Source organism: Archocentrus centrarchus, chromosome 19 (assembly GCF_007364275.1).
Source record: "Archocentrus centrarchus isolate MPI-CPG fArcCen1 chromosome 19, fArcCen1, whole genome shotgun sequence".
NCBI classification, from domain to species: Eukaryota; Metazoa; Chordata; class Actinopteri; order Cichliformes; family Cichlidae; genus Archocentrus; species Archocentrus centrarchus.
The window spans coordinates 6818394-6959982 of NC_044364.1; the positions used below are offsets into that span (position 1 = coordinate 6818394).

General features: G+C 41.8%; 11 protein-coding genes across 23 annotated transcripts in view; 6 read left to right on the plus strand and 5 right to left on the minus strand.

Annotated features, from left to right (window-relative positions):
• fam20a (FAM20A golgi associated secretory pathway pseudokinase) overlaps window positions 1–5522 on the plus strand; it is a 13545-nt gene extending 8023 nt beyond the window's left edge. Inside the window, exons 6-11 of the mRNA XM_030754278.1 lie at window positions 1116–1231; window positions 1590–1770; window positions 3074–3183; window positions 3328–3409; window positions 3499–3558; window positions 3750–5522. Coding sequence (XP_030610138.1) covers window positions 1116–1231; window positions 1590–1770; window positions 3074–3183; window positions 3328–3409; window positions 3499–3558; window positions 3750–4020 — 820 coding nt within the window. The 3' untranslated portion in view covers window positions 4021–5522. The remainder of the gene's footprint in view (window positions 1–1115; window positions 1232–1589; window positions 1771–3073; window positions 3184–3327; window positions 3410–3498; window positions 3559–3749) is intronic.
• A 1421-nt stretch (window positions 5523–6943) lies between these two features.
• Window positions 6944–16348, minus strand: prkar1ab (protein kinase, cAMP-dependent, regulatory, type I, alpha (tissue specific extinguisher 1) b). The gene is made up of 11 exons (XM_030754389.1): window positions 16194–16348; window positions 14400–14616; window positions 12126–12296; window positions 11932–12023; window positions 11779–11840; window positions 11634–11680; window positions 11378–11536; window positions 11078–11138; window positions 10719–10840; window positions 8937–9018; window positions 6944–8713 (listed from the first exon to the last, which is right to left on the minus strand). The coding sequence occupies exons 2-11, from the start codon at window positions 14571–14573 to the stop codon at window positions 8541–8543; spliced, it is 1143 nt and encodes a 380-aa protein (XP_030610249.1). The 5' UTR covers window positions 14574–14616; window positions 16194–16348; the 3' UTR covers window positions 6944–8540.
• Window positions 16349–19006: 2658 nt separating this feature from the next.
• Window positions 19007–28352, plus strand: wipi1 (WD repeat domain, phosphoinositide interacting 1). Its single transcript, XM_030754626.1, has 12 exons — window positions 19007–19398; window positions 20489–20571; window positions 20973–21142; window positions 21246–21342; window positions 22537–22634; window positions 22737–22829; window positions 22908–22978; window positions 23439–23546; window positions 23793–23957; window positions 24050–24157; window positions 24583–24722; window positions 24937–28352. The coding sequence occupies exons 1-12, from the start codon at window positions 19322–19324 to the stop codon at window positions 25056–25058; spliced, it is 1332 nt and encodes a 443-aa protein (XP_030610486.1). The 5' UTR covers window positions 19007–19321; the 3' UTR covers window positions 25059–28352.
• A 1487-nt stretch (window positions 28353–29839) lies between these two features.
• Window positions 29840–40413, minus strand: arsg (arylsulfatase G). Of its 3 annotated transcripts, none has more exons than XM_030754744.1 (11): window positions 40248–40413; window positions 37029–37256; window positions 36186–36421; window positions 34414–34528; window positions 34039–34185; window positions 32625–32836; window positions 32427–32507; window positions 32227–32335; window positions 31835–31955; window positions 30620–30710; window positions 29840–30273 (listed from the first exon to the last, which is right to left on the minus strand). In XM_030754744.1, exons 2-11 carry the CDS (start codon window positions 37241–37243, stop codon window positions 29993–29995), a joined length of 1608 nt encoding a protein of 535 aa, XP_030610604.1. In that variant the 5' UTR covers window positions 37244–37256; window positions 40248–40413; the 3' UTR covers window positions 29840–29992. The 3 variants fall into 3 exon arrangements, with proteins under 3 accessions (XP_030610604.1, XP_030610602.1, XP_030610603.1); XM_030754742.1 differs by having other exon boundaries at window positions 30560–30710; XM_030754743.1 differs by lacking the exon at window positions 40248–40413 and adding an exon at window positions 39918–39997 and having other exon boundaries at window positions 30560–30710.
• On the plus strand, window positions 39571–45931 carry LOC115798057 (monocarboxylate transporter 7). 5 transcript variants are annotated; one of them, XM_030754738.1, is made up of 6 exons: window positions 39571–39817; window positions 42644–42869; window positions 42990–43133; window positions 43243–43371; window positions 43517–44578; window positions 45108–45931. In XM_030754738.1, exons 2-6 carry the CDS (start codon window positions 42647–42649, stop codon window positions 45236–45238), a joined length of 1689 nt encoding a protein of 562 aa, XP_030610598.1. In that variant the 5' UTR covers window positions 39571–39817; window positions 42644–42646; the 3' UTR covers window positions 45239–45931. The 5 variants fall into 5 exon arrangements, with proteins under 5 accessions (XP_030610598.1, XP_030610599.1, XP_030610600.1 ...); XM_030754739.1 differs by lacking the exon at window positions 39571–39817 and adding an exon at window positions 42100–42226; XM_030754740.1 differs by lacking the exon at window positions 39571–39817 and adding an exon at window positions 42138–42563 and having other exon boundaries at window positions 43243–43407; window positions 43577–44578.
• Window positions 45932–45969: 38 nt separating this feature from the next.
• Window positions 45970–51642, minus strand: amz2 (archaelysin family metallopeptidase 2). Its single transcript, XM_030754745.1, has 7 exons — window positions 51507–51642; window positions 49236–49524; window positions 48738–48911; window positions 48463–48591; window positions 48101–48264; window positions 47771–47947; window positions 45970–47018 (listed from the first exon to the last, which is right to left on the minus strand). The coding sequence occupies exons 2-7, from the start codon at window positions 49522–49524 to the stop codon at window positions 46860–46862; spliced, it is 1092 nt and encodes a 363-aa protein (XP_030610605.1). The 5' UTR covers window positions 51507–51642; the 3' UTR covers window positions 45970–46859.
• Window positions 51643–52002: 360 nt separating this feature from the next.
• Window positions 52003–54439, plus strand: LOC115798061 (protein FAM104A). 2 transcript variants are annotated; one of them, XM_030754747.1, is made up of 3 exons: window positions 52003–52212; window positions 52599–52704; window positions 52927–54439. In XM_030754747.1, exons 1-3 carry the CDS (start codon window positions 52196–52198, stop codon window positions 53182–53184), a joined length of 381 nt encoding a protein of 126 aa, XP_030610607.1. In that variant the 5' UTR covers window positions 52003–52195; the 3' UTR covers window positions 53185–54439. The 2 variants fall into 2 exon arrangements, with proteins under 2 accessions (XP_030610607.1, XP_030610606.1); XM_030754746.1 differs by lacking the exon at window positions 52003–52212 and having other exon boundaries at window positions 52227–52704.
• A 1266-nt stretch (window positions 54440–55705) lies between these two features.
• On the minus strand, window positions 55706–61398 carry tepsin (TEPSIN adaptor related protein complex 4 accessory protein). The gene is made up of 13 exons (XM_030755873.1): window positions 61315–61398; window positions 60944–61016; window positions 60607–60698; window positions 60365–60458; window positions 60204–60271; window positions 60016–60097; window positions 59084–59155; window positions 58815–59003; window positions 58507–58690; window positions 57918–58031; window positions 57520–57598; window positions 57297–57431; window positions 55706–57187 (listed from the first exon to the last, which is right to left on the minus strand). Exons 1-13 carry the CDS (start codon window positions 61351–61353, stop codon window positions 56504–56506), a joined length of 1905 nt encoding a protein of 634 aa, XP_030611733.1. The 5' UTR covers window positions 61354–61398; the 3' UTR covers window positions 55706–56503.
• Window positions 61399–61591: 193 nt separating this feature from the next.
• Window positions 61592–62546, plus strand: ndufaf8 (NADH:ubiquinone oxidoreductase complex assembly factor 8). Its single transcript, XM_030755213.1, has 3 exons — window positions 61592–61871; window positions 62326–62436; window positions 62526–62546. The coding sequence occupies exons 1-3, from the start codon at window positions 61791–61793 to the stop codon at window positions 62544–62546; spliced, it is 213 nt and encodes a 70-aa protein (XP_030611073.1). The 5' UTR covers window positions 61592–61790.
• A 170-nt stretch (window positions 62547–62716) lies between these two features.
• Window positions 62717–81083, minus strand: slc38a10 (solute carrier family 38 member 10). 6 transcript variants are annotated; one of them, XM_030754485.1, is made up of 18 exons: window positions 80857–81083; window positions 80458–80689; window positions 79291–79408; window positions 78818–78863; window positions 78545–78638; window positions 78243–78386; window positions 76499–76623; window positions 71995–72097; window positions 71359–71541; window positions 70976–71087; window positions 69789–69895; window positions 69548–69698; window positions 67897–68067; window positions 67374–67820; window positions 67195–67281; window positions 65664–65684; window positions 65081–65221; window positions 62717–64972 (listed from the first exon to the last, which is right to left on the minus strand). In XM_030754485.1, exons 2-18 carry the CDS (start codon window positions 80545–80547, stop codon window positions 63687–63689), a joined length of 3426 nt encoding a protein of 1141 aa, XP_030610345.1. In that variant the 5' UTR covers window positions 80548–80689; window positions 80857–81083; the 3' UTR covers window positions 62717–63686. The 6 variants fall into 6 exon arrangements, with proteins under 6 accessions (XP_030610345.1, XP_030610346.1, XP_030610344.1 ...); XM_030754486.1 differs by having other exon boundaries at window positions 80458–80743; XM_030754484.1 differs by lacking the exon at window positions 76499–76623 and adding an exon at window positions 75625–75749 and having other exon boundaries at window positions 80458–80747.
• A 55033-nt stretch (window positions 81084–136116) lies between these two features.
• Window positions 136117–141589, plus strand: part of bahcc1b (BAH domain and coiled-coil containing 1b) — a 34927-nt gene continuing 29454 nt past the window's right edge. Inside the window, exons 1-2 of the mRNA XM_030755214.1 lie at window positions 136117–136159; window positions 137746–137904. Coding sequence (XP_030611074.1) covers window positions 136117–136159; window positions 137746–137904 — 202 coding nt within the window. The remainder of the gene's footprint in view (window positions 136160–137745; window positions 137905–141589) is intronic.

Genomic DNA, 141589 nt, shown 5'->3' on the forward strand with positions numbered 1-141589 from the left:
CATGCTAGCTTCATTTTACAGTCCCAGAGGTTAGGTTTTGGTCTAAACGTGCCTTTGTGGATTATAACTCTTGATGAAATTTACACAATAAAAATCCTTAAATTAACCAAAAAAAAAAAAAAACCCACCCATCATGTCTTAGAGGAGAAGTGATGAAATTAGAGATTGTCCAGAGATAATGTGGCAGCATTCTTGTAATAGCAAGCTTTAAAAATATCCTAAAAATCCCAAATGGTCTCCAGCAATTAAGTCTAAAAAAAGAAATCCCCCTCTGTGAATGAAAGTATCATCTAGCCTCCAAAACGATTGCAACATTTTGGCTCAGCCCCAGATTTCCCAACTTGCTGATCAGTATAAACCACAGTGTCTGGACACAGATGAGGACACACACATCTTTATACAATTGCGCATTAGCTGAGGTGAGGTGATTCACTCGTCTGAGCTAGACAGTATCATTAACAAACCACACACACACACAGCATTAAGTCACAGCCGCATGAGACAGAAAACAACTCTAGTGCCACATCAACAGCCTGAAAAATAACTGTAATTACTCCCAAACAGTGTTGGTTCCGTTTATCTGCTCATATTTTATCTGTTATTCTTTAAAAAGTGAGACTACAATTCCTGCTCCTGTCTTTTCTTTTTTTTTTTTAATTGGCAATGTTTGTAATCTGTGTGTTGCCTCTCTCTCTCTCTTTGTTGTGTGTGTCACTTGCCACAAGCCCTCATCATTATCACTCGCAATCAGGGGTTGGGGAATGCCAACAATTTTAGAAACAGCAATTCAGCTTGACACGCTGATTGTTGTTTGATTACTGTTTGTGAGACATGAGTAAAATATGGCCTTTGGGGAGGTATAAGCTCTCGGTAGTTTATATGAACGCAGGCAGCTGGATTACGCAGTACGTAGGCTGTCAAGAGGACATATTCACTGATAAGAATCAGTAAAACTGAAGCGTGGGCTCCTGTGAGATGAGGATTTAAAGCCAGAGATAAGCCTACCATCACCTTCAGAAAGTTTGCAGCACACAGCATGAACTCCCTACACGAGTAAAAGAGATTACGTGCATCTGTGAGGGTTTTCTTCTGAATATCAGCAACCTATTTTCTAGGATTCTAGACTTCCGGAGGGTCCCTCCAGTGGTTGGCAGGCTGGTGAACATCACAAGAGAAGTCCTCCAAGTAACCCACAATGAAGACCTGCGAGCTGTGTTTTTCACCTCTCCAGGTAAAAAAAAACAAAATAAATCTGTAGTTACCCAAAAGAATAACTTTGGATTAGAGACAGCTTTCATATAAACCCCTTTATAACAGTTGAAATACTTGATTGACACTTGCATAGTATTTCAAACTCTGCATCTTGTCGACATCTTGTTTATCTCTGCCCCTATATCTTTGCAAACAAGCGTGTCTGTGTGAAGCTAAGCTTATCCACAAGTTATTTTTGCTCGGTTTGATGTTTTTCCTCACTGGTGATATGGCATCCAGCTTGAGGGAAAGGCAGAGATGATTGAAAAGCATGTAATCGGAAGTGAACAGAAAAACTCATTTTGTATTCTCCCATTTTTGTTCTGCTTCCCAAACAGCAAACAACACATGTTTCTTTGCCAAGTGCCTGTATGTTTGCAAAACAGAATATGCAGTGTGCGGCAACCCCGACATGCTGGAGGGCTCCATGTCTGCCTACCTGCCAGGCCTCAGCATTGCTCCCCGTATCTCCATCCCCAGCCCGTGGATACGCTCCTACACCTTCACTGGACGGGAGGAGTAAGACCTTATTTTGTAGTACAGCACAGTACAAACCCTATTTAACTGGCAACAAAAATTCTGCAAGTGAGCTGGTGGTTCAGCTTGAGGCTAAAGGAATGACTTTTTCAGCCGTTGCAAGACAAGTTGGTTGATGCACGAGCCAAATTCTTAAAATATTTAAGCTTCACAATGACACAAATTATTATGCAGAGTGCTTGCAAATCCACTGCTAAACAGTCCAAGGGTCTTTCTTAGCATACGGTCTCTTGTTGCCTGCAAGACTGTAGACATGTAGACAGGAGAACTGGTCCACATATCACTTTAGTTTTGAGAGCAAGTTTCATTTAGTTTACAGGAAACAATATGTTCCATATTTATCAGAAGCTCCTTCACCAGCATGCTCTTCCTATTCTGCCATTAGGTTCCAATCAGCCAGCAATTTTTATGCAAGACAATGCACTTCGTCACACTGCAAACCAGCTAAAACACTCCATTTAAGCTGATAACATTAAAATAATGAAATGCCTGGCTCAGCGTCCTGATCTGGATCCAACTGAGAACCTCTGGGCTGAGGACAAAGTTAAGGCGAAGAAACTTACTGGAGTTACAAAACTGTGGAAGAGATGCAGGGAGAGTAGAACAAGATCAAACCGGAGCAATGTGAGAAATTGGTAACATCCTGCAGACGCAGATGTGCTAAAGTCATTCCAAGAAAGTGGCCTCCACACTTCCTAACAGTTTTTGAAAGCAGCAACCATCAGTAATTTCATTTATTTTGCTACCAGTTGATGCAGTGGTTACTAAAAATCCTAATGGCACTGAATCAGAGTGCATGCTGTCGAAGACGTTTTCATTTCAGAATAAAAGACTTATTCATCTCCATTTCTTTATTTACGACACCATCCACAATTTTTGTAACCTCCAAGGAAGAGAGAGGCCATCGATCTTGTCATCGACTCAGAGTCCACAGTACGATATGGGGGGGTGTGCATTAGTGTACATGGCAGTGGTACACCTGTTAATGCTGCTATACTGTATATAGAGATGTTTTAAACCAACACACATCCAGTCTTTTTGAGGGAAGATCTCGCTGATTCCAGCAAGACAAACCACATTCTGCATATATTAATACAGATCTGTAGAGTTATCACCCATTAATCACATGTGGTGCCATATGAAATGAACAAATACAGCAAAGCTGCCCCCAAACTAAAGAAACCTGAGATAAAACAGTGTTAAACATTCCCCTGTGTGCTAATTTTCTAAAGAATATTCTCCACTGGCTCCTTTTAATTTCCTCTCATTTATGTTTCTCTTAAAGGTGGGAAGTGAATCCTTTCTACTGTGACACAATAAAGCAGCAGTATCCGTATAACTCAGGAAACAGGCTCCTAAACATCATAGACATGTCCATCTTCGACTTTCTTATAGGTATTTCATTCCACTACATTTTAAACTGTTCATATAGCACCAGACATTTAATATGCAACACTCTGGCTATATGTGTTAAGTTTTTTTGGAGTGGGGTGGGGTAGGTGGGGGGGTACCTTTGCTAAAGTCATGTATTTGTTACAGGTAACATGGACAGACACCACTATGAGATTTTTACCAAATTTGGGGATGAAGGCTTCCTCCTTCACTTGGACAACGCCAGAGGGTGAGACAGAACCACTATGGAGCATTAAATTGTGGGGTTTAATTTATTTATGGTTTATTCATCACTGTGACACCACATCGTGTGTTCAGGTTTGGGAAGCACTCTAAAGATGAGACGTCCATCCTGGCTCCACTATCTCAGTGCTGCATGTGAGTATGATTCAGTCTATAGCAGACTGTGGGGTTTTTCCCCTTTTAAACAAAAATGCATTTGTATAATTTACCCTCATAATGCACACATATTAAAGAGTAACGAGTTAATAAGAGAGAACTGGAGTAATTAAAAATAAATAAACATGAATTCTGGGAAGGAAACTAGTTTTTCTTCCCCTGTTGATCAGGATAAAGCGCTCCACACTGCTGAGGCTGCAGCTCCTGGCCCGACCAGAGTTCAAGCTCAGCGATGTGATGAGGGAGTCCCTGGAGGACGACTCTTTAAGGCCCGTCCTGATGGAGCCCCATCTGTTGGCACTGGACCGCAGGTTACACAAGGTCCTCCGAGTGGTCCAGCGATGCGTCCGAAGGCTGGGCGAAGACGAAGTGATCACTAAGGACTTTGTTAAATCCACAGGGACACAGGAGCCTGCCACAGACGCGACAACGCGCAGGTAACAGAGGACGCGCTCGGCTTCTGGCTGCTTTTGTATCACGGGAGACTCACAAAGAAGACTCTATACGTTTTCAGGAAAAAGCCAAGAGTCTTTAGAGGGGCTTTTCAGACAAGGAGTGAATCTCTGCAGAGTGACACCTTCACTTGTTTAAATAAAGACCCTGCTTGAAAACAAAATTAAGCTTTGCGAGTGGAAACTAACAGCATCTGATACATAAAACCATTGGTGTTAGTATTCATGAGACAGAGCTGCGATGCACTGGATTGGCTGTTTTTCACAAAATTGTTGGTTTATACTGTGGCTGTGCAAAGAGAGCTCTGTGTGTCCATGACGTGTAATTAGAAAATAAAGTCTTTATGTGATGACTCTGTAAGTTTTGAGAAGTTATCACCTTGGACTTTGTGTGTGCGCGTGCAGACGTATGGTTGTGAGAAAAGTGCTACCTATTAAACAGCCACTTAGTTTACTCCACCCTGTTTTCCAGACGTGTAATCCTCCCTCTCATCAGAGTGTTTAAACAGCTTCACGACGTCACTGTCAACTCCACCAGGCAAGGATACAGAAACAACAAACCCAAAGCAATTAGCAAATATGCATTTCATCGCACCGCCCTAATAACTGTAACCCAAGCCGACTATCTCCTGGTAAAGATTTATGAGTGGGTTTACGTCTGAACGTGTCAGCTTCTTTTTTTTTTCTGCTCCAACCAACCTGATAAGTGCCGTGTTCCCCTGTGATGTAGACTAAGATGAATGAGCACAAATATCTTTAAGAGACTTCAGAGCTGGTGAATCTTGCCAAGTGGAGTCAGACTTGAACCTGACAAAGCAGACAGAGAGGCTGATAAGGATCCTTTACATAAAACGGGCCCTCGAGCACCGGTAAATCCCTTCATACCAAAGCATTTGTACAGTACTCCTTCCCTGGAACCTTTTAGCGGGTGTAAACACTTTGAATGGCTGTCTAAAATAAAGGATTACCAAAGGAAAGCAAAGGAAGATTTCCAAATACCCAATGATAGCAAGTGTAGCGTAATAAATCCTTGTGTGTCACAATGCCAAGAACAACAATCTAATTTTAAATGTGGTTATTTGAAAATATTTGCTAAAAACTGAGTTTTAAAAAGCTTCAGGAAAAACTGAGTGTATTATTAACTGGAGAAAGTTCTCAAATGAGTAATGAAGAATTGTAACTGTTGTTTAAATTGTTTAATTTAGAACAGGGTTTGTTTAATTGAGCAAATTGATGTTACTCATTTGTCTGCACGTACAGCATCTTAATAACTCCCCCTAGGGTGCAAATGTGATATTACATCTTTTTGAACATATTGTATATGTTAAGGAACATGGCCGGTAGGTGCTATTAAACATACTTTTTTTGTGTATGTTTGCCTTTAGAACTAGATGTTCTGAGGTGTTGAACTGTTGGTTGGGTAAAATATGAAATATGAAGAATGTCGCCTGGACTAAACAGCTTAATGAAGACAATGAGTAGTAGTAGATCCTTCTAATGCAAACTATTATTGTCTTTTGATAAAATAATAATGCAAAGAAACAAGTACAAGCCCATCAAGACAAAACAGTCACCAAAACAGAATCAGGGCTGTAAATCATTTGGTTCCAATTTAATAATTTAACTCTTAAAACAATCTTGCAAAGACAACATTTTGACCTGAGGAATCTTCTTGAGGAAAACATGTTCAAAGTATTTCAGTATTCTTTATGGCACAGTTATAGTTTATGCTTTAATGTCTTGGGCATTAAACTATCTCAGTTAAGATTTGAGCTTTTCCCAGTAAAATGTACATCACTTAAATCTACAACACAAGTCCAGTATTGATTGTGCAGTGCAAAAGTCTTGAGCCACCCCTCATTTCTTTATATTTTGCTAGGAAAATGGGAGATAGGTACAACGATTTATTCATCTGCTGTAGTTTTTAGGCTTGACACTTCTTTTGTCCTCCACCTGTCCAGTTGTCTCAATTTTTACAAGGACACACTGCACAGCATGCTGAGATATGCTGGTTAATAGCGCTTTGGGAATCACTTTTTGGTGCAAAAAAAAAAGTTTTTGGGGGTTTTTTTGCCTTGAATTTGAAGGATTCATAGGTCAGTGTTAAGTGGCTTAAAAAAAAAAACATTCCTTGGAAAATGGTCTGGTACAAGGACTGGACTGGAAATGAGTAAAAAAAAAAAAAACTGCCAAGACTTCTGCACAGCAATGCAAGTCTTTAAAAAAAAGGAATAAGTCTGAGACAAAGCTGAATTATTTTTTAATTTTTTATTGCTTAAACTGCCATCTGGAACAATCTATACCAAAAGGATAAACATCTTTGCACATACAGGAGGTCAAACTAAATACAGGGCAGAATAGAAAAAGAATGGTCCTCTGATGGTCTGCAGCTCTCTGAGCTGCAGGCCTAACAAACTCATTGAAGGTCGGGCTTGCAGGAGTGACTTCTACTGTGAGCCCAGGTTAGGTAAGCTAAGGCAAACCGGGACGACTGCAGTGTGGCTAAAAACATTTTGGACTCAAACCGATGATGCAACTATTTACATGAAAACAATATTCTGACAGAAAGGTGAAACCCTCTCCCCTAACGGAGTCATTTCCTGGATGTGTTGTCGGTGGACACAAATCCACACGTAAGCCACATCCACAAGGTTTAACCTGAGGGTTAGGGGCATGATGATCAGTTTTAAGTGTGAAGAAAGATACACTCACATCCATGAGGTCTTCTCACCAACCTGACTACCCTGCAATCGGCACATAAAATCAAACACACATCTCAGTTCTAAGCGAGTACAAATGCTCTGAGTGAGACCCAACAGAAACATGATTATAGGTCATTTCTGGTAACAGATAGCGATGCAGGAATGTAGAGTTAAGCGTAGAATCCAGAAGTCAACATCGTGTGATTTGGTAAAGAATTTTTTTTGTTTTTTTTTTTTTTAAAGAAAGATTTAATATTTTATGGCATCTAAATAGTCATGAAGCAGTTTAGCTAAGGAGTAACAAACCAAATATTCGACAGCATTCCTGTCAGGAAGCTGCAGGACACTTTTTTTTTTTTTTTTTTTTTTTAAATACACACTTCCATTCATACCAGATCACTGGATGCCTAAAACATCATGCCAGGTAAGCATAGAGAACAGGTCACAAGCTACTCTGATGAAAAGACAGCCACCTTTTCAAATAGGCAATAAGCAATGACACTAGTTTTAAATAAATATCCGCTCACTCTGCCTGTCAGCTCACCTGTGAGAAGCTTTGATACAGAAATACTTCAGATGTCCTGAAAATCCTTTAAACCACTTTGTATTCCCACTTCAATAAACCTTTAATTATCCCTTTGATCTATTTTAAAATGTTTTTTTTTTTACCCATGACATTTTACACAATACAATTACATACTGTTTCGTCAGTTGACAAGAAGAAGCATTTATTTTACTTTGTGGCACTGGACACCTAAAATAGAATTTATGGAAAAATAAGTGTTTACAAAAGACAGTTCAACATGTTTTTGTTTTGTTTTTTTTAACGATCACCATCACTCCAAACCATAAGCTTATCATTTAGTCAATGATAATAATATAACTAGGATCATTTTAACTATACTATGATAACATTTTGATTACAAACCATAGCAGAAGAGTGACCAAGTTATTTGGTATATACTAAAGAAACTGAATACTGAAATACACTTAATACTCTTTTTTTTTTCTCCTTTCTTATTTATTTATTTATTTTCCTCAGAGTAGTCAAGGCAGTTCTTGTATGGTCGTCCTGTCAATTAAGATCTACAGGGTGATAACTACTTCCTGTCTGGAACAGAGCACACACTGCATTTCCACGGCTATGCATCTTTGCATTGTGACAGTAATCAACATTTGGCACTAGCCTGGTAGCTGCACAATAAAAATCTTTGTTGTACAAGCTCTCTCAAACTAAGCAAAACAGACATCGTTTTCTCATCGTACCAATCAAAGATAACCAAACTGGAGCATTAAGATCATCACTGAAACCTCTTCACGCCCTCTACAGTTTCTAGGTTCTGCTCTACTCTGTTGTGTAATCAAGCTAATTGATGTCAAAAAAAAGGAAACTCTTCAATTCAGTCTGTAAGAAAAATAATTTCACTGAAAGCGCGATGTAAAGTCTGATTGTCTGTCTCATCAGTCTGAGAACCTTTCAGATCTCCCGCTTCGTACTGAAAAAAAGAAAGCTTAACCAGCAAATACATATATAACATAAGTAACATGTGGTGTAACTGTGCCTACAAGGTAGCGTACAGCAGCTGGTACAAGCGCTGGTGAATGGCTAAAAAGTCACATCCGCGTGACCGGTGGGAACAACAAAATAATCTGTGTGTAAAATAAAGAGTGGGAGTGGGGAAGGGAACTGAAATCGGAAGAAAGTGACAGAAAGCAAAAAAAGCATTGGTGGACCCTGGGTCTGAAAGGAGAGAAGAAGAGGTGGAGAGGGTGCAGGGGAGAGGAGAGTGTGAGGACAGACGCTCCCTCAGACAGACAGCGAGACAAAGCTGTTGTACTGTTGGATGTTGCGTTTGAGGATGTCTGAGCAGGGACCCAGCACGCGCTCGAAGCGGGGCCGGTCGAGCTTGACGCACTTCAGGGGGCCGCGGGCGACCACGGTGGCAGCACGGGGGCGGTTCATCAGCAGAGCGATCTCACCTGAAAAACAGAGAAACAGTGTCACAGATTCAAAATTCAAAATCCATGCTTCAGTGTCACACGCAGAGACACGTACACAGAAATATACGTCATAGTCACAAACATCCTGTTTTTCCCCAACTTTTAATACATCCCCATCATTTTTTTTTCACTTCAAATAACAGAATATTGAGTTAACAGCATGATATATTTACGTAAATATATAAATGACTTTAGTTCTTACCAAAGTAGTCTGATGGTCCTAATCTCCCAACTTCCACAAACTCCTCGTTCTCTGAGCGACGCTGCAACACAGCTGCAGAGCCCTGAAGAACACACACACACACACACACACACACACACTTGTTTGTCCCTTAAGTTACAGGAAGTCTTGTAAGAGCAGAAGACAGTGCACTTTAAAACAGCACTAACTCATTGACATGTATCAGATGGTATCAAAAGGTTGGAACTGAAATATTGCATAATGTGAGATTTTTCCATTAATTAACTTTCTGGCAGTTACTAACCAGTTTTCACTGACGAATCATCTTCCCAACACAGTTTAGTGTGAAGCAACAAATTCACATGACCACAAGAGGGCGTGTGTGCAGAAAACACAGGCCCACAACTATAAGCACTAAAGGGGAGATACCCTGTTCATTTCCAGCCTCTTATTTTTTTATTCAGTCTACTAGAACAGCTTTGCATGATTCAGTTTAATGCATGGCTATCTTATTCTGGAGCTTGGTGCAGCTCCTCAGTTTATCTAAATATGACAGAAAATGAGGAAAAGCAGGAGCAGACAAGGAGGCTCAAGTGCTTGACAAATGTTTGATAAAGCAGCAGACCCGATATATAAATGCAACCGTGGACACCACAACCACATCCTCAGTTTCTTAGTGCTTTCTGTATCAATTAATAGGTAAAGGTTTTATATTATGAGAAAAGTCTTGAGGTTTTTATAAACTTCCAGTATGAGCTTTAAAAAGCTCAAGTTGTTTACTGCCAACAAGACAAGACCACCTCCCAGCTTTACAAGCCAGTAAGAATTTTCCTCCCTTTCTATAGAAAACTGATAACCAATAGGAGCTGAGCTAAAATTCACCTATATTCCCACCCCCTTCCTGCTCATTTCTTTCTGTGGCTAAGCAGAGTATCTATGTGAGAGCAAGTAAAGCGATGAAAATACAGCTTACAAGTAACCAAAATAAAACTTTGACGTTCTCCTGTAACCTGAAGAACTGAAACCCCAGTGAATTACGTTAGCCAATGATGTCCCCATAGGAACAGCAAATGCCGTTATTTACTAGGGCGGGTTAATGTGACTAGCGTAATTGTTAGCTCTGATCGTACGCACAGAGGTCAGAGCTCTGGGGAAAGTGTAATGCTCAGGGACGACCATGAACTGTGGGAAAAGGGCTGATTCATAACCAACAGAAGTAGAGAAGTGCATGTTCACGTCATTTTACATGCTTCAGTGCAGTTAAACTCAGCTGGCTTCCTGTTAGGCATTTACATGCGTTTGCTTCTCTCCTACTCTCCACTCTCATTTACAGTATTTTAATACATCCAAATTCACAATAAATCTGCTCTCATGTACATATTTGCCTATTTCAAATGTCAGACCATTGATAAACTATTGAGTTTAAAATGGCCCATTAACTACAGGGAAAAACTGATCACATGCCATTTATGGAGCTGCTGCTCTGCCCTGCTGAAATTCTGATTTTTGAGGCCGAGAGGTTGTCAGACAAACTCTACATTCACGTATGTTAAAACAAAGACTGTGCTGAGAATTTGGCTCCATTTCAAAGTAAATTGTTCGCTCGCAGAGAAAGAAGCCACAGAGTGTCTCATTTAGGTCTTATCAGCAGCCGTGCACTCGACTGGAACGAGCTCTCACTGGCTGCTTCTCAATTCTTGCTCCAAACCACAGGTACGCAAGCATGACACAATAAAATGATCATACTTGGAAATTTGAGACCTTTAATGTGTGTAAAAGGAGACTTAATTATCAAGTGGATACCTCTAAGATGATGAAGAACTCATCTCCGGGCTCTCCTTGCACAACAATCTTTTGTCCATCCTCAAACTGGACGGGCTCCAAGGCATCGGCGACTGTCAGACGCTCCCATTTGTCAAGAGACTCTGAGGAGGGAAGGCAGGGTAAAGTTAGATAATGACAGATAATGCTGACAAAAATAAATAAATAAATATTCTGAATGTTTGAACCTGTTACTGTTTTGTTTTGTTTTTTATTTTAAGGTGAGATATTTTTAAAGCACTTTCAGGTTATTTTAATCTCAGCAGCAGACACAAGTAATGTGCTTCTCTTCCTCTATTTAAAGTTCTGGGATGAGGTTAATTTAAACACAAATAACCCACCTAAAATGGAGACTTTTCTGAGGAATTCCTCATACATCTTCCTCTTTCTCAAAGTGCTTCCCTAAAAGAGAAAGACATTTTTATTAGTGTAAATGCTGAAAAAAAAATAAATAAATGAATTGAAGAATATGTTGGCGGATTAGAAGTGTGAAAATGAGAACAATGGCACACATAAGAACGCTTAAGTTAGATAACAGGTCTGAAGTTTGTTCAAAACAGCAGCAAAAAAGCCAAAAACCTACAGAGCCAGAATAGATCAAAGCATTTCAAAACCACAGGTCTTATAAAATATCTCCTCACCATAAGTATTCTCCTGTAGCTGTCTCTGTCGATGCCCCACAGTTTAACGTTGGTCTTGGCTCTGACAGTCGCTGCCCTTGGGGTGCCATAGATGAGCGCCAGCTCTCCGAAGCTGCCTCCTTCCCCGATGCTGGTCACCCATTCGTTGTTCACATACACCTACCAGAATAGAAGGGGACAAACCAAAGCAATACGTTACAAATGTGACTTTTAAATTAATAACTTAACATTAACATTTTAAAACCCAGACACTCACATCCATCTCCCCTTGGTCGATGACATAGAAATTGTCACCTTCGTCACCTGAGGGCATAAAACCAAATCAGTTAGCATCACACAAAGACAGGCTATGATATGGATTAACGGTTGTTCAACAACATGCTGAGAAGCTGTAATCCTACCCTGCAGAATAACTGTTTCCCCAGCAATGTAGGTGACTGGAAACATTGCATCAAATATGTCACTGAATAAAGAAAAGAAACAGAGATTTGATCAGTTAAATAGGGTTAGCCAATCATCCAAAAAAGAAAACCTAAAAACATGAAGTCTGGTACCTCCTCTCATTGTCATCCAGGTGTGAGAAGAGAACATTCTTTTCAATAGCTTTGGCCAAGGCAGCCATTGTTTTGTAGTCTTTTGGAATGACCTTAGAAAACAAAATGAAAACAGGTGTCAGGACGCTGACACAAATATATATCACATGTGCAGTTTTGTAACACTCAGTGTCATATATGCTGCATGTTTTTACCTTTCTGACATACGAGGCGGCATCCTCTTCTGTGTAAACCTCTGCGCTGAAGGCGCCTCTCCGCCGGCGACCCTTTACCACAGGGTTCATGGGCGGAGACACCTCCTCATCACGGGAGTCTGAACGGGAACTGCTGGCCTTCTGCTGGTTCTGAATCTGCTTGGCCTCCTCCTAGGTAGGAGGGACAGGACTGAGTCAATGAGGGTGAAACAAGATTTCTAAAGCTGCTAATTTTTTTTTTTTTTTTTATTGACAGAATATAACGCATCAGCTCTCATTTAAGCAGATTTATATCAATACACAAAGACCAGTGGACATGTAAAGCTAGAAATTTTGTAGCGTAGCTAATGACTGCCTGAATCTCCCAGCCTTACTCTGTTAGCTCAAGTGAGATTAACTCAGTTTGGCTCAAAATTTCAATGCATTTGGTTGAATCTGAGCAAACAAGAAGCCAGCGTGCACCCCTGCACTCATCCTGCTGTTTCTGTCAGCAGAGAAATGATCGATACATTTTACTGTCCCAGTTCCACTGGCAGTCACGTGTGCACAAGCCACACTTTCACCCTTTCCATCGTTCTGAGGTTGATTTTTGTTTCCGTTCTAACTGAGGTTGATTTTTGTTTCATCACTCCATATAACATTGTGAAATCTATCAGTTCTACTCTAGCCATTATTATTTTTGCAAGCTGGGTTGCAACCTTTATGTTTTCTAGGGGTCTGAAAATGGTAGTAAACCCTGTGGGGTTCCAGTCCAGCCTGCAATCTATTTGTTCATGTGCACACACAAGAGTTTTCACTTTTTTTTTTACGACTTTGAAACGTATGTATTTCAGTAGGAAGTACATTTCCTGTTTGCAGCGCATATGCTGTTGAAGCTCTTCAGAAAGAATACATCAAATCTTTTTATAACAATAACCAAGTATTTTTACTGCCCCAAACTGAGGTGCCTAGTGTCTAGAAACACAGCAAACTAGAAAAGCAATAAAAAAATATTACATGCAACTATTTTGTGAAATCCCAAGAAACTGTGTTGTCTGGTCATAAAGTTTTTTCTTTTTTTTTTTGATCAATGAAAATGAAATGAGTTTGTCTACATGCTGCACCCAACTCTAGACTAGCCATGCAGTTATTTTGAAAAATAAAATAAAAACAAACAAACAAAAAAAAAAACCCCACTAGCCTTCACCATGCAAATGCTTTTTAGAACTACCAGTTTATTTGCAGCTGGCCAACCAGCTACCTCTAATGTTTTCATTATTATATTATTCTTCTGCATGGTTATTTTGCTACTCCTCATATTTCCAGACAACTAAACTCTACCTAAGTAGAAACTATCATCTCTCACCTCTCAGCTACTTGTGAGCTCTTTTCAGCATAAACAATGAAATGACACGGCTCAAGAAACCTTTTGCAACCAAGCATCTGCTTACTTTTGAACCTTCTATATTTCAATATTGACAAAAGCATCATGTGACAGACTAGCGATCTATCCAGGGTGTACTCCGCCTCTCACCCTATGACAGCTGGGATAGCTTCCAGCCACACTGCCACCCTGAACTGGATAAGGGGAAGAAAATGGATGGAAGGATGGAAGAAATCCTCAAGTTTCCTGAATGCTGAATGTGCAAACTTGAAGTAAAAGTGTGAAACTGTCCAAATTTGTATGATCTGGGCTGTAATTTAAAAAAAAAAATAAAATAAAAGGAACAAAAATACTTAATATTTTGCAGGGGTTTTTTTTTTATGTTCCAGAGCCAGAAAAAAATTGACAATTATTATTTGTTCAGCTGTACATCTTAATTTAACGAATCCTTCAAGTCAACCATCACTTTACTGATATTCATAGTAAACTATCTTCCAGTTCAGAAGAGGTTTCTGGGAGCCTGATCCCCAAGTGTATATGCATACTTGGCAGGTCTAAAATGTTGTTTACAGCTTCAGATATTTTTAAAAAAAGGAAAAAAAAGTTTTTTTGTTTGTTTTTAACCCCTGTGCACACTTGCAGAGTGAATACATTTAAGCCAAGAATAAACTGTAAATAGTAAAAGGTCAATGCTGTGCACATGTGTAAGAACAGTGGGAGTTTAAGTGGTGTCAGCTTGCCAGCTATTCTGCTTTAAAATGCTACAAATTTGCTGTTTTACTGTAAATGACATGAATCAGTAGGTGGCTTACAGTAGCTGCTCAATGTAGTAGAAGGGTGTATGATGCCCTCCCTTCACTATCAAATGGGGTGCATTGGTCCAAGATGCAGACATACATTAGCACACAAACCTTCTCCAGCCTCTCGAAGTACTCCCTGAGGAAGGCCATGGGCCTATCTGGCCTGGAGGTGCACAGCTGGACAATGCAGTCCTTCAGCAGCTGTTGAATGTTGTGTTTCTGCACATACTGCTCACACTCCCTCAGGCTCCGCTCCTCCTCGCTGCTCGTACTTCCAGATGCCATGACGACAGCCGCAACCCTACTCTGTGACCTCTAACCTTTTGTGCTGGAGAGGAAAGGAAAAGAAGCACGATGTCAGATCATCACCGCACAACATGGAGGACAGAGAGTGACATGGGGTAAGCGTGTCTGTGTGTCTGGATGAGAAATGGACTGACAGAAAAATGTGAGAATGTGAGAAAAAGCGCCGTCTCACTGTGCTGTGAGTGAGAAAGCACAGTGAGACGGCATGTTGTTTTTGTCACTATGGAGCCCGAGTGCTCCTAATTGTCTGGAAAACTGGTCATATGATGTGATCACACACACACAACAAAACTAAAACAAGCATGCTGTTTTTCTTGGATTTATTTACACAAAACAGTTTTAAGTTTTTGCCCCAGACTGAATTAAAGACTCCATTAATGAGAGAGCAGCCAGCTAAGGCTGAAATATTATCATAGTCAAGGCCTAAATTTAGACGAATGGTGAAATGTGAAACAGGCCAAAAGCAAGCGCACATGATTGAGGTTTCAACATTTCACACCACAATACTGCTGCTGAGCAAAACAGCCTGACAGCTCCTTAGATCATCTGATCAGCTTCTGTGATATAAGTTTCTTCAGACAGCTTGATCTGGCTATGTAGTCTAAATCAGGAAAGCCTCTAAAGCCCTGATGTAACCCATGTCTGCCATTTAAAGGGGTAAACATGTTCTGTGAAGTAAGAGTACAATCCATTCTATGCCTGCAAGCCTATCATGCATGTGCATCAGTATAATAGGATTCGGATAATTTCTAATCTGACAAGGCCCAGGGGAGATTACTAGCCATGTTATCAAAGATGAGGCTGGCACAGCCTTTATACACAACTAACCACACTTGTAGTGGAAACTTGGCAGGCTTGCTTTAATCTAAACCTAGCACAGGAATAACTACGTGGTAAACGATACTGTTTTCGGACCAGGTGGTATAAATTAAGAGCTACGGCAACCTCTTCTCGGAGGGATCTTCTACCTTCGGTAGCATGCCAGTTTGAAATGTCAAAGTAGTTACATTTATATTTAAATGTTAATTCTTTGAATCAGCTCCTATGGTGCAGCATCACCTCTACTGTCAACTAAAAACTGGAAAATTTAACAAAATGCGATGTACAATGACCTTGCTAAACAGTAGACAAATGAACATACTGAAGGATGGATGCTAATAACGCATCTAATGGTTTAGAAAGTAGGGAAATACCATCCCCGTTAGAGTGAATATGAAGCAGATGCCCTGTCTGTAACACTGTCTAGGTCAGGAAGGTTTCACGAGAAAGCTGACGGGTGCAGTCAAGTTACTTAAACGAGTAGATTAATTCTAAAAAAAAACAAGAAAACAAGAAAACAAAAGAGCAACCCACATTGTAAAGAAGCGGCATAAACCCCTCAAATGAGCAACACGCATTTTAGACTTTTGCTAAACTACCTTCGGCCTAGTTTATGCATGTCAGGTTTGATGCCTAGCTGGCTAGCTCCGTGCAAAGGCAAAGCGCTCCTCCAATGACGCCATCTTGAGTTCTAGCATAAACAAACGAGAGACGGAGGAAACAAATTTCACCTATACAGAGGTCATATGTTCCGTGAACCGAAACAACACGAATACTCACAAGAAATGGTAAAATCCCGCCGAGCCTTTAGACAGCGACTCGGAATGCAAGATATTTCTCAAAGCGCACCGTTACCAGATCCTCCTCCTCTTTTCGATTTTTTTTTCCCGAGCCCTGGACCGCTGCCCCACCGGATACGGCTGAGAACCAATCAACAGCCGTCACTGACGTCAATTCTCCTCGTTCTGACATGTGAGCCGGTAACCCGTGGCAACCTTAAAGGAGACCGCAGGGAAACCGTGACGTCAAGGAAACAGCAACGAAATCGATTAATATTTGATTTTTAAAAGTGGTAGTGGTAAAAGCCACAGCAATGCAAACCTCAATTACAGTGATAAGTCTGTCGTTTAACTTGTTACTGTAAACAACTTTAAAGAAGCAACATCAAAAGCTGAACTAGCCTACTCATTAGGAAGAGCCATGTCTCACAGGAGTGTTGTTTATTATATAGCTAGATATACAGGATTGTTATGACTGATACATTGCTGTGTAAACAGAACATTAATAAAAACGGGATTTAGCTAGTTAATATATACTGTGTTATAGTTAACTGAGTAGTTCAATAATATGACATGTATTTCACAGATTATATTGTGATTTCTAGTGAGAGCACAGTGCAGGTGGAAGAGAGTCTGGAGAGGTGGAGGTATAATCTGAAGAGAAGAGGGATGAAAGTCAGTAGAAGCAAAACAGAATACAGGTGTGTGAATGAGAAGGAGACAGGTGTAACAGTGAAGCTGCAAAGAGTAGACATAGTGGCAGATGAGTTTAAATATCTGGGGTCAACCATCCAAAGATTTGGACAGTGGACAAAAGAAGTGAAGAAGAGAGTGTGGGCAGGGTGGAGTGAGTGGAGATGAGTGTCAGGGGTGATTTGTGACAGAAGGATAACAGCAAGAGTCAAAGGGAAGGTTTACAAGTTGGTAGTGAGACCTGTCATGAGGTATGATTTGGAGATGGTGCTGACAAAAAGACAGGAGGCCAAGCTGGAGCTTTTCATCAGGAGTGGCCAGGCTGGCCAAGATTAGAAAGGAGTACATCAGAGGGAGAGCTCAGGTTGGAGACAAAGTTAGAGAGGCAAGGCTGAGATGGTTTGGAGATATACAGAGGAGGAATAGTGGATATATTGGACAAAGGATGTTGAATATGGAGCTGTCAGGCAGGAGGAAAAGAGGAAGACCACAGAGGAGATTCATGGATGTAGTGAAAGAGGACATGTAGAGGGTTGGTGTGACAGGATGCTGAGAATAGGTTGAGATGGAGGTAGCCAAAACAAACACATCAGAATGAATGTGGGGAGAACAAATCATGGTGCTCTGAGAGAAAATGTGAGCACACTGGTGAGTTTGGCAACCCAAAGTGATCTGGATGAAGAGCAGGATCTTTTGCACTGTGAAGAAAAATCCCTCACAGCAGCCCACAGAGCAAACACAAATCTGCCATAAAGATAAAAATTAACAAGAGAAAATACAGAGAGCTCATCATAAGATGTAAACCCCTCACAAGTCTCAGGAAAAGCATATTACATCCTCTCTAAAACATGTGTGATACATGGGCATGCATGGCTTCGAACAATATTGGGTCATTAGTGTTCAGTGATGAGGTCAGAGAAGACGGAGCCAGATCAGTGTACCGGGACATGTCGTCAGCTCAGATTCAGTCAAATGCAACAAACTTGACTGAATTTTTTTTTTTTTACAGTAAAGATGGAACAATGAACCCAAATAATCCTGAAAAGCAACCCAAAAGTGGAATATTCTGAAATGGCCAATAACCTGATCTGAATCTCAACAAAACCAAACTAACAACTGAAAACAGCTGCAGCAAAGGCCCAGCAAAGCATCATAAGGTAGGACACCGCTGTTTAGTGATAACATGGGATCTGTTCAACAAAGAATTAAAAAGCAGGCTTGGTATTTATGACCATGTTATTTGTTCAGTAGCATTATTAGTTGATAATAAGGGACATGTATTAAAATACATTAAATTAAAGCAGGAAGTCTGCACTTCAGCTGCATCTTGAGCCATTTAAAATGTGGTGGCTCACAGAGTCAGCAATATGAAAAATAACTTACTGTTTAAACGTTTCAGGACCTGTTTGCAGAAATTCAAATCAGTAATGATTTGCACATCCAAATTTCTGGTTTAATTTTTTTTTATTTTTGCAGGAAAAAATGTTTTTGCTGGCTAGAAACACAACATAGGTGAACAGCCACCACAAACTGCAACTAAAGCAGCAAAGACAAGAGCAGCGTTTGAAAACAGCACTTAAGGATCACAGTTTTTGGCTTTCTTTGGGTCACAGTTTCTCCTTATTATTAAAAGCTTTAAAATGACATGCTTATATTTCTGCAGGCAAATTATGTGGGGAATGTGCTGCATTTTTTATAAAAATAGAAACTGGTGAAATTATCGAAATGTCACAAATTGTCATTTTTTACATGATAAAAGTTTTTTACGGGTACATTATGGGAGTGTTTTCATGTTATTCTACTTAGAAATAATGGCTAAAAAATTGAACCAAAAATATCTTTGTAAAGTATTTGAACGCCCCCTCTGTGGGGCTGCTGACGTGTCGTTGCGTTTTACCCAATTAAATCATCAAAACAATTCCTCGTGACAAGACTGAAAGCAAAACTGGCCAATCACCAATCTTTTCTCTAAAATAGGCCACTCGATTGATTGATAGCTGTTCAGCGAAACCATTCTCGGGGTTTTATCAGCTTGGCCATTAGGAACGCCGGAGAGGAGGGCTTAACGGGCTACTGGTAGCCAATCGTGATGCACCTCGGGGTGACGCATCCTCCCATCAGCTGTTTTTGTTTTCCTGTGTGAACACTGGAAGTTAATAACATAATAATAACAACAGAGTAGACTCTCCAAAGTGAAACGGCCATTAGGGAGCTGTTATCGTTAATCTTTGCTCCTGTTCAGGTTTGGCATAGCAGCACACACTCTGCTTATGATGTGTACCAACTGAGCCAGCCTGCCCGGACATTCCTGTCCCCGAAGAGTGCGAGCGTGGCGCTTACAGTCGGGGAGCAGCAAAGGGGAAGCGGGCTCCGGCGGGGATCGACCCGGGCCCAAGGCCTCCGACCTCGAGAAGAGGGGAGAATTTAGCGGCTGGGATGGAGTCCCCGGACCTATCTGACGACCCCGGAGCGCACCGAGGTTTCATCTGTGCCTCGTTTAACCAGGACACCACGTAAGCGACCTGCGAGCTGGGCCCTGCATGAACTCGGGCTCCTTGATGCACCTGACCGTTGCATAATTATTTTCAGCCTCTTTTCCATAATTCGGTTTAGTTTCTGATAGGACTTTTTTTTTTTTTTTTTTTTTTTTACCACAGAGTTGTATGAGTGCATGCGGAATGAAGCGAGCTTTTTGTATGCACCATTAAAACTTCTAGATGAGTCACTTAGAGCTGGATGTGAAGTAGGCCACTGTGTTAATCTTAAAGGCCTGTTGCACTTTAAACTAGTCATCAGTTAGTACTGTAACCACACTTCTGACTGCCGTGTAACAACGCAGTTTGACACATTGCATTAAACCCAGGCCTATAACGGTCTCTTGCTTACATCCAGAATTATTTGTTAATAATGAAAATAAATGCAGTTAAAAAAAAAAAACTACTTTACAGTATCCCATACTGAACTAAGAATTAACAAACTTCTTGAGTTTAGGGAGCTCCTTTGGGTACGCTTCAGGCTAAACAATCACATAGGCCCTCTGACCACAATGCTATTGTGCTCTTCTCATCTCCAGCTGAGAAAAGAAGGCAGGCATCTTTAGGGAAATTAATCACTTTTAATGGTAATTCGCAGCCCTATGCTCCACAGGGAGCCAACAGGCATAGAGAAGAATGGTAATAGCTTTAAGGCTGTGTTGCCTAAACAAGATAATTAAACAGGTGCCAAAAACCTCTGCATATAAACAGAAATTTGCCTTACATTCCTTCAGGCAGGCTTAGCTGTCCTAAGCCTATAACAAAGCTGTTTTGTGATCTGATAACCATGTCCTAGCCCTGTTGTGGTCATGCTACTATTACATCATGTCCAATGATGTTTCAGTTATCAGCAGAGCTGTAAAGAAGTAACCTCAGGCTCACTGGAAATTGCCTATTCCCACATTGGTATTTATTATTCCATTATATAGATTTTGCAGTGCTTTGCAGTACTAGTGACCACTTAAATTAAAGGCTTAAAGTGCACTTTGTAACTATGGGGTTATTATGGTATTTTTTTTTCCCTCTGTGTGGCTAAGATGCTCTGCATTTGGGTGTGCTTCCATTGTAGCTCTCTATCAGTGGGCACTAAGACTGGCTACCGGCTCTTCTCGGTCACAGCTGTGGACAAACTGGACTGCATCCATGAGGGAGGTAGGAGTGACACTGTTCTTTCCTTTCTTTACTCAGCAAACAAACCTGCATCCCCCCCTAAGATGACACAAGTACACAGTGACAGAAGTCTACACAGTATAGTTGGAGCTGTGGTCATGTTCACCTCAGCTTAAGCAGTTCAAACCATGTTTAGTGTGATGTGCAAAGCAGGCAAACCCAGAGGATGGCTTTTTTTTTTAACCAAAAGGTTGCAACAAATAAATTAATGTGGACTGGCAGCAAGTGTGATAGTGGTTAAACCATGCTCACTACTAATAAATAGATAGGATGTTATATATGTGATTAGACGATAAATGCACTGTTGATGTGAGGTACTTTCCATAACTTTTCTGAGTAAAATATGCAAGTATTCTAGATCTTTCTTTTGTTTTCCTTCCCAGTGGAGTGTCCGGATGTCTACATAGTGGAGCGACTGTTCTCCAGCAGTCTGGTGGTTGTGGTCAGCCTGTCCATGCCACGGCGAATGAACGTCTATCACTTCAAGAAAGGTACAGAGATTTGTAACTACAGCTACTCCAACAACATCCTCTCCGTCCGGCTCAACCGACAGGTAAGAACAAATAAAAGAGAGCTTTTGCATACCCGTTATCATCCTGGTTGGTGTTGATAATTACATGTTCTTGTGCTTTTGTTGCTCTCGCTTTCAATATTAGCGGCTTGTGGTGTGCCTGGAAGAGTCGATCTATATCCACAATATCAAAGACATGAAACTGCTCAAGACACTACTCAACACACCCACCAACCCCTCAGGTAGACTCCAGCTTTTAGAAGAAGTGAAAGCTTTGCCTCCTGAAACACGGAGGAAGCTTTCAAAAAGCTGCTACAGAGACAGATCGACGCCCAGATGTTGCCAAGTGGTTCTGCAGGCTGAGAGATACTAAAACAACAATAGTAGTGCAGCACCTTTAAAATATCTTTAAATAGATTTTTTGACAAGCAAAAACAGGGCACTCAGAAGGCAAATGAAAATAGAAAGCCAGTCTGTAATGGTAAACAGTAATAGATAAAAAGTATATGCGTATTTATCTCCTTGTGCAGGTCCTTCCAAAGCAGAGAGGCTCTGAGGGGCAAAAGCATGGTCACCTTTAGATTTTAGTCTCTAATTTAGAACAGCCTAGAGGGCCCCACTTGTGGATTTAAGACTGCCCTACTGCTTTTATATACTTTTATATACTGTGTTTTGTTGCTTTGGCAGGGTGGGGGTTAATTCAGATGGGCAGTGTTTAACTTGGTTTGATGTGATGCTATATGTTAGCCTAGCTGCTGCACCAGCTACAGTGGAAGCTGTTTGTTCATCCCCAGAAGGAGAGAGTTAGAAGTTACTCAGTGTAGGGAAAATAGATGCAATCACAACTACTTTTTACAGGTGAGAGAGTGAAACTGGAGTACAAGTGGACAATAAATCTGTAATTCATTTGCTTCTTTATTTATACCCCCCAAAACTTATTTTTGTTCAGTATTTTTTGCTTGATGGCAGTTATCTTAAAGTGTTATCTTACTTGAACATAAATGTCAATTGGTTTGTCATTATGCTATCTAATTCAAAGAAATTAACACATCTGTGCGTGTTGCTTAAGTAATATATGGTAACATGGGAACTCTATGGAAAAAACATAAGTACACATATGTATGCTGACTCTTAACTTCTGAATCTCTCATTTAATCATGCACATTTTATGAACACATTTTACATGTACAAGAACATGGTAAAGCTAAAACATAATGTCACAAAGTCAGCAAATGGACTCATCAAAGCACTGTGTTTAAAAGAGACATGCAGTGGTGCAGTTTTACGATCGAGCATATCCACTGGCCCGGCAGAATTATTCTGCATAAATAATAGGCCAAATTAGATAATGCATGTTAGCTCCATTAGGAGACAAAAGAGAAGAAAAAAAAGAAGATGACATAAAATACTAAACCAGCCTCTCTACTCCCTCATAGGTCTCTGTGCACTCTCCATCAACCATGGTAACTCCTACCTGGCGTATCCTGGTAGTGCCACCATGGGAGAGATCACGGTCTATGATGCCAACAACCTGGTGAGGCAACAAGGGGAAAAAATGCAGCTGTTTTCTTGTTACCTGAAAACCCCATGGGTTAAAAAGCAGCCCAGTGTTAAAGTAAACTCTTTGTCCCTTTAGAGCACTGTGACGCTGATCCAGGCCCATGACAGTCCCCTGGCAGCCCTCACATTCAACGCCTCTGGCACAAAGCTGGCTAGTGCATCAGAGAAGGTGAGGACTTGATTTCCTTTTACCCTCCTACTCTTTTAATTACCTATTACTCCATCTTGACCAAGCTTTCCTCCACAGGGTACTGTCATCAGAGTCTTCAGCATCCCTGAAGGACAGAAGCTGTTTGAATTCCGCCGAGGCATGAAGAGGTTGTCGCTCATCTTTTCTTGTACTTGTCTTGTAGTTTAGACACAACAAAACAAAACATGATTCATAATGTAGGAAAGAAGTTCAATAAAATTCTCGTGACATGAGAATGAGCAGTGCAAATGACTCTGTCATTCTCAACAGTTTCGTGTTTTGGTGAGTAAGATACTTTGCTCCTTTTCTGCTCAGTAGCCAATGATAGATGGCTGTGACTGTGCTGGGTAGGTTCCAGTGTCAGTGACTGACTGACAGTAATGTGAGTCCAGAGGTCGTGGAAACGTTATGCTGTAAGATAGTAAGGAGGCAGTCCTAGCGTTTTAACACTCTCACTGCTGTGACCAGACTGTGCACAAAGGTTTTCGGTCAATCCTTAGCTCATGTGTTTTAATAATACATCATTATAATGTTAGTTTTGGATAAAATGTGCACTTAAATCTTGTTTATTTCCTCTGTGTGTTTCAGATATGTTAGTATCAGTTCGTTGTCCTTCAGTGCAGATGCACAGTTCCTGTGTGCCTCCAGCAACACTGAGACGGTCCATATCTTTAAACTGGAGCAACACAGCCCAAGGTTAACTCTCAACTCTATTTTTTAAGTCACTATCTAATTCAGAAAAAAATGTGTTAAACTATTATGTTTATAATGCTATTATATAAAGTCATATGCTAATAAATATATACACTCAAAGCTACTTTATTATTAGTTACACCTAGAAAAGTAGTTAGTACAGGGTTGGACCCCCTTTTGTCTTCAGACTTCATGGCACAGATTCAGCTCTTTTTATCTTTAACTATAAAATATCTTATTTTCTTCCAGTCAAGAGGAAGAGTCCCCTACATGGTCAACATATGTGGGCAAAATGTTCACAGCAGCCAGCACCTACCTGCCCTCTCAGGTGTCTGACATGATGAATCAGGACAGAGCTTTTGCCACGGTGCGCCTCAACATGTTTGGTCTGAAGAACATTTGTGCCCTGGCTACGTAAGAGAGCTACAACAACACAGGCATTAAAAAACGAAACAAAACAAAACAAAAAAACTTCACATCTCATGTGTGCGTGTTTTCTTTGTCAGGATTCAGAAGCTTCCTCGCCTGCTCGTGGCGTCTTCAGACCGGTATCTTTACATCTATAATGTGGATCCACAGGATGGCGGCGAGTGTGTCCTTGTCCAAAAGCACAGGTGTGTATGCCTTAGTGGGATGCATATGGCATAAAGATTGCAATTAAACCCTAATCCTAAATCAAACTGCAGACTCATTTTGTTTCCCCTGTCCTACTGTAACTGTAAAGTGTGTTTTAAGTTTGCGAACATCTTGAGGCAGAAGGAACGGTGAAGATGTGGATGCGATCATTTGCACTATAACCACATTTGGAGCTGCACTTTTTTTATTTATTTTTTTACCAGAATTGTTGTAACTGTGCAGTCCACGGCTGTGTTTAGTCTCTTGATTAAAAACAAACTTGAAGTAAAATTGTGTTTTTTACAACTTTTTACATTCAAACACGTTTGTTCCTCGTGCATTTTTAGATCTTTGTGTATTCCTGTTGTCATATTACCTTTGGTGTTGAAATGTTATTGGGCCTATCTCTTCTGTGCTTCCTCAGGCTCTTTGACTCTAGTGAGGAGCAACTGGACCAGAAGGAAGAGGAGAACCCAGAGGATGGTCCTCCACAACCAGTCAGCCAAACATATGCTGCCACTGTGGCGCTCCCTTCGACCCCACCCTCCTCCACCACTCTAATGGGTAAAATTTAGCAGTGGCATTTTAAAATGCACGTAGTGAATATAGTTTATGTTTACTGGCTGCTGGGCACACAATTTTTCAAGATCAGTATACTGTATGTTTAAAATAAGGCTTCCGCTATAGTTAAGCATCTCTTATTCTTTGAATATTATCAGAAGTATTTGCAATGAAAACCCTAAAAATGCTTTTTTTTTTTTTTTTTGCTTCTTCCCAGGCTACTCTGAAGACGGTGGAGCCCAGAAGGGTGAAGTCATCCCTGAGCACGAATTTGCCGAGGGCCCCGTTTGTCTGGATGATGAGAATGAGTTTCCTCCTGTTGGAAACCAGAATAACTGACCAAAATCCATAGCGTACCCTCCCTGCCCCTGCACACAAACCAGACTTACCTGTCTGTAGTAGGGAGGGTGGACAAAATATTCCTAATGTGTTGAGACATTGTGACATCCCAACCCTTTTACAAGTTCCCCTGCACACCTAAGGTCAAATCTTGGAAGGATATTACCTCCTGGTGTTTCTGTATTTTGTGTGCCCGTCACTCTTTGTAAGAGATATAGGAAAAAAAACACTAAAACATAGCAGAAGGTCCACTCATCTTAAATAAGAAAGAAAAAAAACACCTACAGAACATTTGTTCTTTACTTGGAGTCAGCAGCTGTCTGAACCATCCTACTGTTAACTCCCATATATTACTACTAACAACAGTGCTCAACATTTTGGAATTTTATACTGCTGTTGAACCAACAACACATATGTCCCAACAAATTATCATCATAGTAGCAACCTAATGAGCAGGGGAGTATTATGAGCTGACTGTCAACAGCTTAAGAACATCCAGGAGTCAGAATAACAAAAATGCTCCTAAGGCCTCAGTCACACTAGAGTAAAAGTAGGACGGCAATCTCCGTGTGACCAGGAAAACCGGTGGTTGGTTGGCGAATGATTGCACTGAATTTTTATTGCTGTCTGGGACCGATTGCAGTTGCGGTGACCAACTGGTTGCCAAGAGATTGAGCAGGCACCACCCTCAACCTGTGGGTGATCACTTTTGGCTGCAAGGCGATTGCACAAGTTCGCCTGGTGGGAGGCAACCTGCCTCCAAACTATCTCAGTCAGACACAAACTGACTGCAGTTGATCTCAGACAGATTGGCAAAGACTTGCAAATAATTGCAGTCTGATTTATAAACGCAGACAGATTGCCAGTGGGTTGCAATCAGTCGGAGTCAGTCTGTGCAGATGCGCAGCTCGTCTGTGCCATCATATTTATTTCAAGTTAGGATGCAATGTGATGAATCACACAAGTGTCAGTTACAAGGGTTTGTAGCAGCGGGCAATTTACCGCAAACTGTGCTAAATTTAATGTTGCAAAGTATTTCTTAATTTGCATTTGATACGTTTGAGACAGTTGCCGCTAGGAGTGTTTATTTATTTGGAATGAGATGGGGAGATGTGATCGGAATGGGTGCGTAATTGGCACTGGTGGATGGCTCAGAGCTGTGAGCGCAGTGCCAAAACATTGGCTCTATCCTGTTGTGCTCTTTTCTCGGTCCTCACTCTGAGTGTTGGGAGCCGAGTCCCACATCTTCCTGCCCTGCAATAATAGGAGAGTTGCACACAAAGATGCAGCTTAGTTTTCTTTTTAGAGCGAGCAGGTTCCAGTGTTTCCAGCTTTTAATTGCATTTCAACACAGCGATCGTTACACAATGAAAACGTATCTCCCTGCCTTTTCTCAGCAGTGCGCACACAGAGCAACAGTCATGCTTCTTTCTTTTTTTAACTTCTCTCGATAGGTGCTGTGTCTGTCAAAATGCAGCTATTGATGTGACTGTGCTAGTGTGTTATATTAATGTCTGAATGTTACAAGATGTCAGGCTTAGTTAAAATAATATTTCATGTGTAAAATTTCTTAAGAGACACCTTAATATCAAGGCTTTCTAACTGGGATGTGAAATGGCTATTCCATAACTCCCATTGCATTTCACAAACCCAGAGCAGTGCATGCATTTACGCACGCAGCACAGTAACAGTATCCATTTGACAGATAATAATGTTTTTTGTTCTTTGCACATCGTACATGTCAGCTGTTCCACATACATTTCAAGTTTAGATAGAGGAATAGTTTGTAGTAAAGCAGCTCTCTGGATAAAACCCTGCGCTCCACTTTAGACTCAGTTCTCAGGACCGCACACAGTCCCCAGCAATTTCTAACAGAGTTCACCCTTATAAGGGAAACACATGCCTAAGAGAGAAACATGCCTAACACCGGCACTTACACTGTATTATTTTCTTAGGTGTCCTCACTTTTGAGCCATGAATTTACGCTGCTCTTGATAGAAAGCTGGTCATTAATGGAATGAACTAGCTGTGTGTGTTTGTTTATAAATTTATAGATTAGAAATTTTCCCTGTTTAGATCTGCCCCAGTCTGTAGCTGAGAGAGCGGCTGATGTCTGGATTCCGGGCCGCCGGTGCCGAGTCTGCCCCTAGCTCCGGTACAGCACTGAGGTAGAAGGCAACAGATTTGAGATTTATCAGAGTTAAGGTATTAAAGCAAAAAGATTTTAAGTGCCAACTTGACACCTTTCTATCAAAAACTGATAGCAGACTGACTCCATCTTTTTGCCGTTTGATCCCAGTTTTATTGCCATATCGATGCACCAAAGTTGGTTTGAAGATGGCAGCTGACCGCGAGTGGTCTCAGACCTGGTCCCCATCTTTGAAGTGACCATTTTAACAGCAACGAGATCGCAAGTTAATCGCACAGAGTCGTAGTAATTTTGTTCGCGCAGCGGCTTCCAACCACTGTTTTCCCTAGTGTGACTTTTACCTAAGAGAGATGCTTAAAACTCATCTAAAGATTTCACTTCTCAACAAGTCTTTAGGGAATTAGCACCTCAACATTCCTGTGTATGCGGCCCAAGCAATTTCTAATCATTGATCATTAAAATGTATCATACCTCAAGAGAGACATGCAGTAGTTCACTCACAAAGGACAAGATATTGTGTGATGCCCTATTTAAATCACGATACATGCCGTAAGTATCATATGACTTGCCGATGCAGCTGTGATACTAATTATGGTAGCAATGCACGAGACTGAAAAAACCCGCAGAGTTACAAATGTAACCCGATAAAATATTTTGCTCTGTGGGTGCAGCAGTTAACAGCTAAATGCAAAACCTGCGACGGGCTGAACATGACAAAGTTACAGGTCCACAGATTTCAGCGAAACCCTGAAAACCTTTTTATTTCCTAAATGATTCTGAATATGTTAACATATAACTGAGTTATTTTTACATCGATGTATTAAGTATTCTTTTTGTGCAATGTGTTACACATCAACACATAGACCTAACATGCGTAAAATATATGTTAAGGGTTTTTACAGTGTATAATGTGTATATAACATTTCTTTATAGTACTGTTGTAATAAGTAACATAGTAATATCACATGATTTGCCAAAAGGTGGCGCTGTTAGGACACATGTAAGCTGCATTGAGTTGTTCAATACTGAACATTTACACCAGAGACTCATTAAACCTGAGAAGTGATTTGACCTCTGCAACACGTTTTCTTTTCTTTTTTAAATTTGTAATAATATTATAAATGTTTGAATATTGTATTAAATCTCATCAAATATCTAACAAGATAACAATAAGGATCCATTTCAATTTCAATTTGTTCTCTAAAGTTTGAATTAGTGCAACAAAAGCCTCCACAACAAGGTGATCCATACAGTGTAGCATGTCTTATGATCCAACATAAGACATGTTATTTTTCTCAAATTATTGAGAATTACTCCAGCTACTGCTTTACTAACAGGCCAAAGTTCATCCACCTCCTTCTCTTTACCCTCTCCTCTTGTTTGCACACATCCTGTAGCCTCTGGTCACTGACCCCCCCCCCCCCCCCCCCCCCCAAAAAAAAGATACCTACAAAGAGTTGAGCATATTAAAAAGCAAGATAAACTATATTGCTGAAAAGATTAGCTCATCTTCCTTCACACGCATATGAACTTGAGTGACGTCCCATTCTTAATCAATAGGGTTTAATATGATGTTGGCCCACCCTTTGCAGCTATAACAGCTTCAACTCTTCTGGGAAGGCTTTCCATAAGGATTAGGAGTGTTTATGGGAATTTTTGACTTCTTCCAGAAGCGCATTTGTGAGGTCAGACACTGATGTTGGATGAGAAGGTCTGACTCACAGTCTCCGCTTTAATTCATCCCAAGGGTGTTCTGTCAGGTTGAGGTCAGGACTCTGTGCAGGCCAGTCAAGTTCTTCCACACCAAACTCACTCATCCATGTCTTTATGGACCTGCTTTGTGCACTGGTGTGCAGTCATGTTGGAGCAGGAAGGGGCCATCCCCAAACTGTTCCCACAAAGTTGGGAGCATGAAATTGTCCAAAATGTGTTGGTATGCTGAAGCATTAAGAGTTCCTTTCATTGGAACTAAGGGGCTGAGCCCACCTACTGAAAAACAACCCCACACCATAATCCCCCCTCCACCAAACTTTACACTTGGCACAATGCAGTCAGACAAGTACCGTTCTCCTGGCAACCGCCAAACCCAGACTCATCCATCCGATTGCCAGACAGAGAAGCGTGATTAATCACTCCAGAGAACACGTCTCTACTGCTCTGGAGTCCAGTGCTTTACACCGCTATATATGACACTTTGCATTGTGCTTAGTGGTGTAAGACTTGGATGCAGCTGCTTGGTCATTGAAACCCATTCCATGAAGCTCTCTATGCACTGTTCTTGAGCTAATTTGAAGGCCACATGAAATTTGGAGGTCTGTGGCGATTGACTCTGCAGAAAGTTGGTGACCTCTGCGCACTATGCACCTCAGCGTCCACTGATCCCACTCTGTGATTTTACGTGGCCTACCACTTCATGGTTGAGTTGCCGTCGTTCCCAAACGCTTCCACTTTGTTATAATACCACTAACAGCTGACTGTGGAATATTTAGTAGCAAGGAAATTTCACAACTGGACTTGCTGCACAGGTGGCATCCTATCACGGTACCACGCTGGAATTCACTGAACTCCTGAGAGCGATCCATTCTTTCACAAATGTTTGCAGCAGCAGTCTGCATGCCTAGGTGCTTGGTTTTATACACCTGTGGCCATGGAAGTGATTAGAACACCTGAATTCAATGATTTGGATGGGTGAGTGAATACTTTTGGCAATATAGTGTATTTATCTCTCCGTCTGTGAACCTCTCTTATCAGTCTTTTGTGTGAGTATCTGCATGTGTATCCCACTTTAACCCAGCCTGGGGCATCGACAAACAGCCTGTGTCGGGTCACAGCAGGGTGCTGCTGACTCGTCTGTCCTGTAGTCTGCAATGGACACTGACTTGTCTGTGGCAATGTCCCATAAAAGCTCCTCCCTCCCGCGGGCGATCCTCTCCGCTACCGTCTGGTATTCATGTGTCTTGACATCCAAGGGTGTTTCCTCAGACTCGTCATGCTCGAGATCAAATATCAGTGGCGGATCATGGACCTGCTGCTTTCCTGTTCCTCCGCCACATGCTTCGGCTGCACCTGTAAAGAAATAACAAATATGTGCATTCCTCATAAGCCTGTTGCAGGATGATACTTCAGTATGAGAATGAAAGTGCTATAATGCAGACTTTAGGGATTTATTCAAATATTTGTCTGCAGAACAAGGCCACCAGACTAGTACCACCATGATGACATTATGTAAACAATCCACCAGAGTGGTAGGGCACAACAACCAGCCTTGCAAGCACAAGTGAAAAAACATAACATCAGCATTAGAGAAGTTTTTTCAAGCTGTTCTAATTACAGTAATAACATGACATGATACCTGACTGTAGTGTAATTGCTTGTGGATGTTGAACACGCATGACCTCCATTTGACCAGTACCTGTGATGTAGAAAGCTTTGTGTTTCCCACTGCGAACTGTCTGAAGGTCACCAAACTTTCCTGCAGCGCCACTGTTAGGATGGAAGAGAAACTACAAAAAAGAAGGATTGATGTCTGCAGCAAACTCAAAAACACAGGACAATCCCCGGTGACATCACTGTGAAAATTACACTCACCAGCCACTTTATTAGTTACTAGTGCCAGGTTGAATCACCTTTCAGACTCAGAAGTGGCAATCAAGAAGGTGTTGAATTTCTCTGACATTTGATCCATATTTACGTAATAGCATCACACAGTTGCTGCACGTCCATGATGCAAATCTCAGGTTCTACCACAACCCAAAGGTGCTTTATTGGATTGAGATCTGGTGACTGTGGAAGCCATTTGAGTACATTGAACTCATTGTTCAAAAAAACAGATTGCGATGATTTGAGCTTGATGACATACCATTTTATCCTAAAAGAAAGCTCCATCAGAAGATGGGTGCATCTTTTTAAAGGTAGGTATGCAGGTAGACTGTGGAGTTTAAACAACTGGTATTCAATTGGTACTAAGCAAATATAAGAAAAGGTCCCACACAGAATTACATTACCACCAACAGCCTGAACAGTGGATACAAGGCAGGATGGATTCTTGCTTTTATGTTGTTTATGCCAAATTCTGACCCTACCATTCAAATGCGGCAGCAGAAATTGGGAACTATCAGACCAAGCAACATTTTTCCAATCTCTTGTTGTTGGATTTTGGTGAGCTTGTGTGAATTGTAGCCTCAGTTTCCTGTTCTTAGTTGACCAGAGTGGCACCCAGTGTGGTCTTCTGCTGCTCTAGCCCATCTGTTCAGTGTCATCTGTTCAAGGTTCAGTGTGTCTTGTGTTCAGAGATGTTCTTCTGCATATCTGGGCTGTAACGAGTTGTTATTTGAGATACTGTTGCCCTCCTATCAACTTGAAGCCTTCTGGCCATTCTCCTCTGACCTCTGGCATCAACAAGGTATTATCACCCAGAGAATTGCTGCTACTGGATATTTTCTCTTCATCACATCATTCTCTGTAAACCATAGAGATGCTTGTGTGGGAAAATCCCAGTAGAGCACCAGTTTCTGAACTACTCAGACCAGCCTATCTGGCACCAACAACAGTTAAACAGGTGTACTTAGCAAAGTGGCCAGCGAATGTATATGTTTAAATATAAATTTGAAGTAAGACTTTTCTTCACCTCATGACCCATCTGTTCACCATGCAGGAGGATATTTGTGGCATCAATGCCATCATAGCGTCTGTCAGATGGGAGTGTTACCCCTGCCAGGGACAGAACAGTTGGGAAGATGTCCATACCACTGCACCAAGAGAAATGGGGTAAGTAAGCACTGTTTTTGATGACTTTTTATTCACAATAGCAGTTTTCACTTTTTTTAATGGAGCTAACGCTGGTAAAAGACTAATTGGTAACTCAGTAAATACGGTTCTTATGTACCCTTATATATTTTATATGACCATGCAGGGTAGTCATATCTAGAAAATTGCTCATCTGTATTCGCTAATATAATGTATGCATATACCTATTTAAATGATATAAACTAGCCTGTAAGTACTGGTGAAGTGGGGCACCTGAGCAGGGCAGAGCTGGTGGTGTTTGCAATAATCCTTCCAGGCCAATAGGCCACTGTAGGCACCCTGTGACCACCCTCCCATGTGGTCTGCTTAGCTGAACCCCCACCTAGCACATATGCAAAAAAATTAAAAATATGATTACACACAGCAGTAAAATGTGCAAACTTTATAGTGCTCAGAAAGTTTATTTTATTTACCTTTGCTGGTCTGCCATTTTCCTCCGAAAGGCCCTACGCTTCCTGCATACTGGCACTTCTGCTCCCATGGGCCGTTGTCACCTATAAAGAGTGTGCACACAAGACAAGACATTTAAGGCAGTGGTCAAGGCTTTGCCAGAATAACAAATGCCGATATTCTGTAAGTCCAGACATCAGTCATGAATCCAGGTGACCAACCAGTGAACCAGATGAGCGTATTGTCTCTGTCTGTGACATCAGAAGCAGTCTTTATTGCCCCAACCAGGCTGTCCAGCTCTCGCAGACTGGCGGCATACACTCCACTATTTGGGTGGTGATCAGCAGTAGGGGCATCTGGTGAGGGTGGAGGGGCCAAGGGGACGTGCATATGAGCCAGAGCTATGTAGAGCAGATAAGGCTGTCCTCGCTCACTGAAAATACAATTAATAATTGGAAACCGTGTCAGAAAAATAATGCTTGAGGATGCTGCTTTGAAAAAAAAAAAATGCTGGCTTACAAGCATATTTGTATTAAAGCTAAATGACCTGACAAGCTCTTCATTCACCGACTGCCAAATGTTATTTCAGATACTCGTCACAGCAACATAACACTAATCCTGGACAAACACAGCTATGGGGTACTTGGAGAGCAGCCATTAGCTGTGTGTTTCCTGTTGACGATACCTCAGAATATCTGCCATGCTATTGTGCTGTAATTGATTCAAACCTGCAAGCCAGCTTCTACATCAGGATTACCTGTAGTTTACTTATGGTTAATTTGAAACAAAAACATGCAGTTAACTTTCCATCTGGAACATAACATACAGCATTAGTAACTTAAAAGTGCTTCACTGAATGAAAGCCTGCATGCCTTGACAGGCTATGAATTGTTACCGCTGCACTTGTTCACATGATAAAGCCATGTTGCCTTTCACACGCAACTGCAAACAGCGGGGTTCACCGGCCTGCTCCCACCTCTACAGCGCATAAACACACACTTTGTGTTCTACACTACTACCAATACTCTCATCTCATGAGGATGCATTTGCAGAGTTTCCACATTCTATACGTAATACTGACATATAGCGCATATAGCACTGAATGTGTAGTAGGTTATCCTGTCATTAACAACTTCCATCAGGAAAACACAGTCCTTGTAGACTGCAGCACTTTCTCCTTTTCCCATCCAAGGCAATCAAGTACAGATGTTCGCGAGTGTTTTTGCCTGGTTTGCCTGATCTTAACCCCTCATGTGTCAACAGAGCATCCACAGTACACGTATGTCCTCACGCGATAAACCGACATCTTGAAACACTGTTCAGATCGAACCAGTGATAACAGCCTCAGACTGACATAAAGAAAAGAAAGACGCAAAGGGACAAAGACTGAAAACACTTAATGCATAGATGCAGTAACAGACAGCACTGTTTTTACTGTTGTTAAGTTTCACACAAATGGATACTGTCTAAAGACAGACGCAAGCACACTATACCTACCAGATTTCAGCAGCTGCTGAATCAGCGGACTACAAGAGAGAAGCATGTTCCTGTGCGTGCAGTGCAGCATGTTTGCACTAAGGTATGACTATGTTTTCAGCTCATATAGTTCTATAAATTAGCCCAACCTGGTTGTACCTTGCATTGTGTATGATCCTGAGTGCGGCAGACTTGTATTGTTCTGTCAGTGTCCACAGGTCAAGCGGCTGCTCCACAATACTGCTATTTTCAATCAGAGGAAGGCCAACTCTGGAATAACAACCTCCACGTGCATTCCTCTTCAATCTAGAGAATAAGAACAATAGATTGTAATGAAAACTGCATCTGGTTTGGTGAGGCCTTATGGGAAAGGACTAGCATCCATTTATAAGAATTACAATATAGTAAACCTTTTTATATTTTAGATTAAAAAAAAAATACATACTTGAAAAATGTGCTGGTCTCTGTGCAACTTATACTTTCATTATGGTGTGACACTGTCATAATTAATACAGTAGGAGCACAGCACTACACCTGATCACTTGTGGTCCATCTGAGTCACAGGGGAGGCACTGGGGCAGGTTATATCCTGGCATATCAGTACAGCCCATGTCATTACTGTAGGGAATACCTAAGTAGTAGTCAAAACCTAGATAAGAGATATAGAAAACATTATAAATATTGATTATATTTAGCCACAATGTACCAGTGTGTCATCACCTTGACATAAAAAAAGGGTGCATTGTTGTCTCAATGCACCCTCTATACATGTGCCCTTAAAGTAACTACAGAAGTCAGGATTTTTTGCCTTGCACCACCAGTTCATACCTGCTTGAGCACAAGGCCAGTCAGTCAGTTCTTTTCTTTAAATATGCTGATGTGCAAGTTTTGTGGATGCAGTGCAGGGGAGGGGATGGGGGGACAGTTGTCAGTCTGTTGTGTGTGTTGTCAGGTGCTAGACACAGCTGGTTGGAGGACGTGATTAGTGACCCTGTGCAGTCTGTTCCCTGCAGTGAGGCCAAGAAAGGCCTAGAATGTTTTACAGATACCAAACAACAAAAGTTAAGTGGAAAAATACAGCGCTGTGCATCAGGAAACCGTCTACATCAGCTCATAGATTACTGTTTTATCTGAAATGCAAAACTAGCATTACAATGTTCAACTGATAGATAGGAGATAACAAAAGCTATCTCACACTCAGCATAGGTGAGCACCTCTATAAAGCAGAAGTTTTGCTGAGTATCCAGGTGTGCGTTAACACAATGCCGAAGAGGCGAGATATCAGAAATGATCTTAGAGAAGCAGCTGCTGCTTCCCATCAGTCTGGGAAGGACTATATGTCAATTTCCAAACAATTTGAAGTCCATCATTCTACAGTGAGAAAGATTATTCACTCACAGAAAACATTCAAGATAGTTGCCAATCTTCCCAGGAGTGAATGTGCCAGCAGATTCACTCCAAGGTCAGACTATGGAATGCTCAAAGAAACTGAAAACAAGACCCATCACTGATGGGATAATCCTTCCACCATCAATAAAATTATAAAATAAATCTAGACTTCTGGATAACATTACAGTCTCGTTTCATAATAGAAAACCCTTCAGCAGATATCTTTTATTAAATTCTGCAAAACTATTTTGCCCTAATTTGGAGGCCATGTTTTTTACTCTCCACTTCAGATGAATATAAAATGTGCAAAGGGTACTAAACATCCAGGAATAGGAATATCGTGTTGCATATCTTTGAAGAGTAAAGAACACATATGCTAAATTTCATGGCTGTACTCCTTGTGGTTTTGGAGTTTATAGGCTAGAAAGGTAAAACCTCCCAGATGGACAGATGACAGGACGTATGATGACAGTATCTTCCCACTTTATATCACACGGGAGGATAAAAACCCAAGAGCTACATCGCAGACTCTACAGGCTTCAGTTAGCATGAAAACACTAGTTTGATATTTTATATTTTCATTAGAATATTAATGTAATATCAAGATCAATAATGTCTCAAATTTTCTTGTTTCAATTTAATATGCATTTCTGAAGATATGATGAGAAACATCCAGTGGTATGGAATTTTTTCTATTCCTGAATCCAGCTCCAGATTCCAATTCACTCTAAATCACCTCTAGCCTTTCATGCAAATCTCTTGATCAATGTTTGAGTAATATTGTTTGAGCCAACTTTATGTCTTTTGTGCCTAAAAAAATAAACATTCTTATCTAAAACTGACAGCTATTTATTCCACATTCAGTATTTTGGTGAGTTAAAACACAGACACTATGCTTAAATGTCCATCCCACTTACCTCTGTTAGTTGGACTGTATGGTCCATTGTGTCCGAGATGCCACTTCCCTATCATGGCAGTGTGATATCCTGCCTTCTGTAGTAGCTGGGGTAAGGTAACTTCAGACAGAGGCAGACCAGCCAGAGAATTTACACCAAAGTTATGAGTCACTCCGTTTCTTAGGCTGTAACGACCTGTCAGGATAGCAGCACGGGACGGAGAGCATGTTGAGGCTGGGGAGTGGAAGTCGGTCATTCTGGGGGAAAAAAAATCCCAAAGCTCTTATCACAGTCCTGAGGTTTTTATTATTATTCTAACCATATTAAGCTTTACTCTTGCTTTATTTCACTGGAGATGCTGAGTTTTAGTTTTTCTGTTTTCTAATTTTATTTGTGAAATTACTGACTTCTGGTTTTATTGTTCTAGTCTTTCCTTTGTTTCCCAGTTTGTTTTCCCTCTGTTTTGTCTATATATTGGTGCTTTATGTGTTTCAGTGTCTCTGTCATCTTGTTTATTGTGCAATAGTTCTCTTGTCTCAGTGTTATCTATCTTTTGGTTATTGCTTGGTTTACTTTGAAAGGTTTTTTTAGTGTCTAGTTCTAGTCTTCTTGGCTTTGTGACTGTACGGTTCTCCCAGATTGATCCTCCTGCTATTGTTTCCTCCTGTGTTCTGCCCTGTGTTCTCTCTGTGTTTATATTAGTCCTGTGTTCCCATCAGACATTATCAAGATATTTGTAAATGCCTTCTGTGTTTAATGTTTTCTGGATTTCTGTTGGTTCCTGTGCTGCAAATGCAAAATTAACTTTACAATAGATGGAAGAAAACGGATGGATTGATCATAGATCTACATCCAAATCTGTACCGCAGTCCTTGCAGGGCCATCAGGTTGAGGTAAGGTGTGTTGTTTGCCCTCTCTTCAGGCTGGTTAGCGTCCAGATCCCCCCAGCCAATGTCATCTGCCAGTATGATGATGAAATTGGGCTTCTTCTTGAGTTTATCATTTTGGGACACTATGTGGAGCAGCAGCCCACAAAGCAGCATTGCAGAAAAAAGAAGCTGGGTTATGCCGTCTGCCATTCTGGATCAAAATCTGCAATAGATTACACAGGGTTCAAATGAAACTTGGCTCGCAGTTACAAACCAAATTCCAAAAACATTGGGATGCTGTGTAAAATGTAAATAAAGATAGAATAAAGACAGAATGCAATGAACTGCAAATGTTATAAACCCATATTTTATTCACAATAGAAAATAGAAAACACATCCAAGACATTTCACTATTTCATGAAAAATATTAGCTCGTTTTCAATTTGACGGCAGCAAGACATCTCAAAAATGTTAGCATGAGGGCAACAAAAGGCTGGAGAAGTGGTACTAAAAAGAAATAGCGGGAGGTATGCTTTAAAATTAATTAGGAACAGGTCAGTATCATGATTGGTTATAAAAACAGCATCTTAGAGAGGCAGAGTTCCTCAGAAGATGGGCAGAGGTTCACCAATCTGCAAAAAACTGTCTACAACTGGAACAATTTCAGAATAATGTTCCATCTACAGTAAATGACATCATCAAAAGATTCAGAGAATCTGGAGAAATCTCTGAGCACAAGGAAGAAGGCTGAAAATCAGGACTGGGCGTCTGCGATCTCCTGGCCTCGGGCGGCACTGCATTAAAAACAGACACGATTCTGTCAGGGAAATCACTGCATGGGCTCAGGAAGACTGCCAGAAAACATGGTCTGTGAGCACAGTTCACATCCACAAATGCAGGTTAAAGCTATATCATTGGAAAGAAGAAGCCATATGTGAATATGATCGAGAAAGGCAGCTGTCATCTCTGGGCCAAATCATTTCAAATCGGCTGAGGCAAAGTTCAAAATTGCACTGTGGTCAGAAGAATCGATATCTGCAAGTCTTTCTGGAAAACATGGACACCAAGGAAGGAACCATCCAGCTTGTTATCAGCACAGTTCAAAAGCCTGAATCTCTGATGGTATGGGGGTCCATTAATGCCCATGGAGTTGGCAGCTTGCACATCTGCAAAGGCACCATCAGTGCTGAAAGGTATGTACAGGTTTTAGGGGAACATATAATGCGCAAATTTCCCCGTCGTGGGATCATTAAAGTTTTATCTTCTTATCTCTTATATGCTCCCATCCAGATGATGTCTTTTTCAGGGAATGCCTTGCATACTTCAGCAAGACAATGCTGAACTGGATCTATTATAACAGGAGAAGAGTAGGAGAAGAGTCGGGGCGCTGAACTGGCCTGCCTGCAGTCAAGACCTTTTACCGGCTGAAAGTGTTTGGAACATCATGACAGGAAAAATGTGACAAAGAGCCAGGAATGTTGAAAAACTAGAATTCTGTATCAGACAAGAATGGGACAGCATTCCTCCCCCCAAAATTCAGCAACTGCTCTCCTCAGACTGTTGGTAAAAGAAGAGGGGATGCTACACAACGGTGAACAAGGCTTTGGCTCAACTTTTCCAACTTCGTTGAGACATGTTGCATTTTCTCACTTTAAACATTTGATATGTTTTCTATGTTCTACTGTGAATGATATTTATGAGATCTGAAAAATCACTGCAATCTGTTTCTATTTACATTTATTATAGTGTCCCAATTACTAACCACACTCCAGAGTAAGCTTAGACAGAATAAAAAGATCAGTTCTCTAATCATGCAGGTAATTTTCCTGCAGTAACCCACTTTTCGCCAAGCGGCCTAGTTTTTTGAGGCCATGTAAACAAAGCGACGGGAATCAAATCACGACCTGAGATCATCTTTGTGCCTCATCACACTAGCATGTGTGATGTTTGTTGAGCTGCTCTCTCAATTTTGACACGGTGCCAGTGATTATGGTTAAGAATTAATCAGCAAAAAAAGCTGACGTTTTACAGGTGCGAGGAATGAAGGGGTCACTGAGCTCACTGAGTCAGATGTCAATTAGTGAAATATTTTGGTGCAGGGAGGGGGAGTCAGTGCATTTCACAGTATGTGTTTGAAGAATCCTCTGGAATCATTTTAAATAGGAATACATTAGATAAGCTCACAAGACACTGAATGAAATGGACTAACTGTAGAGTGATGCCTTACAGAGCTGAGTTTTTAATTCAGGTAAATGGCAGCTATCCTTTTTAATCAAAGTTTTGTGATTATTTTTTTAAAAACTATGTTGACAAAACTTTTTCAGATGTTCAAGCCTGAGGCTGGCCAAAGACTCCCTGCCTGTCTCGCCAGCTATTAACTCAGTGTGCACAAACAGCTCAAGACCAAGTTAAATCTGCGTGTGTGTGTGTGTGTGGGGGGGGGGGGGGGGGGGGGGGGTAGTCTGACGGGGTACTATGGAGAACTGGCTGCAACCAGATCTCTCACCCTTCTGGCTCTCCCCCCGGTTCTACTTCATGAATGTAATCGTTCATCAGACACTGCATGCCTGTACACGTTTCCATATGTATATGTGTGAGTGTGTGTGTGTGTGCGTGTACACGTGTACGTGTGTGTGTGTGTGGTGGTGAACAAATGCCGGTGGACACACGTGTACCATAAGTTGACTCAAGTATAGAGGTTCACTGACGCGGCGCGTGACAGTTGCGGGATTATAGCAACGAGCGAAGAAAGGAGTATTTCCGTCTGAAAACAGCTTCTTCCAGGTGAGGCTCAACCCAAAATAATAGTCATGATATTACCAACGAGCATGTTAACTACCTCAAATAATTATATGGTCTAAACACGCGACGCGCAAATACTTACAAACCACGTGTGCGCAGTTTTTACAGCGTTATTGCTCTCCGAGATTACGTGCGTCCGCCGGACGGAGCGGATTGCGTCAGTCGCACGAGAGCGGACCGTGGTGCTCCCTCAGGTTAACATTACCACCCTCCCTCCCAGGCTCTGAGTTAAAGGCGGGGCTGATTTCTACGGCTAAGTGTACCTACATATCAGAGAACAGTGTTCAACGGTTTTATGGATGGACAGGTCGTTTTATTTCTTGATACATTTGATACATTATACTTTTAAAGAGCCGATTTGTTTATTTGTTGGACAATTAGTTCAATATTGGCCTGGAAAACACACACTCACCAGCCATTTTATTAGGTACAAATTGCTAGTACGGGGTTGGACATCCCCTTTGCTTTTGGAACGGCTTTAATTCTTCATGGCAACGATTCAAAAGGTCGCTGAAATCATCCCCCAGATATTTTGGTCTGTACTGACATAATAGCAGCACAGTTGCTCCATATGTCAGCTCGTTCCACCACATCCCAAAGGTGTTCTGTTGGATTGAGTTCTGTGACTATGGAAGACATTTGATTAGTGTGGTCACTGTAAACATCACAACATATATGTTAAAATGTGATCTATTAATGTGCTTAGGTGCTTTTGTTAGTGTTTAAAAGGTAGCAGTTTGCTTGTGCATGTAATAAAAAAGAATGTGCATGATGGCTAACTTTTACCCCCCCCCTTACAATATATGACATGTCTGTACAATCTGTACATCAAAAATAGGACTTACACCGTGCTTAACATACCAACACAGCTTGGGAAGGCTAGGTTCAGAAATTTGACAAAATCTGGGAAGGGCAGAATACTTACACAACAGGTTTGCAGCTCTGTAGAGTTATGAGGTCAAACAAACTGCACTGCAGATTAAAAATCCACACACAGGTAGGCTGGCCCAGAGATAAGGGATTAATCTCTTGGTAGCCTGAAAAAAAAGTTTTAGATTTGGTCCTAAAGTTGCATTGGCCATTAGTGCCCAGCACAGTCCCTCCAACTTCATTAATAATTGATTAACAAAGATAGAGGCTTCAGCGGCTGCTGCCTTTTAATTTAATTTTTTTTAAGCCTTTATACAAATCATGTAAATACAGAAAACATAACAGTCAATACTTTATGTTCATATCTTTAAAAGATTCCAAAGGAGGAGACTGTTAATCATATGTCCAATGGTTTTCCTCCTCGCTGCTAATCATTCTTTGCTCAATAACACTTTTTTCTCTTGTTTTCCAAATCGTTAGCCTAATAGCATAATTGCCTAAGTCATATTTTGGCATAATTTGAGACACCTACCTAATTCTACTCTGCTAACAGTGTAGATTCATTTAGATAGATATCTCAATTTTGGCCAAAATATGACTTAGGCAATTATGCTATTAGGCTAACGAAATGTGAGTGTTTATTATACACATAATCAGCCAAAATAAGCTTCGTTTACCATTTTTCCCTTAAACAAACCACACATTATATATATATATATATATATATATATATATATATATATATATATATATATATATATATATATATATATATATATATATATGTGTGTGTGTACGATCCTGTATGTATCCTTTTCTTTTTCATTCTCTTGAAAAATTGATCATTATATATTTAAAAAAAAACACACATTACATATCTCACACTGATATCAGCATCAAACCCCACATCAAACATCCTCCGTCTTATCTCTGTTGTTCAATAACAGTCCAAAAGCAAACGTTGTAAAGTTTCGTCCTCATCACATCTGGCCATAGGGCATTAGTGACATGACAGCTCCGTTGCACAATTGCTTTGACTGAAAGTCTGCCAACAGCCACACTGTATCACTTAGATTTCCAGGTATCATTTTATCATAAACATTTCTAATAATTTGAGGATTTTCTTCGTTATTCACACGATTTTACTGCTTTATTCTTTTCATTGATGCTATCATAAATTTGTTGCTGACTTTGCTCTTCCTTACATCTTTGTATACAGCACTGACGGGACCGTGTTTGCGTATTAAACAGCAGTTGGTAAGGATGTACAAAGGCACTTTTATTAAGAGGAAAGCAGCTAAAGAAAGAGCGAATATAAAAGAGGGTGCAACGCTATATGAGCACCGATGAGCCTGCTGGGAAGCCCAGCCAGTTATCAAGTCAGCTGACTTCTGTAACTCTACAAGGATCAGGTTCACCACTTCTTACCCAGACTGCCTGTGATTAGAAGAGGAGTTCAAAGGCTTTTTAGCGCAGAGTGACTCAATCTTCACGGAGCTGAAGCTGACTTTAGTGCGGCAGGTATCTACAGGATAGCAGCGCCCGCTGATGCTGGACAGTTTATTGTGTCGGTTAACAACTCACTTCTCGTTACATTTACCACGCAGGCTGCCGAACTCGCAACACTGTTTCCAGTTTAAGATGAAACACGTCCCCTCCACGCGTCTTTAGAGTATTCCTGTCGTTTGCGTGAGCGAAACGGAAATCTGGCTTTGATTTGTACTTAAACGCTGCGCGACGCGGTCCGTATCCTGCGCGCATTCGCGTACACGCTTCGAAGTGCCTTCTCTACAGTAACAGTCCTGCACTTGTTGTCACCCTACTTTGTGTTTTATCTCAATTAGATCATCCAGTCAAAGTACGCACATTTGATTCGTTTTCATTTATTTTTAAAATTGATTTCTGTGCAGTTAGTTAACCTGTTGTTTCTCTTTCCAGGGCATGGGACAGTGTGGCTTCTTGGGGCCCAATGTGTACTCAGAGGTCCCCGATGGCGGCTGGGGATGGGTGGTGGCTGTGGCCTTTTTCTTCGTGGAAGTTTTCACCTATGGCACCATTAAAAGCTTTGGCATCTTTCTCCAGGACTTAGTGGAAGAGTTTGGCGAGACATACAGTCGAGTCTCCTGGATTGTTTCCATTTGTGTGTTTGTCATGGCATTCAATAGTAAGCACAGCTCTTGGTTGCAGCTCTACAAAACCAAGCAAAGACTGCTGATTGAAATGACACTGAAGTAATGAGAATCACTGTACTCACACTAACAGTTTGTCCACTGTGGGTTCTCAGGTCCTTTTTCCTCCATGATGACTAACCGCTTTGGTTTTCAACTTGTTGTTATGACGGGAGGATTGCTTATTACCTCTGGTACCATTGCCACCATCTTTACCAGCTCCGTAAATCAAATGTACATCACTTACGGATTAGTTGCAGGTATTTATTTTGTTACTTCTTCATACCCTTTTAAAACTTCACAAAATGTTGTTATTCTTTGAATTTGTTGTTAAGTGTAAAACATGCACATGCCTTTCCAACTGTGCAGGCGTGGGTTACTGTCTGACCTTCCTGCCCACAGTGACCATCCTTTCTCAGTATTTTAACCATCGCCGATCTCTGGTCACTGCTGTGGCGTCTACTGGAGAGTCCCTGTCAATGTTTGCCTTGGCACCAGGTGGGATGTTTTATCCAGATGCTTTGAAAGACAAGTGTGAGTGAGAGGTTAGAAAAATCACGTGATTAATGTGTGTGTTGTTCTGGAGTTTGTGAATATTATCGACAAAAGATGATTTCAAGGTCAAATGCACTGTTTCCTTTAGTGTCCGTGTCATACAAGCCAGATCTTGAACACTCATCGAATGCCTCTTCATCCGTTTTAGCCTTTTCAGCACTGAGGGACCATATTGGCTGGAGAAATACCATGGCAGTGATAGGAGCTTTGCAAAGCATCATCATCGTCTGTGGCGCATTGCTGCGGCCGATCGTTATTAAACCCAGCGAGACCCTGAAAACAGAGACTGACAGCTTACCCCTAAAAGACCTAAAAGATCTGAGTACACATAATGACTATATAGAGGACACAACCTCAGGGGTCTCTATGACAAATAAGGCATCATTTGATCAAAACGCCTTCTGCACTTTGAATAGTGAGCTAACTACAGGCTCTGTGAACACTGCAGACTCTGGTGTCCAGTCTCTAAAGGACACTGACAGCAGCAGGCCACAGGAAACTACTTTACTTCAAAAAGAAGCAAAGGTGGCGATTGAGCAGGAACCTTTGGAAGAAAGTAAGGCAGAGATAAAAGAATCTGAAGAAGAGGTAAAAACAAGCAGAGAGGCAGAAAAAGAAGAGGAAAAAAACTATTCAGCTGATAAAAAGTTATCTGCAAACAACTCCAAACTCTTGGACTTCTCCATCTTCAGAGAGGGCAGCTTCATTTTCTATTCTCTCTTCGGGTTGTTTGCCACCATGGGCTTTTTCGTTCCACACCTCTACATCTTTGATCTGAGCGTGAGCCGAGGCGTCAGAAAGGACCATGCAGCCTACATGCTCTCCATCATGGCTGTGGCTGAAATCCTAGGCCGATTCTCTATCGGATGGATCCTGACACGGAAGCGGTTTAGGAAGAAGAAGCTTTTGGTGATTTTAGCATCTGTTATTACATTGACTGTGGTACAGGTGGGATTTACATTGGTTACAGAGTTTTATGGCCTTGCTGTGTGCTGCGCTCTCTATGGGTTCTTCCTGGGAACTGTGGCATGCACCCACATCCCTCTGCTGGCTGAGGATGATGTGGTGGGCATAGAGAGGATGACTTCAGCCGCTGGCGTCTATGTGTTCATCCAGAGCTTTGCTGGGTTGGCAGGACCACCACTTGGAGGTATTAAGGAATGCCATATTTACTGGAAATAAGCCCGGGGATTCAACTTTACTATAGATGATACTATATATTTATATTTTGTGCTAAAGTTTCAGTTCCATTAGTCATTAAAACACGTATGTTGATAGTTTTCCTACATAAATCTGGAAGCTTTCAATGACCATGGAGAAAAAAAAAATTGTACATTCAAACTTTAGAAAGTGAAAGAAAAAGATCACAAACAATTACACTGCTACAATAGATATATAAATCCTGTTTTGAATTCTAGGTTGAATTTATGGCAATCTGATCCTTGGAACTCCACACCTAAAGTTTGAAGTGTGGGCTAGATGATCCAGATCAAACTCCGTTAACCTTTATGGCTTCTCTATTACATAATCAAGTATATTTTCTCAGCCCCCTGCAGAACATGAGAAGACACTACACAGTTGCTTTCAGCTGTTACTCAAGATTAGTACTCTGAACTTTACAAGTAAAACTGCTGGTTCTTTAGTTCTGCCTTTTACCTCTATTCTCCCTCTCTCCTCAGGCGTGCTGGTGGATGTGACCGGTAACTATGGGTCAGCTTTCTACTCCTGTGCAGCTGGCATGGCACTGAGTGCCTTGTTCCTGGGTTTGGTAAAACCTGCTAAGAAAGGATTTCCCTGTATAAGACACTGAAGATGTACACAAAAGCAATGCAGCCCCCAAAGAGAAGAGCGCTAAGAGCAAACTGAACCAAAGAAATAGTGATCTTGAGGGTGTTAAATGTTTGGATTAAGCTGATATAAAATGAGAGTAATAAGGGGGAATCAAGCCATGGAAGGGTAGAAGGTTAAAGGCCTCTGTTGACTGCTGTAACAGCATGAATACACTGAAGAGAAAGACATTTAGTGAGACTGCGCTTTCTGTAGCTGCATAAGATCTGCCTTTGTAGGTCAGGTTTCTGAGAGCAATCGGTCATTTTTAGATCACAGTATTTAAGTAGCAGTTGTGCCTTAATTATCTGATATACCAAACAGTGTTTTTAACTGTCAGTATTGCTACAGTGAGTATTTTTAAATTATCTTTGAATAAGTGTTTTAATGGACGGTTGTGGCAAAAGGTACACTTAACACTGACACTCGATAATTACCTCCTGGTGATCAGAACGATAAGATATCCAGACAAACTGTGACGCTAACATAGCTGCAAAAACAATCAGCTGCACAGAGTTTGTTAGACTTCTAGGAAATACCTGAAACTCAGGAGTTTTATGTTTCTTACTGGCAATCAAATCAAACTGTCACTAAGTTAACAGTGCACTGGTATTTAATATGGGATGTCAAAGCGCAAACTATTTTTGTAATGAAAATGTGTTTGTTCATAATAAAGCAACACTGTGAAATGGACTTCTGATTGGTGGTTTATTCTGTACAAACATTTAACATGAGGCAAACTGTCAACAGGTTCATTTACTGAACACAACATTCATTTGAAAATATGCAAAATAATCCTACAATCCACAGAAATATTGACAGAAAGGCAAGAATTATTCACCCAAACCTGTAAAGCATTAAATGTTAACAGGATATTATTTATCTACATACTGCATAAAATTATTTAAAATAAAATGTAATTTATATCTGAAAACATAGTAAACCCAACTTATGTACTGTGGAAACACAGATTCCCAAAGTGTTATGATCATGTCATTAAATGGTAAATGGCTTTACTGTATGGATTCTGACTAAGCACTTTCTAACTATTACACTGCATTAGGGGCAATATTTTTTGGATTGGAGGAGCTGAGGATTGAACCACTGACCTTCTGATAAGCAGATCTACCACCTGAGATGTCCGTTATGCACTTCATGTAAGTCTCTGGTTTTATTTAACACAATTTAGGAGAGAACTGTCTCTGTTTTAAAGACATTTTACGGTGGCCAATACTTAGACTCCAGATACGTCGGTTCTACTTTGCATATCAACCCAGCAACAGAAATGTTATGACACATTGGTGACCTAACAGCTTAATAAGATACTTTTTTAAATCACCTGTATATGGTTTAGATAATCTGTGCCTACATGGGTTTCCTCTGGGTGCTTTCCTCTGGGTACCCCTCCTCTTGCCCTATAACAGCTGAGCCTCCAGCTCCTTCTGTAGTTCCACTTCTAGGCCACAGTATTAGAAATTAGAGGAAAGATCGAAGGTCACAGTCAAACCCACAACTCCAAATACATTTTAACATACCAGTAACAATATGCCAAGTCAGGATTGACTGGTTAAGGCTCTTTTCCATTATCCAGATTTATTGTTTATCTACTGTTTCTCTTTTTCCAGTATTTCCAAACACCTGCAAAGCCAAAGTTTGGATGTGTGAAAGGCTTCAGTGGGTTTTGTAAAGTGAGGTGCGGTATGACTGGCCGATGCCTTCACTGATGTCTGACTCTGATCCTCGTCCATCCAGTGGAGTAAGGCCTGTTAAACAGAGAAAAAACCCCACTCAGTAAACTGATGTTTTTATAGGGAAAAATGAATGTGGAGAAAAAAAAGCTGCTCTAATTCTAATGACTTTCTTAGGGCAGCTCTGTATGTTATGTATTTCTATGTAATCTCAATATTGTGTGGGAGATTCCTGCATTAATGCTGTTACAGTGACTGTTTCCAGAAGCTTCTTTGTAAACAACAAATAACTGCACTCTGATGAGATTTCCGTAAATGTGCAAAACAACATGAACTCAGAGAGGAAAAAAAGTGCTGAGCTAAAAATCAAGCTGTTACTGTGAAGCAGCCTGCGTGAAATACGCTTTTTATGTCTACCAGCTCAGCACATTGAGGTTAAAATTCAGTCTGCTTTAAGGGCTCCCTGTGAACTCAGGCATGTCAGGTGGGCTGAGGACACAGTGCAGCGCAAAGATTTTGCTAGAAATTTGAAATAATCATTATTTTCTGAGATGCATGAACCCGTGACCCCACACCAAGTAAGCACCCAAACTGTCACTATTCCTGCATAGAGTATATAAAGACTATATCTCCTGGACCTTTGCGTCTGTATAACTGAATCTAATCTATTAAGAAGAGTCAGCTGAAGCTTGTTAGTGTAACCATGACCCGATGAATTCCTTCCAATGCATGTCTTGCTGGTGCTGTATTTATTTAATAACCAAATAATGAAAAACATGGGATTAAAATTGCAATTATCCTTGTTTTCAGTGAAAATGCTTCATTACCTTGTATCTTTTAGCTATATTAAAGCCGATTGAGGTGTGCAGTTTGCGAAGGCAGATGGGACAGAAATCCAAGGGCCTTCGATCAGACTCCTCGAGGTGGTTGGAGCCTTGCATGACACAGCTCAACCACTGGCAATGCCTGATTCCAAACATGTGGCCGATCTCGTGGGTCATGGTCTGGAGAGAAACATTTAACATTGCAGTGAAGACTAAAAACAGAAACAAATGTGAAATGCTATATTCAGTATCGATACAAGATGATGAACGATGACCATTGGCAGGCAAACTCAAATTATATAACTTTAGCGAGCTGAGATGTTTCTTAGTAACCTTGCAGGATCGAAGGAGCAGAGTGCTGGTGATGGGCGGAGTGTAATATCCGTCAAACACAGAATAATCCCCCTGCCTTGGCTCAAGATGTTTCTTCAGCCTTCCAGCATAATGTCTTGTATAGAAGTTGTCATCATATCTGGCAAAGCTGAAAATGCCCATTCCTGTACACATTTAAAAAGAATGTGAGCACAAAGGAATAACTCCCCTCTAATCTATTTCACTTTAGCACCATCTAGTGGTTAGTCAGTCACATTACACCACACAAAAGTAAGCATCTCTTTTGCAGTACTCGTGGAACAAATTGTATCAAATTGAATTTCTGTATGAATAACCTAGCCCTTTGCTTAGTGAGACCTCACCCTTTGTGAGAGAAGCTTCTCCAAAGACAAAGTTCCATGATTCTTTGGGGTAGAGGTCAATCATTGTGATTCCAACAATACAAAAAGCATCTTTTGGTTTCCGCTTCTCCAGAAATCGGAGCAGGTCGCCTTAATTTGAAGAGAAAAAACAATACTGGCAAAGCAAATCACACCAACTCAGACTGAGGCTGCATGGAAAAAATCCAAAACCACCAAGTGATACGAAACAATGTTAAATGTAGGTTTAAAAAAAAGAAAAAAAGAAAAGTGGTTACCGGTGAGGATTTGAAGGTTGTACGAGTTACTGTTGACCCTGAAAGAGCATCCTGTTTCACACACAGTAACTGCTGGAAGCAACTTCACAGAAAGCCCATAGAAGAAGGCCTGACAGTAATCTCGCAGCCACTCCACATACTGGTCTGTCTGGGCCCTAACTTCTCCAAATGAACCTACAACAAATGCAGCACAGAATTAAGGCCAAGCAACCAAGTGGCATGCTGAATTTGGAGACCACACCATTTTGTGGTACACACTGGACATGCCTCAACCATTTGTAATGCCCAAAATTAAGAATATACTTTTTGTTGCATGTGTTGCTCATTGAGACTAGACATATTTTAACTTCTCATACTTACAAGTCTATGTTCCCTGCTAATGAGCACCAACTGAACGCTACTGAATCCTGTGAGAAATAATTCACAACCACCCACATGTACGCCACTAGAACTGAGAGAAACAGTTGTTCTAAGTACACTGGATGCAAATATGCTCACCTATGGTTTGAATATAAATGGCACTGTGGCTTTCATTTGGGGTCTGGCGATAAGGGTATCTGTAGAAAGTCTCGAAGTCTTGGGGCTCCTCGGGGTGAGCAGGGATCCAGTCAGAGTCAGAGTGCACGGTGATGGGTTGGAAAAGAGAACCTGGCTGCCCTGCGTGGAATCCTTCCTCCAGAAGACACTTTTCTTCTTTTGTGTACTTACTGTAAATTTTAGTTAAATCTTGAGAATTAGAGACCAAAGCTATTCTGAGTTTCTCTGGAGCGTGCTGGATCACCTTCATCTGCGGGAGAGATATGGATTAAGATATGGATTCTTTTTGTCCCTTTTACATTTTGGGGATCTTGCCCCTGTGGATGCATGTGGCAAGGAAAAGTTTGACATTTTGAGAAATAAACTTATTTGCTGAGAGTTAGACAAGAGGAATGATCTGCGCTTGTGTTTTATAATAAACTTTAAGCCACCACGAGACATAGTAAACTAAACTAAAACTGAAGTGCAGATTTTCATCTTTATTTCAAGTGTCTGACAAAAGTATTGCATTAAATGTTTAGGTATTACAGTCATTTTTAGACATAAATTCCAGTTTCATAGCCTCAAAATAAATAAACATAATAACATAATTTGAAGTATAGGATTGTTTTTAATACTTGGATGGAAATCCTTTGCCATCAGTGACTGCCTGAAGTCTAGAACCCATGCTCTATTGTGTTGGGATGTTGGTGACAGACTGGGCCACTGAAGAATATCGAATGTCTTTACCTTGAGAAACTCTCAGGATGCGTCTGCAGTTTGCTTTGGGTCATTATCCATTTGCACCATGAAGTTCTGTCTGACCAGTTTTGCAGCATTTGGCTGAATCTGAGCAGGGAGTATAGCCCTGTATATGTCACAATCCATCTATCTAAAGTCACATTATCAATAAACACTAGAGACCTGATTCCACTGGCAGCCATACACAGTGTGGTATTTATACTGTAAATAGTCCGGCCTGTTAAGGTTCAACACACAGGCACATCATGTACATTGTATATAGTGTTATTATTAGTAGTATTAAGGTTAATATTGTTTGTTGATTTTATATATATTCTTTTCTTAATAGTGTGAATTATTATATCTTTATTTATATTTATAATAACTGCGGCTGCTGTTACACCCAAATTTCCCCTCTGTGGGACAATAAAGGCTGTTTCTTCTTCTTCTTCTTCTTCTTCAAATCATGAGCTGTTAGTCTCTTCAGCTGTACTTTTCTCTCTCCATCATTCTGATACAAGTTAATCCTGGTTTCATCTGTCCAAAGGTTTTTGTTTTTTTGGAAGCATCTATAACTATGCACGCTGCTTTAGATGTTTCCTGGCAAAATCTAATCTGGCTTCTTGTTCTTGAGTGTAACCAGTGGTTTGCGCCTTCTTGTAAACCTTCTGTATTTACATTCACGAAGGCGTATATTGATTGTACACCTTGACAGTTATAAACCTACCTCCCCAACTGTTCTTGATTTGGTTAGATTCTGCAAAGTAATTTTTCCTTAAGCATGGAAATAATTTTGTCATCATCCACTTTAGTTGTCTTCTGTGGTCTTTCAGGCACTTTTGGTGTTGCTGAGCTGGCCAATGCATAACTTCTCATTAAGAATGTACCAGATTATTGATTTGGCCCCTTGTAACTTTTGGTTTTTTTTTCCATCTCTCCAATAGATTTATTTGGGTTTTTCAGGGTCCAGTGTACAATAATGAAGGAACAATAATGAGGTAACAGGCCTCACCTGGCCAAGAAATTGCTTTTGAGTCAGCTGTCCAATACAAAGGGCTGTAACGCCTAAAAAGTTAATGCAGTTCTTTTGTTAAACCCCCAGAGTCAAAGAGGAAAGCCTGCACTTCAATCACAGCTTGATTCTTTGATTTAAAATCCATTGTGGTGATATACAGAGGCAAAACTACTAAAACTGTGTTTGTCCAAATATTTATCTACCAAACTGTAAATATATCAGGTAAGTCCAGTCCAGTCAGCAGCTAGAAAAGAAATCAATTTTCATTCATGAATATAAATGGCAGCAAATTACAGTAAATATAAACTGTAAACCATTCCCTGTAAGTGCGCTAGCTTAATGCCATAAAAAATACTCCTTAGTATTTTCTAAAGAGCAGTTAGCAAACGCAGGTTCGCATTTTCATTCGATACACAATAAAATAAAAAACAAAACATCTTTTTTATGGCAAATAGGCTGTCATATATCCGTGGGAAATGACAAAAATGAGAGAATACCTTAACTTGCCCATAAAGCTGGTAACACCGGAAGCCATGTGTAATTACGTCAAGTAAACAGAGGGGCGGAGCTAAGGAAAGAGCTCGCTCTTGCGGTTCTCCTCCGAAAGACTTCAGTGTCACTCAGTATACCGAAAACATTAAAATCAGATTTATCGTTAATTTACTTATCTGATTTCTCGCATCCGACTGCTGCAAACTAAGGAGAACAATTCAACGCGCTTAGTGGCAAGAAGACGTAATACGAAAGCGGAAGAACTTTCTGTTAGAGCAGCTAAAGTAGTTAGCTAGACAAGCGGCTACTCAAACGGTAGCAGGCAGCAGCTAGCGGGCTAGCTTGCTCCTTTTGCTGTCATGCCTGAGGTTCCTCGAGATTTCACTGCGTAAACGAGAATAGCTAGCAGAGTGCTTGTTAGCTTTTAGTCTTTCGGCAGCAGTTTGTGTCCCCGCCGAGACGCCGGCAGAGCGGACTCGGCTTGGAACGTCGACACACACAGCTGAGGCTTTCTAGTGGCTACCGGTGCTTTTTCAGCCGGCTGGAGATAGCTCACTTTACACAGCCTGGACTTCCCAGTGAGATGAGAGAGAGCAACACTGCCAAAGCATTTAAATAAGACATCTTAACCCGGCTGACAAGGAGTGTCAACCTTTCTCTTTGCCAAAAATAAGCATCCGTCAAGACTGCAGAAATGCTGACTGACAACAGGTAAAGAAGAGAAGATTAATTTTCACAGTATTTCACAATTATTTACTATAGGCTCACTGTCATCTTATAAAAAAATAGCACTGAGCAGTTGTGTCATTGTAATTCAACACTGTGGCTAAGTCACATATTGCAGTAATCCAAGAACTAGACAAACAATTCATAGCTTTATACAGAATCCAGTAACGGTATGTAAATCTGTATGGTCTTATAGTGGGAGCGCCAGATGCCTGTTCATGTAACTGCTTCAGTCTGTGCTGCTATTTTTGGTTCCTCTTCATGTACTCTCTTTCTGATACTCTTGGCTTCCTCCGCCCAATCTCTCTCCCCCTCCCTGCATCATTTCTGTCACACAATCTCTCTGTTCCTCGCATTGCTGGTTTCCACAGGAAGAGACACCTTCGCTGTGACAGCGAGGAAGACCAACAGCTGAGGCCTCAGGCCAAGAGGTCAGGAGGGGGTCCCTCTCTGCTTGTGTCAGATTTGGACTCAGAGGTGAGACACTTACATAGACAATGAATTTACTTCTGATTGTTTGATAAAACTCTGTCTTTGATCTTATACTGTAAAGCTTGTTGCATTTTTGCAGATAGAGCACATGTCTTGGGCTCAAATGCAGCGTACCACTGTCAGTAGCTCAGAACATCTTTTATTCACAGCCTCTGCATCCATCTGTGAAGCTGCTGTTCAGACCCCATCTCTGTTCTGTATTTGCAGTCTTCCAGCAGTGACAGCAGTAATGGGATCAGCAGTCCAGAGAGAGCAATAGTGGCCACCACCAGGCCGTGCATACACAGTCAAAATAGCTGCATCACCCAGGACCCCGTCAGCCCAAAGCCTGAAGACTCTGCCAGCTCCTTGCAGCATTGTTTCCATGGCGACGGAAGAAGTGTCTCATATGACTACATCAACAGAGTCCTGAGGGAGGCGCACTTCAGCAGTCTGCAGACCAGAGGCCGACCAGGCTCGACATGACCGTGACCTCTGACACCCCGACTCCCCTCCCCCCAATGCACACCTCTCCTGACCTTTTTGTCCCTCATGCATCAGTGTCAACACTGCTGGCATGATGGCTCCTCCCTGAAAGCCTCAATAACACCATCGGGTCAGGTGTAAGGGGATGATGTGTGGGGACTAGGGTTGCAACAGTATGAGATTTTCACAATACTGTCTCTGAAAATATCATGGTATTACACAGTTATTATCATTATCATAACAACTCTTATAGGACTTGTTTTGGTTTAAGTGTACATGGTATGATAACGTTCTGTTGTCATACCGTGGCATACTGTGAAAACCGTATACAGCTGCAACCCCAGTGGGGAAAGTTTATGGATTCTGGCTCATCCCCCACCTCAACATGTACCATTTTTGAAGATCATAAGCACATCCGCCTTTCCATGGCCCAGCCACTGTGGTTTTTTTTGTGCTGTATTGATGTGTATGTGTGGATTTTGTGTGTATGTGCGTGCGCGTGTGTGTGCATGCACCCTGTGCACTTTATGAAGAGGTCTCCTTTTTACATGTGTGCGTTGATGCGTGGACATTTTCATTGGTGCTAATCACAAGCAAAGTGTGATGAAGATGATCCAAAGTGCTTGCAAAACTAAATAAAGCTAAGCACTTTACTCTGTAAGTCTTTCTGTTTACTCTTGACTGGGACAGTCAGTCGCATGTTTCCATCAGTGAAGTGGGAGTTATTGTGATCCCAGGGGAAAAAAAGCAAGTCGATGGAGGCCAACAGATTCACTCCTAAGGAGCATGATCAATATAATCCATTAAAGAATATTTTAGGCTTTATTTGTTTTCTGTAGCCAAAGCTATAAAGTTATACTTGTTGCAGTTGCTCTCTAAATGAATCTAAAGTGTCTAGGTGTGGCAGGTCACTGGGTTTAAGATGATGGAGCAGAGATTCCTCATGAGTACTTTTGGCTAAAATCCAACCTTAGATTAAACGGGTTAATTATAGGTCTGTAAGGAGGCTCTGTGGAAAGTCCAGCTCAGGCAGCAGTGCACGCGGCACAGTGCTTCTAACATAAACAGACTCTTTAAAATAATTTAGAACCCAGTGTTTACTTGTTCCACATTTTCCACATTGTGTATCTGTGTGTCATAAGCCTGTCAGCCATACTTGTTTATGGGTGGTTTAATATGACCAGTACACTGTGTTTGGAATAAAATAAGATGTAAGCGTGATTCATATGTAATTTCCCAAATCATTTGAAATAAAGTGTTGCCAAAAGTGGTCTGCAACATGTTGCATAAAAAAAAAAAAACGCACGCACACACACACACACACCAAGACTATGGAGTGGTTAGTGCTGTGACAAAAATACAGCATGCTTTATTGTCCTCCTGCATCTTGGAACAACATGGCTTGTGTTCACTGAACCAAAACACAACAGTGGTGTTCATTATAGTAGCATCAAGCAGAATTACGATTTAGGCATGTAGTTTGAACTGCATTCTGCTGCAGTAAAGAATGTAACTGAAACAATGAAGGCAAACCTTCGCTGAATCTTTCAAGATGTTTCAGATGGCTGCAGTGAGACGACGCAGAGGATTTATCAAACAGTCCATACTCAAGTTAAGCAGACAATATCTCAATAATTAACTCCTGCATAAGTTCCCTCATAGTTTTAAATCATGCACTCTACAACAAAAACTCTCATTTTAATGAGCACAGGGCAGACATAATAAATAGATTTGTAAATTAACACTCAGAACATTTACAATGACTTAATAGCTTAGTACCAAAAATAATGGAAGACAACTCTCATTTGTAGATTTGAATTCATAAGAAAAGCGACTGTAGTGCAAATTTCAAATCGAGGGGCTCCCCCCTCAGAGGTTCTGGCCATGCTGCAGAGGTGGAAGTTGTTACTTAAAAGAAATCCTGAGATAAAACAACCATCAGTATTGCCCTGCAAAGCCAAAACGCAGCAACTGCAGACTTTATTAGATTTAAACTAAGACCTAAATCAGACTTTCTGCCGTTTTATTTTACCATTTAAGCATTATGATTCCACAGAAGTGTAATTTTGGGGGGAAAACAAAACAGTAACAGCAGTAGATTATAGTAAATGGGTTTGTAAATGATGCTGTTTTGGTGCTGCTCAGAGCAGATTAGCCCAGTTTAGCACAGAACGATTAGCTCCTGCCGGTCAGACTTTGTTTGGACTTTTATTTGATTAGTATTCCTTTATTCATGCTGGCTCAGCATTCCAGATATGGAATAAGCCTACTCCTAAACCATAAACTTTTTTCAATGTAAGTCTTTATTCATTAGTTATTTTAGTCTCAGCCTATGCTTAATCCATGTCTGGGAAATATGCAGAAAATATCTTATTTTACTGTTTTTCCTTGCATTGTAGATTAAATAGATATTTGCAGGTTTTGTGCAAAATTGTTGACAAAGGGGACCTATTATGTTTTTCCACCTATACCCCCCCCCCCCCCCCCCCCCCACACACACACACACACACACACACACACACACACATACACACACACACACACACAAAAATATAAAAAATCTAAGTGTTAATAATGCAATGGTGGAAGTTTCAAATAATGAGGTCAGTATTTGATGGGCTTCAGACTGCTCTAAACACTTTTTTTCTACTCTTGTCTCTGTATGACATCAGTGAGAGCAGATATCCCCAATAAGATCATCTCAGGCACACGGCCCTGGCTGCAAGCACGCAGGAATGAAAACCAGCTTGTTTGTGACGATGAGGATGAGCTGCACCAAGGCCTGTTTAATAAATAAGTATAATCTGAACTGAAATGTCACGCAAAGCTACACTAGAGTCTAGGATTCAAAATATGGAGGTGAAAAACAGTGTAATAAGTCCCCTTTAACAATTTGGTTTTATAAAGTAAATGTTAAAATATCTCATTTTCACAATTTCTGCAGTTATTGTTTTGTGACTTTGTAAGACCTCTTATTCAAGACAACTTTAGTCATTAAATACTTTTAAAATTCACTGCAGCCATCAAAGACCAGTCTTTGATGAGACACGCCATCAATGGACTGCCATGATCTGCAGTTTAAAAAGGGCTACAGTTATGAGCCCCAAATCTCTCTCTTGGCCCAATTTGCTGCTTAAAAACAGCTTCTGAAGAGGCACACGGATAGGAAAAGAAAACTGATTTAGAATCTGCCATCTATTTACAACGGAACCGATCAGATCTTGGTTTGGAACATTAAATAGGCTTCCAAAAAGATAAACACATAATGACATCATTGGTTTAAAGTACAACAGCTCCAGCTCTAAACAGTCGGTTGCAATCAAAAGTTGAGAAAGGAGAATGCTGATACTGACTGGCTGCAATTAGATGCAGAGGAACTGCAAACTGAGGAAGCATCCTCACTGGTTTTATTGGTGACAGCTGAAGATGAGTTCACTGAAAGGTCAGAGCTATACACAGTTTGAATCTCTCTTATGCTATCATCTGTTTTGTCCTCCACCTCCCCATGCGATGGTTCTCTTTCACACAGCAGCCTCCCTTTGGTCACCAACTCCATACCATTGAACAGAGACAGTCTGCTCTGGTGGCGTGGATTGCTGTGGGGTTCGCACAAAGCAGGAGTGCTTTTGTCTCGAACAAGCTCTGGATCTTCAGCATCCAGTTTCACCTCAGCTGTCCTGACTGGTTGTACCTGATCTTCCGCTAACTCCTGCTGAAGGGGAGAAAATTCCTCCTCTTTCCTGACATTGACGAGCTCCTGTGTGGAGTGGCGCTGTGCCAGATCCTGATTAGGAAGGGGAGATGGGTGCTTTGGTGGTTGAGTGACACCTGCAGATGAGATGTCCGGCTGATGAAGGTTGAAGCTGTCATCCAAGTGTTTTGGCAGTAAATTGTTGGTAGATGTGTGAAGCTGAGTCACTGTTGCCTGATGGCTGCTGTTCATTGCATCCTGCCTGGTAGCATGTTGAGATCCGCCCATCAAAGCCTCAAATTGTCGCAAGATCTGGTAAGAGGAGACAAGCAGAGAAAATTTTTTTAAAATGCACCCTTATTTTGATTATCATTTGGTTTTGTCCTTGCAGAGTGTAGCTCTCCCGTTCTGCTTTGTTTACCTTGGTGGCTTTGTTCGCTACAGGTCCCGGAGGCCCCTCACTCAGCTGGTGAAGTCTAAGCTGTGTGGCTCCAAACATTTGTTCCAGAGAGAGAAGGTCAGAGGTCATCAAGCATGCGACAGCACACAGCGCTCGCTGCAAGAGTGGACAAATGACACTATAAATCAGAGAAAAAGCTAAATATAAAGAAATCTGATTATTGGTGAAGTCTTTTCATGGTTACCATCTTAACGGTGTAGGAGGGATCCTGAAGTTTGCATGAGAGCAACTCCACCACAACCTCACAGTTAAGAATGGAGCACCTGACAGAATTAAAAAAAAAAAAAAAAAAGATTGAAATCATGTCAGAAATCCCAACAATTTACTGCATCACAATAACCAAAACAACCTGTAACAAACTACTTAAAGTAGAATAGTTCCATAAATTAAAATTTACACAAAAGAATGAGCACAATTAAATAGAAAATAAAGGAAAGTGACGTAAAAGAAAAGGTCAATTAATGTAAGATGGAATAGAATCAGAAGCTCGATAAAAATTAAATAAAAAGAAAAAATTAAACAGCTTGTTAAAAAACAACAGCCCAAGCTGCTGTGTTCTCAGTGGGATTTTAGTGCACTGACTCTTTGATGAAGTGTTGACTCTCCTCTCTGGAGAGGAAAACTTTAGAGCCTACAGTCAGTTTATTGATGAGTGCCATCTCCTGACCACAATCCCCCAACTGCAAGGCCTCCACCCTGGAAATTACAAAGTATTAGAGGGAAGTAACAAACATGAATCAAGCATGGGCTATCTATGCTTATAATGCTCAAGAACATGATATATTGGATGGGAAAACTGATAGTGCTGGCAAAAAGTTTATTCTCAAGTAAATTAGGTAACCAGTAAATGATAAATTATACAAACTGCACACAGGACATTCAGAGAATATGCTGTTAGGTCCTAAATGTGACTGCACTGGAATAAAAACTGCTGGTTTTACAATCTTAATCTCTCTTCTTCAAACCTTTTCAATTCTCTTTAGTTTCCATTTCTCATACGCATCACACAACAGGAGATTGTCTGCACTCTCGCTTCTGGAAATGCTCCATTACAGATTTGTACAGGCGCAGGGTAAAGTCTGTTTATCGTCCAGTCCAAGTCTCTGCTACTCTGCTAACGTCGATAAAAGAACAGGGCTGCATGCGACAAAGGTTCAACTTTGACACTGACCGATCTGATAGGTCCGCGCTGCTCTCTCTGCTGGCCCCTGACTGGCTCCCTGTGCCAGCTGACTTGCTGCCCACCGAGGCCCTGCTGTTGGCAGCGATGTCCTGAGAGGAGTTGTGAGAGGAGCTGTTGCCACTGTCCGTCTCTTCCCAGCCGCCTCCAACCTGCCCCGGGCACCACTTAGTCACTGTTGAGGTGAAGACACATGAGGAAAAACGTATTTTTATAAACACCTGGTTGCTACAAAGGTTTTAGTTTTTTCCCCCACTCCTGCATCAACAAAATGTAACTGCACTGGCTTCCTTTCTGACCTTTCGGTCTACAAGCAGGCAGGTTATAGGCACACGCTGGCACAGCCACCTCTATGGGTACAGAAGGCGCAACTACTGCCCGGTAATGGTTATCATGGAGACGGATGCCCTGGTGCTCAGTAGGAGGAAGGACAGCACTGGCCACCACCTCAGCAGCTTTCTGGATCTTATCCAGAAGTGAGTCACTCCCTGGCAAAAACCACAGGTACAGAAATTTACACATAGAATAAGTTTGATGTGTGCATACTGTGAACCTGTGCTTCACTCACCTGTCCCCTGCTTTCTTGGACTGTATCCAAAACCCTGCATTCCTGACCTGTGGGATGTTGCTGATCCCATACCTAAACAAAACAAAACAGATGACTCATTGTACACACAGCGCCACTGAATGACTGACGCTTGCATCCCTTCTCCAGTGGCCCAGTCTCTTCTATTACTTGTTTATTACATGGTAACTGAAGTAACATCTAGTAAAATGGTGATGTACACATTTTTGCATACTGGATGCAGTATATATATATATGGATTCTTTTAATCAGCAAAATTCTACCTTCTAATTTTAGGTTGTGAACTGGCCTGGGACAACAGAGGAAGAGTATTTTATTGTGCTAATTAAAACCAACCATCAGGTGGGATAGGCTCCAGCCCCCCCGCGACCCTGAACAGGATAAGCGGAAGAGGATGGATGGATAATTAAAACCAAATTAAAGGATTAATGAAATGGAAATGATGGCAAAACTCAAGAGTCTTATCCCCTTAATGTCATTCTCTTGGATTTTAGTCTGTAATATTGATATATAATATTATAAATATATCATATATATAAATATAATATTATAGGTGCTACACAATCCCAGCACACTGGCACTGGTTTCTTGAACATGACCGTGAGTTCACTGTATTCAAATGGCCTCCACAGTCACCAGATCTCAATCCAATAGAGCACCTTTGCAATGTGGTGAAACAGGAGATTTGCATCATGGATGTTCAGCCGACATATGTGCAGCAACCGTTTGATGCTATCAGGTCAATATGGACCAAAATCTCTGAGAAATGTTTTCAGCACCTTGTTGAATCTACGTCACAAAGGATTAAGGCAGTTGTATCTAATAAATTGGCCAGTGAACGTACATGACAGTGTCATCTAATGATGAGTGCCGTTTATGGTCATAATCAATAGGTTGTTTATGTTATCACTTACCCATTGTTGGGGGGGCTAGGTTAAATGAAGAGATACTGTTTTTGGAGGTAATGACATCTGTGAAAAGTAAGCGGGCCACTTCCTGTAAATGTAGGAACAGCAAAGAAAACAGCACTCATTTAAACTACTTTCCATTTATGTGCAATTAACTATATTGAGATGATAATAAATTACAACCCGTGTCGTACCTGTGCTGTGCTCCTCACTTTCTCATAAAGTGCCGTGCCATGGATGGGATCAGGAGGGCCACTGTAAACTTATTGAATAAAAATGACCCAAAGTAAATATTCAGGTAAGTTAGCAGTGGCAAAATAATGAGAGTTGAAAGCACAAGTTTTGAAAGTCTAACCGGATGCTTGCTGGATAAAGGTGGAGTTCCTTCTGAGTTCTGTGAGGAAATGGTTCGACCCATGACCACAGAGGTGGACAAAGATCTTCAGCACCTGAAACACCAGAAGCAAGAAGAGAACCCAGACTAACTCATAAACTGAAATGAGAACAGCAATGTGTGTTTTTTCTTTTTTTGTTCGTTTTTTTTTTTTTTTTTGGCATTTTACAGGTTCGTTAAAGAGACAAAAGTAATGCTCTCACCTTCAGTTTGACATGACAGGACTCTACCTGCAGCCTTTCCAGGAGGTATTCCAACAAACACTGACCACAACCTGAAGACTCATGGGAGATTTCTACAGTGGGATTATAATTAAGGATATAACACTTCATCATATAGTAATTACTCTGTATGCCTGAGATTCCCATGGTTAGAGCAATAGATCTGGGTTCAGCAGGTAAAAACTTCTATTGCAGCCATGTTCAATGTATTTATCTATCAGTGAGTATATAAAACCATAGCCATAGCCTACTTATATAGCTATAAAACGCTACAGAGTCTAGCGCGGGTAGGATCTTTGCAGATGCAGCCAAAGGATACTTCCAATCTCCTGGAAAATGTAGCCGGGACAGGGGTTTTCATCATCTGCCGTAGCCTTCATCAGGGTGGGCACCTTCAATAAGGTAGATGAAATTGTGGTTTGACACTTTAGTTGACTGCAAACTGAGGCTTAAACCAGTGCGCAACATTAAGCTTTAACGAAACAACGTGACATGTCCGGTGAAACACAGAAAGTAAAAAGCCAAATATGTTGTTTAAGGTTGTTAGCTAGCAGGCTAAAAGAAAGCTATGATTTCGCAAAACCTAACTGAGTTAAAGAAATACGTCACCGCTACGTGATATTTAACATGCTCTTTTCAGCTGCTCGTTGTTCTTTTTTTAAAAAATTAACGACTGTGGACATTACTTACTTTCTGAAGAAAGGCTAATCGCTCCATAAATGTTGCCATGATTTAGCAGTCCCAGCTGTGGGTTACTCATCTTCCCTCGGGGTGTACGACGGGAAGGCGGGGCTTGAGGTGACTGCTAGCCAATAATAAAACACCAAGCAGAAATCCTTGATTCTTATTGGTATTCTGCTTAACCCAAGGGTTAAAAGATAACGAATCACCATTGCAAAAGCCATTGCAAAACCGGTTGATTGACAGGGAAATGAACGAATCGCAATTTCAAGATTTTTATGGGTGTCAACGGTGGTAAATATGGCGCTGCCCAGAGTTGTCATCATCGCGTCGTCTGTTAGTTGATATGTAAATATAATTTTAATGCGTTTGCGTTGTCGTTGATTTTAAGAAACTGCGAAACAGCGCTGGCTCAGAAATAGTATTTATTTTCTATGGTTGACTTAAAAAATTAACGAGAGATTAAAAACCGCGTGAGCAGCGCCATGTCTGGGTCATCTGTCTGGAGTCGCAGCAGAGAGAAAATGAGACTTTTCCCTGAACTTTTTGCACAATGTGCGGACGAGGTAAGTACAGGATGAATGGATGTTGCTGTTTATTAGAAAGACAGGATGATGCTTTAACTGGGTTTAGATTCTTCCCATCACAGGCGATCATACCTGACTGCTTCTGCACTCAAAACCAGCCGGCATGTCCACAGCAGCTGCCAGGAAGGGACGTCCAAAATATTTCTCTGTTTATGTTTTAGACTATATTCACGTGGTGGCATGCAGTTAAAAATGTAGGCTACAAAAAGGCATGCCAGTTATTTTTTTCCAAATCAGATGTATATTTATTATTATTAGATCAATATATTTAGGTAGATTGAGGTATTTATTGGACCATGGATTATGGTGGATTTAGGTGAGTTTTACTGGGAGTAAAATTGATTTACATTCACAAGCCTTGTGTAGGGGATTAAAATGTTTTCCCCAATGACAGGAGTTTAAAAAAAAAAGTCTTATTGTGTGTGTTATTCAGGCAGCACTGTATGGAAAGTGTGTAGCAGCTACCACGACAGGCAGGCAGGAGCTGAAGAAGGATCTGTGCGCCAAAGAGTTTGAAGCACTGAAGGTCTGCTTTACAAATGCAGTAAGTGACAAAGTCAGCAACTGTCATATAGAAAGCAGCTCTGTTTAATGGTAATCATTAACCTTTTTTTGTTGTTGTTGTTATTACAGGCCAAAAAAAGAGCCAAATGAATGGAAAACATCCTGGCTTATCTGGACCAAACTCAAGAAAAAGTTGATTGACTTTTGATGTCTGGCACATAGCATTACTCATGTTGTTGTGGTTGAGATAAGCCATTTAGTATTGCTACACTCTTTAGCATGCAAGACTGTTATATTAAAAAATAAATAAATAAAACCCAGATTTTATCTGTTTTGATAGTTAAGCTTTATTAATTCTCACCAGCAAAATGTACAGAAATACCATGCACATAGAAAAATAGTCACAAAAATAGACTCTTTTATAAAGCAAAGGTCCATTGTGCAAGCCAATGACTATTTAGAGAAGGTAGATACGTACAAAACAATACAAAAGACCAGATTTCCTTCCATTTGTCTTCATAACAATCTTAGTGTATCATCAAATAGGATAATTTAGTGGAAGAAAAAGATCACAAATTGAGGAAAAACTGCACATTTAGTCTGAATAAAACATTGTATGCTGCAGTATACTGAGTGGAAGGCACTAATAAATCAACCTGGAAGGAATAATAAAAGATGGAATATTAGAAACTACAGTTATGGATCCAGATGGTCTGGTTCAAGCTGCTCCGTTGTCCACAGTTTATCAAAAAGTAAGGCTACTCTATATCTCAAATCTCCAGAGTGCGGTTAAATACATCACTTTGAAAGCACAATGCAAAAACAGTTATCGAGGGGCCAGAAGCCACATTTGTGGTAAACGTAGGTTCTAAAAGAAAACATATGGATCACAATTAAAAGCATTTACAACATTTACATAGACAAGCACAAACATTTCCTATCGAGGCAGCACACTTCACAAGCTGGTGAATGAAACCGGAATTCAAGTGACTCAAATGCCAAAACTCTCCACAGAAAGGTATTTGCATAGATGTATTTACACTTTAAACAATGACCTCTTCAAAATTCCCTCTGGAGAAAAAAATAAGTTAATATTTACATACACTTTTGCTCGTTCATAAAGACTTTGGATTATTCGAAGATTACACAGCATCAAGAAAAACAAAAGGTTCCAGTTCATAACAATTCTGAAGGCAAAAAGAGAATGTAAGGCAGCAATATGATGGTCCACAGTATTTGGAGGTTCTGCAGGTCTACAGTGTGTGCTTGACTGCTAAATAAGTGTGTGTGTTATTTAACTTCATCATCCTCTAAGGCCTGTTTAATCTGCCGTGTGTGTACCCTTGCCCCGGCCAGTAGCTGCCCCTCCAGGGCTGCATGCAGGTCTGACCCCCCCAGCTCCAGCAGGGGCTCCAACCCTAGAACCCCCCTGGACACCTCAGTGTCCACCAGGGGCCCTCTAGCTTCTCTGAGTGACCTACGCCTCCGCTTCAGATCTGTCTCTCCCTGGTTCCTGGCCTTCTCGTGGGAGCCCTGAGGGTGAGCCTCGGCATCTGTCTCACCTTCTCTGGGGTCTGCCTGAGCAGCAGCATTTTCTTTGAGGTCTCGTCCTCCTTTCTTCAAAGCCTCACCATCCTCTCTCTCACCCCCCTGTGCAGCTTTTTCAGCATTTCGAGCTTCTACGGCTTGCTGCAGCTGAAGCAGCCTCTCCCGAGCCTCCGCCGCTTCCTTCTCTTTCTTTGCTATAAGAAGTATTTCATTGTCTACTTTTTGTATGTCCTGCTCGAATCCCTCTTTTGCAGCTTTCTCCTGTTCAAGTTTCTCTTTTAATGCTTTTTCTTTCTCCAGCTCTCTGATCAGCTTCTCTTTTATTTCCCTTTCCAGTCGTTCTTTTTCCACCTTTTCTCGAACTTCTTTCTCTATCTTCTCCTTCTCCAGCTCTTGTTGTTTGGCCAACATTTCCTGTCTCTCCTTTTCTATCTTTTCTTGCTCTATTCTTTCCTTCTCCAGCTCCTGTACTTTGGCCAGCTTTTCTTTTCTCTCCATTTCTAGCCGTTCTTTTTCTAATCTTGTCTGAACTTCTTTCTCCATCCTTTCTCTCTCTGCTCTTTCCTTCTCCAACTCCTGTTCTCTGGCTAGCTTTTCCTCTGTTTCCCTCTCCAGTCCTTTTTTTTCCTGTGTTGCTTGATCTTTACCGAGTTTGTCAACAGCCTCTTCATCTGCTAGTTGGGCCACCTGATCATTCTGAGCTACAGGTTCAGGTTTTTTCTTTCCCAATGGCACTCCCCTCGCCCCAAGCTCACTTTCCTTATGAGATTCTCCTGCAGGTGCAACATTGGCATCCTCCTTGTAAGCTGCTGGAAAAGCTACTTTTGCAGGGTTGACTTCAGCACCTTTATCTCCTGCCTGAGCTTGATTCTGGGCCAAAGCAAGAGCCTCATTTCCTCCATTCTGTGGAGCTCCAGCTCCCTCCTTGGGCTGCTCCTGTCCAGGCTCCTTGGGCTTTGCGTCTCCAGCTTCCATTACCTCTGCATGTCCTTGGACGCCTTTCTCTGCATCATCTTCAGCAGCGGCTCCTTAAAGTTACAAAAATATCACATTTAAATTCAATTTAAGTTGAGTGCTACCACCTATCATAACTGTACAACTTGTTGTGACTGCAAAAACTATGGTTATATATGCACCAGCAGGTTGTTTCTGGTGGATTTCCTTGTGTTGTTCCTCTATGACAGCCAGCAGTTTTTCCTGTTGGTCAAGAAGCCTTTTCTGTTGTTCTTGTTGCTCCTTAATGACCTGCAGAAGCACCGCGTGGTCCAGCTGACCCTCTACATGGAAACAAAACATTCAAAGACATTCAATTAAAATAAGTAACAGCCTGCTCAGAGATCAGTGCTTTAGTTAGGAAGTTTAATTTAAAAAAAAAAAAAGAAAGAAAGTAAGACCAGTCTCTGGGTGTGAGGGCGGCAGAAAAGGAAACAATAATCCACGACTTATGGATTCAGTTAACATACTTGTCTAGATTGTAGCCTTAAATGCAAACTTGAACAGGGAGTTACAGGGAGATGGGGACACACACAGACTATGTTAAGGGGCAACGTGAGTGGGTGGTTTAGTTTACTAGTTATATATACATACATATACACATATGCACGGACTGTATATGCAAGTATTAATATAAAAAAAGATGAGCCATTGTGTGAGTGTTTGAAAATTTGAGTAATTAACAAATTGAGATAAACTGAAGAAGAGGCAAGAGGGGATTCATACCTGCAACCAGCTTTTTTATCACTGCGATAGGGGTCCGGCAGAGACAGAAAGAAAAGATGGAGAGAAAATGAAGAGAGGGCAAAAGTAAACAACAGAATAAGAAAGTCAACAAAAGACCAGTGAGAGTATCAAGCCAAGTCGAGAAGTGAAAGAAAAACATCTTTCTTGTTTTACATCGTCAAGTAGGGAATAATAGACAAGAGCGGATCGTCAAGCTAAAACAAGCAAAGTGAGACGAAGGAAAGGCAGGAAGTGGGCTACATAGGAGACCACAGTAAATAGAGTCTTTTATATGAGTGTAAATTAGCCAATTAGAGGAATACTCGACCCAGTAATCAAAGAAGTTAAATTAAGTATTGTCATTTATTTATTTGTTCAACCTGTCCTGTAACCTGACTTAATAGTTAGATTTCCAATATTTCAATTTTCCATTTCAAGACTAAAGTCTGCATATAATTTAAAGTCTCATAATTTTACAAGTTTGATTTTATTTAATGTTCAATAACACATTTTTTCACATACTGACATTCCTGCAGCAGATCGTTTTGCTCTGAAACACCATTTTACCTCCAGCCTCTTTAAATCCCGCCCCTGGAAAGTTCAGTCTGCTCTGATTGGTCAGTTGGTAACACAAAAGCAACACAGCATTGGTTACATACAGCAAGTACAGCTTTCTAACCATTTTACATCTAAGTATAACAATATCAGCACACCTGGTGTCTTTAACTTACAAGCATGGTGATTTTGCCAGAAGATATTTGATATCTGTAAGTTAGAACATTAACAGTAAATGTACTGTGATTGTGGGGACTATGTGGCAATAAAAGTAATTCACTGGGTCTTCATCTTCTTTGACGCAGGGAATGCATGAAGACTTGTATTCAGTCGTGCAGGAAACAACAGAACATCTCGTGTGCTTTGCTCATAACGGAAACATTTTAAAGTTAAGAGTTAGCGGAAGTGGCTCTAGTCAGACAATTAGGCTGCATCTGGATTCCATTGAGGAAGCTGCTCAATCCTTGTTTAGGAAGCTCTGCTAGGGAGTTATTATGCCAGTGTTACACAGTGATATAGATAAGAAAAGCCTGGACCACAAACAAGGCATTTTAGGTAGTTTGCAGTTGTTTCCCATGTAAGTTTTTAAACTATTAAGATAAACTAAAAGCTAACGCATTATAAAATATAGGAAATCCCTAAAAATCATAATCTGGCACTAAAAAGCAAATTGTAAGGCTTTCTGTACAGTCTGCACAAATGTGAGGCCATTTTTCCAACAAACTAGAGCATTTCATGGTTTACAACTGCCATTCACAAAAAAGCTGCAGCTACATTTTACTTTTGAGGTTACTTTTACCATCTCGACCTCTTTGGCGTGATTAGCTTGGTGTAAATACATAAACTGTATGTACTGTACATTAAATCTAGCTGCCAAAAAAAAGGAAAAAAAATCACCAATAGCCTCTATTTCAGATTACATAGCTAAGTAAATGTATTAAATTTGAACTTAATTGAACATGTCTGCTTCACTTACCATCCATCTTTTCATCAGCGGTATCTTTGCTTTCTGCAGCTTGAGCCTCTTCTGCAGCAGGCTGATGTTCTCCTTCAGCAGCTGGAGCTAAAAGATCATTAAATATCACAAGCACGCTCTTAGAACTGTTTTTCCATCCTTCTGCCTTAAACTACAGTTAACGAGCTTCAAATACTCACCCTTGTCTGCAGCACCTGGAGCTTTGCCCACTTTATTGACTTGGGCTGCCGCAGCCTGATTGGCCACTACATCTGCATTCCCTGCGAAGGGCTCTTTAGCAGCAGTGTGCCTCTCCGCCTCCTTTAATGGGGCAACATCCTGCTTTTTGTCTGCTTCTCCAGCAGGCTTATCAATCACCTCATTGGGCAAGAACTCCCCTCCACCCAGGTCCACTTCCTTTGCAGGTTTTTCAGCAGCCATGTCATCTTTGTTATCTGCCTTCAAAGCATTCCCTAAATCTTGCTCATTGTCTCTTATGGGTTTTTCTTCAACACCTTCTGCAGGAGGAGCAGGTTGTTTGTTGTCATCCTTGAGCTCTGCGTTGTTCTTTCTTGTATCGACCATGACCTTGTCATGAGGGACAGGTGGTTCATGACGATGGGCCTCTACCTCTGGCACTGCAACACCTTGATAAATTGAAAACACTGATTCTTAACTGTTCAACATCCAGTTACCGTTCCAATTTTGGTTCAGTTTCCTTACCAGCATCAGGACGATCCAACTGCACCTCTTCCTCCTTCTTCTCCTCGGGTAGTTCAACCGGTCCTTTAATCTGAGGGGGCTCAGCTGGGTCCCTATTCACAGGCTGTATCACCTCCACAGGTAGATGGTCAGGCTTTTCCATTTCTCCTGGGTTCTTGTTTGGGGGTTTGTCTGCATGTATGTGCAGAAAACATAACATTTTATTACTGCTGCTGCTGGATACCGCTTCACTGTGGTCACGTAATGTAATGTCAGATATAATCTCAGGATATTCCCAAGATGCCAACTGTGTTCCCTGGCTAATCAGGTGCTCTTAAGACTTTTAATTTCTTGGTGCTGTAATTCTCATACAAAATACACTCTGGAAATTTTGAGACACATTACTGCAAATAACTGAGGAGACCATAACTTTGCCAACCTCATTTAATTTCAGCATTTGCTCTTACCTGGGAAAAGCAGAATAACTTTATTGTACTGCATTGTATTTATTACTATCCCTGAATTTTACTCTTTATTTTCTTGTCCAGTGGTGTTTATTACACACATTAACTGTTGGTGTTAAAATTAATTTACACCCAGGAATATCTCAAATGGACTATGCTTACTACCACAGTCAGCTGCAACTGGTTTCGAGTGTGTATAGCCACTAGGGGGCAGCAAATACTGAAAATGGCAAGACTGGCACCAGTGGTGTGTAGAACTAATGAGGGTGACAGGAGAGAGGAATTAAAACTGAAAGTGGTAGAAAGGAAACACGTTTTTAGTTTGGCCCTTGTGAGTTTAGTACGAAGCAGAGCTGCAAGGGGAAAAAAAAAATAAAAAAATCAGCAAATGAGAAAGTTTCTGGATGGCAATGAACAGAGGAACTACAGTGTAAGAAGAGACCATGAGAGTTGAGGATGATTAACTGTCAGGACTCCCTCCATGCTCTTCTTCTTTCACCCTAAAACTGGAAACATCAGCTCAGAAGGTTTCCTCTGGGTCCCGGGTTCTCTCCAACCCCCCCAACCCCCTTCCCTTTTATACAGCCAGCGCTTGCAGGCATTTTATAGCTGCTATGTGAGATATGTGGGGAGAAAGGGGGGGTGTAGACAATGTATTTTGGGGGGGGAAGAGGTTGGGGAGGGGACGAGAAATGAACAGAGGTAGAGGGGTGGAGAGAAATTGCTGGAGTTTGAAGGGCATCAATCTCGCTTCATCAATGTCAAGCACTCAACGCTGCATTCAGATATTATCAAGAGGTTATCTCCTCACCCTGCCTGTCTGTCTATCAGTCACTGTCTCTCTCCATCTTTTCTTCTTCGACAGATAAAAGAAGCCCTTTCTTCTGCTGTGGCTTTGTGCTTTTGTTTTAGTCTCACTGGCCCTTTGCTACTGGTTCACATTCTCTTTACAATGTGCCTTTAAGGTGCTGCAGCAGCCCATGACTTTAAAAATAAGACAAGAAACAAACATGTCTCTTGCACCGCTGGTGCCTTTTCCAGGAAATAATTACATGCAGCTCTGCTGTCCAATCTCAGACGCTACAGACAACCTCGGCTCTGGCCCGTTGAGGTAAATGTTTCCATGGCTCATTAGTAAACCACTTTCATTTACAGTCCATGTAGTGCCTAAGTGATTGCCAGCCATTAGAGAAAGTCACGATCTTTACCATGCAGTTCAGGGACATCTGGTAGTTGCTGGCTGTTCTTGCCAGGTGCTGGAGGAGGAGGTTGGATCCTTGGACCAGGGCTACTGGCCGTAATTGAGAGCGTGGTAAAGGTGCTGATCAGCAAAATGCCCAGACCAACAAAAAGCACCAGCTACAGGGCAGAAAGTGGAGAACAAATAGTCAGACAAAAAAGTTTCACCAAATAAATACATTAGAAAAGTGCAGATTCAAACTTTCTAACCTGAGCAATGATGCCATTCTTTTGGATCTTTCTGTAGATGAGAGCAGGACATATGAAGCAGATAAGGCTGCCCATGGTGGCTCCAGTCAGACCCAGAATAGTTTCCACTAAAGACAGAAAATCCAGTTTAAAAATTCTATAGAGCACGAATTCCCAATCAGAGGTGCTTGCATAATATTAATGGATACGAAACACCTAAAATAATGGATAAATGATGAGGAGACCAAGGCTGTGCCTCTCCAGATGTTACAATACAACAAAAACTTCATTAAACCAACATAAACGCTGCTAAGTAAATAAACATGGCACCAACTTTACCAGAGCTGAACAGTTTCTGTCTCTTGAAGTGCATTGGTTCTGTTTCTTTGTGCCAAAAAAGGAGAAACAGAACAAAAAAGAAGCCCTCACCAGATTCTCAGATCTAGGCTCCTTACTGCAAACTGCATTCATACCTGCCCCTCACAGACCTCATCCATGGCACACTGCTGCTGGCAGCAGCAAGCCCTGGCCACACCCATGCCTCTAAGGACCAGCCTGCTGGGCGTCGGGCCCGGAAACCCATCGTTCATCTAGAGGACGGGCACCATATTGTTTTCCTCAGATTTACTGCCTACTCCCCCCCCCAGGGTCCTTACCTCCCGTCTCCTCAGTCTATTAGCCTGATTAAATACACAAAGAGCCAATCCGACCGGCCCTGTGTGTGTCTCCGTGTTCACCCAATCAAAACTTTAACAAACAGCTACCATATAAAAGAGCTAAAACATAAAATAATGCTAACCTTTACATCTATGCAATTTTGGAGCCCTTTGTGAGAGGGACAGGGACTTAAAGAAGCCGACAGAGAGCCAATAATGGTGTGCACTGGACGTTTGTTTGTGTGTGAGCGTGTGAGAAAGAGTCTGGGAGAATAATAGCCCTATCTTCCTGTCTGCCCATCTAAAAGGAGATAAAAGTTAGGGTCCTGATTTAAGGACTGTGTTAGAGTGTGACAGTCACTGACTCGTAAAGTCACATTCACACACATCGTAAAGCTCCCCAGCTACGCCCACATAAAGGAACACATGCACCTTAAAGACCTCCAGCGAGCGGCACACATACAGACACACACACACACACACACACACATCATTTTAGTCTATGAAATCCATGATCAGTTTTTCACACACACACACACACAGAGGATATACCGTTGGGGATGAGAATGCCCCCCAGCATGGTGCCAAACACAATGCAGAGGGTGATCATCTTGAAGCGCAGAGGAGGCATGTAACCCCCAGCGGCAAATGTCCCATCCTTCTGCTGTGACACAGAAACAGTAAGAGAGATGTGAGAGGAAAAAAAAGATACATGCAACATTTTTTTAAATACAAAAAAACTGCACTAAAGACAAAGTAAGAGTTCCTCTTTTACAGGTAAATTTCCAAATCCAAATACTCATCCTTCTACTATTAACACAAGTCTGTAGAGACAGAAATTAAGCAAAAAAAATAATTTTTTTTAATGTGGAGAACATGCAAACTAACTTCAGACCATAAGGACAAAGGAAGTGTCTGAGTAATTCTGAACTCACTTGCTGCTCAAAAAGCATAGTGTTGATAGCCTGGCGACAGGGCAGGATCATCATGGGAAATCCAACAGCTACAGACATCATAAAACCAACACGGATCATCCCCGTCACCAGGTTGGATGGAAAGTTCATCAGCACGTTTCCCGCAATGTTCTCCGTAAAGCTGACGTAGCCAAAGAAACCCACCTGGAGAGGGAACCAAACACAGCATCGGGAGAAAATCAGAAATAAGGACAAAATAATGTGGGAGAAGTATGTTTTTTTAAAGTGTGTGCACATGCATAAAATATTTGCTGTTTCTGACAGCAATATCATGCTGTCAGAATATAATATAATGCTGGGCTCAGACTCTGTGTGACCTGTGACCTCAGTAAAGACTTTTGCTGATGAGTTTACAATCTCAATCTTTAGTTTAAATTCTTACTGAATAAAACAGGATTTGCATTTTATAATTTATGGTAAGATTTAAGTAAGAAAGAAGAATAAAGATTGACCAATGAGTACGCAGTCTCCCTGTGTCAGAGCCAAGCCTCTCTTGTCGCATCTGGTTTTCAAACGGCAAGAGAGTGATGCTCATGTGTGTGTGTGTGTGTGTGTGTGTGTGTTCTTGTGAGAGAGCGAAAGAGCGGTTCCACTCACAGTTATGTAGAAGATGGTGACCAAGTTGAGGGATGAGGTGAAAATGGTGCTCATGCGTTTAACTGACGGCTCATCGAGGCTGTCGTAGGTTGGTAGCACTTGCCTGAAAGAGAAAGTCCAGCCAAAAAAAAAAAAAACCCTGTATACTGCATGACACAACACTGTTGTTGCATGAGTTTGTATACTGTCTGAATTATCAGACATACAAATTCTACAGTGCAACAGTTCTAGCAGGGAGCTTGAGGGACGTAGTCCCACAGATGTTTCATTTGATCCCCCCCTCCAAAACAGCTGGCAGTATGACAGTCTTCACAGCCACTTACTTCAAATTTGGAAACTGCTTCTTTTAATAAGCAGCCATATGGGGGTCCATTTGTGCTGCTCAGTAATCAAATGATGCATCACCTCCCTTCATGTCCTTGTCAATATCCCGCTCACACTACTGATTTCTTCTTCTTTGTTTAGTCCATTAAAAACATAAGAATGCAATGCCATTATCCATAAACACTTCAAATTAATATTTCAATCTTCTACTTAGCTGTAATCCAATTACTTGTAAAGTCATTCAATTCAATCAATCAGACAACGGCACTGTTGAAAAAAAAGTTTTTCAACGTTTGGAATCTTTTCATATTGTGAATATGAATTTTCATTCATATTAATACCAATTCAAGTTAAGCTGTATTTTTCCTGGTAGTCATTTCTCACAATGGCAGTAGATGAAAGTAATGTAATGGTAGTGGCGGCGATGTATGCACAAGTATTCGCCAAGATACCCGTGTGTGTGTGTGTGTGTGTGTGTGTGTGTGTGTGTGTGTGTGTGTGTGTGTGTGTGTGTGTGTGTGTGTGTGTGCGCGTGTGACACAGTATGGGTGACAGTAGTGAAGGCTGGCTGAGGTTGAAGTGTCGACCTCCTTTCATCATTTCCTGTTCTGCGCTATAAGGACAGTGTGGGAGTGTTGGGGGGGCATCGGCACATTAACCTGTGAATTTACATGCTTTATATATAACAGCGAGTAGCTGACAGGTTTTAGAGCATTATAAACTTTCCTGGCAGAGTCTTTTTATTCTCTCCCTCCCCTTCTCTCATATATGTGAGAGGCGAGAGAGAGTAACTATAACTTCCTCTGGCCTTTGTTCTCCGTTTGCCTGACTCTCTCGTCACACACTCTGGTTTTATTAGCTAGCATTGTCCCACAATGCTATTCCTTGATGCTTGTTTAATCTGCAAACCACTTAATGTTATAGCCAAGGTTAAATAAAACGTTATACTGCAAGTGCGGTGCAAAAGCATCTAATGGTTACTCAACGGTCCCGATTCAGAGGCTAGTCGTTAAGCAGAAATCTGAAATATGTGGGAAATAAGTGACTGTGGGACAGTGAGCTTGCGTGTGGAGGACAATGTCCTTAAGTTGGACCGGAAAACATACCAACAGTAGCATCACAGAAAGATGTTTCAGCCATACACGTTTTTCTTATGTCCCTCTATTACGAGCTAACTGCTCCTCGCTATTCAACACTCAGCCAAAAAACAACAGGGCCAGCTCCCATCCCATCATAATAGTGATGTTAAGTAATGTTTTAACTGAAAGTAAACACATTTCATGAATGTAATAAAAATCCAATGTGCTGAGAGCTGTTTAATCAGCCTGTGAATACATCAGCGTGTCTGTGAGATGGCGGCAGTCCAATGTGTTGATTAGTGGTTTGGCTTAAGCTGCCTGCCGCCTAACGGAGCGCTCGCCTCGCTCAGCCTAACCACAGGCCAAGAAATCGCCCTGCCAAATATCACTCAGCACTACTAGTGGGACAACGCAGGAAACGCACATAAACACATACAAGAACATACTTTCTTCTTGTTGGATCACATGCACACCTCACTTGCTAATGATCACGCCTGTCTGCCATACCATAATGTTATGTTAGCTTTGTGTGATTACATTAATTAAAGTCTTGTTTCAGTCCCAAGGCTACAGTCACCCACTTCTATCACTTACCTCACCCTTTCTCACACAAACAAAACCACGAAGTGCCACCACCCAAACATCTGGCCCCCGATGACCTCACCATAACACCCTACAGCCCTCTCCAGCACCAAGGATTAACTTGCTCCACCAGCATCCTGTCAGACATGAAATGTCTAACAGGATGCTGGTGCACTGAGCTGAACCACCTGTTCAGCTCACCAGACACCCAGAGCACTGAAGCATAGAGGACAGGACAAAAGAGGGAGTGACAAAGCATGCAGATGAATGAAGATGGAGACAGCAAAAGAATAAAGTTGTGCAGAGAAGCTGTGATCAGTGAAAATAAACAAGCGGGATTTTAGCATTCATTGTGGAGATGGTTAATGGAATGCAAAGACTGTGTTGGAAACCCTCTTAATATTTACTGTCAGTAAATAATACAGTACAGCATTTAATGTCTCATTCCACATATGAGAGCCCAACCGATATAGCGCTCAACTGCCAACAGTGTGTATTTGTAGTTCGATACGCACACTTACGAGAACTTTTGTTGGAAACTGTGCCATCACACAGTTTGTCCAGCAGAGCTGCTCTGACTTAACAGAGCGCACAATTTCCAGCACATGTAGCTGTATAGCATCACAGCTGGGTAGGCAGCGGCGTCTTCACACTAATTTCTCCAAAAAAAAAAAAAAAAACGAATGCCAGACAGTTGAAACCTTTCCCCTTTTCATAAATATTAGGGCAGATTTTTTTTTCAACATGATTATCAAGGCCAAAAAAAAAAAAAAAGAAAAAAGAATCACAACTGAATTTTTTTTTGGCATCAACAGAAGAAAAAAAAAAAAATCACTCAAAATCATCTGTAAGCATTTTCAATCTTAACCACTTATCCAATTCAAGGTCATGGGGGGGTCTCAAGCCTACCCTGGCTGTCATTTGCAGAGAGGTGGGGCACTTTATTTAGAGTAGATTTGAATTAGAGCACCAAACTGCTGTGACTCGATCATTTTTAACACAATATGAATTTTCCTTTTTATGTACAGTATATCACGATTATCATCAATGCCCAGATATTTGGACACCTCTGGTGTATATGTATATAGATATCAGCCAGTGTATAGGCAGGTTCAAAAATCCAATATGCATTGCACCCAGAAAGTATCCAGTACTTTGCAGCTTTTTCAAATCCATATCATTCATTCACTTGATGACTGAATTAGGAAAAAAAATAAAAATAAAAAAAAAACATGAGACAAAAGCAGTTAAGTGTCAGTTAAATCTACTGAGAGCAGACCAAATGGCGGAGCAGAAATGGATGAGCAGCAACATAAGCAGTCTCTTAAACAAGCGATGCCTTATCAACCGTCTCCACCTCTAATCTGTGTTTCTCTTTACCCCAAATCCTCCACCGTGTCTTTCAAAGAATGCTGTAAGTATTCATGCACTAATTGTGACATTTTCTCTATATGCAGTGATTATAGAGATTCAGTTCTCCGCGTGGAAGTGCGGAAAAGCGTTTTGGGAGTTACCCTGCGCGCATTTATGAGACTAATATCAGATGTTCACTACAAGTCAGTGAGCCTCCAACTTAAGAATTCTTTGTAGTCGTGCTTGACATTACTTTCATCATGTGATCCTGCACGGGTGGAGGAGTACTTACGACTGACAGGCGAAGGCCATCCCACAGATGGGGAGACAGCGAAACACACCCTCCCAGCGCACCACATTGATGTGGCCAAGCCACCAGCCGCTGAGCAGCCCATGTTTGAACGAGGACAGCACCATCTGAGGGGAAGGAGGCGGGGGGAGGGGGAGTTACAGCCCAAACCAAATGGAGAAAAGTTGGGGGAAAGAGTTATGAAAAGAAGAGGGGAACAATACCCTTGCTGATGGCTCACAGACAGATAATGAAAGTAATAAATGGGGAGAGAAAAACCAGAGAAAATGAACTGGAGCCAACAAAGAGACATGACAGGAAATCCCATACTGAACAAAAACCTGCTGTAGTGGAAAAATTTGAGTAATGAAGATGATACGAAATGAATAAAAGCGAAATCATAAATTTGACAAAAAATAAGAGGCATATGAAAGGGGTATGTAGACAAACACTACTTCATAGGTTTTCATCAGCATGTATTCTGTCTTGCTCCTTCTAGCACCTGGTAAGATCCCAACAGAAAACCTGCCACCCACACACAGGACCGAAGGTGGAGGGCAGCAAAAATGAACCTGTCACTTCACTATGTTCTCTGCCTTATTACTACTGCCACCAAAGACACACACGCACACACACAGTCACAGAGCTCAAATGGCTCAGACCAAACCACAATCAAAGGTGAGAATGGGAATGGCTGAGAAGAGGAGGAAGAAGGCTCAGGTAGGTCGGAGGAGGGTGTAAGGAGTGTCATGTTGCAGGGGAAAACAGCGGGCTTCCTTCACTCACCCCCTCTCCGTCCCCACCGCCTTACAGTGGTGGTTTTTTTTTTGGTTTTTTTTTAAGGGGTGGAGGTGGGTGGATTCCATGGTTTACTTACGGGTGACAGCAGAAGGTTGTGGCGATAATAGGCAGGCACTGAATGACCCCCTTGAAGCGCCACAGGTGAACTCGCTCCACCCAGGAGCCCGAGATTATGCCGTAGCGCAGAGACGACAACACTATCTACAGCACCAGAAGCAGAAAAAGTAGTGGGTGGGGGTGGGGGGGTAGCAAATAAAGGGTGCAGAAAAATGAAGAGAGTGGAGTGAAGGAGAGTGATGGTGGGCAGAGAGATGAGAGAGAGAAGAAAAGAAAGAAGTAAAGTCGTATAATGGAGAGAAAGGTAAGATGGGGACAGTTAATGGTAAGATGAAAAAGGGGGGAGGAAGCAGGTACATCTCTGTTAGATGGTTAGGGGTCTGGGCCGGGCCAGGCCTGGATCTAAAGCCAGACACACGCCACACCACTATTCCATGTTATCGACATGCCACAGAACTAGAAGTCACAGTACCCAGAAATAATGTAAACAGCAAGTCTGTGGAAGCGGTACGACAGGTCAGTAGAAACAGAGACACACACACACACACACGCCAACTGTGTGTGCATATTTAAAGAGTAAATGAGCTGAATCACATGAGGCAGAAAACTGCTGCTGGATTGTCTCTACATCCAAACTTTTCACCTCTAACCGCACTTCAGTCGAAATGCATCAGTTGTGAGGGGGCTGTGTGTAAATGCACTCCTGCTGTTCTGCTAGAAAGTGCTGCATTAGTGGCACACTGCTGCACTGCTGTGTCCTCTTTTAAGAAACTGTCAGACACTGTGAGGTTAGCAGCTAGAAATGTGCTCTGTGCTGGACTGACGTTTATTTTGACTGGACTGCTCAAATGCTGCAAGTGCGGTTCTCTTCTTCTGCGTGAGCTGTGGCCAGACGTGAAGCTTGATTTAAACATTTCACGTGATATCATCAAAGACGGGGGTGCCTACAGAGTAAAAATGGCAACTTACGTAATTTCACAAACTTCAATATTATATTCTGATTTCTTAAAAGGAGCTATTTCCCAGTTGTTAGTACAGTAGCCAGCTGTTGTAGCGGTGTTGTCGATCAATGCTGACAAGCTGGTGCAAAAAAGTATTCACAAATATGAAGAAAAGACTACAAAACGCTTTGTTTTTGTCTAAATGCATTTAACATTCTGTACAAACAGCCAGAAAATTAAGTCTGACATATGTGAAATTTATTTGACATATTTGGGAGTTTTTGTTTTACAGTTTAGCTTCTGATTTATTGGAGCTGACCGTTTATTCTCCATTTACTTTGCACTTACACTACTTTTAATGTCTCTAGTGGCCATTTCCAAGAAAGGCCTTCCCAGGGGAGAGCCTTTTTTTTCTTTTCCAGTCTATAAAGAGCAGTGCAGCAACTGTTCTCTGTCTCAAATGATTTAATGTGGACAATATTGTGTTGTATAAGGACGACACAGCTCTGTACAACAGCGCACATAAGAAAGAATTAACCCAGAAGGCAACAAAATGACCATTTGGCCAAATAATGTTTTAAAAATCAAATAAGCAACTTATGTGTACTTTGTATGTACAGCTTGGCTATTGTTAACCTACATTTTACCTAGTGTGTTACAATAATAGACAGACAATTAAAAAAATTAATTTGAATCTTTTTTAGTGATAATTCAGGTTCAATCATTTTCCTTGTCAAGCTTTGTAACCAAAAAAAGTATTTCTGCTACAGCCTATTCACATGCACTGTGTGGAGTTTAGGTGTGTGTGTGTGTCGGGCTCACCGTGAACATAAAGAAGGTGTAGAACATCAAAGCTATAGCTGAGAAGGACTGCAGAGAGGCCATCATGTTCCTCTGCAGACTCAGAGGGAGTACGATGAACAGCGACACAGCGATGAGCAACAGCACGCGGAAACCGCCCGTCACCTATACAGAAAAGAGTAACATAACGATAAAAATCGCTTAGATGTTTTTGATCGACTCCATTCTGATTAACACGTTTATTCCAAGCGTTGGTTACAAAAGCCTAAAATGAAGAGAAGGTACAAGAGACCAGGTGAACACACAAAATAATGAGCTCCAACCTGTAAACCCAACAGCTGAGCGAAGAAATTTGAGCCCAAATCAGCAATGACGACATAGAAGGCAATACAGGTCCCCAACATCAACCCGATCATACTGCAGGGACACACAAAAAGACACTTATGAAAATGTGTGCTTTATTTCTTTTAAACTGACATCTCTTTGTTGTGTACACCATCTACAATCAACTTGTAAAGTGTTCCAATATTCTAGCAACTATATTACTAACAACAGAAACAAAATCTGATCAGTTGTGAATAAATATGGACACTTGCCTCATCTCCACCAATGCTTTTCCTGGTTTCCCATAAGAATGGAAGGCTGCAAAGAAGGGGAGCGACGTCAGCGTGAACAACATGCAGAAAAACAGAGGGCAGTGCCCTAAAAATAGTCTAAGATTAAACAAGCTTAGACGTCCTCATTCATCATTTGTATCACACACCAAGAAGCTTAAATATTATCATTGTGAGTAGAGGTGTGTTTGCTCTTCTGTTCATGACATTTCTGTACTTGATCACATCACAAGCAAAGGTCTATTTGCTCATAATTGTTATCAGAGTCGGTGACAAGTACCAACTTCTTCCACTACTTTTAATAGATATCAGTTATTGCTTAAAATGGACATCATTCCCTGTAAAATATCAGGCTTTTCCCTGGTCACATACTGGACAATGACATCACCATTTCACCGAATAATAGGGCAAATTAATATTAATTAATATTTCTCTTTACTGCTACTTCAGCTCACCGAGTCCAGCATAGGTCCTTCGTTTGGTGCTGTTGGCTGTGTGGACCAGAAACATGCAGGATTTGTGGGTCATCCACGAACAGAAGAACAGCAGGAGAGTTCCCAGCACTATCCCACACTGTGAGAAAACAGATGGAAAGTTAACAGGCTTGCATCCTCAAGTGATTTCAAACTGGATCGTTTTTAAACTATAACAACAGTTATTCTTTCAAATTACAACAACAATCCAGGGGATGAAAAGCTTTTGCCAACTGTAAAATGTGCATAAATACAGTCAGCTTTTAAGGTTTGGTAATCAGTTCAGCTCTTCAAATAAAATCATGTAATTAAAGCACTGACTGAGATGTGTGAAGACATTACACATCCACAGGAAATATAGAAATTCTGGACAATAACGTTAATCTGATCCATCCCAACTGTCACAGGCCAAGAGGCAGGCCACCCATCTATGGTGGGGGTAACACACAATGCCTTTGGACTTATAGGAGGAAACCGGAGTACCAGGAGAAAATTCACGCAGGTGCAAATTCCACACAAAAGACTCCAGGACCTTGAAACCAGGACCTTCTTGCTGTGAGGCGACATTTCCAACCACTGCACCACTGTGCTGCCCACAGGCCGAAACACTTCACATGAAAAATGGTTCCTAACTTCATATTGTGATGGCAGTGACACAAATTCATCTCCCTATGAAAATTGCCACAGCAAAGGGACAAATACTGTAGTTCTTATTCAACCACATAATATTCAGACCTTGCTTTTTTATTTTACTCTTTTGGGTTAGTAAAAAAGTTAAACAAACCAACAATGAATAACACATTAAAATGAAATTTCCTTTGACAAACCACAAAATGAATGTAGTACGTATTAATGCACCAATAACAGCAGATCTGGTTCACAGCAGCCACTTTGTTGTGAAAGGTGTGTAAGCACAGGTATTACTAATTACATTAATAAAGGTCTTGTTCACTTTAGGCGGTTAGTAACACCTGTTTACGCTGTAAAAGAGGATTATGAGCCAAGTTGACAAAAGGAGGAGAGAGAGGGGGACGCTTCCTCCGCTCCTGCATACATTTAATATAACAGAGTGGAGTTTTTCGGAAAGCCTCTGTCGTGGCACCTGCTCACATCCCCTCCAGGTAAGCGTCGCAGCTGCAGGAGACCCACCTGTTTGAAGCAGAAGGGCATGGTGAGCACACTGACTCCGACGATGCTGTTCACCACATTCATGATGAGGCCCGAGTTAGACGCCGTCATCTTTCCTCCTGAGTGACTCTTCCTCCCTCGGCAAGAAAACGGCAGGCGACGCGGAGACAGCAGCACGCGGCAGGCGGACGCAGGAGAAGGAGTGCGACGCCTGACGGGACCAAACTCATCCGCCGATTACTGACGTGGCGCTCTGAGAGGAAACACAGAGACAGCCGAGCTCAACGTGTGGCACACTCCCAGCTGTCTTCCTGTCAAACATTACACCAAAGACACGTGCATAGCGTCGAGTTAAATGTTTACACTGCGAAAGGATAAAAGTTTTAAGCCACGAGCCGACCCGTGTAACCATTAGCTCACCTTTTTCTTCCTCTTCTGCTCCTCGCCCTCCGCCTCGCTGTCCTGTTTATGTTATCATTGGTAATTTCGTGACATTAAAGGTAGTTTGTCGTCTTCATATATGTAAAAGCTGCGGGTTAATAATAATATTATTAAAAGGAAGTACAAAACGATGACAACAAGCCAGCTCTGGCTGTTTTTCTGAACGCGTATCCAGGAAGTACCGATTATAGCCGAGGAGTGACAGAAGACCATTCAGCCTGTTGTTTCAGTACTGTGGAAATGCTTGGGCGCCCACTAGTGGTCACCTCCTTATTGTTTCTTTAATACCTTGTCCAAATTTATGTATTTATTTATTTATTTAAACTTTGATCCGCGCTTAAAGCTGCTGCCGTGCCCAATCACAACACAGGGGAGGTGGGCAGCTAAAGAGACTACACTGATTTTATGCGCAGACTAGCAGATTTTTTAATTATCCTTGCTCACTTCACTACATTTTCAAAGGGGGATTGTTGGGCTTGTTAGACTTTTTATCTAAACAGCTGGCGTTTTTCAGACAATATTTTACCAGACGATATTTTACCAGATGTACAGACAAGAAGTTTATAAATTATAATGGCAGTTATTTCTTTTACATACTTATCCAGTGGTTTAATTTAACCGCTCAACGGTTATCCAGTTATTAAGGGGTTATAATAACATTATTTCTCAAAAGTAAAGATTACAGAAAGAATACCTTTAAACAATGAAATACAGCTTTTAATTTATTTGTTTATTCTAACTAAGAAGAGATTAATCATCTCATGACCCAGATTTGTGCTGTGCCCTTTTGGGTCATGAGATGATTAATCTCCTCTTATATATTTATATTTATGTATATTTATATTTATATATATATATATATATATATATATATATATATATATATATATATATATATATATATATATATATATATATATATATATATATATATATATATATATATATATATATATATATATATATATATATATATATATATATATATAATATATGTGTGTGTGTGTGTATGTATGTATGAGGTGAATGCATTGGTGTCAGTCTGATTAAATATACAATATCATATCAGCCATATGAAACATTTTTCCAGAGCACTTCTAATAATGCTTTTGTTTCTTTTCCCCAGAGTATTTTTACATTGTTGTATTTGTACTTTTACTTAACTAAAGAACTTTAATAGTTCTTCCACCCCTGATGAGCTCTGTAACCATAACAATACCAACAACAGACATGCTTGAATCCTGTTTTTCCAGAGCCCTCAGATATTCCTGTCAGGAAAAGGAAACAAGCAACAAAAGACTAAAAGAGAATAGACCAAACTCAGATGACGTCGTAGAAAGTATTCAGCCTTGCACCTGAAATGTTGCTGGCAGTAGGGCGGTTTATTTCCGTTAGCTTTAGTGCCTGCCTGGTGCCCTCTCTGATAGATGACTATTGTATTGTTTGACCAGGAAAGAGAAGAAGGAGCCCCAGGTTGGACCGGTGGGGGGTTGACCTAATAGCCCACCCCCCCCTCAAAAAAATTCGGGTGTGCTTTCCCCTGGGGACAAGGGATTTTCAGCAGCAGGGATGTGATGAAGCTTTAAGAGGCACAGGAGGGGAATTTTGAATTGTAGAGAGGTTTGTGTGTGTTTGTGCACATATGTGTTTGTATCTGAGGAATTTCCAGTCATTCAGTGTCACCTTTAACACTTAGTCTCTGAAAACACACTTTTATTTGAATATGTGCCCCCATCCTCCTTTAGTCATGCATATTTGTATTTATACATTTTTTGTGCACTTTGTATTTTTGCCATTCATTTTTTTTAAATTTAGCTGATCTAGTGTTTAACATGTATACATGTGTATGAGTGTGTTCTTGTGTGTTTGTGTGTGCATATGTGTATGATCAGAGAGGTTAAGACAGGAAAACCCTGGCCATTGTGCACCAGTGACCCCTCAAAATCAATGTGACAGACTGGCTGATTGGCTGGAGGGTCCTGTCTCTCTGCACATAATCCCTCAAGGTAGACCCTCAGCCAGGCCTGCTGCGCTGTGTGTGTGTGTGTGTGTGTGTGTGGTTATATCTCTTCTTGTATGTGTGTCTTTCTGCACCTAATCCCTCAAGATAGACCAAAGGCCATGGGATGGGGTATTAGTGCAGTTACAGCAGGTCAGGCCTGTGTGTGTGTGTGTGTGTGTGTGTGTGTGTGTGTGTGTGTGTGTGTGTGTGTGTGTGTGTGTGTGTGTGTGTGTGTGTGTGTGTGTGTGTGTATGTGTGAGAGAGAGACAGAGCCAGAGAGAGAGCTTGAGTGTGAGTACTACTTCACAGTAGCCCAATTAGGCTGCAGAGTGCTTATGTATTTCAGTAGGGCGCAGTTATGTGTGGAGGTAGTAGTGGGCTTTAGAGGGAACGAGGGGGGCAAATTTTAGGACAGATTTGGACGGATAACCCAGTTGGGGTAAAATTAGAGGCAGGCCTCTGGATTTGACCTCAGGCCCTCAGCATGACCCCAGGTCACTCAAGGGTCACGGGGCACAAAGCAGAGCACTGACCCTGCACAGGTCAAGCATGCAGGCGGCTGAAAGGACGTCTTTGTGGGGCCTGGCATGCTCACCATTTCCCATGAGCACCAGGGGGACTGTGTCTGCCCAGGAAGCTGGACCAGAGGGTGAGCCAGACAAGGTGTGTGCATGTGTGCATGGAAACGTAACTGATTTGTGTTTATATTTCTGCTTGTTTGTCTTATGATTATCAACAACTGAAGGTCGATTTTTAATATACTGCTGTGGGATGTGTTTGTTTTTGTACATTTTGACTTTTGGAAGGTTGTGGACTGTCAGGCAATAACCACACAACTCAAATTCATGCTTTAAGTTCTAGCTGAAGGATCATTTATTTAAAAAAAAAAAAAAAATCAGCCTTCCAGTCAATTCAGCCTTTGGACTTATTCCCTTTTAAATCCAATGCTGCTTTTCTTAGTAACTGGATGGTTGAAATTTTAGAGCTAAATAATATTTTACTTGCGTTTGTGTTTGTGTCAGGGTGAGAGATAGCTTAGATTTTTAGGTATGCCTGTGGTTGTTGCTCGTGTACGTCTGTTAGCGCCTCCTTATTGAGCACATGCACGCTGCCTCCAGTCCTGTGTGTGGCCCTCAGAGAGGGAGAGAGAAGCCCTCTGCTCCAGTAATCACATTTAATTACGCACCAGCATTAGACAGCCTATGAATAGGGTTTTTAGGCAGGCCTCTCACACAGAAATTGGCTGCATCCAGCTGAACATTGCCCACCTTTGTCCTGCCCGTCCTACTATATTCTATTAAGACTTTGTCATTTGACCATCATCAAAGCACTATGCTCTACCACTAACAACTGCAGGACTAATGCTACACATTAAAAAAACGGGAAGGTAAAGGGAACAATAGGCGTTTTCTTGGCTGAACGACTAGCGTTTGCCCCATTAAAGCAAATGGACCACACATTAGACTCCATCCACAATTACACAGCACCTAGAATTGCAGATAAAGAATGTATAGTCTCAAGAAAATTCTCCATGTCTGCTTATCTGAGGTTTAAACAAAAATCTGTGGGTGCTTCTTTCAGACAGAAGATGTGGAATTTACTTTGTTAATCTCCGGGAGGTGGGGTGGGGTGGGGGGGCTTCCTGCACTGTGAAATCAATTTGAAACCAGAACATTTTTTTTTTTTTTAAAGATGATGCGGGATTTCGTATTGCAGAGAGGAAGATGCCAAGTCACCATCTGCACCGCTCAGCTCTGTTTGCATGCGTGATGCGTGTTTACGTGTTAATATCGACTTTAATCGCTGTGTTTACACGCAGTAAGAATTCTTGGTCAGCGCATGTAAACATCACAACTCAGACAGTTTGCGCCCTAGATTAAGCATGTTACAGTCCACTGTATGAGACTACTGTAAAAGCAATGGAGAAATTTTGGATAGCAATGCACATTAAATAAGCTACACATTAATATGTATTCACAGCAGGACGCTGTACTTGACTCGAGTCATATTCTGTTGCCAGAATCTGCCGATATATGATCACAATCATGCTGCATCAAGTTCCACTACCTCATTACCACACAGGTGCAGCAACCTGAGGAAAGGCTCCCTCTGATTATGGACGGCTTTGTGCTGGCACGCGCAAAAACTTCAGAGAATGTAAATGTTTAGTTCGAGTAATTCTTTCAGCAGTATCATGATGATTATGTGATTGTTGGGGACGTGTGATGTGGTTTTCAGTGTTTGCATGGCCCCAGAACAATAGATTTAGCCAGCAACTGGTCACATGAGCAAGACTCCTGGAGCCACTAATCAAAACCAGCATTCATCCACACGGTGGTTAAAACATGTTGAAAACCCATGCAAATTTTAAAATATTCAGATCTGCAGGATTTAAGACATTTTACAGTTACCAAACTGTTTATGGAGATGAAGCTGGAAGAGTTACACTTTAAAGTTATAATTTTTTTTTTTTTACAGAAATAAACTTTTGTTGTAGATCACAGTAGGCACACTGTAAGATAACAGTTTTATGCTGTTAAACCCAGCTACCTGTATTTTACTGTAATTTGATGGGGAAAGTTGTTAGACCATGACATTAAATCATTTTAGTGCTTCTCAGTGCTGCTAATCTTTTGTTTACTGTTTTGTTCCCTGCTCTTTTTTTTTTTTTTCAGGTTGAGTTACCGTTTTCCCTGATTTTGCATAAATGAGAGACCAGTTAAACAAGCACCCAGCTGCATCGCCTGATCATTACTTTGCTGAACCAGAGAAAGCTCAAATTGTGAGATGTATTGTAATTAAATATAATTTTCTAATGAGAGGGGGATCCGAGCACAAAACAGACTACAGATTAAACATTGCACAGAATAATTATAACATTACACCTTTGCTATATATATTTTTTTAAACATCTCGTTGCTCCGTTTTCCCCTCAGTGAAATACACTGTGGTGTTGAAGTAACACGTGGCGCTGCTAATGATCTCGCCACTTTAAATGTTTATGTTGTTAAATTCACTTCTCTTGACAGCAAACGAGACAAATTTTCTACTTGAGCCCCACACACACCGTCTCTGAGATAGTGCCCAAACCTACCATAAATCCAGTGTGTTTTTAAAGGCCAGACTCATAAAGAGAAGGGTTGACAGAGCAGCACTGATGGGTCAATATTACCCCCCACCTCGTTACACACACACACACACACACACACACACACACACACACACACTTAGATGTCTCTGGTACAGTTAACATCCACACATACAGCACAAGTATACCCACATGGTCCCATTTGCATGAAAACACCTTCAGTCAGATTCATATTTGAACACTATATATATATATATATATATATATATATATATATATATATATATATATATATATATATATATATATATATATATAAAACCAGCCACACACACGGCACATACTGAAGCACATAATGTGCAGTATGTTCACTTCTGTATGCGTGTCTATTAACATGCACACACAGGGCCAGTGTGTTGTGAATGGTGTGTTTGACTGGATCAGAATGACTGTGAGGATTCATGCTGGGTTTCCTCTATTAAACTCTGCAATAAGGCTCACTGTGTATGAGAGTGCTGACGTCCCTGCCCACCTCAATGATCTACAGCCTGTGTGCAAATGCTAAATTCTCTACCTGTTTCCAATGATCTATAGCTCCAGGGGATTTTATATACCATATACGAACATTTGTGTGCATTTGTGTGTGTTTAAATCAATGTTTGCGAGTGAGCGTGTCCACATGGGCGTGCAGCTGCATGCTTCACAGCCTCCGTTTGCAAAGGTTTGGGGTTTGGCACACAGAGGGAGGGAATTCCTTCAGATTCGGACCAAAACAGAGGAGGGTCTCACTGGTGACTCCAAGCTGCCGCAAAACTCGGATGGGGGGGAGCGATAATTTACAGTCCGAGTGTGCTGCAACTGAAGGGGACTCAGTAAAGTGGTTGAAACGGGTCAGCCCGTATATCTCCCAGTAATTGACGGCATTTAAGCCCAGCGCAGAGTTCAGAGCCAGGAGAGATGGTGTTACCCCAGGTTCTCCTCAGGTTCTTCCACTGCTCCTTTCTCTCCGGCTGTTTGCGGTTGCTCGGCAGAAACAGGCTTTTCATTTGAAATGCTCCTTTATATGGCTCTCTGGTGCCAGCAGCATCATTAGGATTTTAGGAGGGGTACTTATCACATGAACAGCCAGGTCCTTACCCAACGAATATTAGAATTACTCCTTTTTTTTTTTTTTTAGTGCTTTTCTGATTTATTATGGACAGCGATAAAATAGACAGCAGCCTGAATGGCCTCAACAAATCTAGTAAACAGCCGTTTATGATATGGTCCAGACTAAAAACTTGGCTTGTTGATAAATATGTATGTGTCCTGTCCTGTAAGAGTTTTATAGAGAACACACAACAGGAAACCTGCATCAGTTTAATGGTTGAAGAATTGATCATATGTGCTTTCAACTCTGTTGACCATTTATATGTCATACAAAGGAGAATACAGCAGGATCACCAGAGGAAGCAAACATGGAAAATGTTCACGGACAATTCCTTTGGAAACTTTATTCCTTTTTTGTTGTTGTTGTTGTTTTGCTTAGGTGAATGCAAACAATCTAAGAGTGATCAGTGTAAGAAAATTTACAGTAGCAAAAGATTAAAATCAGTAATTAAATAAATAAACATTAAGAATAAATTAAAAGGAATATTAAACAAATAAATAAAGTATATTGCCTCTGTAATATGTAATATTTCTTGTAGGAGTCATCCATTAGACACTGCTTATTTTTGCTTTCATATCTAAAAATTATAGAAAAACAAGCGATTCTAAAGTGGCTGTAAGTGTGGATGTGAATGTGTTTGGTTGTCTGTCTCTCTCTGTGTTACCCCTGTGATGGACTGGCGACCTGTCCGGGGTGTGTCCCGCCTCTCGCCCCTTGTGAGAGCTGGGATAGGCTCCGGCCCCTTCTGGAGTTCCCCTTCTAGGGTGCTTAATATGAAAAATTTGAGCAAAGATCACAGGTCACAGTCAAACCCACAACTCCAGATACATGTTAACATCTCAATAAGCTCACGCCAGAATTGGGGGAAAAAAAGTGGCTGATGATGCAAATCTTAACTAACAGCTGCTGTCTCCTAATGCTCGTGTCCAGCATGCATGTTAGTGGATGAACCTCCTCGCACCATTAACAGGAAATATATGTTAAATCCCAGCAAATAAGACACGGGCACAGCCATTCGTTTGTCAGCACAAGTTACGGCCTGAGTCTCACAGTTATGGATGTCATCTCAGTCCTGCGAAATGCACATCCAAAAACCTCAAAATGCACTCATTGAGGTTCATTTTCAGGATCCTGGTCTTACTTTTTAAATGTATTTTTGCCTGATTTTAGCATCAAGACTTGTAAGGCCTGCACACCCTCGTACAGTCTCCCACATAGTTTTCCACATTCCTCCCATTTCTTTCTTTTCCTTGAAGGATATACTATCCTTCTTCCCTCTTCACATTGCTTCCCCGCCTCTACTTGTCCTCCCTTCCTCTTCCTTTCTTCTGTTCTCATCGAAATTCAGCGGTGTAATTCTCTCTCCGAGGACACCATTGATCTCTCCCTTCCTGCATGTTTGAGAAACACTGGGCGGGCAGAGCTGGGATTTTTAACGTATGAGGGGAACAGCAGGGAAACAGTGAGAGGAGAAGGACGAACAGGAGAGGGATGACAGAAGTGAACTAGAGAGGAACAGGAAACAGAGAGAGAGTGAGGGGAGAGAAGAGAAGAAAAAAAGGGGAAAGAAAAGTAGGAAGGGGGAGGCAGAAGAGGACCGCCAGACCCCCTCACCCCTCTATAGTGACTGGAGAAGAAAAGACACGGGCTTTCCTCGTGATCACATCTTCCGCCCCTCTTTTTGAAGCACAGAGAGACAAGAGAGCAGCTATTTACTGGAGCACACACATAATGGCCACTTTTATTTACTTTCGTCCATTTAGCTTCTGCCAAGGACTCTCTAGTGTGTGGGCCAAAAACAGAAACCCGAGGTGTTTTACAAAGTACTAAAGTCCCCTCCACCTCCTCCTCTATATGCGTGTATTTGTGCTCTTTATTTATTTGCTGATATCTAACTCTTAACCGCCCACAAAACAAAAATCCAAAGCAGAGGTGATATGCAGCCCCTGCTCAACATGTGGGCACATTTATATATGACCTACCTTCAATCCTCCTTCAGGCCAGGCCACATCCACACACACATCACACACACACACACAAACCCCCGATCTGACATCATAAAGGTCACTAGTACTACCGAGGCGGTGATGGAGCTGACCCTCTGTCCTGAGGCGAGCCCGATGACCACGCAGCCTTCAGCAGCAGTCCTCTTCTCTTCTAAGTTCACCGCTGACCTTTAAGGGAGTTTCATTGCTACCAGACCTCAAACAAACTGCAGCTCATCAGGCAGGAAAATCAGGCTTTCTTCTACCTTGCGCAAATCAGACTTTCTGTTTTTGCACTTTTTTTTTTTTAGGTCATATGGAATTAATTTAATTCCTTTAGATTCAATGGTGAGAAATAGCATTTTAGATTTTTGTAAAATGTAGCACTTTGACAGATCCAATTTAAGGAAATCCACATTTTTTTTTTTCCCCCCACTAAAACTTGGTGTCCTAACATTTCTACTGCTAATAATAATTACAACAACATATTTTTCTTCAGGTCAGAAATAAATTATTTTACAAGCAGATGTTAGCTTTTGGCTACCCTCTTTTAAATGTGATTTAGTATTTAAATGGGGTTTAATAACCAAGGAGGTATTACATTTTTTTTAGTGCATCTGGAGATGTAATATTTAAAATGTATTGTCTTCACTGTATAACTAGTGATACAAAATAATTTAATATTTGATTTGATTTATCCACTGCCAACGTTGCAGCAAAGAGTTTTGTTTAAAGTATCTGAATAGCCTTCATTTATTTATTTAGAAGTGGTCTTAATACAAAGTACTCATTTTGCAGCCTGTAAACTATCCTCACCAAAAATTACAGGTTTTCTGACCATATTTTCCTCTCGGTTTTGTAACCGGATCATAAGATTGCTGTTCAGTTTCTCACTTCTCACTTATGTACTGATCAGGTCGCTGAAACTTCATCTGCTGTGTGACTGATCATCCTGCTCTTGTTTTCTCTTTCGAGAAAAGAGAAGCCACTTTCGCTCAAATGAAGCTCACAAGGGGCTGATCACAAGACAGAGCAGGTTGTGTGTCTTTCTCTCTTCCTGCCTTGTTATTCTGTGTGTGTGTGTGTGTGTGTGTGTGTGTCTGCTGACAGTACAGTGACGGATGCCCCTCTTGCCCTGTGCTTGATGCCTTTACTTAGGGGCCTCTGAGCCTCCTGCATTCAAAAACAAATAAGCTGCCACATAAAGATCATCCCTCATTTCTTCTCGAGTCACTCAGAGCCTCGTCCCCTGACACAAGGATATACCAATCACTAACATACCAACCTCCTTTTTAAAAGTATCCTGTATTCTCTGTGTTGCATCTGTGAACCATGCACGCACTGCACAAAGCACACACACACATACACGTAAGCACGCACCAGGGGCAAACATCTGTAAGGGATTTGTACAGTGAGATGATACTCAATAATAAATAATGTGAACATTTGAAACTCATTTCAGTCCCCCTCTGTGTGACCCCAAACAAGGTCAGAGAAAAATGTGTGTGTGTTTTGCAGGACAAAGGAAGAGAGAGACCCCGCGTGCACTTTTACGCTGCATCCGAATATTATTCATGCATGTCTGCGATATGACGAATCCCAGAATCCCACAGGTGTTCCCAATTCCCAGTTACAGCAGTGACCTCGCCTAGGTGTCCCCACTCTCACCCTTCACCATTTCCTCTCAAAGAATAAAACCAAAAAAAGATGTTTTCTATCAAATATCACCTCCTCTGCTAACTTTTAATCTTACGGATCCTTTAATTGGTTTAGTTAACGAGAGTCAGATGATTCAGGATCAAACCCCATTCCCCCCTTTTTCCTCAGAGTGTGGTTTGGTATGCGACCAGTAGGGGAGGCTGTGGCACATCCTATAAGGCTCTACAGAGCACAAAACCAGCTGATGTTGCTGGTCAGAGGTCAGCACAGCTTCTGAGCAACACCAGGCGTTCCAGTTGAGCTGACTCAGAATTTAACAGGCAAGAACCTGAAGAAAGGCAGAGAGGAAGGTGTGAAGTCACTTTACACTGAGAGAGGACAGGACTCCTCATCTGTCCTCCTCTTCCAGCTTTTGACCTCCTCCTCCTCCTCCCGTCTTCTTGAAGGACGGCCGCTTGCATATCTCATTGCGGTCATGGCAGAGGAGGTTTGTTTGAGGCTGCGACGAGATCATCCGTTATGTCACCTGACCCCACTCTGAAACTACACCCTTAAGTCTAACGTGATATCATCTCAAACAAGACACCCCCCCTTCCCCTCCCCAACTTAAAATGAAGCTCAGATGCGATGTGCACGTGTCATTCATGTGCTGCGTGTGTATGCTGGACATGAGTCTGGGTCCTATGAAACTGAATGTGTGTGTGTGTCCGTGTGTGTGTTTTTGTTTACAGTTTCACGTAGGTGAGGTAGGAGAGGTGGTAGATGACATGCATGTCAGCCAGGGGTGAAGGAAGATGGAGTAAATTTGACTCTGCACACACCACATAAACACACAAGGAGAAATGCACACAACCTCACATCTGGTTTGGTCATCGGTCCACTTCTCAGTGGACGTGCCCCTCCTCCCACACGCACACAGACATACACACACAGACACACATTAATTCCCCCTGTAGTGCTCCTCGCCCCTTTCTCTATCACTGGCAAAGTAAACCCACGATGTGAGAATGATGAATGGGCTATTCTGCACCGGAAGCACACGTTAGAAACCCCCTGCCACCCTGGTCCTGCTTCTCACACACATACACACCTGCACACACACGCTCCCCCGCTTGCTTTCTCTTACCCTCCCTAGTCTGTTATCGTCTCTCCTCCTCTTTCTCCCCTGGTGACCTCACAGGCCTCCTTCCTTCCTGGTCGCCACATCTCTCTGCACACACAAGATCCTGATGTCTGTGTGTGTGTGTGTGTGTGTGAGACAGAGAGACACTAATACAGAGAGTGTAGTGTCTTGCTGACGGTGTCCAGTGTTGCACACACACCTGCAGGTCATGCGCTTGTTTATTGTGTGCTTTGTGTGAGTAGATGTCTTTAAATTGGGGCACCAGGATAATGTGTTTAGGAATAAAAGCCAAAAAAAAAAAAGTTTAAAGATTTCCCTTTACAATCTTTATTTATTTTAAATGTGAGCATGACTTATAACGGATTTGAAATAAAACAGAAAATAACGACATGCAATCCACGAAATATTATATGAATTTTGCATTGCAAATGACATTTTTTTTTTCATCTGTCTTTCCTTCAGCTATAGACGTCACATTGATGTGGGGGAGTCTGAAATCAGCCAGGGGAAATGTTGAAACTCCAGGTGGTCCGCAACCAATTAAATAAAGCGTCACTGTGCTTCTCTCTCTCTATTTTTTTTTAAATACACACACTCAAAAGAACCCTCTACATGCAGAGACAGAAAGTTTAAAATATATATATATATTTTTTTTCTTTCTATGAAACCTCGACCTAATGTAGAGGAAAAAGGAGAAAGAAACAAGTTTCATTTGCTGTCGAAACATTTGTAGTGGAATTAAACATATGGATGCCACAGGCAAACTGAGGGCTGGAATATATTAGAGCCGCACAATGTTACACTAACCCTCCAGTATCTTACACCGCTCCGAGAGATTAATGGAATAAAGAGGAGAAGGGGGGGTGGGGGGGGGGTGAGTGAGTGTTCGTCTGTCTTTCTCAGGCTACTGCAAAATCAATATTTTGCCATGATACACAGCTCTCTCACAGCTTTTGGCTGAATACATCCAGATCTACCCATCTAAGCCTAAATATTAGGTATCCTGCGCTGCAGTCTGATTTCAAAGGTAATTACGCACATCTGTTTGAAATTGTAGTATTTGATTTGTTTATGATTTTGTTCATTTGAGGTTTCCCATTTTTAAAAATAATAATAATAATAATAAATTCCAAGTCACATTGTCTCTGCAGTTTTTCCACACGCTCCTGCAAAAGTGTAAGTGGGTCATCATTCCTCACTTTACAGATAATATTTTGCATCCTGTTCCAACATGTTCGGTCCCATCACGCCAACATGTTGGTGTCTGTGAAGAAGAAACCCAAGGAATAAAATGCTGGAGTGATTTATTTATTTCAGCACAGCAAGGTAATTGGGAAAGGCTTGTATGAGAAAATGTTCACAAATGAATAGTGGGCTTGTTGTTTTATGCCCTCAATAAGGAGAGAATTGAACTATGCGTTGAATGTCTAAAGGGGAGAAGAGCCGGATGTGAAGAGGAGCTCACCAGCCACGTCTGGAGTTCAAAGTTTGCACGACTTTAGGTCGGACAAAAGCTGCAAGATCAATTTAAAGGGGAAAAAAAAGGCTGATAACACAAATAAGTCATCACGGTTTTCACTTCTTCTTCAAGGGCCCTACAAACTCCTGTATTTGACAACAGGGAGATCCCACTGACTGTGATATGAACTATGAATATGAGTCAGACGCTGGGTGTTGTGGTTTGACCTCAATGTATTTACACGCTTTCTAGGAGAATCTGGCTAATATCTCTCACGCTTCATGTGGGTAGTTTCATAAACTGGCGTGAAATGAAAGTTCTCCTATAATATAGTATTTTTTTTTTTTTTACATTAAATCATTGCTTTTTTAAAACTTTTCTCCACATTTTGTTAGTAGCAGGAGCTAAGAGAGCGCTGAAATTTGAATTTCAGCTTTTATCTGATGATGGAAACAGCTGATAGGAAAGAGATCCATTTATTAAACTTAGTGTGGAATTTACACAATAGCTGGTCAGGGATCAGTCAAATGATAATTTATTATTCACAGCTAATTTATATTTTATTCATATCTCTCTTTAAATAAATGTTCCTTTAATTATTTGATCAAAACAGGCGCCTATTTCATAGTTTCATTTACAGTAAAATTAGAACAAAAGTCACATGTTCCTGTGTCCAACATTTGGTTTACTATTAAAATTCAGTAATAACTCACACACACGTTTTATCAGTTTAGGATGTTACCACCTATTAACAATTAACCCCTCTCCCAAACAGGCATTCATTCTTTCTTTTGCTTAAAAAAAAGTACTCATTTCCCATCCTATACTCTCCATGACCTTAAAACTTAACACACACTTTTCTGATTTAAATCAAATACACGTGAATGACCGTGAATATGTTCCCAGAGAACATTTTAAACGAGTTCAAATGGTTCCGTTCTTCTCTGTGCAGGTAAAGACCACCCCACACACTCCTCCTCCTCCTCCCGCTCCTCTCTGACTGGGCTCTCCCTGCGTCTGTAATTATTGTTTACACTGTTTACCGCTAAACCATTATTTTATTTATTTATTTATATATATATATATTTTTTGCCATGTACTAATTTCACGCTAGACAGCCACAAAATTATTCAGCATTCTCGCAATATGCAAAAGACATAAATACATTTTTATTTCGCCGCGGCCGTCCCCCCCCTCTCTCTCCGGGTAACAATGTGCCAATTTGGCCTGTGTAGCAGTTTGACCTTAAACACACGCTTTTAGGGACAAACCTGGCTATTTGAGCAGAAATTTCTGAACAAAGGCGCAGAACGGTCGATTGCCCCTCCTAGACTAAATTTGGTAAATGTGGTCCTATGCATATTTTACATAACGATTCTGCCTATTATTGCACTTTCAGAGATCCTACAGTGTGAGAACGACCCGCCAATTTATCATTCATTGCAGTAAATCGCAGCGGAGACTGCATTTAATTGAGTTTGTATTGTATTTCGTCGCTGGGTGCCTTTCTCGCTATAGGGTGTGGGATTCAGTCTCAGGCCATCCCAGTGCAACGGGGAGGAGGAGGTGGAGGTGTGTGGAGAGGAGAGAAGAAGAGAAGGCACCCCCCCCTCCCATCCCCCTCCTGCACCGCACCCCTCCTCCTCTCAGCTCCGCCTCTGTCTTACAAAACAATCAACTGGTAGTGAAAATGTGCATTGCTCATGTAAAGTGTGGCAACAACAGGCTGCATATTGACATATCTAAAATAGCAAAGTGACCACATTTTTTTTTTATGTAAAGCCATTTACTGATAATGATAGTTATAGAAAGAAGAAAGTGGTTAACAATTGTAAACAAACAAGGGCTGAAAAGCTGCCTCCGTGTAATGTCTGATTTATCCAAAGCAAAGCTGAATATGTAGCTTTTTTTTCTTTTCTTTTTTTCTGGCTGATCAGTTATTAACATTTTACGGGCTGCACATTTGACTCAGTTGTAGGCTACTCCACTTCATGGGCCCACCACTTTGTTAATTTGCGTCTTAATCGTCTATGATGCAATTATGGCGATATGGATGGGCTGCGTGACGCCCATCAGTGCCGCAGGAGGACCATGCAGGCCGCTAAATCAGCTCCTTGACATCCTCAACGTCTCCGGGTTATGTCGACAAAACTTGCTGTTTTGGACCTCGACTGGCTGCTAAAAGCACCTCCGAGCGCCACGCAGCTCAGCGGGGACACATCCCAGCATGCTCCACTGCTGCCGTGCACCCATCCCAACCCCTCTTTCAACCAGACTGACAGTGGAGTCTAAAAAGGAAAAAACCTACATTTGCACTACATTCAATAGAAGCCATCTGGTGCCGACTTCTTTCAGGTTTGCATATACTCAAATACACAGTCACGCAAACACACACACAAAGCTGTGATGTTTGTCTTGCAAAATTTTTAAATAATTCAGGTAGACCTAGGCTATAACAACTGCAGTCACGCGCACAAAAGACACACGCACGCACAATAATCGCTTTAGGCACCTAGACCGCAACTGACAATATAACACCCTCCGTTGTTTTAATTACTTAATGAATATTCATTATGACTCAAAGACAGGAACTGAACGACAAAAATGATAAAACGCTTAAATCTGGAAGTTAGTCAGTAGCTAATAGAATGCTTTTTAGAATAAACATCAAATCTGCCAGGTTGTTTTTGTAATCATTCTATTTTTCTTCTTATTTACTAGTTCGTGAGTTTTTGTAAGAGAGAAATCCAGAAAATACTGACAGCTGCAGAAGTGTGTGTGTGTGTGTGTGTGCTGTGGGACATACAGCCACAGCTAATTTCCCACACCACGGGCGAAACAAGTTATTAAGATTACATGTTACAGCTTTATATAAGTATTGTGGAATTTACGAAATAAAAGCAACTACAAAGAAAAAAAAAGAGAAAGAAAATTGAAGAGAAGCAGATTGCAAAAACATTTGTAACCTAAACGTACGTTGCAACAAAAAAAAAAAAAAGAGAGAGAGAAAACTTCAGCTCACAACAATAAACAGCCTCAAATCTCGGTTCTGACATAGTAGATTTATTTATTTTATTTTGTCAAAATGTATTAATTTTATTAGTTAGCAAAAAAATAGTAAAACAATTAAAATAAGCAACTTGGCTTAATTACATGCGTGTTAAACTGAAGCACTTTTACAGCTTTATTTTTCAAAAAAAAAAGTATCAGTGATTTTTTTTTTTGGTATGCTTGTTTGTTTTTTTTTATTCCCATATTGACGCAGCATTTTGTATTGTACTTGTTTTTATAAAATAAATAATTAATTTAAATAAAAATCGTCAATGATAGGCTTTTTATTTAGCCAGATTAACGGTCACAGTAAATTGTATTATTATTATTATTATTATCATTATCATTATTATTTTTTTTTTAAGAGAACTTTAAATCACTGTGCGGTCCACTGCAGGTTTACTTATCAAACACCTAAAAAAATAAAATAAAAATAAAAAATAAATAAATAAAGAAGAAGAAGAAAAAGGTTACCCCTCCAAGCTTGCTGTCTGCTGTAATGTTTCTCTCAGCCCCTATTTTTTCCTTCTCCGTGTTGTGTAATAGCTGTTATTGCTATTATCGCCTCATCGTGCTGCCACAGAAGAGCTGCCTGTCCTGCTGCAGTCACTTTGAATTAACTTCACCAACACGGAAAGTCCTCACTAACTCCGGCAGCCAAAAAAAGAAAGAAAAAAAAAAGGAAATATAAAAAAAAAAAAACTCCGCACAGGTTACTTTTTTCTTGGTGCAAACTCACTCAAAGTCAGTCAAACGCAGCTTAATACTGATACGTGTTCAAAGCCGTTTTTCATTATGAGAGGTAACTCAGCCCAACTCTCAGCTTTCGCTTGTGTTGACGGTGAAATAAATGAACGCAGAAGGGCAAACAAAATGTTGTCTTTTGTCAAAAATATTCAAACCGAATAACAAAAACTGCGAATAAGATAATAAGGATAATATCGGTGCATTTTAATGAGCGGCTGTTGCACGTGCTCTGATGATTAGTAGAACTAAAAGCGTGTTCTTCAAAGTGAGCAGACTAGTCCACTGTATGTAATTATGTAAAATAGGCTTGCTGCTGCAGCCAGCTTGTAATTTTAGAATTTTTTTTCTGAGGCCTGTAGACTTTAATAAAAAGATACAACATGAGATCAGAAGAAGCAGGACGAGAAGAGAATTAACTAAAATTAAATCTTTCAGAAAGGAGAAACACACACACACACACACACACGCACACACACACACACACACACACACACACACACACACACACACACACACACACACACACACTCGATGAATCGTCCTGTTTCGGGTGGGAAAGTATTACTCTCACACTGGTGTCAAATTTGCCGAAGGTTATTGTGTGAATCCTGTTTTGTTTGATGCAACTATTACCGGAATTGTTTCAGTTTATTTAATATGTTTTTTCATCGTATAGAAAAAAAAAAAAAAAAAAAAGAAATCTAAAAAATTTATTCATGTATTTAGTACGTTTATATTTTGAGTAAAAATACTTTACGTTATGGTGATAGGATATCTAGAAGACTCCCCCACACACACTCACACACACACACACAAAGGATCTCAACATGGCGAATAAGGCTCGCCAACAGTGATCGATTTATTTGCGGTGTGTGTGTGTGTGGAAGGGGTATTATGCCTCATAATATTTATCCAGTAATATATTTAATTTAAATTCAGTCCTGTTTTATTTTAAAAAAGCGACTATAAGCGAAATATAAAAATATTTAAATTTTTTTAAAATGTACAATAACACTTCATAGTTTACATCTGGTCACATTTTTTTTTAAAGTTTACTAATTTTAAGTGTATTAGGTGTAACTGTACTTCAAATTTTACCATGTAACATCAGCTCACAGGCCGGTAGCTTTATGTTTGTTTTCTTCCAACTGAAACTGTATGGAAACATCAAACTGCAAATAATATCAGCGTCGATATTACTGCCCTGCTCTCTTGCCCAATACCCCCAAATAATCTTAAAATTCCTCACCTTTGAAACAATTTAAAAACAGAGAGAAAGAAAGAAAAGAATAGCAGACGGCCTGTTGGAGATTCCGTCCAGATTCCTTGTTTTCTTCAGTCCGTGCTCTCCTTCGGCAGATATGTGTGTAACATGAGAAGGCAGGACGGGCTGCAGCCCTCCTGCAGCAAAACACACATCTCGTATGCAAAGAAGGCTTTTGAAAATGGCGCCCCAGCAAACGCCCCCCTGTCAGTGTGGAGCGGGAGGAGGCGAGGGGGCGTGCCATGTGTGCCGTGTTGCGCGCAATGGGGCTGTAGCCTCTGCTCCCGTGTCGGTTATAGAGTCTGGATATAAAACCGTCCCCGGTAGGCTATTTGCCCGGCACAGGCGCATACGTTGAGCTCCCTCCTCCTCTTCTCGTCAACAACACGTCGTTGCAGCAATCGGAGAGACGCGTCGTGTCATTACGCACCGAATAAAAGCGCACTTTCGGGCATCCGTGGGTTTCCAAGCCTTCCCCATCCCCCCCCTTCCCTCGCTCTTGAAAATTACACAGAGGCTTCCCGTTTCGTCCGCGACTTTTGCCTGCAAATCGAGCCTTGACGTGCGCACACGGGCTCCCCTTCTTCATCTCTTCACGTCTCTATCCGTTCGTCAGCTCCGTGGCCGGTTTGGCGTAAAAACGAGCCGTCCGCACACCGCCATTCCGGTGGGCAGGCAGGCTGCTTGTGTAACCGCGCAGTCTAGCCAGCAGCTGAGGCTTCCAGGGGAGAGTTGTGAAGTGGGGATCTCTCTCTCTCTCTCTCTTTCTCTCTCTCTCCCTCCTTTCCTTCCCTTCCCTCAACGGCGGAGCAGCAGCGAGGGAGAAGAAAAAAAAGGGGAGGAGGAGGGAGAAGGAGGGGGAAGCCCACGCTGATAGCTGGAGGGAGCCCCAGCGCGTTGAGCCTGTGTGTGTGTGTGTGTGTGTGTGTGTGTGTGTGTGTGCGTGCGCGCGCGCGCGCGCGAATGTATGTGCGTGTGTGTTGTGTGCGCGCGCGCATTATAGTCGTTGCTAGGAAATCCTTTCTGTTAGTGTGTGAGGGAGGACCTACAAGCAGGATGAGAAGGCAGCTGAAGTGCAGGAAAAAAAAATCTTTTGCAAAATGAAATAAACTTGTAGTGTCTTTTAAATATAGATTTTGGGATTTATTTTTATCATTATTTATTTATATATTTATTTTTGAACAGATTAGTTCAGGAATGTGTAGGTGTGCGTGCAGTGTGTGTGCTCTTCTTTTTGTGTGCACGACTGTTTGCATGTTTAAGGGCAAGTGTGCAGCTTTGTGTTAATACACAAGCAGGCACAGGGTGGTATAGGCATCCATAGTGAAAGAATTGATTTGGGGCAGTGTTATAAGTGTGTATCAATCTGTGTGTGTGTGTTTCTGGTGGTATTTTCAGATAAATCACTCTCGGCTTGGAGAACAGTCAGTTCTCACCTATGTAAACGCACCCCTGAGGGTAACAGATTTATCTGCAAGAAGACGGTTCTCCTCCCACCCTCCCTCACACACACACACACAGACACACACACACACACACACCTCCCCCTCACCCCCTTCTCTATCTTACCCCTTTCCCCCCAGCATGGAGATGGATGGCCCATGTCCCCTTTGTCTAGATGCAAATGGACTTTAACCCCGAATTAATGGATAACTCCACAGAAAGGCCTAATAATGCTCCACTCACATGATGTACACGCACGTTCACTGGCAGCCGCTACCAGCCTCATTAGACACGTTGAGTTGGTCCACAGAACATTTGAACAACATACATTTTGTGTTTTTATAAGCAGGGACTTGATGTAACTTGATGCAAAATGCACACTAACTACCATTAATTACCAAACGTGTGTTTTTGTTTTTCTCCACTGGGAGCACTTTCAAAATTAAACCAAGCCCACCTGGGAGGGGTTGGGGAGGTGGGGGTTAGAAACCACACAACCACTGTGACCAACCTTTTCTCCACTAAAGAAATCCTGCAAGCATGCTCACCGCCAGAACCCCCCCCCCCCCCCCCCCCCCCCCAACCTTCCTGCATGACGGAAATATCACATTGTTGTAATTCTATTTTTATTTTATGAGCAGACATCTGAACTTTCAGGCCTGTTATATCCTGTTCAGATTGCACAAGATGATGACAGACATGCTTGGGTTAAACATGTAGCTAGGCGCAGGAATTGGGATGTACATATGATCTCCCCCCCAATTAGTTGTGACGCCATGCTGCTCCGCAACTTTACCACGGCACTAAAATTTTTATTTTAGTGCCGTGCTCTCTCAGGTTGATCAAGAAAAAGCGCGGAGGGGCTCAAAGTGGGTATTTTGTGTATTCTAGAATGAGTGTATGTACAACCACTTCTTAAATTTTTGTGTAAACTAAACCCACTTCTTCCATGTACACCTATCACCCCTGAGCACAGGCAATGAAACGCCCCTGTTTCCTTCATGTCAGGAACAGACTGCATTACCACGGATGTAAAAATTCATCTGGGGAAGAGGCCACTTGTTGCTGGAGACGACGATAGTTGGCTGAGAGAAGAGGAGGGGGCGAGAGAGAGGGAGATTAATTTCATCCAAGCAAGATGGATGGTTTAATGCATTTGCTTCATGTACTGTCCTCAACAACATGCCACATAAACATATCTGATTTCATTCACTCATCATCCCAGAGGACACTTCAGTATCCCTTAAACTGATACCTCTGTTATATTATATGTTTGTATTGTATAGGTCAACAGTTTTTACCTTTTGTTATATATTTGAAAAATGCACAAATGTATCTCCTTGACATCTAGTAGATGGATTGGCTCCATGCTGTTGAAACCAAAGAGCAAGGCACCTTTTTTATTTCTTTCTTAGAACTGCATTTGGTTGAAATACAAGCACATACAGAACAATCATAATTATAGCAACCAGAACACATAAACTATCCAGTTTCTCCAAATGTTGCTCACTTCCCTCTCAGCAGCTCACTCATCATCTGAACTTTTCACTCATTCAGCCTCTGGTTTTGCCACATTCACTCAGTCTCATGATCAGCGGAGGGTGTATACACAAGCAGTTATTACAGAGAATGATCGCTGCAGTGCATGAAGGAGCTCTGTCACAGACTTTGTTTTTGCTTCCTGATATAATGGAGTAGCATTAATTTACAGTTGCACAGCAGCAACACAAAAGTTATATATATATATATATATATATATATATATATATATATATATATATATATATATATATATATATATATATATATATATATATATATATATATATATATATATATATGTCCCTTTGTCAACATCACATCTAATGTTCAAAGGGTTCATGTGAACTCAAATAGCTAATTAGAGCCAATTAAGGCCAATTAAACTGCAGTAATTCAGTACATTTAGGCATGGTCAAGATGACTTACTGAAGTTCAAACTGAGCATCAAAATGAGGAAGAAAGGGTGATCTGAGTATTTCAGAAATGGCTGATCCATTGGGATTTTCCCACAACCATCTCTAAGGTTTTCAGAGTATGGTCCTAAAAAGAGAAAATATCCAGTGATTGGCAGTTTTCTGGGTGAAAATGGGTTGTTGATGCCAGAGGTCAGAGGCAAATATCCAGACTGCTTCGAGTTGATAAGAAGGCAACAATAACGTTACAACCAAGATATGCAGAAGAGCATTTCTGAACGCACAGCACATTAAACCTTGAAGCAGATGGGTTACAGCAGCAGAAGACCACACCAAATGCCCCTGTTGTCAGCTAAGAACAGGAAACTGAGGCTACAGTTCACAGGGTCTCACCAAAATGGGACAATAGAAGGCTGGAAATTTTTTCCTGGTCTGATGAGTCTCAATTTCTGCTGCAACACTGTCAGGGTAGGGTAAGAGTTTGGCGTTAACCACGTGAAAGCATGGATCCATCCTTCCTTGTTTCAGCAGTTCAGGCTGCTGGTGGTTTAATGGTGTGGGAGATATTTCACTGGCATACTTTGAACTCCTTAGTGGCCAGTGAGTGCACATTACCTCGACTAATGCTTTCTTCATAATGTTGGCAAACAATTTTAGCTGTTCATCCATATATTTCTTTCAACTAATGCATACTTTTAGCATATCAGCTAACAGTATTGCTAACAGCTCTGTTAGCTTTTAAAAACCGCTTATCTGCACTGTTAGCAAATAACTCTTAACCATAATTTAGCTACAAACTTCAGCCATTTCTCATTTCTTGTAATTATTTATGCATCTTTGTTTTGTTTTTGTTCTTTACCATGCATCCATCATTTTCCACTCAGTTCTTTAATTCCACTGTATTTTTTCTTCTTTCAGTTTAGCTGGAGTAACCTGTCCATGTACCCCCTGGGGACACTTGCCCCAGCCTGGGAATATCAGCTTTTGGAATAAATGTACATGAGGTGTCTATCAGTTAACGGCCAGCTCTGGGACGTGTTCTCTTGAAGTGTCCCATACTCTGCTGATGTTTAGTTTTGCGAGCCACATCTGTGCATCTTTAATCAAAGTCACAGTCAGTCTTTGAAGAGAGATATTTGGGTCAGACCGGAGGCCAAAAAGCTGCGGAGAAATGAAAGATAGTATTAATGGCAGCAAAAAGAAAGGAAAGATAGTTCAAGCTACAAAAGGGGCCGACTCACTTTTACTCTGATTACATCAGAGTTGAGATGACCTCTGACCTTCCAGCTGGACCAAAAATGGATTTTGACACAAACTTGCCTTTTATTCTCCCGGGCAACAGCCACCCCGGAGATCACATGACTCTCGAGGCCGGCCATGCCAGGCCGCGTGATGCTGGTGCAGATGTGAAGAGAAAAGGGGGGGGGGGGGATTATAAAAGGAAGAAAAGAAGTTTTTAGTGAAAGATTGGAAGGGGAACAAGGGCTAGGGGATGACATGGAGAACAAGTGAACGCGTCAGCAGACAGTGAGGAGGGGGTAGGGGGTCACAAAGCTAGCTTTGTTTCTGCTCTGGCTGCTACATTAGCAGCTGCAATAAAAAAAGCTTAGAGAGATGAGGATGGATGGATGATGGCATGGAGGGGTGAATGGCCTGGCATGACATTTAAGAGATGTCTCTGTTTGTCACTTCAGCACACTGTGCTTTAATGCTGCAGCATAGAATATGCATACAGGCCAAACCCATATAAAGAAATGAAGACCTTCATGGCAAATTCAAGAGAAAGGCACCACTGTATGCCCAGTGATGTAACACACTTTTATGACTGATATGCATTACAATATGAGAGCACAGATGAAAGAATTTAGTGCTTTGGCAAGAAGTCATATCCCAGGATGCTTTGCTCTCTTAGCTCACCCATTTGTGGCCAGCTCAGTCATTCAGCTAGCCTTGGCTATGGGGTCACTAGGCCTCTATAAACTTGGGGGCTTTCTGTGCAGTCTTGTGTGTGTATGTGTGTGAGTGTGTGCGCGCACTTGCCTCTAGGGCAAACAATCTCCGTTCTCCAAACATCACATGACCATGTAAACAGCTGAAACCGGCACCATCTTCAGGTCCGGTGGCACCTTGAAGTGTTTTTCATTTGCCAGAGAGGAGCTGGCCTCAAATGGGAACCAGAGGCAGGTTTAATGTCTGATTCTTAACCTACTGCAGCTGTGTCTCACACACATACAAACACACGCGCACACACAAATATCAGAGGTCGCCCCACACACACACACACACACACACACACACATGCAGGCGAGCTGTCTCAGAGCAGGTTTAAGAATGAGCAACTGTATTACACCACAGCAAATGAGAAGCATCACATCTACAGAGTAAATCTCAAACATTTGTCCACGTTTATCAATACTGCCATATGTGTGCAACATCATGATCGGCTTAAAAGCTTGTTGCAAATGCGCCAAAAGCTGTAAAGGGCAACTATTGTCTCCTCTGCAGCTGCTATATTTTGTAACAAGTATTACAGATGTTTCCTGTGTAAATATGTTTACTACATAATGACACACAGTGTGGCATTTTTTTAGGAATAAAGTGCAGCGCGATAAAGATTTTTATACTTCCCCCAGCAAAGAAAGAGCAATGTTTTAATGCCTCAAGAAATAACTTCCAGCAGGTGCTAATGTATATGTGAAGGAATTCATGAGTGAAAGCCTCCTGAAGAGATATAAAGCAGAACACACCTTAATAAGATATTATCAGAGATGTGTTTACCCAACACAATCAGAGTGTGGAGCAGTGAGAGGCAGAACTAGTTGGGAGTTCAGCTGCAAACTGGCTTTGTTTGGGATTGTTTTAATGAGAAAGATGGGTTGCATGTCAAGCTGCAGCCATTGGTTAATATACGAAGGGACTTTTTCTTCTTTGTGTGTGTGTCAAACATGACATGGATAACAGATATTTAACTGGTTAGTCCGAGTTCAGTTAGTTTGTGTACACTTCTGGAACGGCTGGAACTGTGCCCATCGCAACTGTGAGAGGAAACAAACAGTGGGGTTTCTGTGATGTCTTATAGAAGAATTAAGGAAGCTGATGTGCGAGATATTAAGCAGAAAATCATTTGAAGTGGCGAAAGTAAAGTGAAAACACTTTATTTTCCTTGTTGGTATCTCACAATGAAATGTCATAAAAACAGGGTGCACGTGCAGAAAACATAAGTTGTGTAAATGTCTGCAAATAGGCTGTAAGGAGCATGTGTTGACTTTAATGCAAATGTGAAATAGACTGAGAATGACTTTCCAAACTGCATGACCCACAATGCAACAGTGGGCCATTGACAAATGAAGGTCATGTTCCTCGGTGGGTGGGGTATGCTGTGACCTACCCACTTCCCCTTCCCATAAATCCTTTCAGAGGCAGAGCCAAAACCATACTGGAAGGATTTATGCATGTATTGTTGCTTTTGGTCTTGAGAATAGTTTCTATTTTTCAACACTGTGATGAGGGCAGCAGTGGTTTGGAAGAGTCATAATAGAATTACTTAGCTTGAACTCTGAGTTTGTCTAAGTGCATTTGCCTGCTGGGGCTGGTAAAGCATATTTCTTGGTGTTAGGATGGAAACGTCTGATGTCATATTGTCAAAGCGTTTCATTACTTAGTCTAGTCCACCAACACCCAAAAATCTTACCCAGAGTTCTCATGTAAATCTTTTTTTTTCTGCTTTGAGCTCATTGTTTTGCCAAGTTACTTATTCCTGTCTTCGCTCAGTATTTTTAGTCTCTCAACTACAATACTTCACTTTTAGTCTGTTAGATAATCTGTGTAACCATTTATAGGGTCTGTATACTACCGCAGCTGGTGCGATTTAGATGCTTTTAAAATCTCCAGGAATAATTGCTGAAAATTCACAACTACTAAAAAAAAAGATACAGAGAGAAATGAGTAAAGCCGTGCAGACTAATTACCCCTGTTATTCTGAACTGTACTTGGGTGAATTGAAATGAATTAAAAGAAACCTGTTCCTCATTTTTGCTGGAGACACTCTGGACCCGCCCTTCGGGGCGCCTGGAGGTCCCGGGCACCCCAGTACGAGGATTCCCTCCTCCCTTCTGTACAAAGCCACGGGGTTCTTGGTCCTGCTTTCCACCGCGGATGCGGTGATGCAGGGGTTAACGTGGTGACGTGGTGCTCCTGAAGCGGTGACCCGCGGGGCAGCCAGTGGGGGCTGCACGGGGGGAGAAGAGGAGAAAGCCGCGGCTGAGATCCTGTCTGTGAAGGACAGTAGACTCCCAGCAACCAGCACAAATATTACGTTGTGATCACTTCTAAGCTTCAGCTCCATCCTGCGCCTCATTTGTTTTATGCATATAGGTATCCGCTTTATCAGTGAAGCGCCTTTCTAAAGGGAAATGATCTTCGCGTGTGATTTCGCCGCACTGTTATTTGAAATCATGTCTTTGTTTCTTTACTCCAGAGCGAGGCAGCGAAGCGAGCTGAACTTCCTTTCCGCGGAGGCAGAACGGGAGATAAATTCACTTTTACGCACAAACTTGTCTGGACCGTTTGGACACGATCAAAGCCTGCGGGGCAAACGCGGAGAAATACCCCGGACTCTTTAACGCCTGTGCTAAATATTTATAGCGCTTTACAATTGAAGCCGTGTGTGCATGGCGGTGTTTTCCTGCGCCGGCCGCTCATCTTCAGAAATAAATGCTTCCAAAAACTCAGGAAAGCAGCTATGTGCACACGTCTAAAGTAGGCAGTGATGCACCCAGTTGTGAATTTAAAAAAAAAAAAAAAGGTGGGTAAACTGTGACCTCCGGGCGGTAATTAGGCCTACCATTTACCAAATAACCGCCACTATAAACAAATGGGCCTATCAATTAGATTTCCAGAAAGGACTGATTGCTCCTTTTCATGCCAGACTTGAACTATTCCGCAAATAAAAACAAGGAGTTTGGTGTGGTCTGCCTTCCATCACAGCACTGTGATGGCTCAAACGCGGTGCATAGATGAATGGTAAACCTAGTTTAGTAGCTTGATCAAACTTGTGGAGCGCGGAGGAAACAACGGGGGCAGTTTGGTGCAAACCCTAAAGCTTAATATCAGAAAGTTACATGTGTGACTGGCCTGCTCTCCTCCTCCTGCTCCACCTTCATGCATAGATCCGGTTCAGCACAATCACAAATGAAAACAAACAGTACTGGTGAGAAAAGGTGTGTGTGCGTGTGTGTGCGCGCGTGTGTGTGTGTTGGTGCGTAAACGTGTGTGAGCTCGAGCTACACCTTTGTTTGTGGGGATGGGAGTGGGTGTATTCCTGGTGTGCAACTCATAAGCATGCCTAATGATCTTCCTTTGCCCCCTCCCCTGATGAAGAAAAAAAAAAAAACAGAATGCAAGAAAGCTTCTAGTCTCCTGCAGGAGACGAGAGTGCATGGGAAAGAGAGGGAGAGGGAGTAAGGGAGAGTTTCTCCATCAATTTTCTATTTAATGTCAGTGCTTTAGCTCCTTTGTGGGAGCGAGAGGACGCGTCATCCAGGCATAAATTTGCTATTATACAGCTTCACGGAGACTCACATCCAGAAGATCCGGCGCTTGTAGTCTGGAAAATCCCCCTCGGTGGGTAAATTCAGCAAAAAGTTAACATGTAAGTAAGTGGAGCACTGTTTAAGTTTATGCATTTGAATGCGCGTTAAGCTCGATTATTTTCACAAGTTTTCAAGTTTTGGGAGGAAGAAAGATTCAGTGATTTTCTTTCTTTCTTTCTTTCTTAGCATTAAACTGGGCGCTTTTGGGGGGACATCTGTTTATTAGGTAGGTGGTATGTTTAGTGTTGTCAGTGTACTTTATTCAAGAGGTGCTTTTTAAAAATATATTTATATTCTAATCGCGGAGTTTTCTTGTACTTTAAACTCGCGTAAAACTAGCCAAAACATCTCCATAAACGTTTTTTGAGCCGTGCCCCCACAATCCAGTAGCATATGTTCACATGAAATTATTTATTTATGCATGTATGTTTGATTACGCAGCTGCGGCTACTCTTTATTTAGAACTAAAACACGCAAAAACTTTGCATCGTTGGTTTTGTAGCCTGTGTGCTTCCAACAGATAGACAGTTTTGTCTGTTTCGTCCTAAGACGTGTGACAGCTTTCTGACAAGAGACACATGGATATTTTTAGGAGTATAAAGTTAATGTAAGAAAGTCTGTCAGCTGGGGCTTCACACACACACACACACACACACACACACACACACACACACACACACACACACACACACACACACACACACACACACACACACACACACACACGACTACTTCAAGTGTGACACTCTTTAGTTGTCCAGAGTTGGGTGTTGGGATTTATCAGGTTTTCTTCTGTTATATTAATTTACGCGATAATACTCAGTTTATCTGCCTGTCTCCTGTTTCTATTCGCACACACACACACACATGCAAACACACGGCAGAAACCTTGGCAGTACGTCTGATTTCTGCCTCGGTTTGATAAAGTGGCAGTAAAGAGAAAAAGCTCGTTTTTACTGATCCTGGATTTAGAGATTGATGCAGGGATTTCTCTTCCTACCCCTCAAAGTTTCCACGATATTACTTAGTACTTTACTACTTTATTTATTTATAAATACGCGTTCAAAGACGCATCCGTTGTTTGGATAATTAACGAATAATTGTGGCCGACGTGATTACGTGAAGTCAGATATTGTGTTCACGCCCACTCGAAGTTTCCAGAGTTTCCAATTGAGCCAAAACACTGGCGCTTTATAGGAAAAGAAAATAAACTTGCTTCAGCGTGCAGACAAGAGAAGTCTGCATGAAGCACCTCCTTTAATTCTGATCATTTAAACACACAAATATAGAGTTTGTTCTAAAAACTAAAAGCATTTAGAATTTTATTTTATTTTATTTTATACGGCAGTCCACAAACGTTAAAAATTTCCCAAAATTAGGTAAAATTATACAGCAAATTACTTACACGTTGAATTAAACTTGCTCCAATGCGAATGCAGTTTTTACTTTGCGTGGGTTCCCCATGCACAAAAATGTTTGTAGTTACTTTTCTCTTTTTTTTTTTAATTTTAAAGTTCTAACCTGACATTCTAAGATTTTCATTGCTCAATTTCTGAACAGATATGAGTAGATTCCCAAATCTAATAATTGTTCGATGGGTTTTAGATGACCCAGAATCTCGTGATTTCTGTAATCCTTTATTATCAAATACGCTCAAAATGTGACTCCAGCATGGTTGAGCCACAGACTCCGGGACGTCCTGATGACTGTATATTCAAAATATTTTCCTCAGTGTTGAAAGATTTCTGAAACTTTTGTTTCTTCAGTCAGATGCTGCTGGTGCGTCACTGTGAAAGAGTCACGCAAAGACCTTTGTTGCAAAATAAGTCCTGTTAAAGGAATCAGTTGCTTTTTTTCTGAAATGCTGAATGACTAGTTGCAGAAAGCTGGAGACCTCTTGACCCCACTGTCCCTCCTGGAGACACTCGGTATTATATGAACATTTTTGCGGCTTTTACAGATGTCCCACTTGAACATTTTTGCGCGCAACTAGAGAAACACAAAGATGTCTTTCATTTTCAGCGTCCCACGAGTGTGCGAGTGTATACATCCTGGCAGTGGAGGAAGTGCTGTCGACGTTTTAAAAGACAAATACACAAATTAAGATGGCACCGAGCTGAAGTGGTCTCCTGCACATCAGACACGATACATTTAATCTATTTATTTGTGTGTCTAATATCAAAATGCCCCTAGCTGTTTAGTCCCCCACCCTCCTCCACGCCCACCCTTTGCTGAATACAAACTTATAGAGCAAACAGCGCAAAAACACACAAGCAGGCACGCTATGGTTGTTTATGTCCAAATGGTAATGATAATTAAAGCCTCCACCTGCGTGTTTTGATGACCCATAAATAGATACCGGTGCTTTCATCTCATCCATACAGGCCTGGTGGTGGTTACAGCCGGATATATGGCTGTGTGACAGGCACTAATTTGGTTCCCTCTGCCACCACCAGCACCATCATCATCACCATCATCATCTTACTCCACTGAATGGCATCTAAAGGTGGACATATGGCTTTACAGTCATATAGGTTTCGCTTCATAATTCTAGTCTTTTGCAGCGTTTTCGTGGAGACAGCCTGAGTTGCTCTCTGTCAGGGTGATCAGAAATAGCAGCATCACATAGAGAAGAAAAGATCTTGTTGTTCGTGTGTCCAGTCAACTTCTGGCTTCATCACGCTGTTGTTTGTTCAGGTTGATATTTTAAATGCGTTGGCCACCAAAAGAGAGAAGGAGCTGCTGCAAACTCAGAGCACACGGAACAGCTTTTTCCCTCCCTCTCTTTTTCATAACACAGTCCAAAAGCTTGGCAGCGCTTCACTTCTTTTCTACTTTCATATGGCTCTATTGTCTCACGGGGTTGCACCACCTTAGATAGTCGGGGCGTCTCCCTGGTGAACGACCCTGTTTGGAAATTCTCATCATTAAAGGGCTATCAGGAATATCTGGTGTGAATAAGAGGGCTGCCCTGTATGGATGGCCTCCCGTGGAGCCTGCTCTCCATTTGGACCTCATATAAAACCAACCAGGCCAATGTGTTTCCCGTTGCCTCTGAGTTATGCTTTTTTAAATGTTTCCCATTTAGACGTGGAGAAGTTTATTCAGTTAATTTTGGGGGAGTGGTAGAGGGCAGCTTTAACGCCCGTCAGCTACATGCTTTTAATGTGCGGAAAATTCCTCTTTATGGAGATATGACTCCTCACGAGATAGCTAAAGTTGCGGAAGAGTTCATATTCAAAAAGAACCGCTGAGCTTACACAAAGTGATAGCGTTACACAGGCGCAAAAGTATGAAAATGAAGTAATAATGCTGCGCTGTTGGAATTTTTATTTATTTATTTTTTTCTTTCAAGTTGTGACACCACAGCTCCGGAGCAGAGCAGGCAGAAAACTGCCTCTGCTGGCCGGGCTGGACGTCAGAAAAAGCGGCCGAGATCGAGCGGTCTCGCCCACAGCTTCTAGTGTGAGGGAAGAAAGGGAGGGCGAGAGAAGGAAGAAGCACTGGAAGGAGGAAGCAAAGAAGGGTAGGTGGAAAGTGTCAGTCAGGAACGCTTCATTGCTCGAGGACAATCCGCGCGCAGGACTGGTCTGTTTCAAGAGCAATCAGTCAATCCGCATTAATTACCCCCCCTCCTTCCTTTCCCCTCTTTCCTCCCCCCTCCGTATAGGGTAGCTCGCACACTGGCACACGGACCAGAGGAGGCTTGGGTGCGTGTGTGTGTGTGTGTGTGTGTGTGTGTGTGTGTGTGTGTGTGTGTGTGTGTGTGTGTGTGTGTGTTATGCTTTCTCCTCACTGTCTCTCCAGACACACATTCACTGATCCACACACCCAGCCCCCACTTCTTTTTAAGTGAAAGAGAACCAATAAAAATCAAGCAGTAAAAGGCTTTTCCTTGTCACTAAATAAATTAAATGCAGATTTCAGTTTTAAGTGGCGGAGCCCTTTTGTGAGCTGCGGAGCAGGATTCTTTATTGTCCCTCTGTCATTAGTGCGCAGGACAACACTGTCAGGAGACAGAGCGGGGACACCAAGTCATTTAAAAATAACTAGCCAGTATACTGTACGTGTAGCGTCCAATATGCTGTGCACGGGTGTTGTACTCGTTTCCTGGCACCAATTCCTTAAAAATCCAAAGCTGCTGGAATCAGGAAAAGTGCCAACACTGATTTTACTCATTTACTGTAATGGTTAATTAAAATCAGAATTTACATTGTGTTATACATGAGTTAAATCATATTTGGATCTAAACTACCTGGTCTTTTAATATCTTTCCTCATGCAAGTAATAGAACTCCCTTATTTGAAAAAAAAAAAGGGAATAATTTTAATTTCTTCACACTGACGCCAGGTAAGTAAATATACAGCCTGTGTATTTTGATGGACCAACAGCAGAAGCTTTCACAATGCTAATTTGTACCTTAATGGACTCTAATGCATTATAATTTAGAGGCGTCTTATGGCCTCAAAACACATTTTGGCTATTAAAATAGCCACTTTGAACAACAGTGCAAGTCTTCATAAAATCCAGCTTTGTGCATATCGCTCTCTCTCTCTGTGTGTGTGTGTGTGTGTGTGTGTGTGTGTGTGTGTGTGTGTGTGTGTGTGTGTGTGTGTGTGTGTGTGTGTGTGTGTGTGTGTGTGTGTGTGTGTGTGTAGTGGCTGAAGCCTTTTGGAGAGCGCAGGGCTCGGACACGCAGGCTGCTGCGTAAATGGGAAAAGACGGTAACGATTATCTAATTACAGACGCGATAAATCTGCGCGCTTTGGCGTTATTTGATTTGAATTATATATGTATCAATTAATTCCCCTCGCATGAAGGTGTCGTTTTATTTTTGCTCCGTACGCATACAGTTTTATAAGCTATCTATCGGCTGCAGACCAGCTTGGCTCCCCTACACCCCCCCACCCCAGTGTTTTGTTTGGGACTGGACCAAAGCAAAGGGAGAGAGTCTCTGTTTTAATGTAAAGGGACATCAGTTGGAACAGCCTGAATATACTTTATAAAGTGCGTGTTCGCTGTCGTCAGTTCTGGAAAAGTTCAGTTAAAAAGCACACAGGCTGCAAGCATTTGTTTGCAGACGGCCGCACGACCTTTTTCTAGGTTTCCGTGGTCTTGTTATGCAACTCGAACATTTAGTACCATTAATTAGACATATTATAGGCGTGTATTTAAATGATTTTGAATTTTTACATTTTATTTATCTTTTTATTTTTCACTTTCCCTCTTCCATTGTACTGAAAAAAAAAAAAATATATATATAGGTTTATGGCTAAGCTGTCTCTCCTCCCCCCTTAGAAACAATGTAAAACCTGACTTATTATTATAACTGACCTACCGTTTATGCTGCTGCGTGAAACCGGAAATGCCCACTTAATTATTGAATAAGTTGGCAATAAAAAGTTTTTGGTCAACACTGCGTGCGTACCGCGCAGAGTCCGCGATGATACAATGTTGCCACTGTTTTTACATTTAGGTGAGAAAACGTTACTATTCTATTTCTCGATAAGTAAATAAATAAATAAATACCCTATGGCTGTCTATCCACTGTCTCCTTTGTCGACAAAAACTTTTCTTCCTCCATATTTGTGTGTGTGTGCACGGGGGGGGAAGAGCTCCCTCTCGGTAGCGCAATAGTTGCTTTCCGGTTCTTGTTGCCGTTCTCGCCTCCATTTTCTGAACACAAAGTTGCTATTGCACCATTCCGCGAATCTAGCCTCTACATTTAATACAACATGTAATTTCCCCCCTTTTACCGTATTCTCTTTGATTTAGTCACTCTTGACTCTCCTTTTGCTCTGGGGCCAACGGGGTTCGCCGTGGGGGGCGCCTTGAAACCGCCCCTCCTTATCTCCTTTCATCGTTCAGCACGGGGCCGCCTTGAAACCGCAGGGGCAGTAATTGCTTTTTTCAGGCAGCCCAGTGCGGACTGGCCAGCAGCCAATCAGAGCCTTGTTTACACTCGGAGATTGACAGCGCTGTGGCAACTTGCCAACCAATCAGGAGCTTCGCAGCGCAAAGCCCCGAGTTTTAACCCTTTGCCTCCACGTATAAACAAACCGGCACGGCAATATTAGCCTATAGCAGCTCATATATTTCGACATGGAAACACACAAGCCCATATCCTTCCACTTTTAATTGGCTAAATTAGTGAACCGTGTGCAGGGCCAACCCCAAGGACAGTAATGCTTTCAAATTATGCAGTGATTCAATTTGCTCGTGTGTGTGTGTGTGTGTGTGTGTGTGTGTGTGTGTGTGTGTGTGTGTGTGTGTGTGTGTGTGTGTGTGTGTGTGTGTGTGTGGCCTAAACATATAAAGATAGAAACAGGTAAACAGACATACAGCCAAGATATAGAAAATATTCAATATACTGTAGCCCGTCTTGTGTATTCACCACAACCTTTCCCCAAAATGCAACCAGTGCAATTTTATTAATAATTTCTCCATATCAACTTAAAATTACGACTTCAGTCTCGCTCTATAACATACAGAGTCCTAAATTTCCTGTTCTGACCATTAGGTCATTTATTGAGAGTATAACCAATATAGCCCTTCGCCCTCTTTATTTTTTTAACACAGTTAATTTAGTTTAAGTGTACCACTGACACATTAGCCAGGCTATATCAAATTTATACGTTCTGAAACTTTAGGCCTTTAAATGTAGGTCTTATCATGACTTAGTTGTACACACATGCATAGAGAGCTGACATGTCCACTAAAACAGGTCCAAATTCTGATAAGGATTTATTTAGCACAAACACTCGTGCAGAGGGGGAAAAGTGTAAAAGGGGATTTCCCTAAAGGAGCATCAATAAAACTATCACATCATCGCTGTCACGCAGCAAAATAACGATACACTCAGAGCACAGACGGCATTTGAACTCATTTGAGTGGGATCACACGGAATAGGCTAGATGCTGTTTGCTCTCCACCAGTGATCAGAAAGTGCAGGCAGCGCTAGTGCCTCTCCTCTCTCCACAGCGAGCAGCGCCGAGCTGTGCCGCCTGTCTCCTCGCATTTGCTTGCGCACACAGTTCGCCGAGGGTTGCAAATCAAACGCCCGCCGTTTCGCTCCGCGGCTCCGCCGGCTTCCTCATTGGCTCGGAGCGGCAACCAATGGCAGCGCGCATTTGTCTTCGAAAGGGGTGGAAGTGTGTGTGTGTGTGTGTGTGTGTGTGTGAGTGTGTGTGTGTGTGTGTGTGTCGCGGGGGGTGTGTGAGGGGACTATAGGAAAGGGTAGGGTGGGGGCGGAGGTGAGGGAGCGCCTCACGGGCACGCTTTCACATTGTCGTTCTCAAACCAATAGGCCTGCGCGTCCACCCCTCCCCGCGCACACACCCCTTCAACCTCTACCTCCTCCCTCCTCCTCCTCCTCCTCCCGGCGTGTCTGAGTCTCCGGCTGCATGAACGAGCCTCGATTCACTACAAGCCTGAACTTCTACGATGCGTCTCTCCCATACCTCAACTGACTGCACACCACAGTCTGCAGCAGCATAGGATGTAATCAATCCCACATGTTTCATCTCTGCGACTCGGGGATTTTCACTTTGAATATTTTTCTACTTTTTCTTTCATTATAACCCACTCGCCATACAATGGATATAACTTACCAGTAAGTAGCAAATTATTTTACAGTTATGTTTTGTGATCTTTTTTATATATATTTGTTTGTGTGTGTGTGTGTGTGTTTGTGTGTGATTTTGTGTGATTGTAGCCGTTGGAATGCTGCTTTTTGTTCAATTCTTTCACGGAAGAAAGGATTATAGCCTACAAAATTTACCGTTTTATTTACATGGAGATATACCCAGTCTGTTTTCTAAGCACACCGCTATCCGCTGTCATTCCTTTAGAGAAGAGGTAATAAAATGCAAGATGATAAGATGTTCTGTACAGAATATTAATCTAAAGGCATCCCTCATTTACTAAACACATTAAAGCAACAGCTCTCACGATTTTACAGTCATTTAGGGGATTCGTTTCACGTAGCTTATGTCCACCGTTTCCTGTCCAGTGTGTAGTGCTGAGCTGTGGGCGATATGTGTCACTTTTTGATTTGACCTCTCCTCACAGCCAAATGTGTGTTTCTAATTCATTCAGGGCTACTCCACATAGTTTGCTTTTCAGCGAGCCTAGTTTGATAGATTTTAAATTGTAGATTATTTCTTTGTTAGTTCCCCATTGTGCAAGTGTGTGTGAGAGAGGGAGGGAGCCGTGGAGCTTTTATTGCAAACTGCAGTGCTTCCTCGGTGTGAAGGCTGTGTAGACGCCGAGCTGTCTTCGGCTCAGCCGGGCTTGTCTCTCCTGTTTAGCCGGCCTCTGAATATCCGGATTTAGTGCGCCAGTTATGCTTTGTGACTTTACTTTATTGCTAAATTGTTGAGGGCAACGAGTTGTCTCCCCTCCTGCACCCGGACCACTTCAAAAGTAAATGCCTTTTTATTCCTTTTATTTTTGTCCAAAGGTTCACGCATTTATGATTTAATAGATTTCTGTTCAAACAACACAAAATGCGCATTTTCTCCCCCCTCGAACCCTCAATTGCATTAGTTCTGACAAACACAATTCTTTGCGGATTTGCAGGCTTTTGTGCGAAGTTCATGTGATGTCGTCTTGACCAGCAGTGGTTACTTTTGTAGAGGGATTTTCTTCTGACGACAGTTTGACCCTTTTCAGGGCAGCGGTGGTGGATGTGTGTGTGCGTCTGTGTGTGTATGTTTGTGGAGGTGTGTGTAGAAGGTTTAGGAGGTCTGAGTAGAGTGGAAGGAAGTCTGAACGCCTTTCACGTATGTAGGCTACACACACAAACACACGCTACAGCAGATCCAAATGATCATTTCCCCAAACTGTTACGCGCGATCTGCTCACGCCGTTTGTTTGCGTGGCGTGCGATAACACAGGATTCAGACTCAGGTTGTTAAATGTAGTCTGAGTGGCTCTCTGTTGACGTGGAATGTAAATACCCAAGACGTGTGTTTATGGACAGAAAATGTAAAAATGTATAGACAAATGTCAGACGAGAGTGGTTTATGATTGATGTCCCGTGGAGAAGGGCCATTGTTTCTCACTGCCTAGGGGACAGGAGAGAGTCCATTTTACCTTCCCAGTGCGCTTGCAGCAGCCTCCGTTTCTCCCCTTTTTTTATACCCCCATTTTTCCTCCTGCTGTCCCACTACATGTGGTCGAAAGAAATAACATCCTGCAGCAAACAAAAAGGAAATTAAATTATTTACATGCACTTGCACTTTGGCAAAAAAATATCCTTATGGGGAATGTTTGGACGTGTAACGCGCACGCTCACACACATTCACTCACACATTTACTGGGTTTTTATCAGAACTGCGGAACTTTTTTTTAGGGGGGGGGGGGGGGTTGCTGGGGAGGGATCCTCTTCAAAACACAATTCCTGAAAGTTGAGTCCTTGAGCAGCGTGTGTGTGAGGGAGAAAGAGTGTGTGTGTGTGTGTGTGTGTGTGTGTGTGTGTGTGTGTGTGTGTGTGTGTGTGTGTGTGTGTGTGTGTGTGTGTGTGTGTGTGACTTAAAGAAGACTTGAATATCCGAGCTTATGCAGGCTGTTCTCATGCACTTCATAAGCCCCTGGTCCACCAGAGCATTTGATATTTTCTTTGTTCCTTTATCGTTGGTTCCTGGGAGGTGCTATCAGCATCTACAGAGCGCTAGATGGACGTGCCATGCATTGAAAGGCCTAATAGATGGACTGCTGAGGTGTGTTTGGGGGGGAAATACAAGCACCTAGATCTCCCTATGAGCATCACAGGGAGTCCTATTTAAGTAAATGACCTAGGCTATGAGGCATACATATAAACTCGATGATTTCCTAGTCTATTTCACTGTTTATTACCCCCACTCTTTGGCGCTGGAGCATAGAGGTGATTTGATTTGTGTTTGTGATTACAGTGTATCCTATATATACAGTACGTGTAGCAGCAATGCATGGGCATTGTCAGAAGGCGAGGGCCACTGCTGCTGACTCCGTAGGAGTTGATAGAAATAGCTGTTTCATCGCCGTTTTCCATAATAAGCAACACCACGAACAATAATCCTGATTACAGGGGTGCAAACTACCAAAAGTCAAACAGCGACGGTGAAACAACTTTAGTAAATACATATATATATAAAAAAACACAGCGAACAGTAAAGTCACACTTGATATATAAAAGCTATACAACAAACGCCGTGGATTCAAACGCAGTGTGGCTTTTGGAGCTGATATCAATTACGCAGTGTTTTCGTGATTGGAAATTAACATTTTCTCCGCATTTACATGTGTGGATGTATCAGATTTGAATTAAAATCTCAATTTACATGAACAGCCATTCACCAAAGGCTAAATGTATGGACCTTTCAGTCGTCCGGAGGATTATATATATATATATATATATATATGTTTTTACGCGTTCTTTGCTTGGTACAGATGGTTATTTTAACATTTTAGAGCACGAGCCCCGAGGTCCAGCCTGTTTATGGCCAGAGCTTGTTGAGTCTAAAGACTTAACAACTCCTTCATCGAGAGAGGCTTTACACCGCGGTGAACTCTTGTACTGTGTATGCTTCATTTGTTTGTCATTTGCTCCATTCTTTTTCGCTGATAAAGAAAGCTCCCGTGTGCATGATTTGCATCGTGTTTGGTCGTGAGGAGGAGGAGGAGGAGGAGGAGGGGGGGGGGGCACTCTTCTGTTGGGGCCAACGATGTAGTTGCGGGGTAAATCCACATAAACTCACTTCACCCACATTTTCATCCACAGAGCAGACTTTACTCACCTTTCTGATCTGGTATAAATCGGCGTTCAAAGTTGGTGTAGAGCGCAGTGTCAAAGTTGGTTAGTAAATGCGGGCTTTAAAAGTGTTTTGTGACGTTTGAATTGCTTTTTTTTTTTTTTTTTTTTTTTTTTTTTTTTAATCATGCTTGTTTGTCTAAACATGAAGAGCGACTGTCTCTCAGTTAAGCCTTTTCTTCAGCGCCACATCCCTGGCTGGCTCATTATTGTCAGCGCTTTGACTTGTCTCCTGCTCTCTCTTTTGTAGGACATGACGGGGACTCAGTTTCAGCCCTGCAAAGCCAAAACTCCGCTCAATGCGAGGGGAGCCCGAAGTTCATAAAAGGGATTATTTGCATCTGGGTGCCTGAAACCTTCGGTGCCTCCGGATTTTACTTTGGATTTGGGATTTATCGGTTCTCATCGGGATGGAAAGCCGAGATTTCGCTCCTCCGCACCACCTCCTGACGGAGCGGAGCGCCTTGGTTCACAGCGCCGCGTCTCGGATGGCGCCAGGCGGACACGGCTCCGTGCAGCACCCCGCACACTTCCAGCCCGGGAAATATTACTCATCCCACCTTTCCATGGGTCCGCACTCAGGTCAGTTTTGAAAGCATGTCTTTTCCGTGTACTACTGATAAGTACGGGTTAAAAAACAAAACATATACTCTCCCTCTCTCCTGTCTGAAGCATATGTGCTCCATATTGCAAACTAAACCACGGAGCTCTTCAGGGACGAGCTAGAATTTAACGTTGAAGGAAACTGCTCTGACATTTCGGGAATTTAGAAATTATCAAAGAGTTTTATGTTTTACTTTATTTAATGAACTGTTTATGGCACGGCTGCTTGCTGGAATGCAAGAAAATCAATATAACGTGTCAGTTTAGCCTCACATAAAAGCAAAAATGTGAAACACAGAGGGAAATGTCTTCTTTTTGCAAATTAAATTAACTCCACGTTTACGACTCAGTCCTAGCTCACTTTTTCCCCTTGTTTGTTTGTTTTATACTTTAAACCTCTGATGACATTTAGAAATTTACAGGATTATTTGGTTTTATCAAACAGGGATTGTTAGGCGTTTCTAGTGGCATAATCTTGTCATAGATTTATATGGTTTCATCAATTAGTGAAGTACTAATCGTTGCCAGTTGATGTAATTAATTAGAATTGGGTTATTCCACCGCTTATATTTCCCATTAAACAATAAATTAAAGCTATTAGCTGAGCCAGTTTCTGTGCAGCGCCTCCTCCTTCATGTGTGGTTCCGTGAGGACTCTGTGGTTTGGTGCCGGTGGGTTTGGGGCGCAGTTTGTACTGGTCGCAAACCGGGGGTCGCAGTGGGGTAGGGGGGTGTCTCTGGCTAATAGAGGTGAGGGTAATGCCAGAAAATCCGGTTTCTATATTGAGCGGGGACGTGACGGGGTGCGAATGGGTTGACAGTGCATGCATTAGATTTAACAAGTAGCTTTGGTATCCTGTCTCAATAGGGGAGGGGTGTGTGTGCGTGTGTGTGTGTGTGTGCGTGTGTGTGTGCGTGTGCGTGTGCGAGCACACAGAGAAAGAAAGACTGTCCGAAATCATGCAGCGTATATACACACTGGATGAATGTGTAGGTGTACGATGACAAATCTCATTAATTATCATTTGTGCTATAGTGTGTTAAGTGTAGGGAGCCACATATCTCGTGTCTCCGCTTATTGTCATAATCAAAAGAAAGAAAAATGGGGGGAAAAAAATCGAGGCACATTTATTTTTAACTCTTTAATATGTGGCTAAAAATTTTCACATTTCAGGTCAACACGCCTGTTTTCCCAGAAAACCTAACGTGACGTTTTGACATTTTTGTGCTCCAGCTCCTGGTTCTGGTCTCGGTTTCTTCACATGAGAGGAACTTGATTAAAAAATAAAAATTTTTTACGCTACCTTAGTTTGTTTACTACGCTTTCTCCAGTATGTAAAAATTTCCATTTTTAAAACTTCGAATTGCTCACTTTTATATATATATATATATATATATATATATATATATATATATATATATATATATATATATATATATATATATATATATATATATATATATATATATATATATATTAATTTAAATGTGGTATGCATTTACTTTAGGCTGTACAGGCTATGATTTTTTTAAATTTTATTTTTGTAAAAGTTTGACTGATGCTGCAAGTTATAAATTTATTATTTAAAAATCATATTTTAAAATTTAAAAATAGTCTAAATTGCAACATATTTTATGGACAAAATGTCTAAAAGCACGTGCTGTTATACAAAAGTTATGCTTTACTTTATTCTCAATACTTCTATTCTTTTCAGTATGATACTTATTAAATAATTTACATAATTATTGACCTACATTTTAATATATTTAAATATATTATAAATAATTCACTGTCTTTAAATTAACTTATATTGATAAAATGTTTTCTATATTTTATGAGACAATGCACTGCCTGTCTTTTTTGAATTTCACATGCCCATCTCATTTTCAAACCTAACATAACAAACACACATCTGACCTGCATTGCAATTTAAATACCACCTTGACTGATTTCGCTATACCTGACATGCATTATGGCCCAGTGTAAAAATGTTTCTTTAATGTTGAATAAAGGGGGAATAAGCATAGTAATGCAGGGTGATAATGCTATTGAAATATATTCAAGAGGGCCTCTCACTGGGTCTCAAGGTGCATGACACTGTATTGAGATTCCAGATATCCAGACTCTCCATGCATGTCCCTTATGGGGTTTTGACAGACATGATGGGCATAGAGGATTGTTGTTTTGAGATGGGGGTTGGTGTGTGTGTGTGTGTGTGTGTGTAGTTGTTTGGAGGTTAGGATGCGGGTTACCTTTGTCCTTGCCCCCCTTAGAGATCCAGAAAGCTGTATGCCTGGCCCTAGGCCTCGGCACAGGGGGTAGATGTGATGTGGAGCTGGCCTTAGCAGGAACAGGAGGGGTGGAGGGGTTGGACAAGGGTTTGTTTCAGATCTTTCTGCACACACTTTTTTTTTTTTTTACAGTCTCACACTACCAAACTGAGTGTATCACTTAAAAAAAATTCAAAATGCAAAATGCAAAAAAAAAAAAGAAAAAAGACTCCCTTCATTCCCCCTCCTGCTTTTTCATATCCTGGAAAACCTGCAATCCATCAATTTGCTGAAGCCTCTTATTTAGATCAGCATGGTGTCTGCTTGAATATGGTCGCGCCTGACAAGGTGATGGAATGACAGACGCATACCAACGCCATAAGACTCAGCCCACATTTGATAAAACCCCACAATGATATTACACAGGCGTTTAGATTACTGATAGGAGCAGTGGGAAAGCCTTTGTCTCTGTCTGTCTGTCTTGCTCTCTTCCCCTCCCATTTTTCACTGCTTTGCTTTTATTCCAGTCCCCCTCTCTTTCTCTTTCTTCCCCTTTCTGTGATGTTAGCCCCTGGGCAGTAGCTGTGCAAGTGTGTGTGCGTGTGCATATGTGTTTGCGTGTGTGATTAGGGTTAGGTTTAGCCTGCAGAAGCACAGGTGTGCAGTATTATGGAGGGCGTGGCAAAGCTTGTCATTGAACAGGTGTGTTACTTCCCAGACAGCAGACGGTTTTTGTTTACATGATTGTGTACGTGAAAGAGTGTGCATTTATGTGACTAAGTAATACAGACAGAAGGAGTTTACATTCATGTAGTGTGTGCACACATGCAGCTACGCACAAACACACACACACACACACTTTGAAGGGCGTTTGTCTTAAGCTGCTTGTTTTTTTGTGCTTTGAAACAGTAATAAACCATCACTATAATGTCATAGACTAGATTATCTCTCTGCCACTCCTCACTTTCTTTTCTCTCATTCCTTCCTCACTAGCCCTTCTCTCTTGACCTCTTTCTTCTTCTTATCCCCCTCTTCATCCCAGCATTTCTCCTTCCTTCTCCCCATGTTCAGTCTTGTTAGTGAAACACAAGATCCTGCAGTTAAATTCTGCATATCTCTACTATAAATGTGCGTAGCTGCGTGTGTGTGTTTGTGTGTGCGTGTGCAGCCACCCAGTCCATTCATCATGAGGCTGTCAGTTATATCTCTCTTCCCTTGGAAGTTTTTCGGCTTAGGCTTTGATCGTTACGGCAGCACAGATGAGACACACCCCTTCACCCTCCTACCTGCACACACCTTCACACACAAACAAACTGCACGGTATGGAAGGAGACGATGCGTTTGTGTGCGTATGCATGGGTTTGGTTTCTGTGTGTGCTTGTGGAATTAAAGGTCTGTGGTTGCTATAGAGTAGTGTGTGTGTCTAGGGTACTCATTATGTTAAAAGGCCAAGGGAAGCCCCATAGATAGATAAAGAAAGAAAGGCATAAAAAAAGAAAGAAATGATGGATGGATGGAGCAGGGGAGAAGGAGGAGGAGGAAGGGGGAGGGGGTAGGGTGTGAGGGGGTAGATAGGCTGAATGTTTCCACCTGGTTGGTAATCCAGTCAGATTACCACCGCCTGACAGCACCCACTGGCCGTCATCCCCCCCCCCCGACTCCCCGAGCCTGGCGTCTCCTCTGCCTCTCAAGAGTGTGAGTGAATGAAAGCGATAGAGAGGAGATGCTTGCCTGTGCATGCGAGCGTGTGTGTGTGTGTGTGTGTAGCATGAGTCAGCAGTGAATGAGCCCAATCACACCCCCCCTCCCATACCAACCCACCAAACTCCCATCCAACCAATGCATCCCAGGGTGTACAGGGGGCACATCTCAGGTGCAGTGTGCAAGACGACCCCCTGTGTGGAGGAGACAGCTGGTGAAGGCTGCGGCCAGCCGAGCTGCGACTGGATTTGGTGAAGAAGGAGAAGAGTGTAAACTGTCAATTCAGTTCAATTCAAGAAAAAAAAATCCAAATTGACTGACCCACTTTGTGTTAGTACCAGGCTATACTGAGTGACCTTTACCAAGAGCATGAGCAGAAAACCCCAAAGGACAATTTTCTAAATATGCTTATTATTCTTGGATAATTCGCAACAATAGTAATTTTCTTTTTTAAAAAAGAAAATTATAATTATCCATGTTTATTTCTTATTAAAAAGGACAATTAACAGTAAAATTGGGACAAGTTCAGTGCAAATTGAGTAAAATCAGTAATATTTTACTCTGAGTCAAAAAACAAAAGAATTAAAGTGAAAACAAACCAGTGGTTGTGGGTAAAGTTCACACAGCATTGCATTTAAACACACTGACTAAACTCTGGAGTAATTTTAGCATGTGCCATCATCCAAGGGTTAAGCACACACACACACACACACACACACATGCACACACACACTTACCATTTCCTTTTCAAAACTACATTTTACGTACACAATTTTTGGTCAGCCTCAAAATATACAAAATCTGGTCTGACACCCACGTCAGTACTGCACTTATCTAAACGTGAGATAAAATATGCAGCGAGGCCAAAGAAATCACTTAAACGAGCCTGACTTTTTGAAATTTGTTGACACATTAAAAGCATTAAGTCATTAAGCAAGGGCCAGTAAAGTCATTAAAGGCATTTCCATTACAAATTAGACTCTTGTGTATGCTTTGATATTTCAAGGAAACTATGGTGCGTCATTTAAATTTATTCCACAATAAGGTCAAATTGACCTCAGAGTAACTGTGGCTGAGATTTAAGCCATCTAAAAGGTCACATCAGTAGAAAGGCAAAAAAAAAAAAAAAATTATAAATTGAACATATTAAGTAAAAATCTTTTGATGTTTGAGTTTTGAGTGAAGCTTGCGTTTCTTCTGAAGCACACTTGCCACTATGACAGAAAGACTTTTGTCTCATCTCCAACTCTCCTCCAACATGAGAACAGCTGCTTATTGTCGGTAGCAGTGATTTGAAGGGTGTGGGGTGCGTTTGGTTGCGACATCTCCGGGGTGTGAACACACACCACCATCTGATGATTTGGCATGTGAATGGAAAGCGCCAGACTTCCTGTGTCCATGCTCTCTTTTTTCTCTCTCTTGCTCCTTTTTCCCCTTTTCTTCTTCATCTTCTGTCCCTCCCTGGCCAGGCCTTTGCTTCCCCCATCTCACTCCTCTTTAGCCGCACTCTCACCCTCCCCTCTTTCTCCTTCTGCTTTCGTCTTTCACTTCCCCTTCACTATTGCATTCGCTCCTCTCAGCTTTTCGAGTGGTGCTCCAGCCCTCCTTCCTCCTCCTCCTCCTCCTCCTCACAGGCATTCCCCCCCACACACCCCTTACTTCTCTCTCCTCTCTTTTCAATCGATCCCCCCACCTCTTATATCCATCTCCCATCTCTGTCTAACTCCCCACACGCCCATTGCCTTCTTGCGTTGTTAGCAGAGCTTCTCTCAGCAGTCCTCCTATTTCTGTCTCAATTTCAGCCTGCTTCCTCTCCTTTTCCACATTGTCTCATTTGTTTCTCCCTTCTCTTTCCTTTCCTCCCCCTCTCCCCACTACTCGGCTGGTTGTTAACGGGCCCGTCCCGGTGCTACTCGGCCCATGGCCAACTCACTAAATCAGAAACGTTTGGAGGATTTGGCAAGAGGGAGTGAGAGCTCAGTGAGGCACCTTTGAAGTCAGAGAAACAAGAGAAAAATGACATTTTAAACAGCCCGCAAAACACAAGGCTAAAACAGCTTCTTACTCTGTACAGGAAGAGGGGGTTTTGTGTGTGTCTGTGTGTGTGTGTGTGTGTGTGTGTGTGTGTGTGTGTGTGTGTGTGTGTGTGTGTGTGTGTGTGTGTGTGTGTGTGTGTGTGTGTGTGTGTGTTCATAAAAAACAAAACAATATAAGGTGTGTTCTGCAGATACGTGGAAGGAAAGTGTGCAGAAGCTGTAATTCCCTGCTATTTTATGGCTTTTCTCTTCTTCAGAGGGGTCAAGGCAATTCCCTATTTACGCAATGTGACAGGGAGGTGACATCATTTAGCGGGGGGGACAGACATGATGTCACAGTCTCGGTGCATCCACAGGTCCGCACCCCGTGAAAAAGACAAGCAGCGCGATCACGGCAAGGCAACCCTTAGCAGAACGTTTACGGACACCTGAGACGGGGCGGCTTTTATCCATCTCGGGGTCACATTTTGCCTGACTCATCGTCACTTGAGGTGACTTGTTTGACTCAGCCCGGGCCCTTTTCTCAGCTGTTGTGTTTTGGTCCTCCATTCGATTCATTTCAGCTCTGTTTGGCGCATTCATATTGTAATGGCCTCCATTCAGGCGGGTCTATGTCCAGTTTGTTTTGCTGTCAGGGGTTTAGATGGATGGCTGTGGCCCGAGGTTCATCTGGAGGTGAGGTTAAGGAAGGCAGAGTGGTTGGCCTGCCTCCTGAATGCAGGACCCTTCAGTTTTTCATGAGTCAAACTGCTGCTGTCATACAGATTGAGCAGATTTAGTATTTGGTGTGAAATACAGCTAATGTGCTCCTAAATACGAAATAGGTACATATTTGTGTGTGTGTGTGCGTGTGTGTGTGTGTGTGTGTGAAGGGGGAAGAGAGTAAGAAAAAGAGAGAAGCAGCTGTGTGGAACAGCATGGATCGTTACACAGTGACACACATGAAAGCATTAAGTATATTCAGGAGCCTTTGTTGAATATACATGGAGCTGTGTGCAGCTTTGTGTGCGTGTGTGTATGTGTGTGTGTGTATGTATGTGAGGGAGAGGGAGTATCCTCTCCCATGCTCTTGCCCGAGCTGAGAGTAGTGAGAAAGAAAACAAGAGTGAGAGAGAGCAAGGAAGGGGAAAAAAAAAAAAGCAAAGATCCGTCATCAGTCATTCATGGCTAATCAGTCTCGTGGGACGTGCACAGTACACACACACACACACACACACACACACACACACACACACACACACACACACACACACACACACACACACACACACACACACAGTGCCAAGGCCCTAATCCTACAGGGACTGCTCGTGCCTCTGTGTGTGCCTGTCTAAATTTTGGATCCAGGCTGATTAAAAGCAAACTCTCTCCTTTTGCATATCTCTCTCTACCTCCACGTCCCTCTCTTTCTCTTTCTGTCTCCTCTCCTCTGCATCTTTGATTGCTGGTAAAGTGTCTCTTCTCTTTCTCTCTGTTTTTCCTCTCTTGTCTCTTTAATAACCACCTACTGTCTTTTCCGCTCGTTTTGATGTGTGTTTTTGTAATGTTTGGAAGCATGCGTGCATGCATAATACAAGGGCTTCTTTGTGTGCGGATGCTCACATACGTATGGCTTTTTGCATGCGTGCGCTCACCCCTCTCCATGTGTACGCGTCTGTATGAATGTGTTGCTCTTTCAGAAGCTCTGGTCTTGCTGCGTTTTATCATTTTCTTAACTTGTGCAGGCTGTCTTTTTTCAAATCAAATAAATGTTATTGGAACGGATATTAATGTTATTTCCAAAGCTAGACGACAAAATATTCAATACAATGCATTTCTGTAAAGGAAAAAAAAAAAAAAGAATTGCAACAAGACGTCTATCTTAAATAGTATAATCCTATATATATAAAAGAAAGCGTGAGAACAAAGAAGCAGCCTCATGTTTTCTCTTCAGTTGTGGCATACTGATTTATTTTGCAGCTCGGAAGGCTGCAATTTTGCTGATATGTCAGGATGTTTACCTTTTTTTTCTTTCCTGATAGGGGATTTCTCAGCATACAGTGTGACGTTGGGTTTGGTGTAAAAAAAAAAAAAATTCTTCTTTTAAGTCTGTGCGATTTGGGCATTCAGTGAAAACGTGAAGCGCTGAAGACGCGATACGGCTTATAGCCTGGATTTATCACTTCTGATGTGAGAATTTATTCAATGTTTTCCTGCAAAGAGGAAATTTTGGCACCACCCTGAAAAGGATTTTTTTTCCTGCAAAATCAGCATTTTTCTTATTTGATTTGATTTTCTTATGTATTTTTACAAAACAACATCCTTAATTTGGTTTCCATTTACTCAAGCGTTATAGACGTTTCTGTCAAAACAAGGTAGCGTCAATTCATCGCCTTGACACTATGCACAGTGATGCGCTGTCATTCCCAAAGGCCCATTCTGGGCTAGGAAAAACCCTGGCATTGCTGAAAATTGCATATATAACAGTGAAGAAATAATTAATTGGGCTGATCCAATAGCCAAGTGCTCAGGGCACATCCCAACTGAGCGCATGTCCCCTGAGCCTTGGATTCCTGGCTAAAAATCCCAGTGGGGGACTGTTTTCTGCATGTCATACCTGCACTCTCTCTCTCCTGCATATCCGGTGTTTCTCTTTACTGCCCGTGTAAAACAAACAAATCATAAAAAGGTTTTCATGTTTGTGAAACGCTGTTCGTAAATTGCCACAGCTTTGTTCAGAACTATACATTAGGACAGCATTATTTGGAAGAACAGCAGTGGGCATGTCTATATTATCCCATTATGTTTCTCCTCTACAAAAATTAATTATTATAAGTATTGGTTTAGATCTACAGATCAGTTTCATTGTAGATTGTCAGAAAAATCTGAAAAGCAAAGGCGGCGTCTTCAGCTGACTGAAACCTGAAGTTATTTCATTTAAGGTGAGATAAGAGGATGAAGTACCGATTCCTGAGGAAATGTAACCTTGAAAGTTTGGCATTTGTGCTACTTTCACAATTAAGAAATTATGAAATAAAGTCTTTCAGTTCTATGTTTGATTAAAATGATGATGACTGACTCCAGATGTTATTCACTTAATCTGTACATCAGTGAGATGTACCCATTTTAAAAGTGTACTTTTAAAATGGGCCATGTAAATTTAAAACTTGTAACATTTAAAGCATATTTCTCCTTAAATTAGGGACCTTTATTGGCTATGTTTAGAGATTTTTTTTTGTACTACTTTCATGTTCATTGGAAATAAAGCTGAAGCGATTGGACTGCTTTAATAAGGATTTTTTTTTCCTTTTTTAAATCTGATTTTTTTTTTAAAGCAAATGCCAAATATGAACACATAAGGATTTTCTGCTTCTTTTTCATTGCCAATTAAATTTGAAGGTTGAAGGTTTTGACTGTTGGTTGGAGAAAGCAAAACATTAGAAGCTGTTTCACTGAGCAATTTTTAAAAACAATTTTCACACAGCACAAGACAAATCAAGAAAATCTGGCAACCTAATTGATGATAATAACCAGTAGATGCAGTTCTAATCTGAGATTTATTTCCTTCTGTTTTTCGTAACTTCATGAGTGTCTTGATCTTCAGCTTTCCTTGTGTTTATTATTCTCCCTCCCCCTTTTTCTTTCTCTTCATTTCTTCTCTCCGGATCGCTCTAATAATCTTTTATTCCTGGGTAAATATTACACCAATGAGGGAATATAAAGAATGGAAAAGCCGTGCTGAAATAAGGTCAGACTGGGTTATTCTCACCTGCTTTCTCTCACTCTCTCACTCTCTCCCTCTCTCGCTTCCTCACAGACTCCCACCCCGCTTGCTCGCTCGCCCATCCCACCCTCCCTCCCTCCAGCTTCCTCCACTCGCTCCCTTGCTGCCTCTGTCTCTCTCGTGTTCGCCGTCTGCTGATCCCGCTCTTCTCTCTGCGTACGGTCTCCTCTCCCTCTCACACACAAGCACACACTGACTTTCTGACGCCCACACACACACACACACACACATATACGCACATTCATTCAGTATGCTTTGCAGACACAAGCATACACACTGGCGCACACACACACATACACACAATGACACCTGCATGTCGAGTCGTTGAGGGTCTAATTTAAGTAAAGTGCTTCTCTAGGAACCACAACCCTTCAACTCATGATGATGGAGGGCGATACGGTACACCATAGCTGAACACACACACACAGACACACACACACACACTTCCTCCACTGATACTGAGAGATGACTCTCAGTAGTGCAGGACTGAGGAGAGCTCTGCAGATGGCTTGCAAGCAGCATATTTCAAAAATAATGTGATATTTGATCCCTGCTGGGAAATTCACCTTTTGAGAGCTGCTGGCAAGATCTGACTGTAGGGTCAGTTGAAGCACTGGCGGAGCAGGTAGGGATTCAGTGTCTCGCCAAAGGACACTTCAGTAGGGTGGGTGCTCGCTGACATGGATGTGGTTAAATCTGGGTCTGCTGGTTAAAGGATGCTGTCTTCCTCTCCTCTCCGCAGCCATCCTCCTGCTTCGCTTGCGCTGCGTAGGTGTGTTTGTTTCCACTGGAGTTTGAGCTAACTTTAGATGAAGCAGGATTGTGCTGCACTGCTGCTGCAAATCTCGGGCTGCGATCTGTAACCTTCATAGTAACATAAATAGATTCAAGTCTTAACTTTAGTCTGAGATAAAAGGAGAAATGTTTGACATGGCTTACATTTATTTCTAAAACACTTTATAATAACTAGAGGCTGTTGAAAGCCTTTTCTTTCTCTTAAGTATGATTTACATTTAAAAACAGCTGCTTTCTTTGAAGTAAGATTATGGTAACAATCACACTTCTCAGTATTTCCTGTAAATTAGTGATTTTTAGTGATTTTTGCTTGATTGGGAACAAAAGTGTGGTATATTATCAATTCCTTAGTTACCACAAGCATGCATAGATGCCACAATCATGATTATTTACACATCCTATTGTAGATATGTAGAAATAACAGCTTGCATGTGGAGTTGTGTCTCTGGCTTCCTAAAAAAAAAAGTTAACTCCAACACGCATCTTTTGTAAAACCAACTGTGAAGCAGTTTTTCTGCTGTTATTAGCGGCTCCTAATCTGTCTGTATTTTGGTGTAATAAAGGTGTAAAAGTGTAGTTTAAATCTCTAGAGCTTTGAGCATTCCCTTACATCTACAAATAATATAGGATCCATTGTTGATGTAGAGCACTGAGTGCTTCAGAGGATCTAATGCAATCTAAATACTGACCTGCTGCCTTACATAGCTTTGGCATGTTGTTTACTTAAGGCTGGGTTTAAACTATAGTTATAATCATAAATTACTTTAAATAACAGAGTTGCGGCACCATATAACTGGTGAAAAGTAAATACTTTATAAATGTAAATGTCAAACTTTAATTGTGTTCCAGCTTCAGCAGATCACCTGATTGAATATGACGTGATATGAAGAAACACGCTTTGCTCTCAGCTCACGGTGCTGTGTTTTCTGTTAGACTCACTCTTCCTGGTGTCTTGACCCCCAGGTGTATTTTTATCCACACACAGGTCCATGCAGCTTCAAATCATTATAGTCTTGTGTGCTCGCGCACACGCGCGCACGCGTGTGTACATGTAGGTGTGTCTGAGTGTGTGTGTGTGTGTTTGCTGTGGCTGGAGGTTGAATGGACCGCAGAGGCGTGGTGCAGGCATGTCAGACTGGATGACGACCAAAACTTCCAGAACAAGCTTCTTCACTTTATACCAGAGCTGCAAAACCACTGTGGCGGTAACTGTGGGGAGTTGGGGGTGGGTTGGTGCCCCATACACATCCCTATACACACATGTGGATGCGCGCACTCATACACACACAGAATTGCATTACTGACCCTCACCACGGGCTTTCCTGAAATATCAGCAACCTTATGCTTTTGATTAGTATATGTCTGCATGGGCCTGCACATACCATTTGTGTTTCATTCTGACCCAGGCAGCAGACCAGTCTCGTATGACCCCTGTTCTCCAAATTCCCATGTTTTCCTTGGTAAAACCTGGAAAAACTTACTCTGACAGCCCCACCACCAACCCTCCCCATCCATCCTGCTTCCTAAGAATCTATCCTATTGTGAGTTCCTGTTCTCCAAAACCATATATGGTCCTTCCTGCAGCCGTGGGTGGGTGGGTTTGTGGCGTCCAGAAAGTCTGTGGTCAAAAGCAGGAACATTTTCCTCTTCACTCAAAGTTTAGTGGTGCATTTGTGGACCGTGTTCGCCAGTGGAAAAATCTGAACAGCACGGGGAGACGAGAGGGTTTCGAGCCGGGGGGAAGGGAGGGGGACGACAAGGTGCAGCGTTTTTTTTTTTCTCATTGTTCATTTAATTCCTCCAGCTTTGATTTCATTTAATTTTCATGAAGCAACAGCCAGCAGAATCAGTGCTTTTTAGGATCCTTGCTGTTGTTTGATGTTTAAACGCACACGTGTAGGTGCAGTGAGATAGGAATGTTACTACAGCAGTGAATGTGCAGAGATGGCAGCAGAGAGAATGTGTGTGTACCTATATGTGTGTGTGTGTGTGTTTGTGTGTGCGTGGATGGCGAAGCTCTAGTCCGCAGCCTGGGAGTCAGGCTTTGAGCAGTGCTGTTCATAGTCTGCTGATTTATGCGCCTCACAGGGAAATCTCTCATTTGTAGCTCTTTCATCTCATTTTTCCCCTCCACTCTTTTTCTCTCTCTCTCTTTCTTTCCCTTTTCTCTTTCTCTGTCCTTTCTCTTTTTCCCAACGTAATGTGATTCAGTGCAGCTGCTCGTCCCAGGCGACATGCCATGCTTTGCTTGCACACCCTACTCTCTCTAACATGAATGAGTCAAGAGGAATCGTTGATGAATAATAAGATAGAGCAGAAGGAAAATGCTATCTGGATCTAGTCGAGCAAAAGAACTCCTTTTCTCCCCTGAACATATTCTTTGTAAGCACCGCTTGGGCGCTTACTCACACATTGAATGTGTTTGTGTCCCCGGTGCCATAATGCTTTTATGGACCTGTGTGTGCGTGCGTGCGTGTGTGTGTGTATGTCTAAGTGCCTTCCTCCAACGCCTTGTTTGAGTAGCCCTGTCACTTGTGCAATTCCGTGGTGTCAAAACAGATCAAAAAGGTCTGGCTTGACTCCTGGCCCTAAACACATACACACATAAACACACACACACACACACACATGAACACGCACACACAGACAGACTAAAGGCTCAGTGCCAGGGCCCTTGGTGGTTGGAGGCTTATGAAAGGGTCGGACTGACGAGAGGTTGCCAAGTGTACGGCAATAAGCGTAACAGCCAAGCTAACGAGAGTCAGAACCTCTGACACACGCATGTGCGCGCAGACACACACACACACACACACACACACACACACACACACACACACACACACACACACACACACACACACACACACAGAATGTACTTTCAGACTCTCAAGTTCTCTCTGCCAGTGACAATATGTGTGTGTGTACGCGTGCGTGCGTGTGTGTGTGTGTGTGTGTGTGTGTGTGTGTGTGTGTGTGTGTGTGTGTGTGTGTGTGTGTGTGTGTGTAAGTGTAAGAGCGAGTTCAGTATATCAGTGGGAGCACAGAGGCTTTTGTTAATTGGCAAATGTGACGATACAACACAAGAGGCTATTGATCTTCAATCGGATGGAGATTGATTTAACTCATCATCCTTCCAGGTGTGTGTGTGTGTGTGTGTGTGTGTGTGTGCGCGTGCGCGTGTGCGTGTGCGTGTGTATTGATCACCAGCAGTCCATTCAGTGAGATGCAACAAAGAATATCACTCCATCGCTTTATCTGTGTTTGCTTCTTAACTACTCTTTTCTGTCTTCCTTTTCTCTTCTTCCACTTCTCTTCATCCCCCTCTTCTTCCTCTTCAGAAGTGTGAGAAACCTTGGAACCTTCTGTCCTATTTTATGTTTTGTTTTGTTTCTATTTCACTGTAGACTTCATCAAGCACTCTTCAGTAGCTGCTGAAACACACAACAGAGGATTCAGTTTTTATATATATATATATATATATATATATATATATATATATATATATAATTTTTTTAAAGCATTTTTGCCTGGATTCATGAAGTTTATTGCATATAGTGTAACTCAATTGGTTTAACAAATGTGGAAGCAGATCTTTTATAATATAAAAAAGAGAAAATAACCTTGATGTTTTGGGTGCGTTCCTTCATAAGATACTTCCCTTGAATTTTGTATGAAAGGGTCTATGGCGTTATTGTTTCAAAGCAGGACTGCCAAGGCTCTTAACTGATTGATTCATCCTTGATTAAAGCAGCCACGAGTTCACGTTTTTAAAAATGGTGTTTTCTTTTTATGGTTTGAGCTCAATTTAAAAGTTCCCCCCTTAAATTTGCCCAGCTACCATATATTTGGTGTCACCTCTATTACAGTTGCAACAGTGTTCCCTTTTTTTTTTCTTTTAGATATTTATGCATTTTTCCTTTTTGTGAGACAGCAGCGCAATAGTGACTCTAACAGTAAATGATGAGGACTAACCCCTACATTTATCCTGTTGAATCTCCATATATATATATATGTGTGTGTGTGTGTGTGTTGGTCCCTGTTATCCATGAGAATAAATACTAAAAATATGCCAAGCAGCAAAACCTGCCCAGAAAATCAAGGCACATTTCCAGCCCCTTTTTTTTTTTTCTAAAACAGTGTTTAAGTGTTTTTGAGTGGATTTTCCCCTCAGCAAATCACATTACAGTCAATCATGAATAAACCAAAGCAGATTTTGCTCACTGTAAGTACAGCTGCCTGTATTAGTGTGAATAGAAGCTCATAATTCTGATTTTTATTACTCTAGATTGTCAACATCGGAGGATTCACTGGCTGCGTGTTTATACACTTTTCCAAGTTATGATGCCAAGTAGAGAAAAATGGGAGGGGTACAAATATATTTTCTACTTTAATTGCCACTGTGGAGACTTTATGTAGCTGTCTTCTTGGTCAGAAGCTTCTATTTGTGGTAAATAACACATGTGCACACAGTGATATGTGGCATATAATCATTATATCACTGGGGTCACAAATTAAAATTTGAATAGCTGGATATTTGCAGCCAATCAGAAGATCAAAAGCACTGATGAGCATCTTCTGCGCTTCTTCGTCAGCTGTGGCTAATTCAGCATATTTATTTGGCGTTTCTGCCGAGAAAAGGGGAAACTCCAAGTGGATGCAGCGGTGACAGATGGAAAGGGAATGTGTGGATCAGGATAAAACAAAGGCGGAAACACGGGCCAGGAGGAGAGGAAGAAGGGGAGGAGAAAAGAAAAAAATGGGGACAGAAATAAGGTTTATGTTAGTGGCTGGCCTCTGAGATGGTTTTCCATATCAGCAGGCCAGAGAGAGTGGGCAAATATGATTTTCTCCTCAACTCAACAAACAGAAAACAGACAGAGAGGGCAGGGAGTCAGGTGACAGGAAAAGGGAATAAGGGGGGGAAAAAAAGAGGAGAAAAAGGAAAGAAATGAGTAAATGGAAAAAGATGCAGAGATGGGGGAAGGGTTGATATCTGATAGGGTTAGAGATTAAAGAACAGCTGTGGGAAGGAAGTAAGGAGGAATGCAAAGTATTTACAATGCTAAACCTAAATGACAACACTGTTATTTAAAATCAGCAGTCAAGCTTCTTTTTCATCCAATACACTTGTTTTTTTTTTTTTTGTGTTTTTTTTTGGCCGAGCTTCACGTGTTTTTCAGAAAGCCAACTGCTCATCTGAAAGTTGCCTTTCTTTACTATTGTCTGCTGCTCCAGATTAGATACAGGTAGCATTATGTGTGTATCAGTGAGCAGTTGACGTGTTTGCGTCAGTATATGTTTGTGTGACAGTCAGCATTGCCATGGGCCTTTTCAGCCAGCCTTACACAAGCTGTGTTTTATTATGGCTGGCTGAAAAGGCCGCTGATCTACATTTGTACAAGAGAGGATTTGGAGGGGTGGGAGGGGGAGAGGAAAGAAAAAGAAAACACTGCAAAGATATCCTGCGAGAGAGGAGAGCGAGAGCAAGAGGGAGGAAGAGGAAAGGAAAGGTAGCAAGTAAAAGTGAGCGTTTTTTTCTGTTTCCTACAAACTTATTATGACTGCAGAGGTTGCAGATATCAAAAAGCTTTTTTAAATAGTGTGTGTGTGTGTGTGTGTGTGTGTGTGTTCTGATGCTTGGGATCCAGCTGTATAAATAAACACACACACACACACTGATTTGTCTTTTAATACACGCTGCTACCCCATCTTGCTCTTGATTTATCCCAGTGCCCTCCCTCTTGTGTCTGTGTGTGAGTAAGAGAGAGAGACAGATCGGCAGACAGCTAAAGGCACTTGTGGTTGTGGTTGTTAGGGCGTCGGGACGTCGTTGAGGTGAGGGTACTGTACGTATGTGTGTGTGTGTGTGTGTGTTCACGTGTGTGTGACTCAAATGTGGACTGTTGTGGTTGTGGTAATTGCCTCTGATGCGACGCAGCGTTTATGAGTAACGACCCAACCCACCACCTCTCTCTCTCTCTCTCTCTCTCTCTCTCTCTATCCCGTGACTAATTACCTGATTCCCTGTGGATTTGTTTCCTCCTTCCCCTACAACTGTTCAGTTTGTTCCACTAAATGAGAGCATGCTGATGAGCCAAACTGCACCGAGCCTCCTTGCTCAGTTTGCTGAAACTGTTACAGCACTTAGTCCCATCTAAGAGGCGGAACTTGGTTGTAACCCCGTGCGAGTCTTTATGAATGATCGAATCTCTTGAAAGTGCGGGGCCAAGCCCAACCAACTGTATATTTAACAGTAAGAGAAGCGTCATGCTGATAAGACATGGGAGTGAATCCTGTAAATACTCTACCTCTTCTTTTGTTTCTTTCTGGTTTCTTTACTAATAGAGGAACCTTGAATGCAGGGTCCTCCGAATAGTTGGGTTTGCATCGTTAATCGAGCAACAAGGTCTGAAATTGTACAATTCTTGTGAGACAAGTTCAACAGTTTATGCAAGCCATCTTTGCTATACAACACTAACTACATTCAGACTTCTATCCTGCCTTTAACAGTGACTGTACAGTGACTTATAGCTCAGTACATGATAAAGGGATTCTCACATTACGTCACCAGTGCAGACATATGGCAAAGCTGGAATTATGCCTTTGCTTGTAGGCAGCTATTAAAGAGAGGTGGCTCAGATAATTGTGATGTTATTTTGTTTACATTTGCATTTACAACCACCCCACAATGAGTCGACTCAACCAACCAAAAATGTTTTTATGTTTTAATTCCTCTTGCATGTTTGTGCTTGGACTGTAAGGATGGCGCTTGTTCTGATCACGGATAGCGTGGAAGTCTTGAAGCGTAACTGATAATTAAAGCTAGTGAGAAAGTGCCTTAAACCTGCGTTCTTTTTGATGGCCACCAGGGGGTGACTCTGCTAGTTTCAGAAAAAAATAATAATAATAAAAGAAATAAAAGTTTGATTGTACAGAAGTCCACAAGAATATGAATTTGCTGCTCAATCAGTTTGTGAACTCAGTGCACACTTTCTGGATGAGTTTAAGATCTCAGTGTATGGTTTAGGGCAGGCCTAACTTATGGCTTGACCTGACTTTATGCTATGAATATGTAGTGTTCTCTGGCTTCTCAGTCAGTTTCCACCGCCCAATAAAATGCTCAATATTTCTCACTGTACTTCATTCATCTGTGGCTTACATAATGATGGCTATATCCATTTCATATGTGCAGCCTATGGTTCCAATAAATTCACAGAGGAACAACCACTTTTTGGTGGAGTGGAAAAGCTACATTGCTGCATCTTTTATATTCAGCACCCAATGCACATCTACATTAAAAAAAAAAAAAGTTGTTTTGTTTTTTTCTTGCATAATCATTTGAAAAGGAAGGGAAATTAAAAAAAAGTTCCAAGCATCACAAACACCAAGAGTTTGTTTCACTCTGCCCAGTTGCATGATTATTTTATTTTGCCTCAATCATACGTGCTGACTTGCTGTAATGCCTTTATTTACATATATTTGGAGAGACTTTAGTTTGTATCTTTGGATAAATATAATTGCAGTTTGAGTGCACAGGTCTTAAGCATGCAACCAGACTGAAAGCAGTAGCTGTAGTAACATAACTTGCAGGGCTCAAGTCACAGCAGGGGGGGCTGCTTTTTCATGCAAGGTCAGTCTAAATTCAGTGAGTGTGGCTTAACAGTGATTTGTTTTAGGTGTTAACTTAAAAAAAAAAAAAAATTCTCTCCACCAACTGGACTTAGCCACAACCCCACTTCAACCTTGCTAAGCTTTTATTTTATGTCTCTTCTTTCACTCTAGTACATGAGAGCTATTTGAAGAATAACAGCTAAAATTGCCACCTGGTGGCCCTGAGTCTCAGCTATCTTGGTTTGTCATTTGATTCTAATTCTGGCTAAGACCTGGCATCAAAATAATGAAAATCATCTAAGGTGAAAGATGTCATCTTTGCTTAAAAAAAAAAAAAAAAAAAAAAGAAGTCTGATGTCACGTTCATGCCTCAGACCCCCCCCATTTCACAGCCATGAAGACCAAAATGGAATTCCTGAAGGTTTTTAGTGATTGTAGTTTTTAAGAAAAGAATCTCAGATCTGTGTGTCGCACGTGAAGAGGGAAAAAAAAATAATCAAAATTGGAGGACTTCCATTTGCAGTGTGAATGTAGCCTGAGGGGATTCATTTCTCTTGGGGAGGTCAAAAAAAAAAATGTTTTTTTCGCAGCAGTAGTCAGTAATATTAATATGTCTGCAACAAATTACATCTAATTCTTGGCAGAAGGTAAAGTCAAAGGCATTCTCAAGTGATTTACAGGCGTGCGTGCTTATTGGCACCTTAGTGGAGTCCCCCCGACTCCCCCATATTTATTCCCCTATCAGTTCTCTAACCTCCAGGCCCTCTCTGTGTCCCTCAGGTGCCTCCTTCATGGGTTCATTCCTGGCTAGCAGCCTGGGGTCCCCACCCTCCCACCCTACTCACCCCTCAGGACCTGCTGCCTCCCCTTCTTCCCCCTCCTACAGGGCTGGACCCCATTCAAATGCTTCCCCTATCTGGTACCCGCATTCACATGAAGGTGAGTCACACATGCACAAATACACACACACACACACACACACACACACACATGCACACACAGGAAGCGCAGAGAGCTTGGGTCGCTGGTTAATCCAGGGTCTTGGTTTGGGATTAGATTGTGATGGAGCCATTAAGTGGTTTAACCAACACTGAGCTGAGGCCAAACACGTGCAGCAGTGATGCCTTAGATGATGCTACTTATAGAAACACACACTGACACACATGCACACACTCCCAACTCTCTTCTTGTTCGTTTTGTTAGCAAGCATGCGGTTTTGTGTTTGTGGCTGCTTTCTAGTTTTACCATGTTCAAGCACCGTGACAAAAGCTGATGCACAACCAAAATATTTCTCTTCTTTCCAGGCCCAGCCCATAAAAAGGCCACACACACACACACACACACACACACACACACACACACACACACACACACACACACACACACCACACACACACACACACACACACACACACACACACACTCAAACCTCGACACAGCTTGAGAATAATATTACAGACAGAAATCATTTAACAATAAACTTCCTCCTCTTATTTAGGGGGTGACCCCACCCTCCCAAAAAACACACAGATACATACAAACACAAACACACATTCACACACTGAAACTCACCCCCATTTCCAGCATCCTCTCCCTTTCCACAACCCCCTCCCCCCTCTGACCGCAGCCCCACCCTCAGGGCCTCATCTGGGCTAACCGACCTCCAACGGCCCCCTTCCTGATCAGACACACACACACACACACAGAAATGTGCGCATCCACACGCATCATGTCCTCTTTCGACTGTTAACCGTTTGTGGTGAAAGGCTGAGCTTGACTTAGTTATCTGTCCCTTTCAGGTATGTGCATACACAGTGTTTGTATGTGTGTGTGTGTGTCTGTGTGTGAGAGAGAGAGGATTTTTCTTTTTGACAGCGAGATGGGTCACAGAGATAACTTCAACAGAAAGACAGTTTCCGCCACAGGCTGTGCTTCTTAACTGACTGAAAACGGCCAGAATCAGAATTTCACGTTTCACCAGTTTTTGACTAAGTGAAAGCGGGTAAACAATAGCACACAGTAACGTCCTCTTGAACCATTGCAGAGGAATTAAATGAGCAGTCAGTGCTGATGTTAACTTTGTTTTATTTGATATCATACAAAGTAGTGGCCTTCAGCCAGCCATCTGACCAATGCACATGCCATTTTTGACTACGTTTTCACACTTTTAGCACGAGTATTTAATGAGAGCTGTAATGACTGCATACCATTCGGGTGTCCTTGTCTTGTGCTTGCTGACTCATGGATTTCAAAGCCCATTGTGTATATGCTACACCTGCACCATTCCTGCCAAGACAAGCCATAACGCCTACTGTAAAAAAAAAAAGGCCTCTTGTGACTCATTTTACCTGTTAGTGATGCCACTAACTACTTGAGCAAACAATAGCAAGCTCGCACATTTGTCACTTTAATTGCCTCTAACCCTTACCTTTAATCACTTTGAACCAGGAGAGTAAAGAAAGCAAACATGGTGAGTAAAACATCCTTTCCTTCTTACACCCTGCCGGTGACGAAGTGTACAAACACCAAAATTTAATTTGGACAAACACGCTGCCTGTCACTTGTGTTGACGGTGCACTTCTCCATTCTGGCCCAGCATTATGATTTAAACACTAGACAAACTCACAAGAGCTGTGTTTTTACCTAGGAACCTCTCCCGGTGCCACTCTAAAGACTTTTGTCTGTGCAACTGTCTCACTTGCAGCTCATCTAGCTGCAAAAAGGGCTACAGTTAAGCCCTAAATGTGAGCCCTGAGTGAGCTTCTGTCTTAGTTCAGATTCATAGAAAGAGTCAGAGGCAGGACCTGAACGTGGCAGCAGTGAAAGGAGACCAAGAATGTGTGTGCGTATCAGATTTGTGTGTGACTGTGTGTGTGTGTGTGGCTCAGCTTTGATGTTTGAACACACACACACATACACACACACACACACATACACACGCACACTACAAATGATTGTTTTTAAGAATTCAAGCCAGGGAGCTCCAGTAGGCGGTCTGCCAGCTGGCCACAGTCCAGAGAGTGGAGGGTAGCCAGCACAGAGAGAAGAAACCTGGCTGATACACACACACACACACACACACACACACACACACACACACACACACACACAGAACTGACACACATAAAGTCACAGATGAGACATATTCACATATTACCTCTCAAACCCACGCACACACACACAATTATAGCCTCTCGCCCGCTTGTTCCCTCTTTTCCACACCTGTCCTTGTTTTTTCTCTCCTTTCTCATATGCTCATCTCCTTACTTCCCTTCACCCTGTCCTCTCATCTCCACCATCTTAAGTCCTCCACTTCCCTTTGACATCATCCTTTATCTTCCACCACCACCCCATCCCTCCATGCACATACAGACACATACGTACGCACACATTCCCCTCTCGTCTCACCATACGCCTCACAGCAGCACCAGACTGGGGGATTTTCATACTGACAGTGCTGTTCTTCTGGTGTCTGTTTTTTTCTTTTACTGTCTCACTGTTCATTCAGTCGCTAACCTTTCCTCCCTTCCTTCATTCCTTTCCTCCTGTGTTTTATTCCTCTCCTCATTTTTTTGCCACTGTGTCCCTCTGCTGTCTCTCATTCCCCTCTTTCTTGTTCCCCCCCACCCCCCCCACCCCCTCCCACCACTCCCCCCCCCCCCCCCCCCCCCCCCCCCCCCCCGAGTTTTATCACTCGTCATTACCCGCGGGATTGGCCTTAGATGGCTGATAGAGCCTTTTGGCTAATTGTTGCCATTTAGATTCACTGGTTGTTAACCAGTCAGAGTAATCACGCGCACACACACACACACACACACACACACACACACACACACACACACACACACACACACACACACACACACACACACACACACAGTGGCCAGTATGACACATTTGTGCATCTACACTGCAGCACAAACGCAGAAAGCCCCCTCTTCCTGACACACACACATACACACACATGCTGCAAGCAGTGAGGGGGTGTTGGTGGTTTTGCAGTGTGACTGTGGAATGCGTAGGATGAGTTTTTATGGAGTGCTGTTTACTTTGGCCACCACCGTTAAACTTTTAACGGCTGCCAATTAACGGGCCGGCAAGGACACTCTGTGGGGCATGAAACCAGCTGCTGGAGAACACACACACATACGCAGACAATCCAAGCCATTTTTCTCCACAGCGTGGAGATATGTACCTTTTGTGTGGCGTACATGTGCGTGTCTTTGTGCACGTATATGGGATTGTGGTAATTTTTCTGCTTTTTTTCCCACCCAATAACACCCTGCCACAGTGATGCTCACCCATCACTGCATCCATCCACCCCCATCAACAAAACTGCCAAGACCTCCTCTATCCCACGATGTAGTTCAACGTCCTTGAAGACAAGGAACGGAGTGAAACGACCGTTTACCTCCCAGTGACCTCCTGGGAGGACCCTGTATGTGTGTGTGTGTGTGTGTGTGTGTGTGTGTGTGTGTGTGTGTGTGTGTGTGTGTGTGTGTGTGTGTGTGTGTGTGTGTGTGTGTGTGTGTGTTTTAAAGAGGGGGGTAGGGTGTTGCGATGCTTCATAATGTTTGTCTTGGGTTTGGGAGAAAGAGCAAATTCCATCCAGTAAAAGGCTGCA

Coding starts and splice junctions, on each gene's coding strand:
- prkar1ab (XM_030754389.1), bottom strand. CDS start 14,573: ATGGCATCTGGAAGTACGAGCAGCGAGGAGGAGCGGAGCCTGAGGGAG. Junction 12,024..12,125: donor CCGCCTCGTATGTCAGAAAG/GTAAAAACATGC, acceptor TTGTTTTCTAAG/GTCATTCCAAAAGACTACAA. Junction 11,139..11,377: donor GCTACAGGAGAATACTTATG/GTGAGGAGATAT, acceptor TTTCTCTTTTAG/GGAAGCACTTTGAGAAAGAG.
- wipi1 (XM_030754626.1), top strand. CDS start 19,322: ATGGAGTCCCCGGACCTATCTGACGACCCCGGAGCGCACCGAGGTTTC. Junction 22,830..22,907: donor TGGCTAGTGCATCAGAGAAG/GTGAGGACTTGA, acceptor TTTCCTCCACAG/GGTACTGTCATCAGAGTCTT. Junction 23,547..23,792: donor CTGGAGCAACACAGCCCAAG/GTTAACTCTCAA, acceptor ATTTTCTTCCAG/TCAAGAGGAAGAGTCCCCTA.
- arsg (XM_030754742.1), bottom strand. CDS start 37,243: ATGGCAGACGGCATAACCCAGCTTCTTTTTTCTGCAATGCTGCTTTGT. Junction 32,837..34,038: donor AGGATCATACACAATGCAAG/GTACAACCAGGT, acceptor TTGTATTTTCAG/TGAGCGAGGACAGCCTTATC. Junction 31,956..32,226: donor ACCAGCTCTGCCCTGCTCAG/GTGCCCCACTTC, acceptor CTCTTGGTGCAG/TGGTATGGACATCTTCCCAA.
- LOC115798057 (XM_030754738.1), top strand. CDS start 42,647: ATGGGACAGTGTGGCTTCTTGGGGCCCAATGTGTACTCAGAGGTCCCC. Junction 42,870..42,989: donor GTTTGTCATGGCATTCAATA/GTAAGCACAGCT, acceptor GTGGGTTCTCAG/GTCCTTTTTCCTCCATGATG. Junction 43,134..43,242: donor CACTTACGGATTAGTTGCAG/GTATTTATTTTG, acceptor CCAACTGTGCAG/GCGTGGGTTACTGTCTGACC.
- amz2 (XM_030754745.1), bottom strand. CDS start 49,524: ATGAAGGTGATCCAGCACGCTCCAGAGAAACTCAGAATAGCTTTGGTC. Junction 48,912..49,235: donor CATTTATATTCAAACCATAG/GTGAGCATATTT, acceptor CATTTGTTGTAG/GTTCATTTGGAGAAGTTAGG. Junction 48,592..48,737: donor CAACCTTCAAATCCTCACCG/GTAACCACTTTT, acceptor CTTCAAATTAAG/GCGACCTGCTCCGATTTCTG.
- LOC115798061 (XM_030754746.1), top strand. CDS start 52,489: ATGTACTCTCTTTCTGATACTCTTGGCTTCCTCCGCCCAATCTCTCTC. Junction 52,705..52,926: donor TGTCAGATTTGGACTCAGAG/GTGAGACACTTA, acceptor CTGTATTTGCAG/TCTTCCAGCAGTGACAGCAG.
- tepsin (XM_030755873.1), bottom strand. CDS start 61,353: ATGGCAACATTTATGGAGCGATTAGCCTTTCTTCAGAAA. Junction 60,098..60,203: donor AAGTGAGGAGCACAGCACAG/GTACGACACGGG, acceptor CTACATTTACAG/GAAGTGGCCCGCTTACTTTT. Junction 57,188..57,296: donor TAGCGAACAAAGCCACCAAG/GTAAACAAAGCA, acceptor TCCTCTTACCAG/ATCTTGCGACAATTTGAGGC.
- ndufaf8 (XM_030755213.1), top strand. CDS start 61,791: ATGTCTGGGTCATCTGTCTGGAGTCGCAGCAGAGAGAAAATGAGACTT. Junction 61,872..62,325: donor TTGCACAATGTGCGGACGAG/GTAAGTACAGGA, acceptor TGTGTTATTCAG/GCAGCACTGTATGGAAAGTG. Junction 62,437..62,525: donor AGGTCTGCTTTACAAATGCA/GTAAGTGACAAA, acceptor TTGTTATTACAG/GCCAAAAAAAGAGCCAAATG.
- slc38a10 (XM_030754485.1), bottom strand. CDS start 80,547: ATGACGGCGTCTAACTCGGGCCTCATCATGAATGTGGTGAACAGCATC. Junction 79,409..80,457: donor TGCCCTTCTGCTTCAAACAG/GTGGGTCTCCTG, acceptor GTTTTCTCACAG/TGTGGGATAGTGCTGGGAAC. Junction 78,387..78,544: donor CTCAGCTGTTGGGTTTACAG/GTTGGAGCTCAT, acceptor TTTTCTGTATAG/GTGACGGGCGGTTTCCGCGT.